At 42.7% G+C, this 144,179-nt stretch overlaps 3 protein-coding genes and 1 long non-coding RNA gene across 6 annotated transcripts; all 4 read left to right on the top strand.

Moving 5' to 3' along the window:
• The first annotated feature begins 34,478 nt into the window (after positions 1–34,478).
• Positions 34,479–38,753, top strand: LOC115169870 (cholesterol 7-alpha-monooxygenase). The gene is made up of 6 exons (XM_029725933.1): positions 34,479–34,752; positions 35,462–35,702; positions 35,830–36,434; positions 37,198–37,328; positions 37,469–37,647; positions 37,764–38,753. The coding sequence occupies exons 1-6, from the start codon at positions 34,670–34,672 to the stop codon at positions 38,061–38,063; spliced, it is 1,539 nt and encodes a 512-aa protein (XP_029581793.1). The 5' UTR covers positions 34,479–34,669; the 3' UTR covers positions 38,064–38,753.
• A 40,920-nt stretch (positions 38,754–79,673) lies between these two features.
• LOC115169869 (xenotropic and polytropic retrovirus receptor 1 homolog) lies at positions 79,674–131,679 on the top strand. The gene is made up of 14 exons (XM_029725932.1): positions 79,674–80,108; positions 88,538–88,589; positions 114,477–114,578; positions 114,979–115,199; positions 120,528–120,677; positions 120,800–120,965; positions 121,252–121,439; positions 121,829–122,008; positions 122,260–122,422; positions 123,008–123,208; positions 123,641–123,807; positions 126,060–126,199; positions 127,571–127,792; positions 127,969–131,679. Exons 1-14 carry the CDS (start codon positions 80,040–80,042, stop codon positions 128,021–128,023), a joined length of 2,076 nt encoding a protein of 691 aa, XP_029581792.1. The 5' UTR covers positions 79,674–80,039; the 3' UTR covers positions 128,024–131,679.
• Positions 131,680–132,452: 773 nt separating this feature from the next.
• Positions 132,453–138,358, top strand: LOC115169867 (alpha-tocopherol transfer protein). 3 transcript variants are annotated; one of them, XR_003870931.1, is made up of 6 exons: positions 132,453–133,097; positions 134,484–134,637; positions 135,050–135,243; positions 135,758–135,868; positions 136,087–136,625; positions 136,704–138,358. XR_003870931.1 is itself a non-coding variant. In XM_029725931.1 (5 exons), the coding sequence occupies exons 1-5, from the start codon at positions 132,894–132,896 to the stop codon at positions 136,315–136,317; spliced, it is 894 nt and encodes a 297-aa protein (XP_029581791.1). In that variant the 5' UTR covers positions 132,453–132,893; the 3' UTR covers positions 136,318–138,358. The 3 variants fall into 3 exon arrangements, 1 of the variants encoding a protein (XP_029581791.1); XR_003870930.1 differs by having other exon boundaries at positions 136,087–136,684; positions 136,763–138,358; XM_029725931.1 differs by having other exon boundaries at positions 136,087–138,358.
• Positions 133,116–133,617, top strand: LOC115169868 (uncharacterized). The gene is made up of 2 exons (XR_003870932.1): positions 133,116–133,320; positions 133,354–133,617. It is a non-coding gene; the product is annotated as an uncharacterized LOC115169868 (long non-coding RNA).
• Positions 138,359–144,179: the final 5,821 nt, after the last annotated feature.

Raw genomic sequence — 144,179 nt, 5'->3', positions numbered from 1 at the left:
CCATGGAAAACGGCCCGTGATTCATTTTGCCAGCGGAGAATTGAACTCAACGGCAAACCTTGTGGAAAAGGGAATGCTTGGGAAAGAAGGTGATACTGGTTATATGAGTCATGAATTTTGCAAACAGAGGGTAGTTTTACTCGAGAAAACTTGGAAAGCAGCAGATGACAAATTATGTTACCGTCACCACGGTTACCTCTACAATAAACTGTTCATGTTGTTGCAATAACTGTGCAGAAGGCTGTTTTTTACTGACTGGTCTCTTGTTGAGGAAATGTCTCACATCTCACATGAGTTTGCTGCCGGAGGTTTATATGGAGATGTTGTCTCTTATGACACAAGTGTTATGACCACATGTTATGTTGGTTGGAAGAAGTGGTAGCCTTAACAAAAACCAACTGATCAAAATAAGATACCTGATGAGAGATGTCCACAAATTCCCATAACCTGAGAATGGCTGATTATGTTTTAATGAATGAACTCATATCACATGGATGAAATTACAAGTGTCTTGTGTCTTACACAGATATCAGTGTGATGGCATTTCATGCAAGAAAGCAATTTCTACTTTATGCACCGCAGTGAAATGTATCTTATGACGGAAGCTCACTCTCTCTTTCTCTCTCGCTCTCCTCTTCATCTCTCTCTCTCCTTTTAATCTCTCTGTCTCCCTCTCTCTCTCTCTCTCCCTGTGTCTCTCTCCTCTTCATCTCTCTGTCTCCCTCTCTCTCTCTCTCTCTCTCTCCTTTTAATCTCTCTGTCTCCCTCTCTCTCTCCCTGTGTCTCTCTCCTTTTAATCTCTCTGTCTCCCTCTCTCTCTCTCTGTCTCTCTCCTCATAGTAAGATAGAGGACATGTAAGGAGACTTCCAGACCTCCTCCAAGAGAGAAATCTCATGCTTGGGGGCAAACCTCAGAGGAAGCCTGGGTTTTTGCTGATTCAATTGCAGCTCCCTGCTACAACAGCACCGAGGCTGCATCTGCAACCAATCTCCAGTATAATGTAGGTCATGTTCCCACACTCTCTGCGCCCAGAGAACTGGCAAGACAATGGTACGGATGGTCATGGCTAGAAGGGATCCAGCTTTTGTCAAATTAACGTCAGTCAGATTTGACTTTTCGTAGCAGGTTAGGAGAATTTACGCAGCAGGCTAGGAGAATTAGGTTAAGGTTAGGATTTTTATTTAATTTTTTACTTTCAATGTTCATTTGACAAAAGCTGAATCCCTTGTAGCCATGACCTGAATGGACCCCACTCACAGAAACTCCCAGATCTGGCAATCAGGGCCGGCGCTGAGCTCTGTCTAGTATTCATATAGTAGAGATGTTCTCTAAGGTAATGATTTGTGAGTCTGGAGCACTTTTTCATAACCTTGGTTAATGCTTGAAACCGGAGGAGAATATCTGAGGTGTCTCATCATAACCCTGCTTGGATGTTGTTTTTAGAGAAAGCTGCCGACACTTACTTCATTGTAAGAGAGTACAAATACACAACACAGAGATACATGTATGATGTTGATGAATATGGTGGTATCTTATGGTAAGTGCAGCATACAGAAATACCAGCTAGTTAAAGTAGTTCAAATCCATGTTCATATTTCCAGTGTCCTGACCATGCAAGAGAGGAGAGGGAACAAGAAGGAAAAGGAGGGCCAGGGATATTATATAGAGTGATAGAGGTGAAAAGGAGAGGGGAAGGAACGAGAGAAGGGAGAGTGAAAGGGAGAGAGCGAACGAGAAAGAGTAAAAGGTAAAGAGAGGGAGAGACGGATCATTGTGCTGATGCTCTCCTCCGTTCCACATTCCTCATAACAGCCGCCCCACTGATCACAGGGCCCAGACGAGGAAGTGCTCATTCAGGAAAGAAGCGTCTGCTGAACCAGCACAGAGAGAGAGAGAGAGAGAGAGAGAGAGAGAGAGAGAGAGAGAGAGAGAGAGAGAGACCGCATGCATATTACAGCGATATACAAGACTTATCTACGTAATCTAAATTCTACCATGTTAATCTCATTTGGAATGAAGAAATTATAGTCAAAATCTGTTTGTTTTGGTCTGAATACCATTATATTAACCTCTTACAGGGTTTTTGTTCTTTTACCAAGTTAAGTATGTCTTTCAGTCTGTCTTAAACAACAAGGAGAAAGGTCATATATTGGATTAAAGGTTAGAATGACAGTACAAAGGAAAAGGGTGGTTGGGGTGTGCTAAGCTGCGTGGCCAACATCAATAGACACACTGCTTCCCTCTGCAGTTATTCAATACTACAAGCGAGCTAAGGAACTGTACCGTGCCTTCTCCCTCAGCTCAGCAGAGATGATGGGTTTATAAAGAGGGGTCAGAGAGGATATCCAGACGACGTTCTGGGCAAAAAGAGACTAGACAGAGTGTATTGAATCATGAAAGATTGACATCAAAACAGTATTGTAGCTGAAAATTGCACTCAGTGAAGGTTTGCTTCAGTGACACTCCAGGCCTTTTCACTCCTCTATTCAGTGCATGATATTTGTGTTTTTGATGTTTACACTGTGGTAAAAGGTAAGTCGAAATATGTTTATATGAGAGACAGAGGGTATTGTGGGTCGGTAATTGGATGATCTTTATTTTGATACCGGATGCTGTTGCTCTGGGGATAAAGAGCAGAGGTTTCTGGGATAGTTGTTCAGTTTAGAGTTTGGTGCCAAGCCAGACACCAGCTCTCTACTCATATGATTTCTCATTTTATTTGTCCCTGAAGTTGTGTTGCTCTAATTATACCATGAGTCTTATCTGAAGTCACAGTGTCCATGGATTATCATTCTTTACCCTGGCCTTACAGTATTCTGGGGCCTGTTCTTCAAACTGAATCCAAGCTAGTGATAGGCTCTAAGGCATGGAGTTCCTCTTTGTCAAGTCACAGGGTCAGAAATAACTCCCTGTATTAGTTTCTTCTACACCAGGAGTTCAGGATTTTCCACTGGTGTGACTCCCTATAGTTAGTCAGAACAGGAAGTGAGTACATTGGCATAGAGCTGCAGTCAGGCCATATGGAGATCATTAGGGATGATGAGTGGTGAGACCCTGACTCTGAGCAAGGCAAGATTTCTGCCTTACCCAAAACTTCCACAGCCCTTTCCACCGAGGAGAAGAGCATGGTACAGTACAGACAATCAGTACCAGTCGAAGAGAGAGGATGACAAAACTGTTGTAGGGGTTGTAGGTCGATAGCTTGTCTGCACAGGAGATTAACAGAAAAAACACCATTCAAGAGGTAATGGTTTAGTCAGACAATTCCAGAATGAGGAGTACTGCCAGATAACTTTACTTTACCTAAAAAAAATATTGTCAGACAAGGGTTGCAAACGTTTTCTATAAATTCCTTGGTTTTCCTGAAATCCCATTTGAACGATTCCTGGAATCAGGAGGGAATTAGAAGGAAATACAGAATCCTCCAAGCAGGATTTCTGGAAAAACAGGTAATTTATTGAATGTTCGCAGAAGTCAGACAATAGTACTAGAGAGTATTTCATATAGAAATATATTCCAAAAAGAAGTACTGTCAAAAGAGTACTGTCAAACAACATTATCTTAATCTAGATCAACTCTTCCCTGAGTCATGCACTACTGGCTTGGGGTGGCCAGTGTGGGTGTAGTCAGCCTGCCTTGGATTCCTATGAGCTGTTAATGTAATCTTCCCCAAACTTATAGTCTTTTATAATCTTCTCCCCTTCACAGTCGAGCTTGTTCCCTGGCCAGTATCATCAGAATCAGGGTTTGTCCAGGGACAGGCAGACCCACAGAGGCCCCAGCACCACCAGTCTGATAACACAGTAATGCTATGAAGAGTGGGGAGGACCTTATTCTGCAGGAAGTTAGGGCTACTATCTGGTATGAGGTCAATACCTTATCTGAGTGTAATCTTTATGATCATTCAACGGTTTCTTCTTGTATGTCTTGGTTGTGTATTTTGTCAGTGTGTCTGCATAAGTATCATCTCCTTTTAGAGGTGTGTTTGCTGTTTAGTAGTAATAGCCATTTTGCAACATGATTTACATGTTGGCCTTTACCTCTTGTAAAATTAAGGTTTTTGTTCAGATTTTCATGATAATCATATCTGGTCATCTTATCAATTGATGGTATCATTCACTCTCAGCTTGCCTTTCAGTAAAAAGGCATTACATATTGTACTGCTGCTCGTTTCGTGTATGGCTGCTCGTCAACAACATTCTGAAGCAAAAAGGTTAACCTCAAAAACGCAAAATTACCTCAACAGATGAGTGCTATAGATCTTCCATTACTATGCAAAAGCCTCAGCAGATATTTCACTCAACACCACGTCACGTTTGTGTTGTTACGAACAATTGTCTGAAGAGAAGTCATGAAAACACATCAAAAACAATGCAGACAGACAGGCAAACAGACGGGAATAATAATGGGTGTACAGACAGACAGGCAGGCAGATAGACAGGTTTGTGGGCTTCAGCACTGCCAATGCCATGTCACTCAGTAGGTCTTTAAATCAGTTTATCAGATGCAATATGGTGTGAAACTTTCCTGATGGAGTGAAGTATTGAACTGTTACTGTAAGGGGAATTAACTATCGAATTCATCAAAAGCCATTTGGCTCCAATGCTGTTGCAGGGTGAAGCTGTGGAGATGGCAGCCCCATGTATCATGTCGTTTCCCATTGTAAGTGTTTCTGTCGCCAGAGGGAAAAACACAAGATTAATGTGATGTCGCTGCATTTGGGCATTTCACAAAACCATGGTTACCGTGACACACTTTTACCCAGCAAGGAATAAATGGAGAGAGAAGCACTCAATAATAACTGCATGGCTAAGGCCACCATGATATTAGATGGTCTCATTATATGGTTGAGATAATCCATTCGATTTAAATATATATATATATATATATATATATATATATATATATATATATATATATGATTAAATACAGTATATAGATTAGATATACATTTTAATACATATGATTTAATATTAATTATATTTGTTTCTAGACTTTAGGTTGGATGCAGATGTTGCAATTCCATTATGCCTGCTGGTATCCCACTGGGCACAGACGTCAATTCAACATCTATTCCACGTTGGTTCAACGTAAATTAATTTAAATGATGTGTAAACAATGTTAATTCAACCAGTGTGTGCCCAGTGGGATATGATTATGGTTTATGTAAAATCATAAATGGCTTTAAATCTAATGACTGGTGGGTGAATTTAAGCTTATGTCCTGCTGTTTTTATCATACTATATCAGGATAAATAAAGAAACAATACAATGTGGTTTCAGACTAGACTACTGAGACTAAATACTTTCTCAGAAACAGGATTCCTGCAAATGTCCAAGAATTCCAAAGAATTTCCATAATGCTCTGGAATACTACAGGAAGGTGCATCACAACTACAGACTGTTAGATGCAGTTTTTTAGGAAATGGCCTGATCATTCTGAAATGACTAGATGATACACAACCAATTGCCTTTGTTGGAGATGCCATCTGTAAACACACTGAAAGATAAGGTCAGTGACTGTTATTTAGTGGCTGTTAGGAGAATGTGACCACTGACCACAGCCTTGTTTGGATGTCAGTGGGTGATAGGCTATGGCTTGATGGGTAATTCCCTAGTGGAATTGGTGTATCTGGGTTTGGATACAAACATGGTATGTTTGATCAGGACCACCAACGATGCAGAGTTTGTTTGTGAAAATTGATTGTTTACATGCTTGTTTTCAACACTACCTCACATTCAAACTGAAATGTATAATTCAAAGGAACCTCAAAATGTCAGATCCATTAGATTTTTAACACATGCATGTATTATTCATATTGTACAGTATGTACATTTTCTTAATTGTATCCATGTTAGCTTGGTATATGGTATGCTTCTCAGACAGACTGGGATTTGATGCGGTTGTGTGTCCACGGTCGCTGAATCCTGGAGGGGCAGTCAATATCTCAACCAATTCATCTCGTTGTTATATTCATAACAGTTTATATTCTAAGCCAGTCAGATGTTTTATTATTAAGCTATTGACAGTTGTGTAAATTCCCACTAGTGCCCAATTTCAAAGCTGCAAAAAAACTTGGTGTTGAGGCGACACTCAGATAAACACATTTTCCAGAAATGTTTTGTTGCTTCTCAGATAAGTGATCATACTTTATGTAAAATTAAGATATTCATGAACTGATATATGCACATAATAGCAAATTTCATGAGCATTAATGACTATTTCTTGCCAATGAAAATATGGGTTTTTCATGCTAACAGTTGTGCCTGCATGTCATAGTCACACAGTAGTAACATAACCTGGTGAACTACAACAAGATAATACATTTCAGGCATTCACAGCATTCACAGTATCTGGTCAAGAGTATGTCCCCAACTTAGGCGCAGCTCAAGTTTTCTCCACTTAATCATATTGTTTGTGTGTTCAGGACTACCCTCATGGTGTTTCAGAATGGCGTTGATATTTGACCAGTCATTCACGCCTTCCTTTATTATTTTGTAGTCTTTTGTAGAAAAGAGCTTACAGCAAAAACAATACACAGCGTTGTTTTTGATTGAGTATGAAAGCCAGCTCCTGGTATTCTTTTCCCCATTTGACAGCTGTCTCTGTAATAAGCCTGAATGGAAACCTTTTCTAGACTTGTCTTTAGGGTAAGAAAAACCCAGTCCTGGTTTGAATGGACCACTGCGTACTAACTCAGTCCTCATAAAGTCTGTTAAGCCTGGGGGCCAGTCTGCTGGGTCATTTGATGGAGCAGCAACTGTTCTATTAGGCTCTGAGCTGCTTGTATCTGATGCAGGCTGAACACCTCTATTTGTGCTAGTACTGGCTGAGGCTGCCTGTACTTCACCTGGATCTGTGTTAGTACTTGCTGAAGACGGCTGTACTGGGTCTGTGTTAGTACTTGCTGAAGACGGCTGTACTGGGTCTGTGTTAGTACTGGCTGAGGTTGGATGTGGATCAACTGAGTCTGTGCTTGTACTGGCTGATGATCCAGCATCTCCTCTACTGACAAACTTAAGCATAGCACCTGTAAATTATAGATAACAATACTATTATTCATTTTATCAGCTGCATCAGACCCATTCAAACTGGCTCCCCCAGATTTCCTTTTATACATTTTGAAATATAAAATACTATTTATACTATGGCTTGGCTGAATACTTGATGGTTATTATTTACTGAGAGATGTGCATCCATATTGCCCAGTATGCCCAGCTAATCAACATTTTAAATTCAACATATAAATCAATAGTCAATGTCAATCCATTGCTTTTCGTCTTGCATTAGTCCAGAGTTGTAACTAAACCTTGACTGAGAGACTAGATAATCATTGTCTTGTTTTAAAATTATGTGCGCCTATGAGGAGTGCCATCAAGCCCATATATTGTCTGGACTGGTCCCCACAGAGGTTGCTGCTGGAAAGTGCGAGTTTCATTTTGTGCACGCGCATATCAACAAATGTTCACACACAACGCGGTTATCGTTTATAAACACCGTTGCCCGTTGGCGTTTATCAAACGTAATAAATAGTTGTATTTCACTCTCACCTTTGTCAGGCACAAAGTCACAGAACACAGCCCTGGAAGTGGCTGGCAAGCAAGCAAGACACAGACAGACCAAGAGATGCACTGCCAAGCTAGGTTAGCAAGACAGACAAACTAGAGAGAGATGCACTGCAAGCTAGGAGATCAACTTAACGTTACTGTTATTTGCTCACATCAAACTTGGAGAGGAGAGAACACAAGTTTACCTGATTTCTATTCCCGCAATTCACTCTCATGGTGATTTTTCTCTCTTTTCGTGACCAGAAGGATAGTTCCGCTTCATCCTCTCATCGAAATTGTAAACAGTGACACCCGCTTTGACACGAGGGGGAGGCGGGGACCTTGCATAATTTGTGGAGCCCTACGCAACTTGCATAGTAAGCGTATAGGGCTGCCCGGCTCTGCCTTTGCCCCCAGTCCTTAACGGTCTGGAGCAGGTTTCATCAAGGATCTCTGTACTTTGCTGTGTTCATCTTTCCCTCGATCCTGACTAGTCTCCCAGTCCCTGATGCTGAAAACATCCCCACAGCATGATGCTGCCACCACCATGCTTCACCGTAGGAATGGTGCCAGGTTTCCTCCAGATGTGACGCTTGGCATTCAGGCCAAATAGTTCAATCTTGGTTTCATCAGACCAGAGAATCTTCTTTCTCATGGTCTGAGAGCCTTCAGGTGCCTTTTGGCAAACTCCAAGTGGGCCTTTCACTGAGGAGTGACTTCCGTCTGGCCACTCAACCATAAAAGCCTGATTCGTGGAGTGTTGCAGAGATGGTTGTCCTTCTGGAAGGTTCTCCCATCTCCACAGAGGAACTCTGGAGCTCTGTCAGAGTGACCATCGGGTTCTTGGTTACCTCCCTGACCAAATCAAATGTATTTATAAAGCCCTTCTTACATCAGCTGATGTCATAAAGTGCTGTACAGAAACCCAGCCTAAAACCCCAAACAGCAAGCAATGCAGGTGTAGAAGCATGGTGGCTAGGAAAACTCCCTAGAAAAGCCAGAACCTAGGAAGAAACCTAGAGAGGAACCAGGCTATGAGGGGTGGCCAATCCTCTTCTGGCTGTGCCGGGTGGAGATTATAACAGAACATGGCCAAGATGTTCAAATGTTCATAGATGACCAGCAGGGTCAAATAATAATAGTCACATTGGTTGTCGAGGGAGAAAGACCAAGGCCTTTCTCCCTCGGTTGCTCAGTTTGGCTGGGCGGCCAGCTCTAGGAAGAGTCTTGGTGGTTCCAAACTTCTTCCATTTAAGAATGATGGAGGCCACTGTGTTCTTGGGGACCTTCAATGCTGCAGACATTTTTGCTACCCTTCCCCAGATCTGTGCCTTGACACAATCCTGTCTCGGAGCTCTACGGATAATTCCTTCAAACCTCATGGCTTCATTTTTGCTCTGACATGCACTGTCAACTGTGGGACCATATATAGACAGGTGTGTGCCTTTCCAAATCATGTCCAATCAATTGAATTTACCACAGGTGGACACTAATCAAGTTGTAGAAACATCTCAAGGATGATCAATGGAAACAGGATGCACCTGAGCTCAATTTTGATTCTCAGAGCAAAAGGTTCTGAATACTTGTAAATGTTTTATTTATTTCACCTTTATTTAACCAGGTAGGCTAATTGAGAACAAGTTCTCATTTGCAACTGCGACCTGGCCAAGATAAAGCGTAGCAAATCGACACATACAACAACAGAGAGTTACACATGGAATAAACAAAACATACAGTCAATAATACAGTAGAAAAAAAGAAAACAAAAAGTCTATATACAGTGAGTGCAAATGAGGTAAGTTAAGGCAATAAATAGGCCATGGTGGCGAAGTAATTACAATATAGCAATTAAACACTATAATGGTAGATGTGCAGAAGATGAATGTGCAAGTAGAGATACTGGGGTGCAAAGGAGCAAGATAAATATACACAGTATGGGGATGAGGTAGGTAGATAGATGAGCTGTTTACAGATGGGCTATGTACAGATGCAGTGATCTGTGAGCTGCTCTGACAGCTGGTGCTTAAAGCTAGTGAGGGAGATATGAGTCTCCAGCTTCAGAGATTTTTGCAGTTCGTTCCAGTCATTGGCAGCAGAGAACTGGAAGGAAAGGCGGCCAAAGTAGGAACTGGCTTTGGGGGTGATCAGTGAGATATACCTGCTGGAGTGCATGCTAAGAGTGGGTGCTGCTATGGTGACCAGTGAGCTGAGATAAGGCGGAGCTTTACCTAGCAGAGACTTGTAGATAACCTGTAGCCAGTGGGTTTGGCGACGAGTATGAAGCGAGGGCCAACCAACGAGAGCGTACAAGTCGCAATGGTGGGTAGTGTATGGGGCTTTGGTGACAAAACGCATGGCACTGTGATAGAACATCCAGTTTGTTGAGTAGAGTGTTGGAGGCTATTTTATAGATGACATCACCGATAGGATGGTCAGTTTTACGAGGGTGTGTTTGGCAGCATGAGTGAAGGATGCTTTGTTGCGATACAGGAAGCCGATTCTAGATTTAATTTTGGATTGGAGATGCTTAATGTGAGTCTGGAAGGAGAGTTTACAGTCTAACCAGACACCCAGGTATTTGTAGTTGTTCACGTATTCTAAGTCAGAGCCGTCCAGAGTAGTGATGCTGGACGGGCGAGCAGGTGTGGGCAGTGATTGATTGAATAGCATGCATTTAGTTTTACCTGCATTTAAGAGCAGTTGGAGGCCACGGAAGGAGAGTTGTATGGCATTGAAGCTCGTCTGGAGGTTAGTTAACACAGTGTCCAAAGAGGGGCCAGAAGTATAAAGAATGGTGTCGTCTGCGTAGAGGTGGATCAGAGAATCACCAGCAGCAAGAGCAACATCATTGATGTATACAGAGAAGAGAGTCGGACCCTATGGCACACCCATAGAGACTGCCAGAGGTCCGGACAATAGGCCCTCCGATTTGACACACTGAACTCTATCAGAGAAGTAGTTGGGAAACCAGGCGAGGCAATCATTTGAGAAACCAAGGCTGTCGAGTCTGCCAATTAGAATGTGGTGACTGACAGAGTTGAAAGCCTTGGCCAGGTCGATGAATACGGCTGCACAGTAATGTCTCTTATCGATGGCGGTTATGATGTCGTTTAGGACCTTGAGTGTGGCTGAGGTGCACCCATGATCAGCTCTGAAACCAGATTGCATAGCGGAGAAGGTACAGTGGGATTCGAAATGGTTTGTAATCTGTTTGTTAACTTGGCTTTCGAAGACCTTAGAAAGAAAGGGTTGGATAGATATAGGTCTGTAGCAGTTTCGGTCTAGAGTGTCACCCCCTTTGAAGAGGGGGATGACCGCTGCAGCTTTCCAATCTTTGGGAATCTCAGACGATACGAAAGAGAGGTTGAACAGGCTAGTAATAGGGGTTGCAACAATTTCGGCAGATAATTTTAGGAAGAGAGGGTCCAGATTGTCTAGCCCGGCTGATTTGTATGGGTCCCGATTTTGCAGCTCTTTCAGAACATCAGCTATCTGGATTTAGGTGAAGGAGAAATGGTGGGGGCTTTGGCGTGTTGCTGTGGAGGGTGCCGGGCAGTTGACCGGGGTAGGGGTAGCCAGGTGGAAAGCATGGCCAGCCGTAGAGAAATGCTTATTGAAATTCTCAATTATAGTGGATTTATCGGTGGTAACAGTGTTTCCTAGCCTCAGAGCAGTGGGCAGCTGGGAGGAGGAGCTCTTATTCTCCATGGTCTTTACAGTGTCCCAGAACTTTTTTGAGTTAGTACTACAGGATGCAAATTTCTGATTGAAAAGGCTAGCCTTAGCTTTTCTAACTGCCTGTGTATATTTGCTCCTAACTTCCCTGAAAAGTTGCATATCACGGGGGCTATTCGATGCTAATGCAGACCGCCACAGGATGTTTTTGTGCTGGTCAAGGGCAGACAGGTCTGGAGTGAACCAAGGACTATATCTATTCCTTGTTCAAATTTGTTTGAGTGGGGCATGCTTATTTAAGTTGTTGAGGAAGGCACTTTTAAAGAATAGCCAGGCATCATCTACTGACGGGATGAGGTCAATGTCATTCCAGGATACCCGGGCCAGGTCGATTAGAAAGGCCTGCTCGCAGAAGTGTTTTAGGGAGCATTTGACAGTGATGAGGGGTGGTCGTTTGGTCGCAGACCCAATACGGATGCAGGCAACGAGGCAGTGATCGCTGAGATCTTGGTTGAAAACAGCAGAGGTGTATTTGGAGGGCGAGTTAGTTAGGATGACATCTATGAGGGTGCCCATGTTTACGGATTTGGGGTTGTACCTGGTAGGTTCATTGATCATTTGTGTGAGATTGAGGGCATCAAGCTTAGATTGTAGGATGGCCGAGGTGTGAAGCATGTTCCAGTTTAGGTCACCTAGTAACACAAGCTCAGAAGATAGATGGGGGGCAATCAATTCACATATGGTATCGAGGGCACAGCTGGGGGCAGAGGGAGGTCTATAGCAAGCGACAACAGTTAGAAACTTGTTTCTGGAAAGGTGAATTTTTAGAAGTAGAGGCTCGAATTGTTTGGGTACAGACTTGGATAGTAATACAGAACTCTGCAGGCTATCTTTGCAGTAGATTGCAACACCGCCCCCTTTGGCAGTTCTATCTTGGAGGAAAATGTTATAGTTAGCGATGGAGATTTCAGGGTTTTTGGTGGTTTTCCAAAGCCAGGATTCAGACACGGCTAACACATCCGGGTTGGCAGAGTGCTAAAGCAGCTAAATAAGGTATTATAATTTTTAATTTGTAATAAATTTGCTAAAAATGTAAAAACCTATTTTCACTTTGTCATTATGGGGTTTAGTGTGCAGATTGATGAGGAAAACATTTAATTTAATCAATTTTAGAATAAGGCTGTAACGTAACACAATGCGGAAAAAGTCAAGGGTTCTGAATACATTTCCGAATACTTTACAAAAATATTACATTTATCTCAGGGTTTCCAACCCCCCCCCCCGGTGCACGTTTTGGTATTTGGCATATAGTAGCACTATGCAGCTGACTCAAATAATCAAATCTTGATGATGAGTTGGTTATTTGAATCAGCTGTGTAGTGCTCGGAAAAAAACTAGATCTGCACGGGGGGGCAGGAATGACTTTGGGAAACCATGCCTTAAACCATTGCTTTCCAAATAATTTATGAGTAAAGTTTGTTATTCTGTCTTTTTCACCATAAATCACTGTTCCAATTAAGCCCAGTATGCTCCTTTTAAGCCCAGTTTGCTTTGAAACATGGGATAGTGTGTTGATATCTCTAGTATTCAATGAACATGAGTATAAATAGGTTTTTTGTTCAGGTTTATGTTGATTATATAACACACAAAAACTACAGCATATTATGTCTCTAGCCATGGTGCCTTTACCAAGATTAGAAACAATTAGCAACAATTAGAATCCGAGGTAATCTCTCCAAGATGTTTGGAGTAGACAAGTAGTTGTTGATGTAAAGAGAGAAGAATAAGATATCAGGGATAGAAGACCTGCAAGTGGTGGACAAAAATCCAAACAAATGAGGGACAAGAAGATGACTATTGAGCAGCTAGTCATGCACTTTTAGGTGGGGGAATTGTCATATTGTTGTCCATCATTCATCCAGGTGATTGTGTTTTTTGGTCCACCACCTGTACATTTGTAATACAACAGTAGAGGGAGATTTGAAAGTCTTCAGACAGGCTTTAGGAAGACAAGTTGAACAAATTAGCAGAGAATAGCAGTACAGCAAATATGAATCAGCTTTCATTGAAAGTTGTGTGTGTTGTGGTCTTTGTGCATGGCTTCTTATCCACAGAGGGCCCGTGTGGGTGCAGGTTTGTTTTATTAACCAAGCAATAATACACCTGATTCAACTAATAATGTCTTGATTGAAGTCTATGATTTGTTGAATCAGGTGTGTACTGGTTGGCAAGAATAGAAGCCTAAATCCACATTGAGCTCTGTCCAGAGTCCAACCCTATATTCTGCAAAGCTTATAGCAACAAGATATCATTGGACTGTATCAAAAAGCACCCAAATGGTGTATTAATTTGACATCCTCAGTTTGACAACATATTGAGTTGACTGAGTGCCAATTTGGGCATCATAGCTATGAGCAATGGATCAATGCAATAAATTAATCAATTTGAGACTAAATAATTAATCAGAGATGAATCGTCTACAAGCAATTTAGTAATTGTAGCTACTGTTTATTTGGTAAGTATTTTTTAAATATAGACAACAGTACTTTGATTCTGACTTTAAGGACATGTTCTTTAAACTTGAAGGTCATGATGACTGTATGACATTACAGTGTTGGACAAATAAACAACATTGAGACGACTATACAATGTTTAGAGTACAGCGATGTTAACTTTCAGCACACAGAATGAAACGTAATTCAGGAGTTTTCACTGCTGTACTCTTCTCTGTCCGTGCTGGGATACCTGGATGGATAGGCTGCAAGTCCTCTGTGTGCTGTATCTTTGTAGAGTTCAGGACTGTTTCACCAGAAGAGGGCAGCACACACACAAAGAAAAAACAAGTCTAACATGACAATTCAACCCAGAGGCCCTGACTGACACTCTCCCGGGTAAAGTTGCTTTTAGCACTGATGTAGGGTCAGCAACCATTCCCAAATCCTAGCCATAACCGTTAGGGAAGGAAATGAGATACTGACTTCAGATCAGCAGCTACAAGGAATGTCATCCTACTGCCTCTGTAACAGGTGGTCCATTACATTGAATGAATGTGCTAATCCAGGCTTTTGATAATACCACTGGTACGAATCCCAAATCCCAAATATCAGAAGAGTGCATATTTTAGATTTTGAGAGTATGCTTATTTTGAAAAGGGTCACGTTGTGTTACTGTTCTAACTAAGCCCTTGGTTTGCGATATTTACTAAGCTAACATATGGAATTGTTTTAAAACGGTCATACCATGGTTCATTAAGATGTTTTTTTTTTCCCAATTGTATAAAAATAATATTGAAAAATTATTTGATCAAATATATAATTTGGCCTTTACTGCTATAGCCCAACTGCTATAGCCCATAGAAACTCACTGAATAACACATTCATAAATGGCAAAACAGACGGTCAAAACATAAATTTTAAGGAATTGAAGTGTCTGTCCTATATCTAGGAAATATAAAACACTGGGATTTTTTGTTGTTGTTGTAGACTCATATTTAGTGACTTAGGTTATTGCACTTTTCATACTGTACACCATTCACTTTAGTAACATTTTTACAGTGAAGGACAGTGATGCTTCTTAGCCCAATGGCCGGCAGCTGGCAATATTGAGTCGTGTTATCTTACCGTCCAAATGCATTGTTAATGAAACGGAACCCCTTGTCACGTTCGTCGTAGGAAGGAGACCAAGGCGCAGCGTGGGTATCGTTCCACATCTTTTATTTTAATGTGAAACTTTGCAAGACAAACAATAAACTATGAACAAACCACAAACCGTGACGACAGAGGTGCTACATGCACTAACTCTAAATAATCTCCCACAAACACAGGTGGGAAAAACAACTACTTAAATTTGATCCCCAATTAGAGACAACGATGACCAGCTGCCTCTATTTGGGGATCATACAAAAACCCCAACATAGAAAAAAGAAACTAGAACCAAACAACATAGAACTAAATAAACTAGATAAACCCCCCCAGTCACGCCCTGACCTACTCTACCATAGAAAATAAGAGCTCTCTCTGGTAAGGACGTGACACCCCTGGTCTGATAGTTTCAATGTGATTGGTTTAATACGATAAACAACATCCGGGATTAGCATTTAGCCACTCTAGCATGGTGGCGGAAAATGGTGTTTCATGAAGAAAGGATGCATATTTTCCCAGTTTTATTTCAGCGTTCTCACATTAAATAAAGTTAAGGAGGAAAACAAAGCCTATGCGGCCTGAATGGAGAATGTTTTAAGTACGAACCCGCCCATGAGGGATACGAATGTATTGCCGGCTGCATACAATGCATTTGGACGGTAAGATGACACGACTCAATATTGACATCTGCTGGCCTTTGGGCTAGAAGCTTGTGTGCGTCGTAGAGCAAACAAAGTGAGTGCTGCTAAATTTTCGTGAGTCTTACACATCGATGTTGGTGACTTATTATTCTGGTTTTACAGTTGATTTTCTTGTCTGGATCCTCTCATGTGTATAAAATACTGCTTTCACAAGTCCCATTTTATGGAATAGGTGCTTTATATCGGCGGAAAGAGGGGAATGAGCTGCAGGCACTGCAAGAAAGTCTCTAGCATCATGTGTGACTTGCGGGTGCATCAATCAACTCTAGGGGATATTATAATAAAGAGCTCTATCAAGAAAGTTGAATAAATAAATAAATACTGTACATACTATAAATGTATTGTACTGTTATTTTCCTCCAGACTAGTCCTTGGGACAACCATAATCTAATTTGATTACATAATAAGGAAACTGTATGTGCAAAGCCTGTCATTACATTGTAATAATACAAAACACCTCATTGTACATTACATTGTAGTAACATACCTGATTCAAATAATCAAGGGCTTAATGGCTGGTGTGTTAGAATGGGTCTAGAACAAAAGCTTGCACACCTTATGCGTCACCAGGTCCAGGGTTGAAGAACAATGGTTTATCACCGGCATGGGGCATCTCATAGCTTACATACAGTGCATTCGGAAGCTATTCAGACCCCTTGACTTTTTCCACATTTTGTTACAGCCTTATTCTAAAATGTATTGAATTAATTGTTTTCCTCATCAATCTACATACAATACCCCATAATGATAAAGCAAAAACAGGTTTAGACATTTTTGCAAGTGTATTAAATATAAAAACAGAAATACCTTATTTACATAAGTATTCAGACCCTTTGCTATGAGACTCGAAATTGAGCTCAGGTGCATCCTGTTCCCATTGATCATTCTTGTGATGTTTCTACAAATTGATTGGAGTCCACCTGTGGTAAATTCAATTGATTGGACATGATTTGGAAAGGCACATACCTGTCTATATAAGGTCCCACAGTTGACAGTGCATGTCAGAGCAAAAACCAAGCCATGAGGTCGAAGGAATTGTCCGTAGAGCTCCGAGACAGGATTGTGTCAAGGCACAGATCTGGGGAAGGGTACCAAAAAATGTTCCTCAAGAACACAAGTTCCCAAGAACACAGTGGCCTCCATCATTCTTAAATGGAATCAGTTTGGAACCACCAAGACTCTTCCTAGAGCTGGCCGCCCGGCCAAACTGAGCAATCGGGGGAGAAAGGCCTTAGTCAGATGACCCGGTGGTCACTCTGACAGAGCTCCAGAGATCCTGTGTGGAGATGGGAGAACCTTCCAGAAGGACAACCATCTCTGCAGCACTGCAACAAATGAATCGGGCCTTCATGGTAGAGTGGCAAGACGGAAGCCACTCCACAGTGAAAGGCCCATGACAGCCCACTTGGAGTTTGCCAAAAGGAACCTAAAGGACTCTCAGACAATGAGGATCAAGATTCTCTGGTTTGATGAAACCAAGATTGAACTCTTTGGCCTGAATGCGGACAAGGTGACTTTTATCAATAAATTGGCCTCTATTTACTCTCAGATTTGAAATGCTAATTAGCATCAAAATAGACCATGCAAAACTACAAATCCCTGCAAGCTCCTGCACATTATCTCTAGCTGACACCTTTGCTAACAGGTATTGTGTCAATTTAAAACTTGCACAGGAAAGTTCACAGAATTGCCCATTTAAATAAATATTGCCAATTTATTCATTACTTAATTTAGCTAACATTAGATACTTTATCCAGAGATTCTTACCTTTACCTCGAATCGACAGTCTCGTCCAGATAGTCATGGCATTTGTAGTTCTTTATGATAGCCACATTAGCAGCCAATTAACATTTCATTTTTGGGGGGTACATACAGGCGAATATATTAAGAAAAGTCCTCTTGTCCTAGAGAGATTTACAAGGTTATCAAAACTTCACGCCAGGGTAAGCCTACACGGAACACAGCCCTTATTTTAAGTGTTTCTAAAAAAAAAAAAGATGGGAAAAATGAATGGTGGAAAAACTATTGGAACCATTTCCCTGTTTGACCACTAAGATTTATGGGTATTATGACTCATACTGTGGTACTCTATTTGGAAGGGATATAAATAAAATAAAAACGGTAAGGATGCCATACAGGGATCTCACTGTCGCCCCCTATCTTTGATAAACACAGATATAAAAATATTTTCCAAAATTCTCTCGTCCCATCTTGAAACTTAATTTCCCAAGTTGGTATACTCAGACCAAAGTCTTAAAAAACTATTATCCTCAGATAACCTCTGTCATCTAAATACAGTATCTTACATGATTCATCAGAAACCAAAGCTCCTTGGGCAGTACTATCTCTCAACGCAGAAAAAACTTTTGATAGACTACAATGATCATATCTTTGGTCGGTTTTGGAACATGTGGGACTCATCAACATGATTAAAATACTATATGCCAAGTCCTCAGCAATAGTAATAACAGCCAATAGCTGCTCTGATCGTTTCAGAATAACTAGAAGTAGCAGGCAAGGCCATCCCATCTCATCTCTTATTGTTATTGTCTATGGAGCCCCTGGACCAGGCAGTTCAAAAAATGAAAGAAATTACACCAATATCTCTCAATTCTACGGCTCATGACATCTCATTATAGGCCGACGATAGCTTACTTTATCTAGACAATGCATCTCAATCTCCCCCAAACACTTTGAAGATCATAGACAAATTCAGCTACATCTCAAGTTATAAAATAAATCGAACCAAATCTGCCTTACTCCCCCTGAAAAACCCGACAGAGGACACCATCTCTACTTATGGAATCTCAATCGTTTCCTATTTGAAATATCTAGGAATAGATATATTTCCTTCTTTAGATAAAACCATTGCCAAAAACTTCAACAGAATGCTCAAATCAATTCTATCAGACCTCAGTAGATGGATTAACATCCCAGTCACTCTAACTGGCAGAATGTATATTGTAAAAAAAGGATTTATATTGCTTCAGTTGAATTTATCCCTTCTGGCTATTAGAATAAAATCCACAGTGTGTTTTTAAAATGTATTTGGAAAGGTAAGAGATCCCAGATTAAATTAACACATTTCCAGAAAGGGAAAGACGCTGGATGGCCAAACTTTATATTGTATTTCCAAGCACTAGCATTTCGCCCAATTATAAATTGATTTAGACAAGACTTTTCTGCTCCCTGGCTGACAATAGAGAAGCTATGGTGTCTCCGAATGCCCTGGAAGAAGTGAGCTGTTTGTCCCCCGATCCCCTCTATCGCAGTCTCCAGTATCTATGCTGCAATAGTCTATGTGCCGGGGGGCTAGTGTCAGTCTGTCCTAGCTGGTATAATTCTCCTGTCTTATATGGTGTCCTGTGTGATCTCAGGTATTTTCCCTCTAATTCTCCCATCTCTCTCCTCCCAGAGGACCTGAGCCCTAGGACCATGCCTCAAGACTACCTGGCCTGACGAATTCTGGCTGTTCACGTCCCCAGTCCACCTGTAGTGCTGCTGACAGTTTCTGCTGTTCAGCCTGCGGCTATGGATCCTGATCTGTTCACCAGATGTGCTACCTTGTACCGGACCTGCTGTTTTGACCCTCTCCCCCTGCTTTAAGTGCTTTGAAAGGCTGGTCATGGCTTACATCAACACCATCATCCCGGAAACCCTAGACCTACTCCAATTCGCATACCGCCCCAACAGATCCACATATGACGCAATCTCAATCGCACTCCACACTGCCCTTTCCCACCTGGACAAAAGGAACACCTATGTGAGAATGCTATTCATTGACTTCAGCTCAGCGTTCAAAACCATAGTGCCGACAAAGCTCATCACTAAGCTAAGAACCCTTGCAGAGGGAGGTGACTAAACACCTCCCTCTGCAACTGGATCCTGGACATCCTGACAGGCCGCCCCAGGTGGTAAGGGTAGGCAACAACACATCTGCCAAGCTGATCCTCAACACTGGAGCCCCTCAGGTGTGGGTGCTTAGTCCCCTCCTGTACTCCCTGTTCACCCACGACTGCGTGGCCAAACACGACTCCAACACCATCATTAAGTTTGTTGACGACACAACAGTGGTAGGCTTGATCACTGACAACGATGAGACAGCCTATAGGGAGGTGTGGTGCCAGGACAACAACCTCTCCCTCAATATGAGCAAGACAAAGGAGCTGATCGTTGACTACAGGAAAAAGCGGACTGAACAGGCCCCCATTAACATCAACAGGGCTGTAGTGGAGCAGGTCGAGAGTTTCAAGTTCCTTGGTGTCCACATCACCAACAAACTATCATGGTCCAAACACACCAAGACAGTCGTAAAGAGGGCACGACAACACCTATGCCCCCTCAGGAGACTGAATAGATTTGGCATGCCACGAGGCAAGTGCGAGGGGCACACGGGGAGATTGGCAGAGTCAGGTTGGAGACCTGAGCCAACTCCCCATGCTTACCGTGGGGAACGAGTGCCGAGGCAAGCGCCGTGTTATGCGGTGATGCGCACTGTGTCGCCAGTGCGCATTGACAGGCTGGTGCGATCTGTGCCCGCGCCCCACATTTGTCGAGCTAGGTTGAGCATCCAACCAGAATGGGTTGTGCCAGCTCTACGCTTGAGATCTCCAGTGCGCCTCCACGGCCCAGTATATCCTGTGCCTGCCCCACGTACCCGGCCTCCAGTGAGTCTATTCAGCCTGGTATGCCCTGTGCCTGCTCCTCGCACTTGCCCTGAGGTGCGTGTTACCAGTCTGGCGCCACCTATGCCAGCCCCACGCATCAGGCCTCCAGTACGCCTACCCAGTCCGGGGTGTCCTGTTCATGCTCCCCGCACTTACCCTGAGGTGCATGTTACTAGTCTGGCGCCACCTATGCCAGCCCCACGCATCAGGCCTCCAGTGCGCATTCCCAGTCCAGAGCTTCCGGCGACAGTTCCCAGTCCAGAGCTTCCGGCGACAGTTCCCAGTCCAGAGCTTCCAGCAACAGTTCCCAGTCCGGAGATTCCGGCGACAGTTCCCAGTCCGGAACCTCCTGAGACGGCCTACAGTCCGGAACCTCCTGAGACGGCCCACAGTCCGGAACCTCCTGAGACGGCCCACAGTCCGGAACCTCTTGAGACGGCCCACAGTCCGGAACCTCCTGAGACGGCCCACAGTCCGGAACCTCCTGAGACGGCCCACAGTCCAGAACCTCCTGAGACAGCCCACAGTCCGGAACCTCCTGAGACGGCCCACAGTCCGGAACCTCCTGAGACGGCCCGCAGTCCGGAACCTCCTGAGACGGCCCGCAGTCCGGAGTCTTCAGCGGCGGTCTGCAGTCCGGAGTCTTCAGCGGCGGTCTGCAGTCCAGAACCTCCAGCGGCGGTCTGCAGTCCAGAACCTCCAGCGGCGGTCTGCAGTCCGGAACCTCCAGCGGCGGTCTGCAGTCTGGAACCTCCAGCGGCGGTCTGCAGTCTAGAACCTCCGGTGATGATCCATGGTCCAGTGATGCAAAAGCGGAGGGATCAGCGGGCGGAGCGGGGGTTACGCCCCGAACCAGAGTCGCCTCCTCTACTGGAGGATTCGCTGGATGATAAGGTTCTGTGTACTGCACCAGAGCCGCCATAGACACTTGTTACCCTCCCTACCCTCCCTTTAGTTTTTTAGTTTTTTTTGTTGTTTAGTTGCATTCGGAGTCTGCACCTTTGGGGGGGGGGGGTACTGTCACAGTATAAATAAAATGTGGAACGACACACACTGCACTTTGGTCCGCTCATTCCTACGACAACCGTAACACACTGCAAGGTTATATTCTGCTCAACATTTAATTTGATTTGATTTATTCCTTTGTTTTCACATAACTGATCAAGGTGATTGATTAGCTAGGAAGTCTAGACACCTGGGTTTCCCGCTCTTAATCAGACACTAAAGGAAGTAATGAAAATCCTAAAACACTGGAGCCCTCCAGGAATTGACTTTGACTTCTTCACCCTAGTCATATTGAAAACCAAAAAGATATCTGAAAGAGGCAATGAAGAAATGTTTTCTTCTTCTCCAGACCTTTGCCTGCGGAACAGTTCTACTGCATTCCAGAGGGAGTATATCTAAAGGTGTAGTTGACAGAACTCAACAGCTTCAAATCTATCAATCAGCATTACCGTCAAGGTCAATTATCCTCCACGGCAACAGCTATTATCTGGTGTATGTGTCAAGGTACAGGTGTGTGTGTGTGTTTGTGTGTGTGTGCGTGTGTGTCCTCGTAGGTGTGTGTGTGTGTGTGTGTGTGTGTGTGTGTGTGTGTGTGTGTGTGTGTGTGTGTGTGTGTGTGTGTGTGTGTGTGTGTGTGTGTGTGTGTGTGTGTGTGTGTGTGTGTGTGGTTGGGCATGGGTCGGCAAGTCAAAATAGAGGTTGTTCAATGGAACAGAGAACAACTCATAGGTCTTCCCTTCAATCAAACTTCCTGGAAATATCAATATGCTTATTTTATGTAATCATAAATTATCACGTAACAAGTGTGGCAGATGAATCAGAATTAGTTGGGTAACATAGATAATTAAGATGTTTTATTTGCAAAATATGCGTATGTGAGATACTTGTCATTAGAATGTATCCCTTTGGACTCTGGTGTTGACAGTTGCACGTCTTCCCTTAGCTAGGGCTCAGTCACTTGGGGTCCAGAGAGGGGAGAGGTCAGGCTTGTCCCTGGTGCTATGCAGAATATCAGAAAGGGAAGAGGACTGAATGGAACATTGTCTTCATATGTGAATGTGTCTTTACCTATTCTTAAACCATGTGAAGGGATGGCGTGATTAATGGGGAACCAATTACTTGTCTCCACAATATCTATGCGCAAGCCACTCCCCTCAGTGAGCTTGTCCAGGAGTGGGATCAAGAGGGCGTTTACTTGAGATGGGAGTATATAGAGCGGACAATTGATTTATGCCATTGGATGAGATGGTGTTTTTGTGCTATGAAGTACCAGGAACGAGATGAGAACCTCGTCTTAGGGACCAAACTGAACGATAATTTATAGCGAATGTTATCTGGCTAAGGGATACTCCTTTCTCAAATATAAAGTCCCTTTGTGAACTGTTTCTAAGATCTGTGGTTCGTCATGTAGGTTGAGAGGGGTGTATCTTGGCTATAAAAGATCTTTGTACTTTTGTGTTGACACTTTCAATGGTTCATTAGAGATAGCGCATCATTGAAAGTCAAGTGCTTTTGCAAAGCTCTTAATTATTAAAGATGAAGTTTGAGTATAACTCTGACTGGTGTGTGAAGTTTGTAACTCTCCTCATTTGGTAATGCAGAAATTAGACACCACACAAGATCAACATGGTAACAACACAGTAATTGCATGATTGTTACCCAAGACAGTTACAAATGTTGTTAATTCATCTCAGATAATTACCATAAAGTAGCTTGACCATAAAATCAACATTTTGCAATGGCCATCTCAGTCTCCGGACTTGAGCTCTGATGGAAAGCTGTGGTTTGAATTGAAGAGGGCAGTCCGTAAGCACAGACGAAAGATATCAAAGATCTGGAAAGATGTATGGAGGAAGGTATGGAGGAATGGTCTAAGATCCCTCCCAATGTGTTCTCCGATCTCATAAAATATTTTAGAAAAAGGTTCAGTGCCGTTATCCACACAAGGGGAGGGTGCAGGTGTATTGAAAACAAGGGTGGCAATCATTTTGACCCCTCTCTTTTTGAGAAAAAAATATTATTACTTGTTAAAGAAAATCTCTTTCTCTGAGCAATTCTATTTTTTGCTCATCTTTATCAAGGGCGTCAATAATTTTGGTTATGACTGTACTTACAGTACTTATTAACTTACTAACGGGAAGTTCAAATAAGTAGTCTATGATGTTGTTTTCAAGTAATTTCCTAACAAATATTAGGTACTGTATATACCAGCTACAGGACTAGTAATGATTTACTGTAAACTCTAACTTCAATATGAAGTATCCACATCAGTACTGTCTCAAATCATCCTTCTCTAGTAAAACAAAATACAGTATAATACCACTGAAATATTCCCCTCAAGGGTAATGAAGGATTAATCTTCAGTCGCTCTTCTCAATTAGTAGGCCTAGACCTCATAGTGATGTGTATTGTTTCATAACAGTTCCCTTGGCTGCTTGCTTATCGCTGTGACTGTTGATCGGGGCGTAGAGTGCAGAGGGTTATCTCCCTCCATCCAACCAACAGTCTGAATCAAAGTTCCATAGCAGCCCGACAAGGGACACATTATATCGAACTGCCGAATTATTGGGTGATCTTTTTTTAACCTCACCAGTAATCAGAAAGCTAATAAGCTTCTGTCAATTTGGAAATTGTACCTAGTTGTCTGAGGATCTTGATTAACAGACATAATACATTTTCTGCCTTGAGTGTTTTTGTTCCATTGATCGGGTAGAGGTTGTTGAATGTGTGCTTAGTCACTCTTCTTGGAAACCGTAGTTGGATCAGACTCATGTTTGGACCTGGGTAATATGTCTACCAGTTGACACAGTTACAGTACAAAGATTTTGGAATGACACTGGTTCCCCCTAAATCTATCAATCAAATGTATTTTATAAAGTCCTTTTTATATCAGCAGTTGTCACAAAGTGCTTTACAGATACCCAGCCTAAACCCCCAAAGAGCAAGCAATGAAAAGGCAGAAGCAAAAACTCCCAAGGCACGAACCTAGGAAGAAACCTAGAGAGGAACCAGGCTCCGAAGGGTGGCCAGTCCTCTAATCTCTGCAACCTTGTAAATAGAAATGGACCTCAGATCTAGCCATATTTTAATTCCCAAGTAAAATCTATTGGTACCAGAAATATCAATAGTACTTGGCCTTGAACGTAGGTTTCATTTGGGTTCTTATCAGCCTCAGAAGAGAAAAATCTATATCCCATTCAGGGTTATCGTGTTGTCAAACAGGTGAGGCCAAGGACGAGACATTACCTTGCTACCATGGCAATGCTATTGCTTACAGGTCTACACAGATATGGTAGACAGAGTAGAGCATTATGGGTAAGAAAAGAGGGGCAAAGCAGCTGATACAATGTTCAATGTCAAGGTGGTAGAATTCTCCCTATAATCTATAATGTAAATAATTGAAAGGAAGGAGACGTAGCCCTTTCCTGCAGTCAAATGACCTAGTGGCCTCATGGGTAGAGTGTTATTCATATTTTTCAGAATTTCATAATTAATAAACATTATTTCAAAAAAGCCGGCGAAAATCCGTTGTTTCTATATCAACCGGTTCTGTTATATTTCTGTCTTCTGTGATATATATGTTACGACTTCCGTCGAAGTCGGTCCCTCTCCTTGTTCGGGCGGTGTTCGGCGGTCGATGTCACCGACCTTCTAGCCATCACTGATCCATTTTTCATTGGTTTTGTCTTGTCTTCCTTCACACCTGGTTCCAATCCCATCAATTACATGTTGTGTATTTAACCCTCTCTTTCCCCTCATGTCCTTGTCGGTGATTGATTGTATGTTATGTGCAAGTTATGTTCTGGTGTGCGACGGGTTTTGTACCCACTTTTATTATTTTGGTTTTCTGAGTTTTGTGAGCACTTATTAAATGACTCCGTTTATACCAAGTTCGTTCTCCTGCGCCTGACTTCCCCGCCACCAGCACGCACCCATTACAATATATAAAGTGTAATATTGATGTGCAAACTCAAAATGTAATACATTTGAACTCTATATCTGACATGGTACAGGTGTCTTCTTTTTTTAAGTTTAAGACTACCAAGAAACACTCTGTGTGACCATGATTTAGCCCACTGCAGTAACAGGTTAATAACATACAGCACAATATATTAGAATTGTATACATAAATCATTGAAACTGATTAAATGAAACTGCCGGCAGATTGTTCTTTTCATGACATGCTCTGCTACTTTATCAATCACACATAGAAAACATTTGATGTATACACTAAATTAATTATACATTTAAATTAACATTTAGTGTTGTGATTCATTTATTTTTCATTGTTAGGTCTGTGATGCTCACTGCTCCAGACATATTTCCGGTTAACTCAGTTACCAGACAAGATATTCTTTGTAGATTTCTTAGGTATAATATATTTTCTATAAAGAAGATGTCATTTTTCATTGACTTCTGCTTCAGACTTGTTTGCATAATTAGCTTAAAGGTCAAGGTAACGCCCTGCCGAGGAAGTGTTAATAATTCAAACTAGTGAAGTTGTCCTTCAGTTCCCTTCTCTTATCACCACAGCAGTTAGCTCATTTCACCATATGCAACGTCATACACAGTCGGATTTAAGTGCCATTCACAGATAAGATCTTCTGTCAATGGGATACTGGTTTAAACCGGACATGAAAGTTTTATCCCAATTTGATATAAAAAAAATATTTGGTAATTTGGGTATGCGGAAATAGAAAATTTGATAGTATGTGAAATGTTGAAAATGTAGTATGCTTTAAATGCTTTCAAATTATTGTATATTTTTCTAAATCACATTGGTTATAGTTTATTGAACAACACACTCCCAAACTTCATAGGAACATTAACAGGATTCACAACCATAAGCCAAACCAGTCAGGGAAACATGACACATCCGTGATTCTGTAAAAGGACTCCCACATCAGCAGCATGGTTCTCTGCACAACGTCCGTTGCTCTTGCATTCCCCCAGCTGCATTATCCATTTTGTTTTCATCATACATTAGGGGATAGCTCAAATAAAGAAATGCTGTACGTCTTGACTGTAAATGATATAAGTGCTATCAGCCACACAGCCAGCCACCGTCCACCACACCATGATACAGGAGTAACCTTCTATCCAGGAGTGACCTGTGTGAAGGTGGATGGATTAAGGTTACTACAGTCTAAACTCAAAGGGCAGGCTGGAAGGAGAGTGGTGATGCAGTGTCACCACATCACTGGTCACATGGGGCTTTTGGTTAACAACTCTTTTGTTGTACCTCTGAAGTTCTTTAAAGAAAGAAGTTACTTACAAAAAGGAAGAAAGAAAGAATCTGAAAACTAAACAAAGGGTTTGATATGATTTTGTTTAAACACCAGGGCAGAATTTGTCATGGATTTATCTGATTTACTGATTTGAATATCATTTTTTTGTGCATTTAATAAGGAACGTATTCAAAGTTTCACATGTAAAGTTTACCACTGTGACGGTTGTCATAAGGAGGAGCGGACCAAAGTGCAGCGTCTGTGTCGTTCCACATTTTATTTATACTGTGAAACTTTAAATAAACTGAATGACAAAAAACAACAAACCTTGTGTCACAGCTTCCACAGAAGGTGGCGCCTCTACCCGGTCGGGCGGTGCTTGGCGGTCGTTGTCACCGGCCTACTAGCTGCCACCGATCTATGTTTCTGTGTCTTTTGGTTATGTCTATCTAGGTCCGCACCTGTTCCTTGTTAGTCATTAGTGGGGGGGTATTTAGTTTGTCTTTTTTGTTTGGGAATTTGTGCAGGATTGTTACATGTCATGTTCATTGTGGTAGTCAGCATTTTTGTGCTGTTTCGGCTACGCCGCGTAATTTTTATTAGGCATTAGGGTTGCCGGGCTGCGCCCTGTCTGTTTTTGATTTTGGAGCTGTCCTCCTATCTTGTTGACTGCGCACCCTGCCTTGTTGTGGCATTATTATCAGTGATTATTAAACGTCTGTTCAACGGACCTCAGTCTCCTGCGCTGACTCTACCCCTTTCCTGCTATCAAGGATATTACTGACAGAATCCCGCACCAACTCAGATGGAGTCAGCAGGAGCAGAAGCGCCGTCCATGGCCGAACAGGTGTCGCAACATGCCAGCCTCCTCCACCGCCTGGGCACGGCTATGGATCAGGTGCTAGCCCGGTTGGAGAGCTGGGAGAGAGGTGCTTCCCCATCCACATCAGCGCCGGTTCCCCATCCTGCGCCCCTACCGGCACCCACAGAGTCAAGCTCGAGTGGGATCAGGATCACGCCTCCCAGGGAGTTCGATGGGGCGGCTGCTGGGTGCAAGGGGTTTCTACTCCAGTTAGATCTGTACCTGGCGACCGTCCGCCCCTCTCCCTCTGATGAAGAGAGGGTGAGCGTCCTCGTCTCGTGTCTCACGGGTAGAGCCCTAGAATGGGCCAACGCAGTCTGGGATGGCCCAGACTCGGCTAGGAGCGACTACCCGGAGTTCACCTGCCGCTTCCGGGCGGTATTCGATCATCCCCCGGAGGGCAAGGTGGCGGGTGAGCGATTATTCCACCTGAGACAGGAGACGAGGAGCGCTCAAGACTTTGCCCTGGAATTCCAGACTCTCGCCGCAGGATCGGGGTGGAATGAGCGGGCCCTGATTGAGCACTACAGATGTAGTCTCCGAGAGGACGTCCGCCGGGAGCTGGCTTGTCGGGACAACACCACCACCCTAGACCAGCTCATAGATTTGTCCATCAGGCTGGACAACCTGCTGACTGCCCGGGGACGTTCCAGTTGGGGCCTGTTTGTTCCACCTCCCAGCCCTCCTGCTCCAATGCCCATGGAGATAGGAGGGGCTGCAGCTAGGAGGACCGGAGGGGGGGCCTCTCCTGCACCCACTGTGGTCGTAGAGGACACACTGCGGACCGATGCTGGAGAGGTCCACCCGGGAGTTTGGATGGCAGGCAGAGCACCACGTCGACCCCCCAGGTGAGTCAGCACCAGCCACACCCAGAGCCCCCTGTCGACCACATGTACACTTCAGTTTGTTTTCCCCTCACTTCCAGTATAAGGCACTAGTCAATTCAGGTGCAGCTGGGAGTTTTATGGACCGTGGGGTAGCCAAGAAGTTAGGGATTCCCCTGGTTCAGCTGGACCACCCCTTCCCAGTGCACGCCCTAGATAGTCGACCGCTAGGGTCCGGCCAAGTGGGGGAGGTCACAGTGCCACTGGTCATGGTGACATGGGGGGGCATGAGGAGCGTATCAGCCTATTCCTCAATCCGAGCTGGAGACGAGTGGAAAACCGCATTTAGTACCACATCTGGCCATAATGAGTACCTCGTCATGCCGTGTGGGTTAAAGAATGCTCCCGCCATCTTCCAATCCTTTGTGGACGAGGTTCTCAGAGACATGCTCGGTCAGGGTGTGGTGGTGTACATTGATGACATTTTGATCTACTCCGCCACACGTGCCGCGCATGTGTCTCTGGTGCGTAAAGTGCTTGAGCATGACCTGTACGTCAAGGCTGAGAAATGTGAGTTCTCCAAACGAGCCGTCTCTTTTCTGGGATATCGCATTTCCACCACAAGGGCGGTGATGGAATTTGACCGCGTTACGGCTGTGCGTAATTGGCCGACCCCAACCACGGTGAAGGAGGTGCAGCGGTTCTTGGGGTTTGCCAATTACTACCGGAGGTTTATCCAGGGCTTTGGCCAGGTGGCGGCTCCCATTACCTCACTGATGAAGGGGGGTCCGGTGCGGCTGCGGTGGTCGGCAGAGGCGGACAGAGCCTTTCGTCGTCTGAAGGCTCCTGTTTACCGACGCCCCGGTGCTGGCGCATCCGGACCCGTCTTTGCCATTCATAGTGGAGGTGGATGCGTCCGAGGCTGGGGTAGGAGCGGTGCTGTCGCAGCGTTCGGGCGCGCCTCCGAAGCTTCGCCCCTGTGCGTTCTTTTCTAAGAAGCTGAGTCCGGCGGAGCGCAACTATGATGTGGGGGACAGGGAGTTGTTAGCCGTGGTCAAGGCCCTGAAGGTGTGGAGACATTGGCTTGAGGGGGCACGACACATTTTCCTCATCTGGACTGACCACCGTAATCTGGAGTACATCCGGGCAGCGAGGAGACTTAACCCTCGTCAAGCCAGGTGGGCCATGTTTTTTTACGAGGTTTCAATTTACCCTGTCGTATATTCCAGGTTCCCGGAACCGGAAGGCCGACGCACTGTCGTGTCTCCACGACACCGAGGAGCGGACCATTGATCCTACTCCCATACTCCCTGCCTACTGTCTGGTGGCACCAGTGGTCTGGGAGGTGGATGCGGACATCGAGCGGGCAAGGCAGTCAGAACCCACTCCACCTCAGTGTCCTGCGGGTCTGAAGTACGTTCCGCTCGGTGTTCGCAATCGTCTGATCCGGTGGTCGCACACTCTACCCTCCTCAGGTTATCCTGGTGTGGAACGGATGGTGCGGGGCCTGAAGGGGAGGTACTGGTGGCCCACTTTGGTTAAGTATGTGAGGCGCTATGTCTCTTCCTGTTCGGTGTGCGCCCAGTGTGAGGCTCCTAGGCACCTGCCTCGAGGGAAACTACTGCCCCTCCCCGTTCCACAGCGACCTTGGTCCCACCTGTCGGTGGATTTCCTCACGGATCTCCCGCCGTCTCAGGGGAACACCACGATCCTGGTTGTTGTGGATCGGTTCTCAAAGTCCTGCCGTCTGCTCCCTTTGCCCGGTCTTCCTACGGCCCTACAGACCACGGAGGCCCTATTTACGCATGTCTTCCGGCACTACGGGGTGCCCGAGGACATCGTCTCTGATCGGGGTCCCCAGTTCACGTCCAGGGTGTGGAGGTCGTTTATGGAGAGGCTGGGGTCTCGGTCAGTTTGACCTCGGGTTTTCACCCCGAGAGTAATGGGCAGGTGGAACGTATTAACCAGGATGTGGGCAGGTTTCTGCGGTCCTATTGCGTCTGTTCAATGGACCTCAGTCTCCTGCGCTTGACTCTACCCCTTTCCTGCTATCAAGGATATTACTGAGACCGTGACCCAGAGTGAAACATACACTACTCAAAATTAATCTCCCACAAACCCAGGTGGGACAAACACCAACTTAAATATGACCTCCAATTAGAGACAACGATGACCAGCTTCCTCTAATTGGAGATCATCCCAAACACAGCCCAACATAGAAATAAAAAACTAGAACAACCCAACATAGAAATACAAAACTAGAACATAACAACATAGAAAACTAAACTAGAAAACCCTCCTGTCACGCCCTGACCTACTCTATCATAGAAAATAACTACTTACTATGGTCAGGACGTGACAACCACTACAATTTTGAAAAAATCCTCTCACCCGAAAGACTACAAGTGATAAAACACAAAGAATAAATGAGATCTTAACCTTGAAACTATGAGTTGACATGACGCCAGGGATAAAGACAAAACCAGCAAGTCTTTTCAATTAATCGTTTTTCAGTCAATTGTGTTTTTTCTTCGAAAAATGTATAAAAGAATAACTTCAAGTTAAATCAAAATGCACATGCGATCACAGGTGTTGCAATGTTTCATCCTGTCCACATCTTCACCTCTTTGATGGGCTAATTTAAACTTTTCCCCTTTAATTAATAATTCTCATTATTTAATGTTCAACTGTCAGCTGTCTGCTGTGCATGTGATGAATGCCCCCCCTGGCCACATTTGGTGAGATGGGAAGAAAATGGGTAGGTAGGAAAATAGATGAAAATCTTAGTTGCTTATTTTTATCAGAGCTTCATCGTGTGGTTAGGAGAATATAGGGCAAATGTATCTGAGTAAAAATGTATGTGTAAAGATGCAACAATCCTGCTTAAACAAATTGTTTATTTAGATCCTGAAAATGCACACACCATAATCCCATTAACAATTATAGCCATTCTCTGTTGAAAATGTAGATGATTCATATTGAGAAAGCAAACCAAATGGAACTCAAAAGAGTTCTACATTGAACCAAAAGGGGATCAAATCAAATCAAATATTATTGGTCACATACACTTATATAGCAGACGTTATTGGGGTCTAGTGAAATGCTTGTGTAAGAAATAACAAGCAAAAAATCAAAACACTGCTAAGTTGCTTAGGAGCTAGAAGCAGAGCTGCCATGTCTGTCGGCGCCATCATCTACAGACTCTGGAACCAAAAAGGGTTCTCCTTTGGGGACAGCCGAAGAACCCTTTTGGAAACTTTTTTTTAAGGGCAGGTGTCACTCAGTGTGACCCCAACATAACCTTTGCTGATGAAATGTCAGGTATTGTTCATCTACAAAGAGGTTCACATTACATGACACCCATTGTTCAAGTATGTGTGTCTGACTCACACTAATGTGGAAGGACTTAGTCACTTGTCCAAAGTTCTACAGCTGCGCCATCGAGAGCATCCTGACTGGTTGCATCACAGCCTGGTATGGCAACTGCTCAGCCTCCGACCACAAGGCACTACAGAGGGTTGTGCGTACGGCCCAGTACATCACTGGGGCAAAGCATCCTGCCACCCAGGACCTCTATACCAGGCGGTGTCAGAGGAAGGCCCTAAAAATTGTCAAAGACTCCAGCCAGCCTGTCATAGACTATTCTCTCTGCTACCGCACGGCAAGCGGTACCGGAGCACCAAGTCTAGGTCCAAGAGGCTTCTAAACAGCTTCTACCCACAAGCCATAAGACTCCCAGACTATTTGCATTGCCCCCCCCCTCTTTTACACCGCTGCTACTCTCTGTTGTTAACATCTATGCATAGTAACTCTACCTACATGTACATATTACCTCATTTACCTCGACTACACCCGCACATTGACTCTGTACTGTATATAGTCTCGCTATTATTATTTTACTGCTGCTCTTTAATTACTTGTTACTTTTATTTCTTATTCGTATTTATTTATTTATTAATTACTTTTTTTAACTGCATTTGTTGGCTAGGGGCTCGTAAGTAAGCATTTCACTGTTCACCTGTTGTATTCGGCGCATGTGACTAATACAATTTGATTTGATTTGATTTACAGCAAAACAATCCTGTGGAGAGGCTCTCTCCAAAAAGCTTACATCATCCATAATACATTTTAATGTTCTGTCCTAAGGGTTCATGGAAGAGTTCATGGATGAGTTCATGGGGAAATTAATTGTTCAAGATAATGTATTGTTTTGATATTTATGTTGTAAGAGCAACTGAAATACACAACCTCACATCCTCCACCTAGTTACTCGTCTCAACAATTTGTCACAACAGGCCACAACAAGCATACACACACACACACTCACTCACTCACAAACACGAGAGAAAGGGCGAGAGAGACCGAGACAGACTCACATACAGTGCATTCGGAAAGTGTTCAGATCCCTTTACTTTTTCCACTTTTTGTTATGTTACAGCCTTGTTCTAAAATTGATTAAATAAAACATTTTCCTCATCAATCTATACATAATACCCCATAATGACAAAGAAAAAACAGGTTGTATGAATGTATAAAAAATGTAAAACAGAAATACCTTATTTGCATAAGTATTCAGACCCTTTGCTATGAGACTTGAAATTGAGCTCAGGTGCCTCCTGTTTTCACTGATCATCCTTGAGATGTTTCTACAACTTGTTAGGAGTCCACCTGTGGTAAATTCAATTGATTGGACATGATTTGGAAAGGCACACACCTGTCTATATAAAGTTCCACAGTTGACAGTGCATGTCAGAGCAAAAACCAAGCCATGAGGTCGAAGGAATTGTCCGTAGAGTCCCGGATTAGGATTGTGTCGAGGCAGAGATCTGGGGAAGAGTACCAAAACATGTCTGCAGCATTGAAGGTCCCCAAGAACACAGTGGCCTCCATCCTTCTTAAATGGAAGAAGTTTGGAACCACCAAGACTCTTCCTAGAGCTGGCCAAACTGAACAATTGGTGGAGAAGGGCCTTGTTCAGGGAGGTGACCAAGAACCCGATGGTCACACTGGCAGAGCTCCAGAGTTCCTCTGCAGCACTCCACCAATCAGGCCTTTATGGTAGAGTGGCCAGACTGAAGCCACTCCTCAATAAAAGGCACTTGACAGCCTGCTTGAAGTTTGCCAAAAGGCACCTAAAGGACTCTGACCATGAGAAACAATATTCTGTGGTCTGATGAAACCAAAATTGAACTCTTTGGCCTGAATGCCAAGCGTCATGTCTGGAGGATACCTGACACCATCCCGGTGGGGAAGCATGGTGGTGGCAGGATCATGCTGTGGGGATGTTTTTTAGAGTCAGGGAATGGGAGACTAGTCAGGATTGAGGGAAAGATGAACGGAGCAAAGTACAGAGAGATCCTTGATAAAAACCTGCTCCAGACTGCTCAGGAACTCATACTGCATCCAGCAGGACAATGACCCTAAGCACACAGCCAAGACAATGCAGGAGTGGCTTCGGGACAAGTCTCTGAATGTCCTTGAGTGGCCCAGCCAGATCCCAGACTTGAACCCAATTAAACATCTCTGGAGAGACCTGATAATAGCTGTGCAGTGACGTTCCCCATCCAACCTGACAGAGCTTGAGAGGATCTGCAGAGAAAAGTGGGAGAAACTCCGCAAATACATCTGTGCCAAGCTTGTAGCGTCATACCCAAGAAGACTCAAGGCTGTATTCGCTGCCAAAGGTCCTTCAACAAAGTACTGAGTAAAGGGTCTGAATACTTATGTAAATGTGATTTCATTTTTTATGTATTTGCAAAGATTTCTAAAAACCTGTTTTTGCTTTGTCATTATGGAGTATTGTGTGTAGATTGATGAGAGGAAATAAACAATTTAATACATTTTAGAATAAGGCTGTAACGTAACAAAAATGTGGAAAATGTCAAGGGGTCTGATTACTTTCTGAATGAACTGTACACACACACAAATGCACACAAAGACTTGTGCACGCACAGAGAGAGAGAGAGAGAGAGAGAGAGAGAGAGAGAGAGAGAGAGAGAGAGAGAGGGAGAGAGGGAGAGAGGGAGAGAGGGAGAGGGAGAGGGAGAGAGGGAGAGAGGGAGAGAGAGAGAGACAGACAGACACAGAAGCATCAAAGACCTTGAAAGCTATTTGCCAACCCAGTGGTGCTATCAGGTACAGTCTGCTGTCCTTCAGGTAGTGTTGTCCATGGACTACAGTCAAGGCCATTGTACACACACACACTTTTATAGATTTCCTAGAGACATCTAGTGTAACAGGTTATACATGTAACAGAAACGGGAAGGCGGTGTCTTGGCTGCACCTGCCAATCATTCATCGCCAATGCTTTATGGCTTGTGTGGAGCACCATATAAATAGCTGCCTCAGACCTAAGGATGCCACAAGAACAGTCTCCAGAACCTCTACTGTCAGCTAGCTGTGTTCTCTCTGCTAGGGAGTCTACACTGAACCGGACCATTAGACCTCTCTAAGGCAGCTTGTGATCTTTTCTCTGCACTGGCATTTGCCACTAGCCTTTTGGAGCATCTTTAGCAACCATGATCATCACCATATCTTTAATTTGGGCAGTGGTGATTGGTTTTTGCTGCTGTCTGTGGCTTGCTCTGGGGATCCGCAAGAGGTAAGCAGAGACACATGCATTGTATAGTAAAATGCCTTTACAAGTAAAATGTTAAAAGATAAGAAATCAAATGTGGAATGTAGACAATGACATCATGTAATGGAACTCATTGTAATAATAATAATGTAAGGATTTGGGAGATGTGGAATGTGGGTTATGTAGTTCTATTTCTTTTAAGAAAACTAAAGAGCAGCTGACTTTTAATTATTTTCTTTCTTGGAGGTTTTTTTTGTGTCATCTGTCACTGCTCTTAAAACTCAGATTGCTTTAAAGTTTTGTTCACTTTGGCAGGTTCTTGATTTGTTTTGGAGACTTTACTGTTGTTCACATTTCAAAAAACCCGGAGATAATTCAACATCTTAGACATGTGGTACTTTAAAACCAGATGGTTATGTATAAGTAGTATTGTTATTCTTAGATTGCTGCAGTGTCATTGGGTTTCACTCTGCTGGATATGATTCATTACTTTCAACGTTGTTTGAATTGACCTTGTAGTTTGAATACATCTTGTTTTAGCACACACTTATTTATGCATTACTATGTTGTTGTTTGGGTTACTTTGTTGTTGTTTAAGTCAAGTGTTTTAACATCTCTTACTGTATGTCTAAACATCACCTTTGTGTTTCATATGTACAGCTATCTCTGTTGGCTTGCTTGGGCATTGCTTTCTCATTGCTATTATGTTACATGAGTGTTGTTGCTCTTCCAGACAACCAGGTGAGCCTCCGGTGGAGAATGGTTTGATCCCGTACCTCGGCTGTGCCCTCCAGTTTGGAGCCAACCCCCTGGAGTTTCTCCGGAGCCGACAGAAGAAATATGGCCACATCTTCACTTGCAAGATCGCTGGAAAATACTTTCACTTCCTGTGCGACCCTTTCTCCTACCATGCCGTCATCCGCCAAGGCAGGCATCTGGACTGGAAGAAGTTCCACTTCTCTACCTCGGTCAAGGTAAGGACAAACCTACCTATGAATTGTTGTTCAACTAAACATTTGGTGATAATGAGTTCATATATCTATGTCTGTCAATCCAGACTTTCAAGATTATTAATTTAAACCTCTCTCCTTCTACCCCCAGGCGTTCGGCCATGACAGCATGGACCCCAGACATGGCTACACCACAGAGAACCTCCACCAGACTTTCTTGAAGACCCTGCAGGGCGAAGCCCTCCCCTCGCTCATCGAGACCATGATGGAGAACCTACAGTCGGTCATGCTGCAATCCGACACCCTCAGCCCCAGCAAGGACCGCTGGGACGTGGACGGCATCTTTGCCTTCTGCTACAAGGTCATGTTCGAGTCAGGCTACCTGACGCTCTTCGGCAAGGATCTGGGAAACAACAAGAATGCTGCGCGCCAGGAGGCCCAGAAGGCGTTGGTGCTTAACGCTCTAGAGAACTTCAAGGAGTTTGACAAGATCTTCCCGGCTCTGGTGGCCGGCTTGCCCATCCACGTGTTCAAGAGCGCCCACTCTGCCAGGGAAAACCTGGCTAAGACCATGCTGGCCGAGAACTTAAGCAAACGCCAGAACATATCAGACCTGATCTCATTGCGCATGCTTCTAAACGACACGCTGTCCACCTTCAATGACCTGAGCAAGGCCCGTACCCATGTGGCACTGCTGTGGGCCTCGCAGGCCAACACACTGCCTGCTACTTTCTGGAGCCTGCTTTACATGATCAGGTATGTAGGGCTTAGTCTCATTCCCATCCTTAATGTCTCTTCTATAGACTTGTGTCATACGTTTGGCCAAGCTCACTCCATGTGAGACTAGTCAGGCCAGACTAGGTAGGCCAGAAAGTGTTACAAAGAGTTTAGTCTGTTAACCCAGAAGTTTAATCTTGCGTAATGAGGGCAACTGCGTGAGTAACGTCCGTGTTCATACGTGTTGAACACCTCCACCGGCTTCACCCAATCCGGATGCATCCAAATAACAAGTTACAACAACAACAAAACGCGGAACTAATGCTCCTCGGATCTCACGCATCCCATTCAGTCCTGGCAGATTCTCTCTGTCTACACGCACATTCTGCCCTCCGGAGATTGGAAATAATTTAACTGAACAGAACATTTAGTCCCGAAGAGAGCACACAGAATGGTGCACACAGACACAGGCAATGTAGTACAGTACAGATAGTTGTTAGAACAAGCTATCTGTTAGAACAAGCTATCTGTTGTACTGTTGTACTGTGCAGTACATCGGCATCTCAACAATGCTCTGACTGCGGCTTAGCACTGGCTCACAGTAACTCTTCGATAACAGAGGTGTCAAGAACCACTTATTAAATGCAGTTGGAGAAACATAGCATTCCCTTTATGTAATAGAGCTGCATAGAATGACCATATCCTCCCCTACCAAAGTGCACATTAAGAATATTGTGATTGATCAATCTGTATAGTCTGAACTTGATGGTTTTATTGACCCTATCTTGTCTTGTGTCTTCAGGAGTCCAGAGGCTATGAAGGCAGCCAATGAGGAGGTGAAGAAGATTCTGGAGAGTTCAGGTCAGCGTGTCGACCACAGCAAACCACAACTCACTCTCTCCCGGGAGGACCTGGACAACATGCCTGTAATAGGTAAGGGAAAGTTGCAATACACCTGGTGAAATAAAGCCAAAATTATTTAATAAATATTGTAACTAAATCATGTTTGATACCAAAGTCTATCTGTCCATTCAATATGTGATTATCAAAAGTAATGTCTTCTTGCCCTACAGACAGCATCATTAAGGAGGCCATGCGTCTGTCAAGTGCGTCAATGAACGTCCGAGTGGCTAAAGAGGACTTCCTGCTTCACCTTGACAACCAGGAGTCGTACCACATCCGCAAGGATGACGTCATCGCCCTCTACCCCCAGATGCTCCACTTTGACCCCGAAATTTACGAGGACCCCTTGGTGAGTGATGCTCAGGCTCTTTCTGTTAAAGGTGAAGGGGGTCTAGTATGAAGACCTCTTAACTAGGGCCAGTTTTACTTGATTTTTCTAATACTCCTCTACCTGTCAATCCACAGACCTACAAATACGACAGATATCTGGATGACTGTGGCCAAGAGAAGACGACGTTCTACAGGGAGGGGCGCAAACTGCGGTACTACTACATGCCTTTCGGCTCTGGGGTGACCAAGTGCCCCGGGCGCTTCTTCGCAGTGCACGAGATCAAGCAGTTCCTAGCGCTGGTGCTCTCCTACTTCGACATGGAGCTCCTAGACTCAGCCGTTAAAGTGCCTCCTCTCGACCAGTCACGTGCAGGCCTGGGGATCCTGCAGCCCACCTATGATATTGACTTTAGATATAAACTGAAAACTCAGTAAGACAGACTCCACTGATCTACTTTCTCCATAATGTGAATTGTATATATTGTATATTTAAGAATTTAAGCCACAATGATCCCACTGGGCACACACTGGTTGAATCAACATTGTTTCCACATCATTTCAATGAAATTACGTGGAACCAATGTGGAATAGATGTTGAATTGACGTCCGTACTCAGTGGGATTTAAATACGCTGCGATGTATTATTATAATGTATTTTTTAAGTTGATACAGAGTGGTTTTTGCTAGCCTCAGTAAGGTAGTATTGGCGAAAAGGCCATTTTAGGAAGAGTCCCATTTCAAAAGTGACTTTGATGGAACTCCATATAAATGTTATCAGTAATATTTACTGAATCTTCCACGTAAGCATCATTACTGTATCACTATTGCCGACCGCAATCTTTGAACTGTGAAATCACTCAACATTTCAGTTGTGCTTCTGTTGGTGACCTTCACAATCAGTAGTTGGTAATTGCCCCCCATTTACTGTGCTGTTAAATGACTCTAACTGCGCTGATTGAGTAGTGTAATGTACATTCTAGTTCCGTTGAAGTATTCCCTATGCTGGGGTAAAATGATTTTATTATCTGTATTAATGTTTACTGTGATATACCATACAAAACAAGTATAAAAATGCATGTGATGTTTACTTTACAAAACCAGTATAAATGCAATACATTTCTACAATGGTGTATTGTGCCATTAATTTCTTCATTTACCATTCAGTCATTACTTTGATCACTACTCATGCAAACATACACAAAGAAAAGCCACACTCATGGTATAGGTCATTCAATAAACCTCAAATAAGGTCTCTCTCTTCTCTCTCTCTCTCTCTCTCTCTCGTGCTTGCTCTCTCTGATACATTGGAAGGTGATGTAGTACACCAGGTGCTGGTGTCTGATTCAGAGAGGTTGGGTTAAATGCGGAAGACATTTCAGTTGAATGCATTCAGTTGTACAACTGACTAGGTATCCCCCTTTCCTTTCCCATCTCAGGTCCATAAGTGCTCCATAAGGGTCCATAAGCCACCGGGGTCTGACAATCTGGATGGAAAATTACTGAGGATAATAGCAGACGATATTGCCACTCCTATTTGTTACATCTTCAATTTAAGCCTACTAGAAAGTGTGTGCCCTCAGGCCTGGAGGGAAGCTAAAGTCATTCCGCTACTGTAACGCTTTCGTTTGGAGAAGTAGCGGAGTCAGGCGCAGGACACAGGGATGAGAGCAAACAAACGTGTTTACTAAAAAAAACACAATCAAAACTTCTCCCACAGCAAAATAACAGGGTTGGGAGAAACACCTCCAACAACCACTAAACATGAACAATCACGGACAAGACAGAAAGGGAAGCCAGAGGGTTAAATAAGGAACATAATCAGGGAATTGAAAACAGGTGTGTATAATTAAGACAAAACAAAACGAACAGGGAAACATAGATCGGTGGTGACTAGTAAGCCGGTGACGTCGACCGCCGAACGCCGCCCGACAAGGAGAGGGGCTGACTTCGGCGGAAGTCGTGACAGTACCCCCCCTTGACACGCGGCTCCAGCAGCGCGCCGACACCGGCCTCGGGGACGACCCGGAGGACGGGGCGCAGGGCGGTGAAACTCCTGAATTAACGATGGGTCCAGGATGTCCTCCGCCGGTACCCAGCATCGCTCCTCCGGGCCGTACCCCTCCCACTCCACGAGGTACTGAAGGCCCCTCGCCCGACGTCTGGAGTCCATAATGGCTCGTACTGTGTACGCCAGGGCCCCCTCGATGTCCAGAGGGGGCGGAGGAACCTCCCGCACCTCAGACTGCTGGAGCGGACCAGCCACCACCGGCCTGAGGAGAGACACATGGAACGAGGGGTTAATATGATAATCAGGGGGGAGTTGTAACCTATAACAAACCTCGTTCAGTCTCCTCAGGACTTTGAATGGCCCCACAAACCGCGGACCCAGCTTCCGGCAGGGCAGGTGAAGGGGCAGGTTTCGGGTCAAGAGCCAGACCCGATCCCCCGGTGCATAAACCGGGCTCGTTGTAGTCGTACATGGGCAGCGTTCCATGTCTCCTCCGAGTGCCGAAACCATTCATCCACCGCAGGAGCCTCGATCTGGCTCTGATGCCATGGTGCCAGGACCAGCTGATAACCCAGCACACACTGAAAAGGGGTAAGATTAGTAGAAGAGTGGCGGAGGGAGTTTTGGGCCTTCTCCGCCCAGGGGATAAATGACGCCCACTCCCCCGGCCGGTCCTGGCAATAGGACCGCAGAAACCTACCCACCTCTTGGTTGACTCTTTCCACCTGCCCGTTGCTCTCGGGGTGGAAACCTGAGGTAAGGCTGACCGAGACCCCCAGGCGTTCCATAAACCCCCTCCAGACTCTAGACGTAAATTGGGGACCCCGATCAGACACTATGTCCTCAGGCACCCCGTAGTGCCGGAATACATGGGTGAACAGGGCCTCCGCAGTTTGTAGAGCCGTAGGGAGACCGGGCAAAGGAAGGAAACGGCAGGACTTAGAAAACCGATCCACAAGGACCAGGATTGTGGTGTTACCCCGTTACGGGGGAAGATCCGTCACGAAATCCACCGATAGGTGTGTCCACGGTCGTTGCGGAACGGGAAGGGGTTGTAATTTCCCTCTGGGCAGATGTCTAGGTGCCTTGCACTGTGCGCATACCGAACAGGAGGAGACATAAACCCTCACGTCCTTGGCTAACGTGGGCCACCAGTACTTCCCCGCAAGGCATCGCACCGTCCAACCGATACCAGGATGACCAGAGGAGGGTGATGTGTGGGCCCAACAGATCAAATGATCGCGGACATCAAACGGAACGTACACGCGCCCAATGGGACACTGGGGGGAGTGGGTTCTGCACGTGACGCCCATTCGATGTCCGCGTCCACCTCCCATACCACCGGTGCCACCAGGCAAGAAGCTGGAATTATGGGAGTGGGCTCCGTGGACTGCTCCTCTGTATCATACAGCCGGGACAGTACGTCTGCCTTCACGTTCTGGGAACCTGGTTTGTAGGAGAGGGTGAAAACAAAGCCTGTGAAAAACATGGCCCACCTTGCCTGGCGAGGGTTCAGTCTCCTCGCTGCCCGAATGTACTCCAGATTTCGGTGGTCAGTCCAAATGAGGAAAGGGTGTCTAGCCAACCTCAAGCCAATGTCTCCACGCCTTCAGAGCCCCGACAACAGCCAACAACTCCCTATCCCCCAAATCATAGTTTCGCTCCGCCGGACTGAGCTTCTTCGAAAAGAAAGCACAGGGGTGGAGTTTTGGTGGCTTACCCGAGCGCTGAGATAGCACAGGCCCTATTCCAGCCTCGGACGCGTCCACCTCAACTATGAACGCTAAGGTGGGATCAGGATGCGCTAGCAATGGAGCCGTGGTAAACAGGGCCTTCAGGTGACCTCAGCCGACCACTGCAGTCGCACCGGTCCCCCCTTCAGCAAGGAGGTAATGGGAGCCGCCACCTGCCCAAAACCCCAGATAAACCTCCGGTAGTAGTTGGCAAACCCTAAAAACCGCTGCACCTCCTTTACCGTGGTTGGAGTCGGCCAATTACGCATGGCTGAAATGCGGTCATTCTCCATCTCCACCCCTGACGTGGAAAAACGGTACCCTAGGAAGGAGACGGACTGTTGAAAGAACAGACATTTCTCCGCCTTGACGTAAAGGTCATGCTCCAACAGTCGACCAAGCACCATGCGTACAAGGGACACATGCTCGGCGCGGGTAGTGGAGTATATTAGAATGTCATCTATATACACCACTACACCCCGCCCGTGCAGGTCCCTGAAGATTTCATCCACAAAGGATTGGAAGATGGATGGAGCATTCATTAACCCATACGGCATGACGAGGTACTCATAGTGCCCAGAAGTGGTGCTAAATGCCGTCTTCCACTCATCCCCTCCCCGGATACGCACCAGGTTGTACGCGCTCCTGGGGTCCAATTTTGTGAAGAAGCGCGCCCCGTGCAATGACTCTGTCATACTAGTAATGAGAGGCAGCGGGTAACTGTATTTTACCGTAATCTGGTTCAAACCTCTATAGTCAATGCACGGGCGTAAACCTCCATCCTTCTTCTTCACAAAAAAGAAACTCAAGGAGACAGGTGAAGTGGAGGGCCGAATGTATCCTTGTCCCAGAGATTCTGTGACATATGTCTCCATAGCCACCGTCTCCTCCTGTGACAGAGGATACACGTGACTCCTGGGAAGTGCAGCGCCCACCCGGAGATTTATCGCACAATCCCCCGGTCGTTGGGGTGGAAATTGAGTCGCCTTCTTTTTACAGAAGGCGATTGCCAAATCGGCATATTCAGGGGGAATGTGCATGGTGGAAACCTGGTTTGGACTTTCCACCGTAGTGGCACCTAAGGAAACACCTACACACCTCCCTGAACACTGACAGGACCATCCCTTGAGAGCCCTCTGTTGCCACGAAATAGTAGGATCATGAGAAGCCAACCAGGGAAGACCCAACACAACGGGAAACGCAGGTGAGTCGATCAGAAAGAGACTAATTCTCTCCTCATGACTCCCCTGCATTACCATAGCAATGGGAGCTGTGACCTCCCTAATTAGCCCTGACCCCAAAGGACGACTATCTAGGGCATGTACAGGGAAGGGAACATCAACGGGAACAATAGGAATCCCTAATCTATGGGCCAAGGAACGATCAATAAAGTTCCCAGCTGCGCCTGAATCTACTAGCACCTTATGCTGGGAATGCGGGGACAACCCTGGAAATCCTATAGATAACCACATGTGAGCAACAGGGGGGTCTGGGTGAGTCGTGTGCCTACTCACCTGAGATGAACCACCAGTGTTCCGCCTGCCACCTCGACTTCCTGGAGAACCTCCCCAGCACCGACCAGCAGTGTGCCCTCTGCGGCCACAGCTAGTGCAGGGAATGGTCCTATCCAAGAATAGTACACACAATACAACACTCAACAAAGAGCTGCAATTAGTTTCAGAGTGGGTGGCAAGGAATAAGTTAGCCCTAAATATTTCTAAAACTAAAAGCATAATATTTGGGACAAAACATTCACTAAACCCTAAACCTCAACTAGATATTGTAATAAATAATGTGGAAATTGAGCAAGTTGAGATGACTAAACTGCTTGGAGTAACCCTAGATTGTAAACTGCCATGGTCAAAACATATTGATACAGTAGTAGCTAAATGGGGAGTAGTCTGTCTATAATAAAGCAACACTCTGCCTTCTCAACAACACCATCAACAAGGCAGGTCCTACAGGCCCTAGTTTTGTCGCAACTTGACTACTGTTCAGTCGTGTGGTCAAGTGCCACAAAAATGGACTTAGGAAAATTGCAATTGGCTCAGAACAGGGCAGCACAGCTGTCTCTTGGATGTACACAGAGCTAATATTAATAATATGCATGTCAATCTCTCCTGGCTCAAAGTGCCCTGAAGTAACTTGTCCAGTCATCAGATCATAAAACATAGAGATTTACATAGATTTATGGATCAATGGATTCACATATTGATTTATGGATCCATATCTAGCTATCAGAGGTGGTGTCTACAACAAGGACACAGTCCCCTAGGCATAACCATCCAAGGCCAGCTGTCGTCTGTGCCATCCTGGCGGTGTATGTGTGCCAGCCGTGCAAGAGATCAACCCCAGGATGATAAGAGAACCGATAGGTACACTGTCACTGACACATTGTAACCCCGGCTGCAACCATCAGCACAGCTGTCTCGCCAACATTACAACAGGCCAACGGGTTCATTTGTGAGCTACTGTCTTTCACAGCTGGAATGTAGTTATCGAATGATTGTTCATGCCTTACTGTTGGTACAGCTGGGCTGAGCTGGCTTAATGATGACTGCAACACAATTAATACGTTTAATCCTTTTTTATCTGTTTGTTTTATTTATTATTATTTTTTATCTCATCTTGATTTGATCACATAATATATATGATGTTCTCTCTGTGGTATCTTCTATGGGATCGGTGTCCCTATACCGGGACAGTTGAACTAACGTGCGCTAATGTGACTAGCATGATGTTGTAAGTAACAGCAAATCTTCCAGGACATAGACATGTCTTATATGTGTAGAAAGCTTAAATTCTTGTTAATCTAACTGCACTGTCCAATTTACACTAGCTATTACAGTGAAAAAATACCATTGCTATTGTTTGAGGAGAGTGCACAACAACAAAAAACGTTTATGACGGCAACTGGTTTGATACATTCACCTCTGAAGGTAAATAATGTACTTACATTCAGTAATCATGCATTGATTTGTCATCCTGAGGGTCACAGAGATAAAATGTAGCATAGTTTTGTTTGATATATTCAAATGTAGGAACTGGGTTCTACAGTTTGAACCCCTGCAGTCTCTGGCTCCACACCTACCCCGCCCGGCCATCTAGATGTGTCATGTTGGTATAAAGGGACCGGGAGACCAAATTACAGTGTGCCATGTAAAGGCACAGGGACAAAGATCAAACAAACACGTATACAAAACACAGGGTTGAAACCCAAACAAAAGAGCGAGGAGCACCTCGAATAAATAACACTGGAGCACAATGATTATCACACGGGACGAGACCCGTAATCCTCTGCGGACTCCACAATGGCACAAAAGCCAACACAGCACAGGTACTCACACGACCAACGGACATTGGAACAATAATCAACAGCCCAATGGTGAAATAAAGGGAACATTTATACAAATACAATCAGTGGGAATGGGGACCAGGTGTGCGTAATGACACAGTTCCAAAGGGATCCGTGACAAGATGTGTGAAAGTTAGTGCATAAGCTAATGATCTATCATGTATGACATTCCTGGGAGTGTGTAAACTTAAATGTTGTATTACCATATAATTTTTGTATGTACTTGAACATGTCTCAATTGATCAATTTTGCACATTTGGGCAGACTTGATTCAAAATATTGTCCAGTATTGCAATGCTTCACGGGATCATTCTGAAACTTCTTTACACGCACTGCTGCCATCTAGTGGCCAAAATCTAAATTGCGCCTAAATTCCAATATTATATAATGGGCTTTCTCTTGCATTTCAAAGATGATGGAAAAAATCCTAATTTGAAAACGTGTGGTTATTTGTTTGTATTATCTTTTACCAGATCTAATGTGTCATATTCTCTTACATTCATTTCACATTTCTACAAAACTTCAAAGTGTTTCCTTTCAAATGGTATCAAGAATATGCATATCCTTGCACGATCGAATCCCCAAGCTGACAAGGTAAAAATCTGTCGTTCTGCCCCTGAACAAGGCAGTTTAACCCACTGTTCCTAGGCCGTCATTGAAAATAAGAATTTGTTCTTAACTGACTTGCCTAGTTAAATAAAGGTAAAAAAAATAAATATCTAGCCTTATTTCTTTGGAATTTTATCTGGTTATCTATAACCTGTATCCAAAAGTACATCCTTGATGCTAATGATGCTTCAGAAGTTGTCACGTCCTGACCATAATAAGTTGTTATTTTCTATGGTGGAGTGGTCAGGGCGTGACAGGGGGTGTTGATGTGTTTTTGTGTTCTGTTTTCTATTTCTATGTTGTAGTTCTAGTTTGTCTATTTCTATGTTGGGGTTTATTGGGTTGACCTCTAATTGGAGGCAGTTGGTCCTTGTTGCCTCTAATTGGAGGTCATATTTAGTAGGGGTGTTTCTTCATGTTGTTTGTGGGTGATTATCTTGTGAGTAGTGTGCAATCATCTCTGCATCACGGTTTGTTGTTTTTGTTAGTTAAAGTATTTATGTATTGCATCACGTTTCACGGTTAAAATAAATATGTGTAACACAAACGCTGCATCTTGGTCCGCTCCTTATCACAGCCGTGACAGAAGTAAACATGTACGCTTAGACTGATGTGCCCAGGATTTAATCTCGTTTAAACTAACTGGTGATTAGATTGTACAGCAATGGGACTCAAAGGTGGGTGCTCACAAAAAAGACTCTAAACCTTGCGTGTGCCAGTTTTCGCATAAAGGTTTGTATTGATCCATTTTGAACTTGACAGGTAAGTGTGTATCCCCACACAAATCTCAGACCATGCATAGTGAGTCGTGTGGAGGAAAGGCGGAAGCCCTACACTTGGCTGGCGCGTGGGGTTTGCTCTAGTGGTGGGAGGATGGAGTCTCACAGTAAAAGCGATATGGATACTAATAGATATACAGTATATTTCCAGGCCTGAGGATGATGAGGAGAGTAACCTCACAGAAGAAGAGGATAAGGAGAGTAAAGAAATCCGATGATGAGTTTGAATCTGATGAAGGTAGGGCTAGCCAGCTAGCTACCCCTGTCAGAGCTGGTGGGAACATGAAGGGAATTCAACATGGAGGACATTGGAGGGATCCCAACATCTGGGGGGTGGACAAAATTGAACCTGACAAGAGTGAGGATGAATTTACCTGTAATGGCAGACAGCCGAGGTCGAACCTTGTCCCGATGATGATAAAGATGATTCTGGCCCAGTGTGAGTGAGAATTTGAGAGAATGGATGCTTGCCTTCTGGCTTATCCATATGTGGTGTCAGGATGGGTGGAGCAGGGGCGGTTCTGGAGGGGGGCCAGGGGGGGGGCAGTGCCCCTGTGACAACAATTTTGGACCCCCTTGTGGCCCCCCTAAATGTGGAGTATGAAATAATTTTTACATAACAAATTTTTGATATCGTACTTTTTTTACATCCGTTATTAGACAGTGGCAACGTGGAACACTAATGATTATGAACATGGTTTTGCTTGCTAATGCCTGCAATGCAGTGAAGAAAACAATATGACAACAATAACGTCTAATGTAACTGGCCCCTCTAACAGTGGACAATGGACTAGAACCACCACTGGGGTGGAGAAGAGGTTGGGGACTGTTCGGTCGGTAAAAGTGACTCGAATTGGACTCAAGATGATTTTTATGCATGTCTTTGGTCCAGAGGGAGCGGGCGCTCCACACCACACACCTAGGGACAAGAACTGTGACTTGCTTTGCTCTCTGGAGCAAAATGGTAATAAAAAACGGAGTTGGTTTTCATTAACATTTTCATTATTTTATTTCACTTAGTCCTGCATGTTGGAGCTCGAAGCCTAAGATTTTCACTGTTCCCTGTAATCACACCTGCAACCATGTACATGTGACTATTAAACACTGAATCTCTTAATCTGAATCTGAAATGAGTTATAACTTCCATTAAGTGTTGATGAGGGTCAACTGAAATTCAAGATTCCTGGTGTCTGTGATGCCTGCCGTTTGGTGCGACGCAGACCTGGTAGAGAGCGTGGTGAAACAGAGAAGACTCTACAAAGTCAAGTTAGGATGTGTCAGTTATTCCGTGAGAGCTTTTGTCCCGAACACATTACCGTGTTTTAGGTGCCAAGCTTATGGTCATATTGCAGCAGTATGTAGAAGAGAGATTCCTAGACGTGAGAAGTGTACAGGACAGCATGAGACAAAGGAATGTGTAGTTTCGTGGGAAAAGTTGTGTGTGTTAACTGTAGGGTTAGTTGGTAGGGCAATTTTTCTTCCCCGTCCTTTTCCCTTCCATTTTTGTGTCACAAAGTGTAATGAATTGACACTCTAGAACAGTAGGCAGGGATAGATAAGATAAATAGATTAATAGGGAGGCCTGACCTGCTACACACAGTAGGTGGTGGTGCATGCAACTTTCAGTTGGTTGCGATTCGCCAAAACAAATTTAAATAGAGTTGCGTGGAGACTAATGGATTTGGTTCAGTCAGTTGTCTTGATGACCCCTTCCCAGCTAGCTAGTTTATGCTGGCTAAATGGCAACAACAACAGCATGGCACTAGTTAAAACTTATGAAAGATAGTGATGTTTATTTTGATGGGCGAGGGAGAAATAACTTGTAATATTGGTCACCATGGGGATGTCACCTTGACATGCCAATTATCTAAAGTAACGAGGTTGTATCGACGTGCTTCCCACTATTGCTTCCCACTGGGCAGCTGTTTCACATTTCGCTGGTGATAGCTAATGTGGCCAATTTGTTCCATCCCACTTAACTTGTAATATTGATAGTAACCGTCAAGATGTCACCGTGATTCAGTATACTGCTCAAAGGGGAGAGTTTGCACTGCAATCTGGCAATACAACAACACGGGGCACCGTGTGTCCTTCGTTCCTGCTTGCCGACTAAAACAGAGTACTGCTGTCCTGCAGTAAGGAGAGGGAAGTAGCTAGATAGTGTAGCTATTATCAGGACAGGGTGCCAGCTAAAGCACATTTATTCTAGTGATTTTGACCGAAAATGTACAACTATGGCATTAACATTTACATTTTTGTAAAAAAATAAAAAAATAAACATTTACTCAGAAAAAAACTGAATGATTCTGAACATTCTCCCAAGTCCAAACTTCGGCAGACGAGTTTCACATTTTCTCTGAAGTTTCTAGCCACAAGCATAAACTACTGTTGGTCCCCACCACAACTCTTGCTGCGGGACATACTGCACATACTTTTTGGACACTAGGCATGTCCATATAGCCTCTCCCAACAAATACAAAGCTACCATTTATCCATCTGTCATTTATTAGTCAAACATGCTAGAAAGTTTCAGTAGCCTGTTGTTCACCACCTGCTGGGATGGCGTGTTCGTTCCATGGTCACCGGTCATCCTCATCCATGTTTGTTTGGCGGTCGATCGGGGGGATCCTGAGTTGTTCAGTCTGGACAAATGTATTTTCTGTTTCTGCTGTTTTTACCATTCACTAGTTCTTCAAACGACCAGTCACTGAGTTGATCAGTGCATATGCCCAGTGTCCAAGTACTGGCTGAGTTGTTGGGGTGGAGAATAACCCTTACTGTTTGTCCTTGATGATTTTGGGCATGTCACAGGTATCATAACCGGCATCGATAAGAGACATTACTGTGCAGCTGTATTCATCGTCCTGGCCAAGGCTTTCGATCACCACATTCTTATTGGCAGACTCAACAGCCTTGGTTTCTCAAATGATTGCCTCGCCTGGTTCACCAACTACTTCTCTGATAGAGTTCAGTGTGTCAAATCGGAGGGCCTGTTGTCCGGACCTCTGGCAATCTCTATGGGGGTGCCACAGGGTTCAATTCTTGGGCCGACTCTCTTCTCTGTATACATCAATGATGTCGCTCTTGCTGCTGGTGATTCTCTGATCCACCTCTACGCAGACGACACCATTCTGTATACTTCTGGCCCCTCTTTGAACACTGTGTTAACTAACCTCCAGACGAGCTTCAATGCCATAAAACTCTCCTTCCATGGCCTCCAACTGCTCTTAAACGCAAATAAAACTAAATGCATTCTATTCAACCGATCATTGCCCGCACCTGCCTGCCCATCCAGCATCACTACTCTGGACGGCTCTGACTTAGAATACGTGGATAACTACAAATACCTTGGTGTCTGGCTAGACTGTAAACTCTCCTTCCAGACTCATATTAAGCATCTCCAATCCAAAATTAAATCTAGAATCGGCTTCCTATTTCGCAACCGGGCATCCTTCACTCATGCTGCCAAACATACCCTCGTAAAACTGACCATCCTTCCGATCCTCGACTTCGGCAACGTCATCTATAAAATAGCCTCCAACACTCTACTCAACAAACTGGATGCAGTCTATCACAGTGCCATCCGTTTTGTCACCAAAGCCCCATACACTACCCACCATTGCGACCTGTACGCTCTCGTTGGCTGGCCCTCACTTCATACTTGTCGCCAAACCCACTGGCAACAGATTATCTACAAGTCTCTGCTAGGTAAAGCTCCACCTTATCTCAGCTCGCTGGTCACCATAGCAGCACCCACTCTTAGCACGCGCTCCAGCAGGTATATCTCACTGGTCACCCCCAAAGCCAATTCCTCCTCTGGTCGCCTTTCCTTACAGTTCTCTGCTGCCAATGACTGGAACGAACTGCAAAAATCTCTGAAGCTGAAGATTCCCATCTCCCTCACTAGCTTTAAGCACCAGTTGTCAGAGCAGCTCACAGATCACTGCACCTGTTCATAGCCCATCTGTATACAGCCCATCAATCTACCTCATCCCCATACTGTATTTATTTATTTATTCTGCTCCTTTTGCACCCCAGTATCTCTACTTGCACATCCATCTTTTGCACATCTACCATTCCAGTGTTTAATTGCCATATTGTAATGACTTTGTCACCATGGCCTATTTATTGCCTTAATTCCCTTATTTTACCTAATTTGCACTCACTGTATATAGACTTTTTGTTTTATTTTTTCTACTGTATTATTGACTGTATGTTTTGTTCATTCCATGTGTAACTCTGTGTTGTATGTGTCTAACTGCTATGCTTTATCTTGGCCAGGTCGCAGTTGCAAATGAAAACTTGTTCTCAACTAGCCTACCTGGTTAAATAAGGGTGAAATAACATTTTTTTTTAAACAGGAATTTGTGTCATAGTGGTGTTTTGCTGTCAGCCCTTTGGCTTGTTTTCTTGGAATTACATTTTGTACCACTTGGGGTTTGAGCAGTTTTTTCATGGTGGGTAGGATCGTGCGTGTGTGTCTGGACATGAGTCGCTGTACCGGAGAACTGTTAAGTCCCTCTGTTGGAGTGTTCCACCATGCCAACACTGATTTCCATGGGTCTTCACCATCCATCACAGCTTTTTTTAAGAGCGTTTTGGAAATTGTCACCCCTTTTTCAGCTTTGCCATTGCTTTGGTTGTGATACGGTGATGACGTTACATGTGTAAAGTCACACTCATCAGGACATTTTTTAAATCCATTCCGGGGGGGGGGGGCATTATCAGAAACAACAGACATGGTGTGGGCAACACCATGTCTGCTGAACTGATTTTTGCAGCATTCAGTGATGGTGTCTTATGTGGTGTCAGTCAGCTCATCGAGCTCCCACTAGCCTGAGTAATAATCGACCATGATGAGGTAGTTGCTTTTGTTGACTGTGAGTAAGTCCATCCTGATCTTGGACCATTGGAGGGGAGGCATTTGGTGGGGGATGAGTGTCTCCTTTTGTTGTCTCTTCTGGATTGCATTGCAGGTGGCACATTGATAAAGTTCTTTATGTTCTCTGTAATACTTGGCCAGAAAACAGCATCACGTGCCTTTCTATGCCTGAGTGGCCAGAGGGTATTTTGTGTAGAAAGTCAGTGCGTAACATGTCAGGGATGAAGACCCTGTTTCCTTTAAATATCAGACCATTTTCTGTGGTGAGCTCCTCTTTGTACATCCAGAAATGTTTCAGTGTGTGACTCACAGCCTGTTTGGTTCCAGGCCAGCTGTTGTTAATTTGTGCGTACAGAGCCTGAAACAGTGGGTCCTGGGAACAGTGTGCTTTGATTGACTCTATTGTCTTAATTGTGATGTTGACATCACTGGTGTAATCCGCCTCTAGGCTGTGGCCAGGCCCATAGCCTAGACCGTGGCTGGTGTTTGCATTTGTCTGTGCTCTGTGGTTGATTGAGCTGTTCTGGACAGGAAGTCAGCTATATGTACTTATTTGCCTTGTTTGTATTGCAAATGGAGTTGGTATCTTTGTAGGCTTAGCAACATTCTCTGCAGTCGCTTGGGTGCTGTGAGTAAGGATTTCTTGAAGATCGTCTCAAGCAGTTTGTGGTTGCTGTGTATTGTGATGAACTCTCTGCCATGCAGATACTGGTCAAACTTGTCACATGCAAAAACAATGGAGAGACATTCTTTCTCAATCTGTGCATATCATTGTTCTGTCTGAGGCAATGTTCTGGAGGAAAATGCAATAGGATGCAAACCTGTCTCACTGGCAAAACCTGTCTCATTGGCATCACACTGCAGTGTGACTTCATCACTCAGGTCGTAGTATTTGAGCACTGGGTGTTGTGTGACTAACTGTTTGATAGTCTCAACTGCTGTGGTAGCCATGTCCAGTCAATGTCCTTGTCAGTCAGTCTTCTGAGCAGCTCGCACACATCAGATAGGCGGGGCATGCATTTTCAAGATAGTTCACAAACCCCAACATCCTCTGTAGTGACTTGATGTTGGTCAGTGTTAACCCATGTTCTGAACGGCTGTTATTTTCTCTGGGTCAGCGTGAAGGCCCTCTGTGGTGAGAAGATGACCCGTGTGTGTCACACTAGGCAGCTTTAACCGGAGTTTCTTTTTGCTCAGCTTCATGTTGACATCTCTTGCTGTCTGCAGGAGAGCTGTAAGGATTCTGTCATCATCTGCCATCGCCTCTTCATGTGTGTCACCACATCCACAGAGTAGAATGTCATCTGCGATCACACTCACTTCTTTTAGTCCCTGTAGTGCTTCACACTGTTGATATTCAGCTGCTGGCTTGATTCCAAATGGCATTGTCAGCCATCTTCATCACATCACGTTTTTTCATCTCCGTCATTTCCGGTCACAACTTGTAGACTTGTTTACGTGCTGCTGTGCGTTTTGTTGCTAACCTTACTTTGCTACCTGACAACTTTACTGTTTTTACTTTTTAATTACTGTTTATATTTTTAGTTTTTCCCTCACTCAACTTTTTTTTTTCATTCAACTTTTTCACCCCGGAGGTTTTATCTGGACGTGGTTCGTCAGGACCTCCACCAGCCGAAGCTAAGTAGTAACATTAACATGATGCCTTCTAATTGCAGTCGCTGTACTCATAATATACAGGAGAACAATCGCCTTACGGCGAGGATAGCTGTGCTGCAAGCCCAGCTTCAGACGCAATCGTTAGGCAAGGGTAATTTCAGTGTAGGAAAGGATGAAACAGCGTCTGTGCCACCAGTAAGTACAGATAGTAGTATAAATCCCCTCGCACGGTCCCCGCAGCCGGACAACTTTCTCATGGCTTCTGGAGGGAAATGCTGTAGGAATGCTCAACCGGTGTCGCTCATTCAGCCGACAGAAACTTTCAACCGGTTCTCCCCATTAAGTCGGAGTCAGAGGCCGAGCCTTCTCTGGTCTCTGCTCCTCCCATTACGGGGTCTGAGACGCCGAATCCTCCCACCATTAGCTCTGACAAATTGAAAACCCTAGTCATTGGCGACTCCATTACCCGCAGTATTAGACTTAAAAAGAATCATCCAACGATCATACACTGTTTACCATGGGGCAGGGCTACCGATGTTAAGGCTAATCTGAAGATGGTGCTGGCTAAAGCTAAAACTGGTGAGTGTAGAGAGTATAGGGATATTGTTATCCACGTCGGCACCAACGATGTTAGGATGAAACAGTCAGAGGTCACCAAGCGCAACATAGCTTCAGCGTGTAAATCAGCTAGAAAGATGTGTCGGCATCAAGTAATTGTCTCTGGCTCCCTCCCAGTTAGGGGGAGTGATGAGCTCTACAGCAAAGTCTCACAACTTAATCGCTGGTTGAAAACTGTTTTCTGCCCCTCCAAAAAGATAGAATTTGTAGATAATTAGCCCTCTTTCTGGGACTCACCCACAAACAGGACCAAGCCTGGCCTGTTGAAGAGTGACGGACTCCATCCTAGCTGGAGGGGTGCTCTCATCTTATCTACGAACATAGACAGGGCTCTAACCCCCCTAGCTCCACAATGAAATAGGGTGCAGGCCAGGCAGCAGGCTGTTAGCCAGCCTGCCAGCTTAGTGGAGTCTGCCACTAGCACAGTCAGTGTAGTCAGCTCAGCTATCCCCATTGAGACCGTGTCAGTGCCTCGACCTAGGTTGGGCAAAACTAAACATGGCAGTGTTCGCCTTAGCAATCTCACTGGAATAAAGACCTCCTCCACTCCTGCCATTATTGAAAGATATCGTGATACCTCACATCTCAAAATAGGGCTACTTAATGTTAGATCCCTCACTTCCAAGGCAGTTATAGTCAATGAACTAATCACTGATCATAATCTTGATGTGATTGGCCTGACTGAAACATGGCTTAAGCCTGATGAATTTACTGTGTTAAATGAGGCCTCACCTCCTGGTTACACTAGTGACCATATCCCCCGCGCATCCCGCAAAGGCGGAGGTGTTGTTAACATTTACGATAGCAAATTTCAATTTACATGAGCTTCTAGTCATGAAATCTATGCAGCCTACTCAATCACTTTTATAGCTACTGTTTACAGGCCTCCTGGGCCATATACAGCGTTCCTCACTGAGTTCCCTGAATTCCTATCGGACCTTGTAGTCATAGCAGATAATATTCACATTTTTGGTGACTTTAATATTCACATGGAGAAGTCCACAGACCCACTCCAAAAGGCTTTCGGAGCCATCATCGACTCAGTGGGTTTTGTCCAACATGTCTCCGGACCTACTCGCTGCCACAGTCATACTCTGGACCTAGTTTTGTCCCATGGTGTCACACGCGTCGTAATGGACAGACCAAGGTGCAGCGGGTATAGTGCTCATCTTATTTTATTAGGAGAGAACACTCAAACAAAATAAACAAACGACCAAACAGTTCCGTAAGGCACACGGCTATACAGAAAACAACCACCCACAAACCCAAAGGAAAAAGGGCTGCCTAAGTATGGCTTCCAATCAGAGACAACGAAAGACACCTGCCTCTGATTGGAAACCATACTCGGCCACACATAGAAAACGAATATAGAAAATGACAACTAGAACAAATCCCCTCTAAATAAACCAACCCCAAAACACACAAAAACAACACCCCCTGCCACGCCCTGACCATTCTACAATGACAAATGACCCCTTTACTGGTCAGGATGTGACACATAGAATAAATGTTGTGGATCTTGATGTTTTTCCTCATAATCCTGGACTATCGGACCACTATTTTATTACGTTTGCAATCGCAACAAATAATCTGCTCAGACCCCAACCAAGGATCATCAAAAGTCGTGCTATAAATTCTCAGACGACCCAAAGATTCCTTGATTCCCTTCCAGACTCCCTCTGCCTACCCAAGGACGGCAGAGGACAAAAATCAGTTAACCACCTAACTGAGGAACTCAATTTAACCTTGCGCAATACCCTAGATGCAGTCGCACCCCTATAAACTAAAAACATTTGTCATAAGAAACTAGCTCACAGGTATACAGAAAATACACAAGCTCTGAAGCAAGCTTCCAGAAAATTGGAACAGAAATGGCGCCACACCAAACTGGAAGTCTTCCGACTAGCTTGGAAAGACAGTACCGTGCAGTATCGAAGAGCCCTCACTGCTGCTCGATCATCCTATTTTTCCAACCTAATTGAGGAAAATAAGAACAATCCAAAATGTATTTTTGATACTGTCGCAAAGCTAACTAAAAAGCAGCATTCCCCAAGAGTGGATGGCTTTCACTTCAGCAGTGATAAATTCATAAACTTCTGTGAGGAAAAGATCATGATCATTTGAAAGCAAATTACGACTCCTCTTTAAATCTGCGTATTCCTCCAAAGCTCAGTTGACCTGAGTCTGCACAACTCTGCCAGGATCTAGGATCAAGGGAGACACTCAAGTGTTTTAGTACTATATCTCTTGACACAATGATGAAAATAATCATGGCCTCTAAACCTTCAAGCTGCATACTGGACCGTATTCCGACTAAACTACTGAAAGAGCTGCTTCCTGTGCTTGGCCCTCCTATGTTAAACATAATAAACGGATCTCTATCCACTGGACGTGTACCAAACTCACTAAAAGTGGCAGTAATAAAGCCTCTCTTGAAAAAGCCAAACCTTGACCCAGAAAATATAAAAAACTATCGGCCTATATCGAATCTCCCATTCCTCTCCATAAAATTTAAAATCTGTTGCGCAGCAACTCACTGCCTTCCTGAAGACAAACAATGTATACGAAATGCTTCAGTCTGGTTTTAGACCCCATCATAGCACTAAGACTGCACTTGTGAAGGTGGTAAATGACCTTTTAATGGCGTCATACCGAGGCTCTGCATCTGTCCTCGTGCTCCTAGACCTTAGTGCTGCTTTTGATACCATCGATCACCACATTCTTTTGGAGAGATTGGAAACCCAAATTGGTCTACACGGACAAGTTCTGGCCTAGTTTAGATCTTATCTGTCGGAAAGATATCAGTTTGTCTCTGTGGATGGTTTGTCCTCTGACAAATCAACTGTAAACTCTGTCTGTTTAAGACCATATGTTTGGAGTTTTGATTCTGAATGTCGCTCACGAGAGGTATAATGTACAGTCTCTGGTTTTCTTGATTTGCATTTGTCCAGTTGTTGTATGTATCGCCCTTCATGTCCATATGCTATGGTACTAGAATTATTATATTTTTGTGTAGCTGGTTAGCTAGTTGGCACGTCCCTTCCTACTGTGCATTTATCCATGTGTTGTTTTGATATTTTGATTCGTCAAGGATATACCTGTTTGGTTCTTACTTCTGACACCATATTTTGTATGGTGTTTGTTCTATACAAGAGCAAGGAAAGGCTGATTAGAAAGTATTTTCTTCAGCATCATTGAGTAGCATGCATACAGCTCCCTTCAGTGTATTGTAATGCCTTACTTGGCTCGCTCGTACTAAACTCATCAAAAAAAGGAACGTCCTCTCACTGTCAGCTGCGTATATTTTCAGCAAACTTAACTTGTGTAAATATTTGTATGAACATAACATGATTCAACAACTGAGACATAAACTGAACAAGTTCCACAGACATGTGACTAACAGAAATGGAATAATGTGTCCCTAAACAAAGGGGGGGAACAAAACCAAAAGTTACTGTCAGTATCTGGTGTGGCCACCAGCTGCATTAAGTACTGCAGTGCATCTCCTCCTCATGGACTGCACCAGATTTGCCAGTTCTTGCTGTGAGATGTTACCCCACTCTTCCACCTGTAACGGCTGTCGGGAGAGAGAGTAGACCAAGGCGCAGCGGAGTTAGTGTTCATCATGATTTTAATAACAGAAAGAACACTATACAAAACAAAACAAGAAAATCGACAGCCAAACAGTCCTGTCAGGTGCAAACCACACAACAGAAACAATTACCCACAACACCCCAACGGAAAAACAGGCACTTATGTGTGACTCCCAGTCAGCAACAACACTCTACAACTGTGCCTGATTGGAAGCCACACGGCCAAAATCAACGAAACAAACCAACATAGAAAAATGCACATAGAATGCCCACCCAATGTAACACCCTGGCCTAACCAAAATAAAGAACAAAAACCCCTCTCTATGGCCAGGGCGTTACACCACCAAGGCACCTGCAAGTTCCCGGACATTTCTGGGGGGAATGGCCCTAGCCCTCACCCTTCAATCCAACAGGTCCCAGACGTGCTCAATGGGATTGAGATCCGGGCTCTATGCTGGCCATGGCAGAACACTGACATTCCTGTCTTGCAGGAAATCAGCCATACTGCTCATTCTGTGCGTGGTGGCATTGTCATGCTGGAGGGTCATGTCAGGATGAGCCTGCAGGAAGGGTACCACATGAGGGAGGAGGATGTCTTCCCTGTAACGCACAGCGTTGAGATTGCCTGCAATGACAACAAGCTCAGTCCGATGATGCTGTGACACACTGCCCCAGACCATGACGGACCCTCCACCTCCAAATCTATCCAGCTCCAGAGAACAGGCCTCGGTGTAACGCTCATTCCTTCGACGATAAACGCGAATCCGACCATCACCTCTGGTGAAACAAAACCGCGACTCGTCAGTGAAGAGCACTTTTTGCCAGTCCTGTCTGGTCCAGCGACAGTGGGTTTGTGCCCATAGATGACGTTGTTGCTGGTGATGTCTGGTGAGGACCTGCCTTACAACAGGCCTACAAGCCCTCAGTCCAGCCTCTGTCAGCCTATTGCGGACAGTCTGAGCACTGATGGAAGGATTGTGGGTTCCTGGTGTAACTCGGGCAGTTGTTGTTGCCATCCTGTACCTGTCCCGCAGGTGTGATGTTTGGATGTACCGATCCTGTGCAGGTGTTGTTACACGTGCTCTGCCATTGCGAGGACGATCAGCTCCCTGTAGCGCTGTCTTAGGCGTCTCACAGTACGTACATTGGCATTTATTGACCTGGCCACATCTGCAGTCCTCATGCCTCCTTGCAGCATGCCTAAGGCACGTTCACGCAGATGAGCAGGGACCCTGGGCATCTTTCTTTTGGTGTTTTTCAGAGTCAGTAGAAAGGCCTCTTTAGTGTCCTAAGTTTTCATAACTGTGAACTTACTTGCCTACTGTCTGTAAGCTGTTAGTGTCTTAATGACCGTTCCACATGTGCATGTTCATTAATTGTTTATAGTGCATTGAACAGGCATGGGAAACAGTGTTTATACCCTTTACAATGAAGATCTGTGAAGTTATTTGGATTTTTATGAATTATCTTTGAAAGACAGGGTCCTGAAAAAGGGATGTTTCTTTTTTTGCTGAGTTTATATTGTATCACACTCAGATACACTTAACAGCAGAGCCATCTATTGGCTTGGCGACATCTCGTATCAATAATCTATTGATAAACAAAATATTGAACAACAAATTCATATTTTCCATAGAAGTGTGCTGTAGCATTTACTTTTAAATTGTTCGAAAGACAATTGAACTTGCCGAATCCGCTGCCAGTGTTTGGCACTCGTTATAGGTGGTATGCATTTTTTGTTTGAAAAAGTCACTGAAAAAGAGTAAAACATTCTGCCCACACCTCTACATAAATGTGATGAAATTTGCCATTGCGCTTTCTTTTAGAAACTTCCATGTCCCAGTTTCTCCAAATCATCCAGCAAATGAGGGGTTTTTTTTACCATAAAAGGTGAATGGAGGACATTTTTCAGGCAGGGTTGTAATGCTCGCTCACAAGTGCAGAAATATAGTATGGCTCTGCTTTATCAATGAAAGTATGTACATGTTGCATGCGATAGTTTGATAAATCCCAATAATTAGTTGCACAAGCAAATACTAGAATCTCCAAACATGACAGAATTTACTGAGAAATGTAGCACGCTGTTGATAAATGAGGCCCCTGGTCTTACTGTTGAATTGCATGTTTGCTTTTCAGAGACCAAAAGTTTCCTTATCTCTAGCTGATGCTGGAGTTGTTGGCGAAGGTTATGAAATAGGACAGTTGAGTTTACCACAGTTCAGACTCAAACCTGTCACTGTCAGCAGTACACATTTTGCCATGAGGCTGAGAGAAAATGTTGCCGTTTTAAAAGTAATTTCCTGTAATTTCTCAACATTTTGCTATCTGGGGCAGGGCCCCTACCTCCAGGGTGCCCCAAACCCCCAAAATAATAACAGTAATCATATTTATTTAAAAAATATATATTGGGGGCCACCTACAGATCTGAGACGAGGCTAACCATTCCCACCATTCCAGTCTAAAGTAAACCTAAGACGAGGGCTATTTAGTAACATTAGACAGTGTGCCCTTTGAGCAGAGATGCAGTCATTGATTTGAGGTCTGAGACACAAGCACGTGCTGAGAGAGTGTCTATGTGAGCTCATTTAGCTAGAACTTGAGGTTTCTTTGGGGCAAAATGTTAAACGCTATGAATAAAATTTGTACAGCCAGTCATGTTGTTGGGTGACTAAAGTTCAAACATTATGGAATTCCCCTAGTTAGGTCGAGAATTTCAATAAGCATTTCTCTACGGCTGGTCATGCTTTCCTCCTGGCTACCCCAACCCCGGCTAACAGCTCCGCACCCCCCGCAGCTACTTGCCCAAGCCGGCCCAGCTTCTCCTTCACCCAAATCCAGATAGCAGATGTTCTGAAAGAGCTGCAAAACCTGGACCCGTACAAATCAGCTGGGCTAGACAATCTGGACCCTCTCTTTCTAAAATGATCCACCGCCATTGTTGCAACCCCTATTACCAGTCTGTTTAACCTCTCTTTCGTATCGTCCAAGATTCCTAAAGATTGGAAAGCTTCTCCGATGTGCAATCCGGTTTCCAAGCTGGTCATGGGTGCACCTCAGCCACGCTCAAGGTACTAAATGATATCATAACCGCCATCAATAAAAGACAGTACTGTGCAGCCTTCTTCATCGACCTGGCCAAGGCTTTCGACTCTGTCAATCACCACATTCTTACCGGCAGACTCAACAGCCTTGGTTTCTCAGATGACTGCCTCACCTGGTTCACCAACTACTTCTCAGATAGAGTTCAGTGTGTCAAATTGGAGGGCCTGTTGTCCGGACCTCTGGCAGTCTCTATGGGGGTACCACAGAGTTCAATTCTCGGGCCGACCCTTTTCTCTGTATATATCAATGATGTCGCTCTTGCTGCGGGTGATTCCATGATCCACCTCTACGCAGACAACACTATTCTGTATACATCAGGCCCCTCTTTGGACACTGTGTTAAAAAACCTCCAAACAAGCTTCAATGCCATACAACACTCCTTACGTGGCCTCCAACTACTCATAACCGCAAATAAAACGAAATGCATGCTCTTCAACAGATCGCTGCCGGCACCCGCCCGCCCGACTAGCATCACTTATCTAGACGGTTCTGACTTAGAATATGTGGACAACTACAAATACCTATGTGTCTGGCTAGACTGTAAACTCTCCTTCCAGACTCACATTAAGCATCTCCAATCCAAAATTAAATCTAGAATCGGCTTCCTATTCGCAACAAAGCCTCCTTCACTCATGCTGCCAAACATACCCTCGTAAAACTGACTATCCTACCGATCCTCGACTTCAGCGATGTCATTTACAAAATAGCCTCCAACACTCTACTCAGCAAACTGGATACAGTCTATCACAGTGCCATCCGTTTTGTCACCAAAGCCCCATATACCGCGACCTATATGCTCTCGTCGGCTGGCCCTCACTACATGTTCGTCGCCAGACCCACTGGCTCCAGATCATCTATACGTCTTTGCTAGGTAAAGCTCCGCCTTATCTCAGCTCACTGGTCACCATAGCAGCACCCACCCGTAGCATGCGCTCCAGCAGGTATATATCACTGGTCATCCCCAAAGCCAGCACTTCCTTTGGCCGTCTCTCCTTACAGTTCTCTGCTGCCAATGACTGGAACGATTTGCAAAAATCGCTGAAGTTGGAGACTTATATCTCCCTCACTAACTTTAAGCATCAGCTTAAAGCAGCTCACCGATCGCTGCAGCTGTACACAGCCCATCTATAAATATAAATATGACAATTTTGGCAATGAGACCCTTTATCTACTTTCCCAGAGTCGGATGAACTCGTGGATACCATTTTTTACTGTATGTCTCTGCATGCAGTTTAAAGGAAGTTGCTAACTAGTGCTAGCGCAATGACTGGAAGTCTATGGGTACCTGTAAGCACGCTAGTAGATACCCATAGACTTCTAGTCAATGTGCTAAAGTTAGTTGGCATTGGCTCACGAAACTACATATAACTTCCTTCTTACTAGACACAGATACATAAAAATAGTATCCACGAGTTCATCTTACTCTGGGGAAGTAGATAAATGTAGAGGCAAAAGAAACGCACACCAGTTTAGGCGAGGTGCTGGCTAACAGTGTAGAACACTTGGAAAAGTAAAGGAGAGCCGCACACTCTAGGAGTTCAGAGGCAATAATGGAATAACCTAATTACCAACGTTTCGACAGACAAGCTGTCTTCATCAGGGTATAATGACAAACACTGTGGGTCACTAGTTTATAAAGTGTAAAAAAACTGTAATCATGTAATCATGGCCGGGTGTGGCCTGATATTGATTAATTCTCAGATATAAGAACATACAAAAACATGAATGGATAGCATACGATAATAGATACAATTTGGATACATAGGCCTACAAACATTTACAATGAATAGAAAAATCACAATAATCACAAGAATGGCTTCAGATCAAAGTCTACGTTGAGAACGAAGGGAGCAAGTGTCTTTAAATTAAAGATCCAGGCAGCCTCTCGTTTTAACAATAAATTGTCGAGGTCACCCCCTCTCCTAGGGACGGTGACATGTTCAATGCCGATATAACGTAGGGACGAAATTGAGTGGTTCGCTTCCAAAAGTGGGCTGCAACAATATTTTACAAATTTGCAAAACATATGATATATTACGAATTCCATTTTTTTGTGGTTATTGTTAGCTAGATGGCTAGGTGGCTAGAGCTAAAGTTAGCTAGCTGGCTAACGTTAGCTAGGCTAGGGATTAGGGGTTAGGATTAAGGTTAGGGTTAGGAGTTAGGTTAAAGAGTTATCTAAAATGGTTAAGATTAGGGTTAGGGTTAGGGGAAAGGTTAGCTAACATGCAAAGTATCTAAAAAGTAATAAGTAGTTGAAAACTTGCTAATTAGCTAAAATGTTAAAGTTGTCCGTGATAAGATTCAAACACGCAACCTTTGGGTTTCTAGACATTCAAGTTATTCACCCGCCCACCCATGTTTATTTTTTGGATTAAATGTACTATGCAGAAATCGCTCCACCTGGTTGCTAATAACCAAACATATTGTATTTTCAGCTGTTTGAAGCTGGTGTAAAAAACTGAAAGTACAAGACACAAAAATGAAACTTAGGAACGGGAAGCATAAAAATAGCCCACATAGAACAGATAGAGTGCATTTGGAAAGTATTCTGACCCCTTGACTTTTTCCACATTTTGTTAAGTTACAGCCTTATTCTGAAATGTATTAAATGTTTTAAAATCCTCATCAAGCTACACACAATACCTCATAATGACAAACATGTTTTTAGACATTTTTGCAAATCTGTTAAAAATTAAAAACAGAAATACCTTATTTACATACAGTGGGGGAAAAATGTATTTGATCCCCTGCTGATTTTGTACGTTTGCCCACTGATAAAGAAAGGATCTGTCTATAATTTTAATGGTAGGTTTATTTGAACAGTGAGAGACAGAATAACAACAAAAAATCCAGAAAAACGCATGTCAAAAATGTTATAAATTGATTTGCATTTTAATGAGGGAAATAAGTATTTGACCCCCTCTCAATCAGAAAGATTTCTGGCTCCCAGGTGTCTTTTATACAGGTAACGAGCTGAGATTAGGAGCACACTCTTAAAGGGAGTGCTCCTAACCGCAGCTTGTTACCTGTAAAAAAGACATCTGTCCACAGAAGCGATCAATCAATTAGATTCCAAACTCTCCACCATGGCCAAGACCAAAGAGCTCTCCAAGGATGTCAGGGACAAGATTGTAGACCTACACAAGGCTGGAATGGGCTACAAGACCATCGTCAAGCAGCTTGGTGAGAAGGTGACAACATTTGGTGCGATTATTCGCAAATGGAAGAAACACAAAAGAACTGTCAGTATCCCTCGGCCTGGGGCTCCATGCAAGATCTCACCTCGTGGGGTTGCAATGATCATGAGAATGGTGAGGAATCAGCCCAGAACTACACGAGAGGATCTTGTCAATGATCTCAAGGCAGCTGGGACCATAGTCACCAAGAAAACAATTGGTAACACACTACGCCGTGAAGGACTGAAATCCTGCAGCGCCCGCAAGGTCCCCCTGCTCAAGAATACATATACATGCCCGTCTGAAGTTTGCCAATGAACATCTGAATGATTCAGAGGACAACTGGTGAAAGTGTTGTGGTCAGATGAGACCAAAATGGAGCTCTTTGGCATCAACTCAACTCGCCGTGTTTGGAGGAGGAGGAATGCTGCCTATGACCCCAAGAACACTATCTCCACCGTCAAACATGGAGGTGGAAACATTATGCTTTGGGGGTATTTTTCTGCTAAGGGGACAGGACAACTTCACCGCATCAAAGGGACGATGGATGGGGCCATGTACCGTCAAATCTTGGGTGAGAACATCCTTCCCTCAGCCAGGGCATTGAAAATGGGTCGTGGATGGGTATTCCAGCATGACAATGACCCAAAACACACGGCCAAGGCAACAAAGGAGTGGCTCAAGAAGAAGCACATTAAGGTCCTGAAGTGGCCTAGCCAGTCTCCAGACCTTAATCCCATAGAAAATCTGTGGAGGGAGCTGAAGGTTCGAGTTGCCAAACGTCAGCCTCGAAACCTTAATGACTTGGAGAAGATCTGCAAAGAGGAGTGGGACAAAATCCCTCCTGAGATGTGTGCAAACCTGGTGGCCAACTACAAGAAACATCTGACCTCTGTGATTGCCAACAAGGGGTTTTGCCACCAAGTACTAAGTCATCTTTTGCAGCGGGGTCAAATACTTATTTCCCTCATTAAAATGCAAATCATTTTATAACATTTGTGGCATGTGTTTTCTGTATATTTTTGTTGTTATTCTGTCTCTCACTGTTCAAATAAACCTACCATTAAAATTATAGACTGATCATTTCTTTGTAAGTGGGCAAACGTACAAAATCAGTAGGGGATCAAATACTTTTTTCCCCCACTGTAAGTATTCAGACCCTTTGCTATGAGACTCAAAATTGAGCTCAGGTGCATCCTGTTTCCATTGATCATCCTTGAGATGTTTCTACAAATTGATTGGAGTCCACCTGTGGTAAATTAAATTGATTGGACATGATTTGGAAAGGCACACACCTGTCTATATATATGGTCCCACAGTTGACAGTGCATGTCAGAGCAAAAACCAAGCCATGAGGTCAAAGGAATTGTTTATAGAGCTCCGAGACAGGATTGTGTTGAAGCACAGATCTAGGGATGGGTACCAAAACATTTCTGCAGCATTGAAGGTCCCCAAGAACACAGTGGCCTCCATCATTCTTAAATGGAAGAAATTTGGATCTGTCATGTCTACTCTCGTTCCTCCCCTCCAGCATTCGACGTCGCCAGGAATACTAACCACCGATCCTGGGATCTATCATTACGCACACCTGGCATCAATAATTACACGCACCTGCACGTCATCATCAGGCACACCTGGACTCCATTACCTCACTTATTACCTCCCCTATATCTGGCATTCTCTTAGATTCTTTCCCCAGTCAGTATTGTTTATTTGTTTCATGTCTATACGCTACTTCTGTTTGTTATATTGTTCGATGTTCCGTTTATTATTAAACTCACCACCAGCACTTGCTTTCCGACTCCCAGCGTCTACGTTACAGGAACCACTAAGACTCTTCCTAGAGCTGGCCGCCTGGCCAAACTGAGCAATCGGGGGAGAAGGGCCTTGGTCAGGTAGGTGACCAAGAACCCGATGGTCACTATGACAGATCTCCAGAGTTCCTCTGTGTAGATGGATGAACCTTCCAGAAGGACAAACATCTCTTCATCACTCCACCAATCAGGCTTTTATGGTAGAGTCGCCAGACGGAAACCACTCCTCAGTAAAAGGCATGGCAGCCCACTTGAAGTTTGCCGAAAGGCAACTAAAGGACTCAGACCATGAGAAACAATATTCTCTGGTCTGATGAAACCAAGATTTAACTTGTTGGCCTGAATGTCAAGTGTCACGTCTTGAGGAAACCTGGCACCATCCCTACGGCGAAGCATGGTGTACAGAGAGATCCTTGATGAAAACCTTCTCCGGAGGACTCAGGACCTCAGACTGGGGCAAAGGTTCACCGTCCAACAGGACAACGACCCTAAGCACACAGCCAAGACAATAATGGAGTGGCTTCAGGACAAGTCTCTGAATGTCAGGCTTCCCGAGTGGTGCACCGGTCTATGGCACTGCATCGCAGTGCTAGAGGCATCACTACAGACCCAGGTCACTAAGTTTGTTTATGAAATTATTTATGAGTATAGCTGATAAGCACGCCCCTTTAAGAAAATGCACTGTGAGGTCAAATAGTGCCCCATGGATTGATGATGAGCTGAGAAATGTAATGATTCAACGTTATGATGCCATTAAAGTAGCAGATAAATCTGGTACTTTGTTTAATAAGCAAAGTTACTGTAAATTAAGAAATCTTGTGACCAAGCTAAACAAAGGAAAGAAGAAGGGATTCTATCAGCACAAAATTGATGGAGTAAAGGGTGATGGGAAAAGCTGTGGAGAACGTTGAACACTATTATGGGTAGGAATTCAAACATGTCTGCCTCTTTTGTGGAATCAGAGGGTATATTTATTACAAAACCACATGACATCGCAAACTGCTTTAATGAATATTTTACAGGCAAAGTGGACAAGTTGAGGAATGCTATGATTCCAACTGATGGCTCCATGTCATATACCCTTATAAAAGATTGTATCATGAAGGAGAGGCAATGCAGGTTCAAACTTCACCAAGTAGAAAGGGAAGAGGTAGAGAGGATGCTGTTGTCTCTTTCGGATGACAAGTCGCCTCGTACAGATAATCTAGACGCCAAATTGCTTAGAGTTACAGCTAACCAAATATCTACACCAATCTCTCATATTTGTAATAAGTGCTTGATGTATGGGGTGTGCCAACAAGTTTGGAAAGAGTCAAAGGTTATTCCACTACCTAAGGATAAAAAAATCTGCATTCACTGGTCGTAATAGTCATCCTATAAGCTTGTTGCTTGTGTTAAGTAAATTATTGGAAAAAATTCCAGCATGCATACAAAGAAGGGCATTCTACGAGTACGGCCTTTGCACAAATGACAGATGATTGGTTAAAGAGTATGGATAATAGGAAGTTAGTTGGTGCAGTGTTGCTGGATTTCAGTGCTGCTTTTGATGTAATTGATCATGAACTGTTACTAGGAAAACTCAAATGTTATGGTTTTAAGTCTGCAGCTCTATCCTGGATGGAAAGCTATCTATCCAGGAGAAGGCAAAACGTGTTCTTTAATGGTAGCTTTTCAAACAGTAAAGATATACATTGTGGTGTTCCTTAAGGAAGCTGCCTAGGCCCACTGCTCTACTCTATCTTTATTCATAATTTACCTTCCGTAATGAACAAAGCAAGAGTGGTCATGTATGCTGATGACTCTACAATGTATAGTGCAGCATCAGAATGTAATGAGCTAACAGATGTACTGAGCAGTGAACTAAGAATGGTGTCTGAGTGGGTTGATAAGAACAAATTGGTGTTGAACATTTCCAAAACTAAATGTATTGTATTTGGTTCTAGATATATGCTTGCTGATGATCCCCAGTTGAATATGTTGATGAATAGAACACATGCAGAGCAAGTAAAAAAACATAACTACTAGGCATCATGTTGGACGCAGCTTTATCATGGTCAGAACACATAGATCATATTGTTATTAAGATGGGTGAGGGAAATGCTGTTACAAGAAAATGTTCAGAGCATGTAACATCTAGCACACTGAATCAGGTGATTCAATAACTGGTCCTATCACACTTAGAGTACTATCCAGTTATATGGTCATCTGCAGCAAAGAAAGATATAAAAAAGCTCAAAATGGCTCAAAACAGGGCTGGTAGATTAGCTCTTCATTGCTCTAACCGAATGAATATTATCCAAATGCATCAGAATCTCTCATGGCTTCACGTTAAAAACAAATTACTATCTAGTCTTCTGATTTTCTTTCTTTCAAAAAAACCACAGCATTTTTCAGTCCAATTAGTAAATACTAGCAATACGCATAACCACCAAACCAGACAGGCAATTTCAGGGCAGCTAAAACAACTCAAGCCAAGGACAAATCACCTTACATTTTCAGTTTCATATAGAGCCAAAGCTGAATGGAACTCTTTACCAATCCATATTTCTGAGGCAAAAAGTAAATCCACCTTCAAGAAATAAATAAAATAACACCTAATGTGATAGACCATATGACTAGACAGCAAATAGAAAGAACATCTAATGTGATAGACCATATGACTGGACAGCAAATAGAAAGCATCAACTGAATGTTAAATGTGTTTCCTGTCAGGTATTTTAATTATCTGTATTGTCTACTTGAATGTTTGTGAAGTCTTGATTGTGGTTGTTTGTAATGTCTTGTTAATTGGTGTTGGACCCCAGGAAGATTAGTTAGCGTTATGGCGTTAGCCAATGGGGATCCTAATAAAAATTACAAAATTACAAAACTACAGATCTAGGTTCGATCCCAGGCTGTGTTGCAGCCGGCCGCTACCGGAAGACCCATGAGGCGGAGCACAATTGACCCAGCGTCCGGGTTAGGGGAGGGTTTGGCCGGCCAGGATGTCCTTGTCCCATCAGGCTCTAGCAACTCCTTGTGGTGGGCCGGACGCATGCACGCTGATTTCGGTCGCCAGTTGTACGATGTTTCCTCCGACATATTGGTGCGGCTGGCTTCCGGGTTAAGCGAGCAATGTGTCAAGAAGACGCATGGCTCTCAACCTTCACCTCTCCCGAGTCCGTACGGGAGTTGCAGCGATGGTACAAGACTGTAACTACCAATTGGGGAGAAAAAGGGGTAAAAATAAAAAAGTATCTGAATGTCCTTGACTGACCCAGCCAGAGCCCGGACCCGATCAAACATCTCTGAAGGGACCTGAAAATAGCTGTGCAGCGATGCTCCCCATCCAACCTGACAGAGCTTGAGAGGATCTGCATAGAAGAATGGGAGAAACTCCTCAAATACAGGTGTGCCAAGCTTGTAGCGTCATACCCAGAAGACTCAAGGCCTTAATCGCTGCCAAAGGTACTTCAACAAAGTACTGAGTAAAGGGTCTGAATACTAATGTAAATGTCATATTTCATTTTTTTATTAAAAAGTGTTTTTCCTTTGTCATTATGGGGTATTGTGTGAAGATTTATGAGGGGGGAAACATTTTAATCAATTTCAGAGTAAGGCTGTAACGTAACAACAAAATGTGGAAAAAGTCAACAGGTCTGAATACTTTTCGAATGCACTGTATACCACTTCTTAAACTTTCTTTCAGTGAGAATGACAGATCTATAACACTAATTTCTATGTGAATTTGGTCGCCTAAAAAGTAACATATTGCAGCTTTAAGTAAGCTTCTGTCTTATTTAACCATACCAAAGGTAACAACATATCATACTTATATGAGTGTCCCGTTTTAACATTTACTATGTTACATCTAGTCTATGAGACCAGGCTGCAGAGGTTTAATTAGAAGGCCACCCATTCAATCTCTCTATACTGTCCAGCTAGACTTGGATGTGGTGTAGCCTGCTGTCCACAAAGAGGCACATGGTTTGATGCAGGCTTTAGGCCGAACAGATGATGTGGTTCCATCATAGGGAACTAGTAACTGAAAGTGCAAGGAAGAGGATAAGCAGAATATCAGAGGCATGTTTCTCTCTGTCCATAGAAAGTCTGTTTCACTATGTTATATGGCCGTATATTCTGTTGAACATCAAGTTCACAATGTACAGAATATTGTGACAGGTTCATTATGGCATGACTTGCAGAATCTGAAGAAAAACAAATCATGTGTTTAGAGTGGACACATGCACATCCATGGCTGGCCAAAGGCAATTACAAAAACCGAGCTAATCAGTCCATCCTAATCAATACAAATCTAACCTTCCTCAGTGTGGCTGGATTTCTTTGAACTTTGTATCAACGTGCTTTGTGAGGTTATACTGCTCTCTAGTGGCAAACTCAGATCTGTATGTCAGTCACTGAATTATGCACACAGTTTATTTGAATGGCTCCTATATATATCCTGTTAAGGGTTTGTACAATTTCTGATAGGCCTAATGCAAACGGCCCCAAAGTGTGTGCTGGATGGGTATCTGACGAGAGTAGGCCTAGTAGAATTAGGCCTGGGTAATTGATTCGTGGTGTTTTTTCATGTGTCATCATGCGCAGTTATGTGCAAGCCAAACATAGACACAAATGTTCACACTCTGCATATGAAAATATTGCTGACTTGTGCAAAGAAATATAGATGGACGTATTTGCAAATAGCTATTTGAGAAAAGGCTGGTAAAATTGCAAGCGCAACAGTCTCAAGGGCACAGGATGAGGACGAGAGGGATTTTGGAGCGTCTGGCTGCATAGTGACGTCACCGGCCCTGCGCGTAATCCTCTCGTGCTGAAAGGATGCTGAAATTGCCACCTTATTCTATCGTCTGGTACAACAAAATATAGTAAAACAAATCACCGAAGAAGAATGCCGAACGAGGACGGAGCCTATTAGATCAGATTTTTTATATATTTTTTCCACCATGGAATCAGAATTCCTCGAATTCTGAAAACGAACTCAGACGTGATAAGAGCTATGTGACTGGGGATCATTCCTGAGGAAAGAATGCGCCATGGACAAGAATAGCCTATATGCAGTTAAAAACCGATGCTGTTTTATTTTTGTGGGTTGCGTTTGAATAAAATGATGTTTTTTTCTCTTTTCAGAATAGACAACCTGTGCACGGTCGGTATTTGACAGCATTTGTACATTATTTTATACAGTTTAGCATTGTTACCCTTCAACAAAACACGGGTTACAGTTGTACTCCTGTAGGTAATTGGTGTATTTATTTTCTTCTTTGCGTTTTTCTGTGTATTAGGGCGTTGCAGAATTGTGAAATATTTGCATTCAATATCGGATTAGTGGTGTTGTAGGCTATGGTGGTTGTTGTTGTTAGGCCTAGATTATTCCCCTTCCCATCTCTGAATTAATTATTTAGGAATAACGGCCTTTACTTGGTCTTTTTATGGGGTTATTGTAGTCATCATATTATGGTGGAATAACAGTTTTGATTATGTTGCATTACAGACGCGCAAGGACATCAATGTGCTGCCGCTTTTCACCTTTAGGCGTTTTCATTGTTGTACAACCTCCAAAATCAGAGCAAGGACTAAAATGCAAGGCCTTGCCTGACCAACTTGATTCTCTTCTAATGGCTGCCGTGGATTATCTCGTAGGCGTATTGGTCCTTGTGGATAGTCTAGGCTGAATTAACAATTTTTCAGGAGCAAAACATTATCCTAATTCGAATTGGAGACGGAGGTTTCAGGAATAAACAATGGAATTCTTCTTGACCGTTTGATCGCCTTAATTGGCTACAACAATTTATATGGGAAATAGGTTATATGGAATATTATGGATAGGCTAGCCTATCGAGACCGACGACGCCTTTTTCTCTCTGTCCATGATTTAGACTCCGGCTCCTCGTGTTCACGGCGGACCTTGATTTAAAGTCATTCAATTAAGGCACGCGGTGAATGCCAAGAGCCGAGCCCATACAGCACCAAATGGACGCGGATAATCCATTATTTTGCGCGATGTTGTTTTGTTGTTGTTGTATTTTATAGCATTGCGTCTGTAGCCAAATGAATGTCGTTTGGGTCATCATAATAAATATAATTGCCCATGGAGATTTCCCTCTGGTTCGTTGTCGTTGCAGAGAGACGTACGATTTGTGATTTCACGCCAAGGTTATGTGGTGTGGCACAGAGGCGCTGTTCACGACGCGTGGTGCTGAATTTGACCAGCAGCCGATGAGCGGCCATAGCGTCGTCATCATGGTGTTAGCAAGTCTCCCTTTGGCTGCTTAGAGCGACTCTGAGTGGATGTTTACATCAAAACAAAACAAACTCAACTCTTTTGTAATTGAAAAGCAAGAGTAATCTCAAATGCTGTCCTACGTTGTGCATGGTGTGTTAGGCCCACTGTTTTTTGAGAATCACAGTTGTTTAACCTCATGCCTAATAAATATTTATTGAAAAAAAGTTATCTCTCTCTCTCTCTCACACACACACACACACACACACACACACACACACACACACACACACACACACACACACACACACACACACACACACACACACACACAGTGCCTTTGGAAAGTATTCAGACCCCTTGACTTTTTCCACATTTTGTTATATTACAGGCTTATTCTAAAATATATATTTATATATTATATATTATTTTTTTAATCTACACACAATACCCCATAATGACAAAGGGAAAACAAATTTTATGACATTTTTGGAAATGTATATAAAAAAAAACAGATGCCTTATTGACATAAGTATTCAGACCCTTTGCTATGAGACTCGAAATTGAGCTCAGGTGCATCCTGTTTCAATTGATCATCCTTGAGATGTTTCTACACCTTGATTGGAGTCCATCTGTGGTAAATTCAATTGATCTGACATGATTTGGAAAGGCACACACCTGTCTATACAAGGTCCCACACATGACAGTGCATGTAAGAACAAAAACCAAGCCAAGAGGTCGAAGGAATGTCCGTAGAGCTCAGAGACAAGATTATGTCTAGGCACACATCTTGGGAAGGGTACCAAAACATTTCTGCAGCATTGAAGGTTCCCAAGAACACAGTGGCCTCCATCATTCTTAAATGGAAGAAGTTTGGAACCACCAAGACTCTTCCTAGAGCTGGCTGCCCGCCAAACTGAGCAATCGGGGGAGAAGGGCCTTGGTCAGGGAGGTGACCAAGAACCTGATGAGCTCTAGAGTTCGTCTGTGGAGATGGGAGAACCATCCAGAAGGACAACCATCTCTGCAGTACTCCATCAATCAGGCCTTTATGGTAGAGTGGCCAGACAGAAGCCACTCCTCAGTAAGAGAAACAAGATTCTCTGGTCTGATGAAACCAAGACTGAACTCTTTGGCCTGAATGCCAAGCGTCACGTCTGGAAGAAAACCTGACACCATCCCTACAGTGAAGCATGGGGATGGCAACACCATGCTGTGGGGATGTTTTCAGCGGCAGGGACTGGGAGACTAGTCAGGATCGAGGCAAAGATGAACGGAGCAAAGTACAGAGAGATCCTTGATGAAAACCTGCTCCAGAGCTCTCAGGACCTTAGATTGGGGCCAAGGTTCACCTTCCAACAGGCCAATGACCTTAACCACACAGCCAAGACAACACAGGAGTGGCTTCGGGATATGTCTCTGAATGTTTTTGAGTGGCCCAGCCAGATCCCAGACTGGAACCCGATCGAACATCTCTGGAGAGACCCGAAATTGGCTGTGCAGCAACGTTCCCCATCCAACGTGACAGAACTTGAGAAGATCTACAGAGAAGAATGGAAGAAACTCCGCAAATACAGGTGTGCCAAGCTTGTAGCTTCATGCCCAAGAAGACTCAAGGCTGTAATCACTGCCAAAGGTGCTCCAACAAAGTACTGAGTAAAGGGTCTGAATACTTATTTAAATGTGATATTTCAGTTTTGTATTATTTATATATTAGCAACAATTTCTAAAATCCTGTTTTTGCTTTGTTATTATTGTGTGTAGATTGATGAGAAAAAAACAACAATTTAATCCATTTTAGAATAAGGCTGTAACCTACCAAAATGTAAAAAAAAGTAAAGGGGTCTGAATACTTTCCGAAGGCACTGTAGACACGCACACACACGCACACACACACACACACACACACGCACGCACGCACGCACGCACACACACACACTGAAGGCAGGCAGGTAGCCTAGCGGTTAGAGCGTTGGGCCAGTAAACAAAAGGTCGGCAGTTGGAATCCCGAGATGTCAAGGTGAAGAATCTGTTGATGTGCCCTTGCACAAGGCACTTAACCATAATTGCTCCAGAGTTGCTGTTGATAATGGAAAACCATGACCCAACTGCAGAAAAACACATTTCAATTCAACATGAGTATAATACATGTGTGAAATAGGATTAATAAGCACCCACATTATTACATGCAGCACCATTGCTAAACAGTTATATAACAGTACCAGTTTTACACAACAGGAGTGGAGCTCACTTCTGCAGCATATTCACTCATTTTCATACCCAACAGGACATACAACCTGAGTCAATGCATGTTAGAATCACCTTTGGCAGCGATTACAGATGAGTCTCTCTGGAGAAGTCCCTAAGAGCTATGCACCCCTGGATTGTACAAATATTTGCATATTACAATTTTTTGAATTCTTCAAGCTCTGTCAAGTTAGCTGTTGATCATAGCTAGAAAGCCATTTTCAAGTCAGGAATATTCAATGTCATCTTGGTAAGCAACTCCAGTGTATATTTAGTCTTGTGTTTTATGTTATTGTCCTGCTGAAAGGTGAATTTGTCTCCCAGTGTCTGTTGGAAAGCAGACTGAACTAGGTTTTCCTCTAGGATTTTGCCTGCTTTCCGTTCTGTTTCCTTTGAAGTCACCATTGGCCTCATGGTGAAATCCCTGATCGGTTTCCTTACTCTCTGGCAACTGGGTGTATTGATACACCATCCAAAGTGTAATTAATAACTTCACCATGCTCAAAGGGATGTTCAATGTCTGCTTTTTATTTGATTTTTACCTATCTACCAATGTGCCTTTCTTTGCAAGGCATTGGAAAATCCCCCTGGTTTTTGTGGTTGAATATGTGTTTGAAATTCAATGCTCGACTGATGGACCTTACAGATACTTGTATGTTTGGGGTGCAGAGATGAGGCAGTCATTCAAAAATCATGTTAAACACTATTATTTCACACTGTCTGTGCACCATATTATGTGACAAGTTAAGTTAACGTATTTATGCATGCCATAACAAACACGTTGAATTTTTATTGACTCAAGACATTTCACCTTGTAAAAATGTCTGAAAATCTAATTCCATTTTGACATTATGGGGTTTTGAGTTTCGGCCAGTGACACAAAATCTCAATTCAATCCATTTTAAATTCAGACTGTAACACAACAAAATGTGGAAAAAGTCAAGGGGTGTGAATACTTTCTGAAGGCACTGTAGCTTTGTGGGATCTTGTCACTCTTTCATATAGGGTTAGCATGCAAACCAACCTCTTAGGGGGTCAGTACTAGATGTCCTATCGATAACAGCACTTTGAATCCTTACAAGGAAATCTAAACATTTCCCAAAAAAGTATGATCTAAGAGAAATACAGAGAATGACGCTGCCCGCACCAAACTTGTCTTTTTCTCTTCATTTAGACATCTATTAATCTTCTTTACTTGCAGCCAGAGCTGAGCCCAGGGAGACATGCATCCTTTCCCATGCAAATCTACTTTCAATACATGATACAACCAGTGCCATATACTTCAATGATATGTTATTTCATCTCATTATTTACATTCAAACACCAGACCTTGTTGTAATAAACTATATAACCAAGTCACCATGAGGGTAGCTGCCTGTACCTATGGGCACTGTTTGGTGAAATTATGCTCTCGGCCTTTATCTGATATTCACACTTGAGGGCGCTGTTGTCACAAGAAAAACTTAAAGTTCCTGTTTTGTGTTCAGTTCACCAATATAAAGAGTTATTTGGATATTTCATTGGTAAATATGACAGATGAAAGTGCCTCTCAAAAAGCCTGCTGGTTTCATCTGTGTGCTTTAACCAAGTCCTCTCTGTGTTTATTGTTTATGCCAAAGAAGTATGTAAATGGGTTGACAATTAAATAAGGGTTACAGTCTAATTCATGTTGTTCAGGCTGAAACAGTGAAGACTGGAGATTACTGCAACTCAGTCAATGAAACAACGTAGCATAGAGTATGACCTGGGGTTGAATTTAGATTGTGTATGTGCTGGAAGACAGAAAACAGGCCTGACCGGGTGTTAGTGTAAGATGTAAACGAACCTTCTCAGAACACTGGCCCACACCCAGGGGTTAATAAAGGTCCAATGCAGCCATTTTAATCTCAATATCAAATCATTTATGCGTAACAATTAAGCATCTTGCTGTGATTGTTTCAATTAAAATGGTCAAAAAGAAACTAAAATAGCTTCTTAGCAAAGAGCAATTTCTCAAGCAAGAATTTAGCTAGGACTGTCTGGGAGTGGTTTGAGAGGGGAAAACTGAAAACTAGCTGTTATTGGCAGAGAGGTTTGTAACTCTCTTTCTTATTTGTCTATTAACAAATTTACCACCTGGCGATGTCACCAGGCAGGCCAAAACTCTATCCCACCAAAACAGGCTGAAAATTCAGGTGGTCTTTTCAAACAGCTCTTACACTAAAAGGGAATTATCATCATTTTCACAATTTCACAGTATTATTCCTATCTCATAGTGTGGAAATACATATAAAACACAAGAAAATTAACTGCACTGTGCCTTTAAAGCAAAACCAAAGTCTCAGGATCTCAGATTAGTGGGTATTTTGAAATTCAACAGAGTGCTGCACATATTATTTTATGAATGATTTGTTTCTCAAAATCGATTTGCGGGCCAGAAAAAGGGCAGTTATTTGAAATTATAAACTGGGTGGTTCAAGCCCTGAATGCTGATTGGCTGAAAGCTGTGGTATATCAGACCGTATACCACGGGTATGACAAAACATTTATTTTTACTGCTCTACGTTGGTAACCAGTTTATAATAGCAATAAGGCCCCTCTGGTGTTTGTGGTATATTGCCAATATACCACGGCTAAGGGCTGTATCCAGGCGCTCCAAGTTGCGTCGTGAATAAGAATAGCCCTTAGCCGTTGTATATTGGCCATATACCACACCCCCCCGGACTTTGTTACTTAAATACATAGGTCCATTATCATTTCTACCAGTGGAGGCTGGTAAGAGGAGCTATAGGAGGACGGGCTCGTTGTAAAAACTGGAATGGAATAAATGGAACAGTATCAAACACACAAAAGATATGGAAATCACATTTGACTCCGTTCCAATAATTCCATTCCAGCCATTACAATGAGCCCATCCTCCTATAGTTACTCCCACCAGCCTCCGCTGATTTCTACATACTTTCTATCAAGTTTAAGACATTCAAGTGTAGCCTGGAGTGTGTTTTTTTAAGCCAAAATATAAAAACAAATCCCTGTCCACACCCTAAACAATTCTTCACAGTAGTTGCTGGTCACAGTAGTTTCTCTCACAGAAATAAAGTTACACAGCAACAACACTGCACATACTACACATGACCTTCAGGTACAAAATGCTCTGACCTGAACATGTCTGAGGAGTGATTTTATGCTAGTGAATTGTTCCCCAATAATTACGGTCCCCTGGGAACAGAGACCGAAACTATGGTCAGTACCCTTTCACATTCGGTTACCACCTATCAGTAACACATGTATCCTGATGTACGATGCTCATGATAGAGTAGTTCACCATATAATGGTGACCTAACCCTAAACCCAAAATTAAGAGAAATTAGTTAATGTACTTGCTCTTTAAATCTGTACATATTTTATGTATTTTATGGTGTCACCTCCCTCTATTTGAGTGCACTACCACCTCTGCCAAGAGGAGTGGAGCTCTTTTGCCCTGTACATGCAAAGTTTTTGGTTGAGGTCCTACTCCAGCTCTTCCCCTCAATCGCTATGTTACTGGCAGCACTGAGATCATCCCTGTGGTCTCTCATTTTCTTGGTCTCTCATTGGGGTTATGTACGGGCCGGGTCTTGAGAGAGTGGGAATAGTGTAGCCTCCCTGTATGTATGCATAGCCAGTGCTTGACTTGGACTGAAATAGCTTCCGGTACTCATTGTGGGTGCCGGCCCAGTACTATTTATATTTAGGTGCAGGAGCTCCACAAATTTTTTGGTTAATTTTCTGAAAGAAGAAGAGGAGTTTAGTTCATTAGGATCTCCATTAGCTCCTGCACATGCAGCAGCTACTCTTCCTGGGGTCCACATAAAACTTACAAACACATGACAAAGTACAGAACAGTTATAGACAAGGACATCAAAACTATGAAATAACACATATGGAATCATGTAGTAACCCAAAAAAGTGTTAAACAAATGTAAATATATATTTTATTTGAGATTCTTCAAAATAGCCACCCTTTACCTTGTTGACAGCTTTGCACACTCTTGGCATTCTCTCAACCAGCTTCACCTGGAATGTTTTTCCAACAGTGTTGAAGCAGTTCCTACATATGCTGAGCACTTGTTGGCTGCTTTTCTTTCACTCTGCGGTTTAACTCATCACAAACCATCTCAATTGGGTGGAGGCCAGGTCATCTGATTCAGCACACCATCACTGTCCTTCTTGGTCAAATAGCCCTTACATAGCCTGAAGGTTTGTTGGGTCGTTGTCCTGTTGAAAAGCAAATGATAGTCCCACTAAGCGCAAACCAGATGGGCTGGTGTATTGCTGCAGAATGCTGTGGTAGCCATGCTGGTTAAGCGTGCCTTGAATTCTAAATAAATCACAGACAGTGTCACCAGCAAAGCACCCACACAACATCACACCTCCTTCATGCTTCACGGTGGGAACTACACATGCGGAAATCATCTATTCACCTACTCTGCATCTCACAAAGACACGGCGGTTGGAACCAAAAATCTCAAATTTGGACTCATCAGACCAAAGGACAGATTTCCACCGATCTAATGTCCATTGCTGGTGTTTCTTGGCCCAAGAAAGTCTCTTCTTCTTTTTGGTGTCCGTTAGTAGTGGTTTCTTTGCAGCAATTCGACCATGAAGGCCTGATTCACTCAGTCTCCTATGAACAGTTGATGTTGAGATGTGTCTGTTACTTGAACTCTGTGAAGCATTTATTTGGGCTGCAATTTCTGAGGCTGGTAACTGTAATGAACTTATCCTCTGCAGCAGAGGTAACTCTAGGTCTTCCTTTCCTGTGGCAGTCCTCATGAGAGCCAGTTTCATCTTAGTGCTTGATGGTTTTTGCGACTGTACTTGAAGAATCTTGAAATCTTTCGGATTGACTGAGCTTCATGTCTTAAAGTAATGATGACCTGTTGTTTCTCTTTGCTTATTTGAGCTGTTCTTGCCATAATATGGACTTATCCCTATTTGGTAAAATACCATCTTTTGTATACCACCCCTACCTTGTCACAACACAACTGATTGGCTCAAACGCATTAAGAAGGAAAGAAATTCCACAAATGAACTTTTAACAAGGCACACCTGTTAAATGAAATGCATTCCAGGCGACTATCTCATGAAGCTGGTTGAGAGAATGCCAAGAGTGTGCAAAGCTGTCATCAAGGCAATGGGTGGCTACTTTGAAGAACCTCAAATATAGAATATATTTTGATTTGTTTTAAACGTTTTTGGTTACTACATGATTCCATATGTGTTATTTCATAGTTGTGATGTCTTCACTATTATTCTACAAAGTAGAAAATAGTACAAATAAAGAAAACCCCTTGAATGAGTAGGTGTGTCCAAACTTTTGACTGGTACTGTATAGAATAAAAAATAAAATAAGGTATATATTAATGAAACATTAAACAAATTATAATAAAATAAATAAGAGTTATATATTGGAAAGACACCAAAAATACAATTTACACACTATTCATACATATTAATATTCTTGTATACAGTTAAATTACATTTTTAGAAAGAGGTGGAGGCACATCTATTTTTTTAAGTTAAACCTGCCTGAGCAACCACTTTTGGCAGAGGTTGTTCTTAACTGACTTGCCTAGTTAAATAAAGGTTACATTTAAAAATATATATATTTAACAAAATTCCATGATGACTTGACTCTATACTTAACTGAGCGACACATTAAATCTTCTTCTTTTTTCAGGAGCTCAAGCAGTAGAACATTTGAGGTGCCTGTAGGTCTACTCAGCTCCTGTGAGCTCCTGCCCAAATCAAGCACTGAGCATAGCCTACTCTTTACCTTATTAGCACAGGTGGTAGTGCGTTTGCCCTGTGCAGGATTTTTGGTTCAAGTCCTACTCTGACTCTTTCCCCTCAATCACTGCATTGATCATTATTTTAACATGGCCATCTAGTGACTACATCACGTCACGATTTGTGCCTTTTTGTGTTGGTTGCAAAACCAATGAAGTCTGAGCTCTGTTCACCTTGGTGCCAGACCTTCTTGGGGCCAATCAAGCTCTGACTCATAGTCTGTTGATAAGTATACACTGCTCTAGGAGACACTGATGTCCACAACGCAAATGTATGATAGGTCTGACTGTCTGGCAAGGGTTTGGACTTTAGTTTTTAAAACCAGTGGTTTAGAGTAGAAATTGTGGGGAAGGCACATGCTCTTGCCGTTTTCCAAATGAAGGGGGCGGTGAGAATTTAAAATCCACTTGCTGTTGAGTATTCTATGAAGAGTGACGACACAACCACGTCACTTTCTGTCCAACGATAGCGACCTCAGAGCACAAGAGGCTGTTACCTCAGAAACAACGTAGTCCAAGTAATAATCAAAGGCGAAACAACATGTTATTATAGTGACAACGTAGCTAGTTAAGATAAAGGCGGAGAGGAGCATTTTCTTGAAGTCATGTTTCGTGGCTGTCACTCACGTTCTCCGACCATAATGTGAGACGGAGAAAAGGGGATCTTCGACCGAGCAGCAGTCATAATCTGGATGACAAACATTGCTAAGTGGTGGTTCTCTATCAGACTGTCCTCGTTGGCTTTATTTTAGCTAGCTGTGTGATATCATCCATCGCAAAGAAAGTCATCTGACAGCAAGTATTTCAACGTCGAAACCCCGGAGGGGAACCACTGAGGAAGGATGAAATTCACGGAGCACCTTTCAGCGCACATCACCCCTGAATGGAGAAAACAATACATCCAGTATGAGGTAAATGGCTAGCTCGCTAGCTAGCTGTCCAACAGTTATTTTGGCTGGCGCTGCTAAATTACGCTAGCTAGTTAACTGCCAAGAGAGGGATACTCTTGATAGAGCTTCGTTTTTATAACACACACAGCTACTAATCATTACTAAGTAATGTCAGTTTATCTGGCTACCCAGATAAACCAGCTAGCGAGTATAACAATTAACGTAGCATGAACTCCTAATGTTAGCGCTTAGCCGATGTAGTCTGATAATATTGCTGGGGAGGGGGGGGGGGTGCATCTAATGGGGTTTGCAGTGTGTGACAGTGAATGTCAAGCGTTTGAGCTATTTAGCGTGTTTTACAAGTATTGCTTGACCTAATGTAACTCAGCGAGCCACACTATACGTTACATTAGATGTATGGTTCATAATTATTATTCTCTACCTTATTTTGCCACCTAGATAGAAAACTCTCTTGCAATGCAATTCTACAATTCCAACCAAATAGCTAGCTTGTTCAGTAGCGTTATAACGTTACAGTACAGTAGTTACCTGTAATACAGTGCACACTATTACAATGATCCCCTAACATTCTTCAGCACGGATCAACTACAAAACCCAATGCCCCTGTTTGATGGAGATGATTGAATATACCTGCAATCTATGGAACTGGTGTGGATTGCAGCAACATAGCTCTGCAATGAACGCCTGCATTTGGAGGTGATCACTGCTGCAGTCCTCAGTTCTACGCATTGCTGCTTCTTGCACCAGCACTGTCATGTTTACTGACACAGTCCCTGGGCTGGGTCCACTTCAGACCGCAGGACAAATGGCTACCTCTAAAATATTTGCTGGCAACCATCCTCTCATGTATCAACACCAACAAAGTCAAATTCAAGGACACTGACTTTTAATTAAAAAGCTCTGGAAAGGGTCAGCTTGCTCTCTTCCAGTACTACCATCTGCTGGAAAATGTGTGCGCAAAATGGGTCCAGACCAGTGGTCCCTAGAGCATTTCTTTGTTATGAAGTAAGCATGCCAAATACATTCATGGCATATAGATCCAAAATAATTGTTATTGAGCTTGCATTCCTCAATGATAAACATTGCCTTTTTGAATTATGATCATGCAAGTGTGTGAAATATGGTCTAGTTGTGTCCACATCAGAACTCTAAAACAGCAGCACCCCTTTCCTACCCCCCCCCCCCCCACACACACACACACACATCAGCGCTCCCTCTGACTGCAGTACACATAATTGAATCATTTCACATCAGTGCTGCTGAGGTTTCTTCAGTTGGATTAGCCTACTGATTAGAGATGGTCAGGGCTAGAACAGACAGTGAATGATGGCTCTGTGGCTCTTGCGGGGTCAGTTCTCCACACAATGATTACACAATTTGATTTTCCAGACTCCTGCCAGTTGGCTAGAGTTGCAACACATTGGGACGAAGTATCACTTGCGTAGTGGTTTTCAGAAGTGTAGTCTCTTCATGTAGTGGTTTTCAAAATGTTTGTGAGAACATAGACCTAAGCCTGTTTATGACAACCTGTTTGAGAGATTCTGCCTAGGTGTGTGTGCATGTATCTGTATATATTTGAATGTGTGCGCCCATAAACATATATGCATGTGTGTGAATGCATGCACGTGCAGCTCTGAGAATATATTCTAATTCCTTGAAAGGTGTTGTATTTGTTCACTGCTCTCTCTCTCAGTTCAAGGGGATAGCTGGACTCTGCACTCAACATTCTATATGAGCAGAGCACTGTACTGCCTCAATTAGATTCATCAGGGAAACAGGCTGAGGCTTATTGTATTCATTTGCAGGCAGCAGACATTTTATGTCTGTCATTGTACTGTTTATTCTTGTCTGAATTCATGTGGTGCATGTGTACCATGTTCATGTCTGCCTTTATTCATGTCTGTGTGTCTGTGGTTACGGTTGTTGTTGAGAATAATTACCAGTGCCTGTCTGAGGGACCCCTGTTGTTTTTGTATCTTTTACTCTTGTGGAGCTGATTTTTTTTCTGGGTCATATTCATTACGGCAGAACAGTTTGCATCTGTAAAGTGTTTCTTATTGGATAAATTCTGGTAGTCCCTTCCTGTTTCAGGAAGTTTTTTTCAGTTTGGTGCCTGATGAATATGACCCTGATTATGGCTTACTGTTTTCTGAGCTCAGATTGGAGACGTGCAGTGGCTAACTCACCAGTAGTTAATAGCCTATAGGCCACCTACTCCTTCATCTAGTGCGTCATAGATTTAATCCTATTATACGCGTGACATGACACTCAAATACTTTTATTTCTATATATATATATATATATGGCAGTTTTCTTTTAGCCTATTTGGCAGTTGAATGCAGTGAGATTGGAGGCAGAGAATGTGTGGCCAGTTGTGGTCAGAGAAGTCACTCAACGTTCATTCTAACCAGACTGTCTCGTAGGCTACTAGTGCAGCCTAACACACACCATATCTCCACAGTCCACACTGCCTTGATTTTTGTCTGGCCTTGTGTTGTAGTTTGGCCTGTATTACGGCCCACGATGTGTAACACCCCTGGCAAGATACCACAGACCTGTGAAGGGCCAACAGGAGTACAGCGGTAGAGGAGGGGGGGGGGGGGGGGGGGGGGGGGGGGGCTGAAGGGATAATCGCTTGCCTGTAGTGTCTGCTTTGTTTTGGAAACTTACGCTTTAGAACCCGCTGATGAACTTAGTGCACACTCACACAGGCTCAAGCATGGGAAGTTGCCCTTTCTGTCAAGTACAAACACCATACACACACACAAACATACACAGTGGGTAGTGTGGGAAAACAAAGGCTTTGGCTACACTAGTAGCACTGCGCCCTGCTGTGTAGGCTCTGTGCTGAGTATTGCATGACAGTTGGTGATCTTTGTAAGCACACCATGCCATGCCATTCCTGTTGCTGTTATCATTCCTACCATCTCTGCCACAAACGGTTTTCTGCTCCGTAAAAACACGATCTGTTCCTCACATTCACCATTTTAAAATGGAGCTAGGCTAGGGAAACACTGCTGCTAGTTGGAAAGTTTTTTTTAAATCAAACACCTGCTCACGGTTTAACCTAAGGGCTAAATGCTCCTGTGGTTTTACTTACTAGCAAAGATTTGACCACAAAGGGTCTTCGTCAGGCCTTCTCCTCTGTGGTAAAAAATAAATAAATTAACGCTTCTAATTAAACTACTGGAGCATTTAAACAGAGGACTGTCCCATTATATTAGCTAGCACTCACAGTGACACTCCCGTGACCGTTTTTGTGCTGTGCAGAGCAGGTTCCGGCAGGGACCAGGGTCACGGCACGGTCATATCAGTGTCTTCTCTTAGACCATAGACATTAAAACCAGAAGATGGTAGCGCTGACGTCATCCACGTATTCCTATGGAAATGTCCCGATGGCACATAAAGCTGGAAGTATTTGAATTTGAAGCACGCCATATTGATGATTTGAGGCTGAATGGCACCAAAAAATTGTTAAGGATCATAGTGAAAGTGGCCGTAACTAGCAAAGGATCATGGTTGATGTAGTCGTTTTCATCCAGCCTGAGTTATGCGCAAAGAGCCGTGTATGAGGGCGCGAGCCTCCTCCGTGGGGATCAAACTTGATCTTGATAAACAGATTTTAGAGCTCAAAACGCCATACAGAAAAAATATCTATTTTACATAGGCTTTCGAGGGAAGACAATGGAATTTTGTCACCGCTAGGTTTCTACACAGTAGCCCACCAGCAGAGCTCGTGACTTGACGTTCCAGACCGGACACTGGGGGCCTGCACTACACACATTGCCATCAGTATTGTGTCAATGTGAAGTTCTACCTGCTACACCAGAAACCAACCAAAACAACTATTTTCTCATTTATTTCCATTCACAAGATAGAATCAACTTGCGCGTCAGGCATAGAGAATTGAACCTCAGCGATTCTTGCACTTTGACGCTGCCATTGGATGTGACACAACGCAGGCAACATAGCAGCTTTCATTGATTTCAAAGGAAGCATTCCCTAAATGGCTGATGGCAATGCCGTGCTCCGATAGATATAGTGTAGCAGGGCTGTAAAATGGAGGACCATAGACTGGGCCCTTGTCTGTTGGTTCTCACTCTCACTATTTATGAGATTCTATATAGACAAGTTCCAAGGGGATAGATGCTAAGGGCCTTTTGGGAATAAATCTCTAGTGTAGGTCATTTTTCCCTCATATATGTTGGCTAGACTTTACCCCCCAATCTCTTGTCTAGACTCTAGGAACAGTATTTCTAATAGCCCCCAAAGGCTTGGATTATTATTTTTTAAAACATTTTATTTCACCTTTATTTATATAATATATATACGTGTCTCTCTCATACACACACCAAAAAGTTTAAGGCAGTGAAAGCTGACCCTAGGCCTTTGCATAGGAGTAACATTTATCTGGACTCTCTAGGGGCATGTCTTGGACTGGAGAACTGAGGACGCTTGTTATTGTAGCCTGATGTTGAAGCTGTTGTTCCAAGGTGTCACGTGATGAGAGAAAAAACAAGCACGTGAGAATGGATCTACCTACATCGTTGTTGGGAACAGTGAGGGTTTGTGGTGTTGGACACACACGTTGGATAAGGATACATTAAGTATGGAACCCTGATAAACAGCCAGCAAACACTGATTGATCAGTAATAATTGATTTGGGATTCCTGCTGTAAGATAATACACACACAACACAAGTATGCCAACCAACTTTTAAAATGTGCTCAACTGACTTGACTAGTAAAATGAGAGCAAATTTACAACATCTTTCATTTAGGAAATAAAAAAACAAAACGACTTTGTTTTAAATTAAATAAAAATCTTGACCTATACCAGCCATGAATGAATAACAGAAAAGCAATTGGGCTTAGTAAACATTTCTCCAGTGACTCTAGATGGCTGGTTTACAATATGACTGACCATTTACAATTTTAACATTTGGTGGAAGTTTTTCTTCACAAAGAGGACCTGCTCGGCTTTGTCACAAGAGTTATTTTTTTTTCGTCTACAATGTGTGGCGCTGCACTGAAAAGACGCTCACTGTCCACACTAGTACAGGGAGCACCAAGATACTTGCGCGCAGCTTTAGCTAGGATGGGGAAACGGTGCTTGTTACTTCTCCAGTATCCAAGTGGAGGGGAATAGTAGGTTCCTGGGAATAGTAGGTTCTGCAAATAATGGGAAGGGGCAGGGGGGTTATCACATTTAATACAACATATTATTCTTGCATTCCAAATGTTTATTAGGCATAGATCAACATTAGCAAATGTTGGCCAATGTAGTAACAGAAATAAAAATATAACATTTCTCACACACACACACACACACACACACACACACACACACCAAAAAGTTATTTTGTTGGCATTTACATATGTCCCCATTACCAGTAAAACATAATCAAAACCTATTTCTTTCACTTACTTGCTGTGCTGTTTTGTTCAGTCGTTTCCTTCTCAACCAGGATTTAATCATACATGTCAAGCAGTGAAGTTTCAGCCCTGTTTGTCTGTGGCCTCTTCTGTTGTGGGTCCTCTTCTTCGGTGTGCAGTGTCACTGTGTCCGTTTCCATCTTGTCCAACTGTGTCTGTAACATTTCACTTAAACCCTGTTTCTTGCCTGCATCGAAGTAGCGGTCCTTGTACCTAGCATCGAGCATGGTGGTGACACAGTAAAGAGGCTCAGAGAGAATGCCACCGAATTGCTTGTTCACAGCATCTAGTAGAGTACTTTTGCAAGTTTTAATCCCACGGTCTGTGTCGGAAGTTTTGTTGAGCAGAGGGTATCACGTCTGCTGCAGACGCAGTTGAAGATCTTATTTCTCGAGTCAGTAGTTTGAATGGAGCTTGGAGTGTGTTCATGTTTTCAATGAGTCCACTGGTTTGTAGTGATTGTTGCAGGTAACTCATAGTCAGCTGCGTTCATGCCAAGCACTCGTTTTTGTTCCAGCAGGCTCTCCATCATGTAAAAAGTACTGTTCCATCTGGTGGAAACGTCTGGCTTAAGCCTTTTTGTTTTCACTCCAAGCTGCTCCTATATTGCTTGCAGGTGGCTGTATGCGAGCTGTGAGTGTTTTAAAATGACCCACTATCTTCCTACCTGTTGCCACTCTCAGATATGCTGCGTTGGGCCAAAACACCTTCGTTCACAGCCAGTTGCAGCGTGTGTGCCATGCATGGCAAACTGGCGACTCCACATTCTTCCAAAGCCTTTGTCATGTTACGTGCATTATCAAGTAGCACAGCGTGTACTTTATTCTTGGGTTTTTTCCAAGTTTCAAACATTTTCTCAAATGCCGTTGAAATGGCAGCATCGGTATGAGAACCAGCACATTCTTGAGCATGCATTATTGCTTTCCACAATACGAAATCCTTGTTGACCCACTGTGCTGTCAGACTCCGCATGCTTATGGGGCTGACGTCGCTGGTCCAAATGTCAGTCATGAAGCTAATAGCAGCGACGCCCATAGCAAGTAGCTCGCGGATGTGCGATTCAACAGTACTGTGTAACTCTGGTAGTGCAACATCTGAAAAATAGCGCCTACTTGGTAGTGTGTACCGGGGCTCAAGGTGCTCGACCAGTCGGGGGAAAGCCGACATCATCCGCAACAGAGAATGGTTGATTGTCAAGGGCAATGAATTCCATTATCTTGGCATTAATGGATTTCGCCTTTGAGTTGTCTCACTGAAATGTTCTTACTCTTTCAAATGACTGCTTGACTTGAACTTGTTTAGTTGTTGGAAGTGGGCTCTTATTTTTTTTCTGCTTTTGTACCATGTAGTCGCTGAACGTCTGAGGGTGATGCACTTTCAAATGAGTAATTTGGTTTGTGGTATTGAAAGATTTCACTTTCTCCCCTCCTCGGGAAATAATAGCTGCACAAACATTGCATATGGCCTTTTTGTTATCTTCCTTTGAAACTTCAAAATAGATCCACACCGCAGACATTGTGGGCTGGGTTAGGAATTCTGTATTGCACATGTAGAGCTGTATTTTTCGTGGCGTCATTACGTCACCTACCTACGTTTATATAGGTATACACTTAAGCTTTGACATCGGTTTTCAACATCGGCGTTAAACTAGACATCGGGCCGACATCAATGTCGGCATTTTTGGCTAATATTGTCCGATTCCGATATTCTCACCGATATATCATGCATCCCTATTACCAATGTGTTATCTTCCAGGACACTAGACTTCTTTCCCAATCATTTGTTAATTTCTCTTCATTCGTTGCTCTTGTTTGTAAATCTACTGAATCCACTCATTCATCAGAGCATGAGTGACCTTGACCATGCAGCTCCTATTGGCACTGAGGACTTTTATTGTCCTCAGACTCGCTGGCTTTTCCACAATAATAAGTGACTTCTTGTTCTCTACTCTGGGGCACAGAGAGCGACTGTATAGCAGGGGTAGGCAACTAAATTCAGCAGGCGGCTGGATGGTCGGGGGGCTGCCTGCTTGCTCCTGGGCAGAAATTCCCTGGCTGTTTTAGCTAGTCAGTGGTGCAATAATCTGGGTGCCCATGTTAAAGAGGGGCTGAACTCGCTGATTTGGCCTGGCTTTTTGCAAGAAGCCATGTATAGTAGTAATGGGTGAAATCAGTAGTTACATCTCAGGATACTATTTTTGACAATATACTGTATATTAATATTTTTTACAATATTGCAATATTATGTTTGTGCTAGCTGTCTGTACCTGCGCCAAAACTCCAGTAATTGTCCTTCTATAACTTGTTCTCCATCTGCTTTTATGTGGTGAGCCAACATGTTTATACCACTTTTATTTCATGACTGATCAAAAAACTTTTTCTCTCTTGTCTCTCAGCAACAGGCATGGTGAGAAATATGTTTGGAACGTCGAATCGCTATGAAATCGCAGTATCGAATCGCAATACATATAGAATTGTGAGAATTGCAATACATGTCGTATCAGCACCTAAGTATCGTGATAATATCTGAGGTCCCTGGCAATTCCCATCCCTAGCGTATAAAGGTCCAGCAACCCAAATGTTGAGTGTTCGAATCACATCATGGAGAACTTTAGCATTTTAGCTAATTAGTAACTTTGCTACTACTTAGCTAGCATGTTACCTAACCCATAACCTTAAACCCTAGCCTAGCTAATGGGATGACACATTTATAAAATGAACTGCAGACATTGTGTTGTGTTCGACGCGACATCACTTGTGTTTCGACACTTGGACTCCTTCAATAATGCAGCACTACACCAAGTATTCACACACGTAAGCAAACAGCTCAATGTGGTAGAGCAGCACGATGTAGTGTATGACTCATGACGCTGTCACTGCTTAAAAAGGGATAGACTTCTCGTATTTGCTCTAAGCTAGCGCTAATGCTAACGCTAGTTAGGTTAGAGACTTTATTTTTACCCCTTTCTCTTGTTTTTCTCTCTCTGTTTTGCAGGCTTTCAAGGATATGCTGTATTCTGCCCAGGACCAGGCTCCCTCTATCGAAGGTAAAATAAGATGTGTGTGCACGTGCATTCTGCACACTATTAGGGCCTGACCCCCCCACATCTCCCCAACACTACTGACAGCTAACCCTTGGCCTTTCAGTATCAAACCTATTCTGTAGAAATCAATGCAAGAACAAAGTCAATCCTCTGGGAGAGATGAGCAAAGTGAAAAGAGAGAGAGGCGGAAAAGAGTGTTGAGCCTGGGAGAGGAAGCGACATGCACAATAATCTCATCTCATCTCATCAAATTCCCCTCCCTCTAAATGAAGCTTCTGGCCATCAGTCTTTGGTCTAACAGCGAGGAGAATGACAATGCATTGCTCATGCCTTTTTCTAGTGTCGCTGGCTACGTCATAGCTGCCTTCAGTTTCATTGGAAGGCTGATCCGTTTCTACAGCGGGATTCTCAGTGAAACACCTCATGTCCCTTTAAGAGTTCCCAGTGGTGTTTCTGCATGGCATTGTGTGCTTGGAGACTTAATCCAACTTGTTACGTTTGACTAGCAACAGAGGCTACTCTGAACCACTGGTGGGAACTGCAGTATAGACATATATAGGTGGAGGATTGTATAGTGTAGCTACGCTCATTAGGGTATCAACCCTCAGATGAGCTTGAAGTTAGACATAGGCCTTAGGCTAGTCAAAGTTGGAAGGATCTCAAGCAGACATGTAGGTGGAGGATTGTGCAGGGTAGCTTCTCTCAAAAGAGAATGGGTTTACTATCAAACCTGTGTATGTCTCTGTGTCAGACCTGGGTTCAAATACGATTTTAAAACATTTCAAATACTTTAGCCACCTACCTGGCACTCCAGGCAGGCGAAAGAAAATGCTCAAAGTATTTGAAAGATTTCAATAATATTTGAACCGTGTGTGTGCGTGTGCGACATATTTAGAGCCTGACTGATGGGATTTTTGAGTCCGATACTGATTTTAGGGAGGTATATCTGATATATCTGCCGATACATGATTTTTTACAGGTGGACTGAAAAACATACCTTTTTTTGCACAAAGTGTGCTCCAAAGGATTAACAGATACTCTAAATTATGATTTCGTAACTAAATATAAAATGTACATTATTTAAGAACATTTTGTGGTTTACATGATAACCACCAAAAAGCAACTATACAGTGCATTCGGAAAGTATTCAGACCCCTTGACTTTTTCCACATTTTGTTACATTAGTTTTATTCTAAAATGTATTAAATAGTTTTTTTTCCTCATCAATCTATTCACAATACCCTACAATGACAAATCACACAGGTTTAAAAAAAAATTATATATATATATATATATATAAAACTGAAATATTACATTTACATAAGTATTCAGACCCTTTGCTCAGTACTTTGTTGAAGCACCTTTGACAGTGATTACAGCCTTGATGCTACAAGCTTGGCACACCTGTATTTGGGGAGTTTCTCCCATTCTCTGCAGATCCTCTCAAGCTCTCAGGTTGGATGGGGAGCGTTACTGCACAGCTATTTTCACGTCTCTCCAGAGATGTTTGATCGGGTTCAAGTCCGGGCTCTGGCTGGGCCACTCAAGGACATTCAGAGACTTGTCCCGAAGCCACTCCTGTGTTTTGTCTGTGTGCTTAGGGTCGTTGTCCTGTTGGAAGGTAAACCTTCACCCCAGTCTGAGGTCCTGAGAGCTCTGGAAAAGGTTTTCATCATGGATATCTCTGTACTTTGCTCCGTTCATAAAATCTTTTGAATCGGGTTTCTCATGGTCTGAGAGTCTTTAGGTGCCTTTTGGCAAACTCCAAGCAGGCTGTTATAAAGGTAAAAAATAAAATTCTGTGCCTTTCGCTGAGGAGTTTCTTCCGTCTGGCCACTCTACCATAAAGGCCTGATTGGTGGAGTGCTGCAGAGATGGTTGTCGTTCTGGAAGGTTCTCCCATTTCCACAGAGGAACTCTAGAGCTCTGTCAGAGTGACCATCAGGTTCTTGGTCACCTCCCTGACCAAGGCCCTTCTCCACCGATTGCTCAGTTTGGCCGGGCGACCAGCTCTAGATAGAGTCTTGGCAGTTCCAAACTTCTTCCATTTAAGAATGATGGAGGCCACTGTGTTCTTGGGGACCTGCAATGCTGCAGACATTTTTTGGTACCCTTCCCAAGATCTGTGCCTCGACAAAATCCTGTCTCAGCTCTACGGACAATTCCTTCGACCTCATGGCTTGGTTTTTGCTCTGACATGCACTGTCAACTGTGGGACCTTTGACAGGTGTGCCTTTCCAAATCATGTCAAATCAATTGACTTTACCACAGGTGGACTCAATGAAGTTGTAGAAACATTTCAAGGATGATCGATGGAAACAGGATGCACCTGAGCTCAATTTCAAGTCTCATAGCAAAGGGTCTGAATACAGTCGTGGCCAAAAGTTTTGAGAATGACACACATATTAATTTTCACAAAGTCTGCTGCCTCAGTTTGTAGGATGGCAATTTGCATATACTCCAGAACGTTATGAAGAGTGATCAGATGAATTGCAGTTAATTGCAAAGTCCGTCTTTGCCATGCAAATGAACTGAATCCCCCAAAAACATTTCCACTGCATTTCAGCCCTGCCACAAAAGGACCAGCTGACATCATGTCAGGGATTCTCTCGTTAACACAGGTGTGAGTGTTGACAAGGACAAGGCTGGAGATCACTCTGTCATGCTGTTTGAGTTCGAATAACAGACTGGAAGCTTCAAAAGGAGGGTGGTGCTTGGAATCATTGTTCTTCCTCTGTCAGCCATGGTTACCTGCAAGGAAACACGTGTCGTCATCATTGCTTTGCACAAAAAAGGCTTCACAGGCAAGGATATTGCTGCCAGTAAGATTGCACCTAAATCAACCGTTTATCGGATCATCAAGAAGTTCAAGAAGAGCGGTTAAATTGTTGTGAAGAAGGCTTCGGGGCACCCAAGAAAGTCGACCAAGCACCAGGACCGTCTCCTAAAGTTGATTCAGATGCGGGGCACCACCAGTACAGAGCTTGCTCAGGAATGGCAGCAGGCTGGTGTGAGTGCATCTGCACGCACAGTGAGGCGAAGACTTTTGTAGGATGGCCTGGTGTCAAGAAGGGCAGCAAAGAAGCCACTTTTCTCCAGGAAAAACATCAGGGACAGACTGATATTCTGCAAAAGGTACAGGGATTGGACTGCTGAGGACTGGGGTAAAGTCATTTTCTCTGATGAATCCCCTTTCCGATTGTTTGGGGCATCCGGAAAAAAGCTTGTCCGGAGAAGACAAGGTGAGCGCTACCATCAGTCCTGTGTCATGCCAACAGTAAAGCATCCTGAGACCATTCATGTGTGGGGTTGCTTCTCAGCCAAGGGAGTGGGTTCACTCTCAATTCTTCCTAAGAACACAGCCATGAATAAAGAATGGTACCAACACATCCTCCGAGAGCAACTTCTCCCAACCATCCAGAAACAGTTTGGTGACGAACAATTCCTATTCCAGCATGATGGAGCACCTTGCCATAAGGCAAAAGTGATAACTAAGTGGCTTGGGGAACAAAACATCAATATTTTGGGTCCATGGCCAGGAAACTCCCCAGACCTTAATCCCATTGAGAACTTGTGGTCAATCCTCAAGAGCGGGTGGACAAACAAAAACCCACAAATTCTGACAAACTCCAAGCATTGATTATGCAAGAATGGGCTGCCATCAGTCAGGATGTGGCCCAGAAGTTCATTCTCAGCACGCCAGGGCGGATTGCAGAGGTCTTGAAAAAGAAGGGTCAACACTGCAAATATTGACTCTTTGCATTAACTTCATATAATTGTCAATAAAAGCATTTGACACTTATGAAATGCTTGTAATTATACTTCAGTATTCAATAGTAACATCTGACAAAAATATCTAAAGACACTGAAGCAGCGAACTTTGTGAAATGTAATATTTGTGTCGTTCTCTCAACTTCTGGCCACAACTGTACTTATGAAAATAAGGTATTTCTGTTTCTAAACCTGTTTTTGCTTTGTTATTATGGGATATTGTGTGTAGATTATTTTTAAAGACATTTTAGAATAAGGCTGTAACGTAACGAAGTTGAAAAAGTCAAGGGGTCTGAATACTTTCCGAAGGCACTGTATATCCTCAAAAGTCAGTATAACACTTGTTCAGTTTACCTTCTTAGGTACAACTTATGGCTGTGGATAAGAAGGCAGACGTGTTTGTGCGGAAGCACCACAAGTACACTAATAAACCAGAAGGGCTGAATGAATTAAGCTTTGTCTCAAAGTTAATCTGGTAGTAAATCTGATACTGCACTGTTCACAAGATCACAAATTATGCAGTGAAATTGTGTAACATGCAGTTCATAATGTCACCACTTAGTAGATTCGCTACAGTGCTGTACAACAGTCAAAGGTCATGTAAAGAAACACTTTGGCAACCTGCAATGAGAGCTTGTTCAGAGATACTTTTGAGGAGATGGGGAGACTCCATTGGATTTGTATCAACGGCAGTTGTGAATGTTTCCCATGCGTCGTCAATGGACTGTGCTGTGCATTCTGGGCGATTCCCGGGACTAGGAGGGCTCTACTTCAAGGAGTGCAGGGGTCAATTGGGCACTAGCTCAAAAACCCAACATTAGCATGAATTTCATCAACAAGAAATACACTATTACAAATATTTAACTTGTTATCTGTAATATCGTATATCTTTGAAATCGTGACATTACATACTTTCGAGGAAAATAGGCAGGCTTCTCGACTCACCCTGACTTTGAGAAGGGGTTGCATGATGATTAACAATTGCGTGAGGCAGCATGACAACGTGAATGCAATTGGTCTACAGTCTGCTGTGTGAGGTGTTATATGTTCCTCCATTCATTGCCCAATGGGATTCCTAGCTCCTCTTTTTTCTCTGTCTTTGGCTTGTTGTCGCATAATGTACTGTCTGTTATGACAAGCACATTCTAGCTGTTATTTTATTACATTTTTTTGCATTTTATTTTATTAGGATCCCCACTACTCTTCTTGGGGTCCACACATTCATTACGGAAATGTTTTCTTACTGAAACCATAATGTAAATTACACTGTTATTCAGTACAAAACGTGTCTGCTATATATTTCAACTGCAAATGGCATGCGCTGATGACTGAAACATTAATGCAGGAAGATGCTTGCCGCACTGGTTTTAGTCACACATGACTAATTTAGCTAGCTAACAATCTTATCTCATCATGAATTAAGCAGATGGACTGAATTCTTCTAGATCTGCGCCAACCAACTAAAAAATCCCACTAACACATTGAGTCCAGACAATAACAGTGTTATTTTTGTATGAAGGATGAGTCAGTGTTGACTATGTCGTCAGTCCAGTGTTCACACATAAATAGCACAGATTGCTTGCTAGCTAGCTAGGCTAACTACATTGCTGGTTAGCCAGCCAACGTTAACCAAGTGAGCATGTGATGAGGACAAGGCTGCTTGCTTGATGAAGTGTACTTTTGATTTACTTATCCAAATACGCTGTCGCTGGCAAGCTACTCAACATCAAACCACCATGCTCACTCTGACTCACGTTGTGATTTACAGGCTGCATGATGTTAAATGAGCAGCTCGTAGAGCGCCCTCTTCAGGCAATCATTACCTTTTTCTTTTTTTTTTAAATGCCGATTTTTAATATCAGTCTACCAATTTATCGGTCGGGCTCTAATAATATCCCTCTGGGTTTATTTTTATTAAACCATAAAATCCCATTGAGACAGTTTTTTTGCAAGGGAGACCTGGCCAAGAAGGCGGCAGCAGCAATCAATACAACATTTTATTAATTCAATCAGCACAACAATACAATCCAGCCTACAGGAAACAATTACGCTACTCCTGAACAGAGTTTTGCACCAGAGTTTTAAACTCAATAAGGGTCACTAGTACATCTAGTTTAAGTATACTTTATACTTTGTCTCAGGTGCATAATAGGAGGCAGTTTCTTCTGAGCAAAAACAAACACAGATTCCTGTGGTCATCTGAGGTCATAGTTCAACCAGCACTATCATTGATATGTTTATTGCCAATCCTATCTAGCCTACTTCTGGGTCTGTGTGTGCTGTTGCTATGGCTGGACATTGGACACTAGGCCTGGAGTGTTGCCAAAGTTAGAAGTCAACTCATCAGTGTATCAGTAAAACAATCTCCGGACACTGTTGTGCTCCCAGTGTGTTTTAATATAACAATGTTGTAGCCAACCAGTGTTATATAACCAAGAGAACGCCGCAGCCAGCACACAGTGAAACACACACTCCCAACCAAGTGTTTTTTGTTAATAGCCTTAGCTCTTTGTTCAGTAGGCCTACCTGCAATTATCCTTGTTTAAGTTGCTTTAATACACCATAGACACATTTAATTTAAAAAATGTAGGGTTTTAATGGTTCACCAAACCCACGGTTCAGTACGTATTGCGGTTTTTGGGTCACGGTTCGGTTTTGGTACAGAGTGAAAATTAAAATGCCATTCACAATGTTCCTTACTTGTCTGTTTTGACCAGATTGTTATGTTGGGCCTCTCAAGTTTCCACTCTGATGAGGTGGGAATTTATCAGTTGTGAAGTCATAAATACCAGTTAAGAAACGCCGATTTGGCTAATGGCCAAAAAGCTGTCAGCCATAAAATAAAAGTACAGCTATCATGCTTGTAAACAAATTTATAGTGTTAATAGATTTCTTTTTATAAGTAATGTTTTGTTGCATTTAACTGCCAAAAATGTTGTTATAGAGGCCATTTTCTTAGTAGGTGACGTCAGAGGACACCATGTGGGAGAAGTGGATGCTCAGGATGATAGATTAGTTTCCCACTAGTAATTACCAGTTTGAGGGCTGTTCAAGTGGATTTTTCAGTCGTGGTAAATTCCCACTTCCTACTTGGTTACGAACGCACCATGCAGCTGCCTCCTTCAGTGCCAGATGCGTACTTGTGACTCTCATAACACGGGCGTGTCTGTAGCTCAGTACATCTCCCACTCAGGGGTAATGTGATGGGCTTTCACTGTTAAAGGTCCAATGCAGCTGTTTTTTATTTCAAATACTTTCTGGGTAACAATTATGAACCTTACTGTGACTGTTTTCAATCGAAATGGTCAAAAAGAAACAAAAATAGCTTCTTAACAAAGTGCAATTTCTCAAGCAAGAGTTTTGGCCAATTTCAAAATTTTAGCTTTGGTTTGCTTATATAGAGTGGGTACTACATGTTTGCTAAAATGGATGCAATTGGGAAGTTCGTAACATGGCTCAAGCACTTTCAGGGTCAAGCACTTTCTGAAACTCCCTATTCTCAACTATCGAAAAAGAGCGCATATCCACGGCTATAAACCAGACTGTAAAAAAAAAAAAGATAAACAAAATAGCCTACCTGTCACTCTTGTAATTTCTTTGGCCAGTCAGAATCAGCTGCCAAGGGCTGCTTGAATGTGGAGGGGAGACGATGGTGTGTTTTTTTTTTTTTTGTGTTTCCATCTTGCTCCTGTATACTGGGGTGATGTCGGCGTAAATGTGTCAACATATTTTAGGTGTTGGCAGCTGCGTATGCTATTCTCGTTGAGTGGCGACATACTGTTAATGTTTTCTCCACAACTCTCTGCCCATTGTCAAAATGTTCCCAAACCGGAGATTTAAATGATGGAGGATCCTCCAATTCTGGTTTATCGACCCTACCACATGCCATCGTACAGAACTAGTTTCCTGCTGCCCCTCACAAAAGGACAGTTTGAAATGCGGCAATTAAGATTATAATTTTTTATTACAACGTTTGCATAGGCTCTAGTTGTTTTAAAGGAATAGCCTGATGTTTCAGCTCAGATTTACTCAAGGCATGTGCCTACAACGCAGTGTAGGCATTGCCTCCCGAGTGACGCAGTGGTCTAAGGCACCGCATCGCAATGCTAGCTGTGCCGCTAGAGATTCTGGGTTCGAGTCCAGGCTCTGTCGCAGCCGGCCACGACTGGGAGATCCATGGGGTAGTGCACAATTGGCCCAGCGTCGTCCGGTTTAGGGGAGGGTTTGGCCGGCAGGGATGTCCTTGTCCCATCGCGCACTAGCAACTCCTGTGGCGGGCCGGGCGCAGTGTACGGTGTTTCCTCCGACACATTGGTGCGGCTGGCTTCCGGGTTAAGTGGGCATTGTGTCAAGAAGCAGCTTGGTTGTGTTTTGGAGGACACACGGCTCTCGCCCTTTGCCTCTCCCGAGTCCGTATGGGAGTTACAAGACTGTAACTACCAATTGGATACCACGAAATTGTGGAGAAAAAACAGGTAAAAGTTAAAAAAAAAAAAAAAAAAAAGAAGTGTAGCTTATAAGCCTATTGTTTTTATATTGTAAATATATTTTTTATGTGTTCATTCAAGTAGACAGTGCGCGCCGAGGTGCTCGTACCGAACACCCCTAGTTTTTTCCCAGTCAACAGAACTACAGAAGGTATTCATACCCGTTAACTTATTCCACATTTTGTGTTACAGCCTGAATTCAAAATTGATTTAAATGGATTTTTTCTCACCCATCTACACACAACAGTAATGACGAAGTGAAAACATGTTTTTAGACATTTTAGAATTTTTGGGGAAAATTGAATACAGAAATAAGTATTCAGAACCCTGAGTAAATACATGTTAGAATCACCTTTGAGTCCTTCTGATCGTACTTTTTTAAAATGTATTTTTAAGTTTTATTTTTTTTGTCTCTAAGAGCTTTGCACACCTGGATTGTGCAATATTTGTACATTATTCTAGGGCCTCCCGAGTGGCGCAACGGTCTAAGGCACTGCATCGTAGTGCTAGAGGCGTTACTACAGACCCGGCTTCATTCCCGGGCTGTGCCACAACCGGCTGTGGACGGGAGTCCCATAGGACGGTGCAGCGTTGTCCGGGTTAAGGGAGGGTTTGTAGCTCTGTAAAGTTGCTTGTTGATCATTGCTAGACAGCCATTTTCAAGTCTTGTCATAGATTTCCAAGCACATTTAAGTCATAACTGTAACTAGGCCACTCAGGAACATTCAATGTCATCTTAGTAAGCAACTCCAGTGTATATTTGGCCTTGTGTTTTAGGTTATTGTCCTGCTGAAAGGTAAATTTGTCTCCCAGTGTCTGTTGGAAAGCAGACTGAACCAAGTTTTCCTCTAGGATTTTGTCTGTGCTTAGCTCTATTCAGTTTTTTTTTATCCCAAACAAATTTCCCTGTCCTTGCGGATGACAAGCATACCCATAACATGATGCAGCCACCACCATGCTTGAAAATTGTGTTGGATTTGCCCCAAACATAACGCTTTGTATTCAGGACATAAAGTTAATTTCTTTGCCACTTACTTTGTCATTTAGGTTAGTATTGTGGAGTAACTAAAATGTTGTTGATCCATCTTCAGTTTTCTCCTATCACAGCCGTTAAACTGTTTTAAAGTCACCATTGGCCTCATGGTGAAATCCCTGAGTGGTTTCCTTCCTCTCCAGCAACTGCGTTAGGAAGGACGCCTCTCTTTGTAGTGACTGGGTTTATTGATACACCATCCAAAGTGTAATTAATAACTTCACCATACTCAAAGGGATATTCAATGTCTGCTTTTATTTTTTACTCATCTACCAATAGGTGCCTTTCTTTACAAGGCATTGGAAAACCTCCTTGGTCTTTGTTGTTGAATCTGCGTTTGAAATTCACTGCTCGACTTAGGGATCTTACAATTATCTGTATGTGTTTGGTACAGAGATGAGGTAGTCATTCAGAAATCATGTTAAACAATATTGCACAAAGTGTGAATCCATGCAACTGATTGTGACTTGTTAAGCACATTTTTACTCCTGAACTTACTTAGGCTTCCCATAACAAAGGGCTTGAATACTTCTGACATTTCAGCTTTAAATGTGTTGTTAATCTGTAAACATTTCAAAATTCATAATTCCACTTTGACATTAGGGGGTATTGTGTGTAGGCCAGTGACAAAAAAGGGGTGTGAATACTTTTTGAAAGCACTGTACATGATCCAAATTTTAGCTGCAATATCCCAGCAATTTGAAAAACCAAAAAAGTAGATTGTGCTCATTTATTGGCGCATTGATTGAACCATGTTGTGCGCTGTAGTTTATAAACTGTGGATAGTGCTTAAACCATAGAATTAAGAATTTGAATACTAGAATGGACATGAACTTTATTATGATGGGATAAAGGTCAGGGAGTTTTTCAACCATGGTTTGTCAGTGCTGTGCTGAGAAATTGTGTCAAGTAATGAATTTGAAGAATTGATCTGCACTGTATGTTTGTTAGCTATTCAGACAGTTTTAAAGGAATGATTCCATACATTTTTCAAATTAACTACCAATATGCCAACATTCCATTCAAACAATGCAGTCAGTCCACAGCCATACACTGGCTTTTGTCAGTTGATGATAGAACTTAGACAAGTTGTGAATGTTACAAGTACTGTTGTTGTATCATATAATAGAACTCAAAGGTTTCCTAGAAACATTTATGGTCTGTTTACATATATTTTAGAGGCTATTTATACAGAAAATGTGAATAAAACCGATATAAACTGTATATATAATTATATTACAATATTTTAGGTTGACAGTTATATTACAAATGTTTTATATATATATATATCACATGCCTTTACTTGTATTTTCCTACATAAGTAAAATCAAGATTATGCACCTACTGCCTTTCATTCCAATTAGACTGTTTTGGATATCTCCCTGACCAATATTTGTATTTATTATGGATCCCCATTAGCTGCTGCCAAAGCAGCAGCTGCTCTTCCTGGGGTCCAGCAAAATTAAGGCAGTTTATACAATTTTAAAACATTACAATACATTCACAGATTTCACAACACACTGTGTGCCCTCAGGCCCCTACTCCACCACTACCACATCTACCGTACTAAATCCATGTGTATGTATAGTGCGTATGTTATCGTGTGTGTCTGTGCCAATGTTTGTGTTGCTTCACAGTCCCGCTGTTCCATAAGGTGTTTTTTTTTTATCTGTTTTTTAAATGTAATTTTACTGCTTGCGTCGGTTACTTGATGTGGAACAGAGTTCCATGTAGTCATGGCTCTATGTAGTACTGTGTGCCTCCCATAGTCTTCTGGACTTGTGGCTTGTCTTGTGGGATATACATGGGTGTCCGAGCTGTGTGTCAGTAGTTTAGACAGACAGCTCGGTACATTCAACATGTCAATACATCTCATAAATAAAAGTAGTGATGAAGTAAATCTCTCCTCCACTTTCAGCCAGGAGAGATTGACATGCATATTATTAATATTAGCTCTCTGTGGACATCCAAGGGCCAGCCGTGCTGCCCTGTACTGAGCCAATTGCAATTTTCAAAAGTCCTTTTTTGTGGCACATGACCACACGACTGAACAGTAGTCAAGGTGCGACAAAACTAGGGCCTGTAGGACCTGCCTTGTTGATAGTGTTGTTAAAAGGAACCACCAGCTTTCATATGTTCTCATGTTCTGAGCAAGGAACTTAAACATTAGCTTTTTTTCATGGCACATATTGCACTTTTACTTTATTCTCCAACACTTTGTTTTTGCATTATTTAATCCAAATTGAACACGTTTCATTATTTATTTGAGGCTACCGTAATTTCCGGACTATTAAGCGCACCTGAATATAAGCCGCACCCACTGAATTAAAAAAAATATATACTTATTTTGAACATAAATAAGCCGCACATGTCTATAAGCCGCAGGTGCCTACCGGTACATTGAAACAAATTAACTTTACACAGGCTTTAACGAAACACGGCTTGTAACAAAAATAAAAAATTTGCAGTAAGCTTTAGTTGTCTTTTTGCACTGAGTCAATTCCTCACGCTGCTGTTTCCAACGTCTTATCATCGACTCATTAAGACCAAGCTCCCGTGCAGCAGCTCTATTTCCTTTTCCAACAGCCAGATCTATCGCCTTCAACTTGAAATCTGCATCATATGCATTTCTCCGTGTCTTTGCCATGATGAGGGTGACAAAAGGACTACCGTAATCAGAATGATGGGAAGTTTGAGGGCGCTCGATTTAATCTAAACAGTAAACAAAAAAGTTGTTTGACCTTAACCCGTTCGGAAATTTCATTGGTCTAATGAAAGCTTCATGCCGCCAAAAAACTGAGCACGTCACAGAATGTGTTTTTTGGGAGAAAAAAAAATTGAAAGCGGGAAAAATCCATATATTAGCCACGTCATTGTTTAAGCCGCGAGGTTCAAAGCTGGGAAAAAAGTTGCGGCTTATAGTCCGGAATTTACGGTAAATTGATTTTATTGATGTGTTAAGTTAAAATAAAAAAGTGTTCATTCAGTATTGTTGTAATTGTCATTATTACAAATAAATAAAATGAAAAATCGGCCGATTTAATCGGTATCAGCTTTTTTGCTCCTCCAATAATCGAAATCGGCATTGAAAAGTAATAATCGGCCAACCTCTATATTAAATCATCAACATGTATTGATCACATTTTTATTAATGCTGCAGATATTTGCTTTAAAGCAGTATCCAAATCCATAGGACGTAGTGATCACAATATAATAGCCATATCTAGAAAAACCAAAATTCCAAAGGCTGGGCCTAATACACTGTAGAGGTCATACAATAAGTTTTGTACTGATTCATATGTTGATGATGTAAAGAATACAGTTGAAGTCGGAAGTTTACATACACCTTGGCCAAATACATTTAAACTTAGTTTTTCACAATTCCTGACATTTAATCCGAGTAAAAATTCCCTGTCTTAAGTCAGTTAGGATCACCAGTTTATTTTAAGAATGTGAAATGTCAGAAAAATAGTAGAGGGAATTATTTATTTTAGCTTTTATTTAATCACATTCCCAGTGGGTCAGAAGTTTACATACACTCAATTAGTATTTGGTAGCGTTGCCTTTAACCTGTTGCTTTTCGCACCCAAGTACGTTCATCTCTAGGAGACAGAACACGTCTCCTTCCTGAGCGGTATGACGGCTGCGTGGTCCCATGGTGTTTATACTTGCGTACTATTGTTTGTACAGATGAACATGGTACCTTCAGGTGTTTGGAAATTGCTCCCAAGGATGAACCAGACTTGAGGTCTACAATTTTTTGGCTGATTTCTTTTGATTATCCCATGACGTCAAGCAAAGAGGCACTGAGTTTGAAAATAGTTATTGAAATACATCCACAGGTACCTCCAATTGACTCAAATGATGTTAATTAGCCTATCAGAAGCTTCTAAAGCCATGACATCATTTTCTGGAATTTTCCAAGCTGTTTAAAGGCACAGTCAACTTAGTGTATGTAAACTTCTGACCCACTGGAATTGTTATACAGTGAATTGTAAGTGAAATAATCTGTCTGTAAACAATTGTTGGAAAAATTACTTGTGTCATGCACAAAGTAGATGTACTAACCGACTTGCCAAAACTATAGTTTGTTAACAAGACATTTGTGGAGTGGTTGAAAAGCCAGTTTTAATGACTCCAACCTAAGTGCATGTAAACTTCCGACTTCTTCAACTGTATTTGCTTGTCTGTGGTGTGTAATGAGGAGCAACCAGACGCTGCACTTGATGCATTTTATGAAACTACTTATTCCAGTTACTAATAAGCATGCACCCATTAAGAAAATTACTGTAAAAACTGTTAAATCCAATTGGATTGATGACAAATTGAAAAATTGTATGGTTGAGAGGGATGAGGTAAAAGGTATGGCAATTAAGTCTGGCAGCCCAACTGATTGGCAAATGTACTGCAAATTAAGAAATCATGTGACTAAACTAAATAAAAAGAAACTACACTAGGAATGAAAGATAAATTATAGAAAGAATGATAGCTTTTTACTTTGGGGCAGCTTAAATAAAATTGAGGAAAAAAGCCAACTGCATTTATTGAATTAGATGGCTCATTCATCACAAAGCCCACTGATATTGCTAACTACTTTGACTTTTTCATTGGCAAGATAAGCAAACTTAGGGATGACATGCCAGCAACAAACGCTGACACTACACATCCAAGTATATCGGAGCAAATTATGAAAGACAAGAATTGTACTTTTGAATTCCGTAAAGTCAGCGTGGAAGAGGTGAAACATTGCTGTCTATCAACAATGACAAGCCACCAGGGTCTGACAATCTAGATGGAACATTACTGAGGATAATAGCAAATGATGTGGCAAATAGGAGTGGCAATATCTTCAATTTAAGCCCACTAGAGAGCGTGTGCCCTCAGGCCTGGAGAGAAGCTAATGTCATTCCACTACCCAAGCATAGTAAAGCCCCTTTACTGGCTCAAATAGCCAACCAAATCAGCCTGTTACCAACCCTTAGTAAACTTCTGAAAAAAATTGTGTTTGACCAGATACAATGCTATTTTACAGTAAACAAATTGACAACAAAATTTCAGCACGGTTATAGGGAAGGACACTCAACAAACACAAATGACTGATGATTGGCTAAGAGAAATTGATGATCAAATGATTGTGGGGGCTGTCTTGTTAGACTTAAGTGCAGCTTTTGACACTAACGTGTTATGGCTTTACACCCTCTGCGATAATGTGGATAAAGAGTTACTTGTCTAACAGAACACAGAGGGTGTTCTTTTAATGGAAGCCTACCAAATATAATCCAGTTACAGTCAGGAATCCTCCAGGGTAGCTGTTTAGGCCCATTTGCTTTTTTCAATTTTTACTAACGACATGCCACTGACTTTGAGTAAAGCCAGAGTTTCTATGTTTGCAGATGACTCAAGACTATACACGTCAGCTACTACAGCGACTGAAATGACTGCAACACTCAACAAAGAACTGCAGTTAGTTTCAGAGTGGGTGGCAAGGAATAAGTTCGCACTAAATATTTCTAAAACTAAAAGCATTGTATTTGGAACAAAAACACTCACTAAACCTTAACCTGTCTGGGCTAGGGGGCAGTATTTTCACGGCCGGATGAAAAATGTACCAGATTTAACCTCTCGCTTGCGTCCCACCCTAGTCAACAGCCAGTGGAATCGCGTCGCGCGAAATACAAATACCTCATAAATGCTATAACTTCAATTTCTCAAACATATGACTATTTTACACCGCAAAAGCAAAACATTAGATTATGTTAGGAGAGTACCCTGCCAAAAAAAAATCACACTGCCATTTTCAAAGCAACTAGCATGCATCACAAATACCCAAAACACAGCTAAATGCAGCACTAACCTTTGACAGTCTTCATCAAATGACACTCCTAGGACATCATGTTACACAATACATGCATTTTTTGTTCATAAAGTTAATATTTATATATAAAAACTGCATTTTACATCGGCGCGTGATGTTCAGAAAATATTTTCCCTCAAATGCTTCCGGTGAATCAGCGCTACAATTTACAAAATTACTATTCGAAAAATAATTCTAGATTAACATCTCGTGAATGCAGCCGCATTGCCAGATTTAAAAATAACTTTACTGGGAAATCACACTTTGCAATAAACGACGTGGTATGCTCAGAAAAATAGGCTAGGCGATACATGTTAGCGCCATCTTGGAACCATCTAAAATCAAATATACTATTGTAAATATTCCCTTACCTTTGATTATCTTCATCAGAAGGCACTTCCAGGAATCCCAGGTCCACAGCAAATGTAGTTTTGTTCGAAAAAGTTAATAATTTATGTCCCAATAGCTCCTTCTTGTTAGCGCGTTCCGAAGGCTACTCATAATGTACGAGGCGCGCTGGACTTGTTGTCACGAATGTGCAAAAAAATATATATTTACGTTCGTTCAAACATGTCAAACGTTGTATAACATAAATCTTTAGGGCCTTTTTCAACCAGAGCTTCAATAATATTCAAGGCGGACGATTGCACCCTAAAGTTTTTTAAACTGTTTGAATGGTGTCTGTGAGTATAACAGAACTCATATGGCAGGCAAAACCCTGAGAAGATTCCAAACAGGAAGTACCCTCTCTGACCATTCCTTGGGCTTCTTGGCTCTGTTTAAAGAAAATGTAGGATCTTTGCTGTAACGTGACACTTCCTACGGCTCCCATAGGCTCTCAGAACCCGGGAAAAAGCTGAATGATGTAATTCCAGCCGCTGGCTGAAAAACTTTAGCGCATTTGGATGGTGGTCGATCAGAGGGCCATCAGACTGAGGCTCGTGCACGAGGGGATCCCATGTTTTTACTTTCTCTCTCTTTGAACGTAAACACGCTTTCCCGGTCGGAATATTATCGCTTTTTTACGAGAAAAATGGCATAAAAATTGATTTTAAACAGCGGTTGACATGCTTCGAAGTACGGTAATGGAATATTTAAAAAAAAAAATTGTCACGAAACGCGTCGGGCGCGTAACCCTTATTTACCCTTTCGGATAGTGTCTTGAACGCACGAACAAAACGCCGCTATTTGGATATAACTATGGATTATTTGGGACCAAACCAACATTTGTTATTGAAGTAGAAGTCCTGGGAGTGCATTCTGACGAAGAACAGCAAAGGTAATAACATTTTTCTTATAGTAAATCTGACTTTGGTGAGTGCTAAACTTGCTGGGTGTGTAAATAGCTAGCCCTGTGATGCCGGGCTATCTGCTTAGAATATTGCAAAATGTGCTTTCACCGAAAAGCTATTTTAAAATCGGATATGGCGAGTGCATAGAGGAGTTCTGTATCTATAATTCTTAAAATAATTTATGTTTTTTGTGAAGGTTTATCATGAGTAATTTAGTAAATTCACCGGAAGTTTGCGGGGGGTTTGCTAGTTCTGAACGTCACATGCTAATGTAAAAAGCTGGTTTTTGATATAAATATGAACTTGATTGAACAAAACATGCATGTATTGTATAACATAATGTCCTAGGGGTGTCATCTGATGAAGATCATCAAAGGTTAGTGCTGCATTTAGCTGTGGTTTGGATTTATGTGACATTATATGCTAGCTTGAAAAATGGGTGTCTGATTATTTCTGGCTGGGTACTCTGCTGACATAATCTAATGTTTTGCTTTCGTTGTAAAGCCTTTTTGAAATCGGACAGTGTGGTTAGATTAACGAGAGTCTTGTCTTTAAAATGGTGTAAAATAGTCATATGTTTGAGAAATTGAAGTAATAGCATTTCTAAGGTATTTGAATAATGCTCCACAGGATTCCACTGGCTGTTACGTAGTTGGGACGATTTCGTCCCACCTACCCTAGAGGTTAAATAAAATCCTTCTTTATATCCCAAAAAGTCAGTTTAGTTAGCGCCATTGATTTGAGTAATCCACTCGTTCAACATGCAGAGAAAGGAATCTGAAAATCTACCCCTAAACTTTGTTTCAACAAGTCAAAATATTTTTCTATTCACTCCTCAGATACCCTAAAATGTAATCAAACTATAATATTTCTTACGGAAAGAAGTATGTTCAATAGGATACCGATTTTAGCAGGTGCGTTCTGTCTTCACGGTGCACGCAAAACACTAATTTCCAAGACTGTGTCCCTGTACTAAAACTGATATTTCTTCTTCGTTTTTGAAGTTACGAGCCTGAAACCTTGAACATAGACTGCTGACACCCCATGGAAGCCATAGGAATTGCATCCAGTGAGCAAATTTTCAAAATGGCTCATACTTGCCATTCTAAGAAAATGGTCTCTCTCTCAAAAAAATTCTGGTTGGTTTTTCTTTGGATTTGCTCCTACCATATCTACTGTGTTATATTCTCCTACATTATTTTAACATTTCTACAAACTTCTAAGTGTTTTCTTTCCAATGGTACCAATTATATGCATATCTTGGCTTCAGGCCCTGAGCAGGCAGTTTACTTTGGGCATGTCATTCAGGCGAAATTGAGAAAAAAAGGGGCCTAGCCCTAAGTTAACCTCTCTGGGGTATGTGGGACATTAGCATCCCACCTGCGGCACACAGCATTCAACAGCCAGTGAAATAGCAGGGCGCCAAATTCAAAACAACAAAAATCTCATAATTCAAATTTTTCAAACATACAACTATTATATCCCATTTTAAAGATACACTTCTCGTTAATCCAACCACATTGTCCGATTTCAAAAAGGCTTTACGGCGAAAGCATAACATTAGATTATGTTAGGACAGCGCCGAGACAAGAAAAACCACACAGCCATTTTCCAAGCAAGGAGAGGCGTCACAAAAACCAGAAATACAGCTAAAATTAATCACTAACCTTTGATGATCTTCATCAGATGGCACTCATAGGACTTCATGTTACACAATACGTGTATGTTTTGCTCGATAAAGTTCATATTTATATCCAAAAACCCCATTTTACATTGGCGTGTAATGTTCAGAAATGTTTTGCCTCCCAAAACTCCCGGTGAATGAGCACATCAAGTTACAGAAATACTCTTCATAAACGTTGATAAAATATTCAACTGTTATTCAAAGAATAATAGATACACTTCTCCTTAATGCAACCGCTGTGTCAGATTTTCAAAATAGCTTTACAGCGAAAGCACACTTTGAAATAATCTGAGTACGGCACTCAGTCACAAAACCAACCCGCCATTTTGTGGAGTCAACAAAACTCAGAAATAGCATGATAAATATTCACTTACCTTTGATGATCTTCATCGGAATGCACTCCCAGGAATCCCAGTTCCACAATAAATGTTAATTTTTTTTCGATAAAGTCCATATTTATGTCCAAATACCTCCTTTTTGTTTGCGCGTTCAGTCGAGTTATCCAAATCCACTGTGCTCGCGCAGTTTGTTCAGACGAATAGTCAAAAAAGTTATTACAGTTCGTAGAAACATGTCAAACGATGTATAGAATCAATCTTTAGGATGTTTTTAGCATAAATCTTCCATAACATTCCAACCGGACGATTCCTTTGTCTTCAAAAAAGAAAAGGAACACAGCGAACTCTCAAGGGAGCGCGCGCGACTGAGCTCATGTCATTTTCTCAGTCATCTGATTCCAATGGCACTTATTCTCTTCCCATTCACAGTAGAAGCATGGAACAATGTTCTAAAGACTGTTGACATCTAGTGGAAGCCTTAGGAAGTGCAAAATGACCCCATTGACACTATACTGGATAGGGAATGACTTGAAAAACTACAAACCTCAGATTTCCACACTTCCTGGTTGGATTTTTTCTCAGGTCTTTGCCTGCCATATGAGTTCTGTTATACTCACAGACATCATTCAAACAGTTTTAGAAACTTCAGAGTGTTTTCTATCCAAATCTACTAATAATATGCATATCTTAGCTTCTGGGACTGAGTAGCAGGCAGTTTACTCTGGGCACCTTCTTCATCCGGACGTCAAAATACTGCCCCCTACCCCGATGAAGTTAACAGGAGTCTTCAATATTCCCAGGTAAGAAGTTTTAGGTTGTAGTTATTATAGGACTATTTCTCTCTCTACCATTTGTATTTCATATACCTTTGACTGCTGGATGTTCTTATAGGCACTTTAGTATTGCCAGTGTAACAGTATAGCTTCCGTCCCCCTCCTCGCCCCTAACTGGGCTCGAACCAGGAACACATCAACAACATCCACCCTCGAAGCATCGTTACCCATCGCTCCACAAAAGCCGCGGCCCTTGCAGGGCAAGGGGAACAACTACTTCAAGGTCTCAGACCGAGTGACATCACCGATTGAAACACTATTAGCGCGCACCCCGCTAACTAGCTAGCCATTTCACATCGGTTACACCAGCCTAATCTCGGGAGTTGATAGGCTTGAAGTCATAAACAGCTCAATGCTTGAAGCACAGGGAAGAGCTGCTGGGAAACGCACGAAAGTGCTGTTTGAATGAATGCTTACGAGCCTGCTGCTGCCTACCACCGTTCAGTCAGACTGCTCTATCAAATATGAAATTATAGACTTAATTTTAACATAACACACATAAATACGAGCCTTAGTTTACGGATTTGACCATATTAATGACCTATCATTCCGAAAACAAAACGTTTATTCTGTCAGTGAAATACGGAACCGTTCCGTATTTTATCTAACAGGTGGTATCCATAAGTCTAAATATTCCTGTTACATTGCACAACCTTCAATGTTATGTCATAATTACGTAAAAGTCTGGCAAATTAGTTCGCAACGAGCCAGGCGGCCCAAACTGTTGCATATACCCTGACTCTGCGTGCAATGAACGCAAGAGAAGTGACACAATTTCCCTAGTTTAATATACTTCTGTGTATTGATTTTAAGAAAGGCATTGATGTTTATGGTTAGGTACATTCGTGCAACGATTGTGCTTTTTTCACAAATGTGCTTTTGTTAAATCATCCCCCGTTTGGCGAAGTTGGCTGTCTTTATGGTTAGGTACACATTGGCGCAACGGTTGTGCTTTTTTTTCGCGAATGCGCTTGTTAAATCACCCGTTTGGCGAAGTAGGCTATGATTCGATGATAAATTTCACAGGCACCGCATCGATTATATGCAACGCAGGACAAGCTAGATAACTATACATGGTTGATGATATTACTAGTTTAACTAGTGATTATGTTAAGATTGATTGTTTTTTATAAGATTTGTTTAATGCTAGCTAGCACCTTACCTTGGCTCCTTGCTGCACTCGCATAACAGGTAGTCAGCCTGCCACGCAGTCTCCTCGTGGAGTGCAATGTAATCGGCCATGATCGGTGTCCAAAAATGCCGATTACCGATTGTTATGAAACCTTGAAATCGGCCCTAATTAATCGGCCATTCCGATTAATTGGTCGACCTCTAATTTAATACCAATATGTCTGCCATTTTCACCCCATTCTGTGATTTTTGAGGGTTTATGACATAGCCCCTCTAGTAATTTAATAGGATCTCTATGGCTTAAACAATAACTTCATATCTGAAGTCATGCACTTTTTCTATTGATTGGTGTGGTCTCTGTGGATATGTGTGTGTCTCTCAGAGTCAGCGAGAACGGGAGCGAGGATGCGACCTACCCACGTGTGGTTAATTACTGAATTGAATGGCTGTGGTTTATAAATATGTATGTGTGGGGGTGTGTTGATTATCTCTGTTTTTGTGCCATAGCGTAGCTAGCTGTGCGTGTGTGCGTGCGTGCGCGATAAGAGTCACTGACTCAAAGCCACAAGAGGATAGAAAATATTTCAAATGTTGCTTTTTAGGGGGAGGTAGTTGCAGAAACGTTAGAATGGTTTAGTCGACTTCCTCAATGGTCGGTCCATACCTGTTATTTGCCATGGCAGACTGATGATAATCACAGGGCCATTTTAGGCCAAATTGAATGTAATTGAAAAGTTAATGATGGTCCTCCGAAACGGCTGATGTTTGCGGACCTGTGAGGTCGGTTTCACCCGTTCATTTTCACACGGACGCCATGATGTCACTTACCTTACCAGCATTCTCACAAGTCTGACTTCACTGGCACCATTATCATAGTCTGCCCACTCTGTCGAAACTCTTTTAATGTTGTTATAAACCATACTGTGTGCAGAGAAATGGCGCAGAATTGCTTTCTTCAACTCTAGCCTGATAGGCAAATGTTGAAATACTGAAATTGTCATGAGGCTAATCTTTCGCTGGAAACATCTGGAAACCGAAGCAACAAAAAATAGACCATCAATGTTTCCCCTCTACCCAGGCTCTCCTGTGATTTGTCAGTGTGTCATCCAGCTGTGCATAGATTGGTTACAGGGTATCTCTCTAATCTAGTCAGCTCTCCTCAGGGCCCAGTCGGCCCCAGTGACCCAGTTCTATACAGCTATATAGAGTTACCTAAACCAGTTTTATATATGGGTTGGCTCAGTCAAACCAGTACTACACTAACAGCTGGGATGCATTACTAGTGCTGTTGCCATTCCCTGGGGCAGTTGACAACCTTGATCAAATCCGGAGTTCAACTTGATAAACAACATCACACCAGATAAGTGTTTTATTGAGTGGGATATAGCAGGGGCAGGCAATAGCCTATTGAGTGGTTTATAGCAATTCAGTAATATTAAGATTGTTGGTATTGTGACTATCATCTGCCCCCTTGTCCAGTTGCTATAGGAACATTTTGAGGAAAACAGTAATAATTTTGTCCATGATTCAGCCTGTGTCAGGATCACTCAGTCTGAGATAAAATAGCATCTATTTTAATAAAATTAGCTTTATTTAATCTGCAGACTCACAACAACCCTTTTGGAGATTCCCCACTCTCATTTGGTCAGCATGTGTCACTGTATATTGAAACTGGAGTCATAACACATACATTTATGTGAATAAAAATGATAAAATTATGGCATTATCCATCAATGTGAAGTATAATTTCTCCCTACTTTGAACTTGTTTTGTCTCTCTTTGGATTTGAATCAAGCCCAATGGACTAAAGACTTCACCAAAGCTTAGAGAACAGTCAGGGGAAAACACTTTGTCAAGATCCTTTATGGAGTCTGTGAAAATGTTTACATTCAGACCTATTACATTTCTCTGACCTTTTCAGGAAAGGAAAGACACTGTGCAAAACAGTAAAGGGATATTTGGCGACCGTACCAACGGCACTAACACAGACTTAACATCCTGTTCAGGCATACCGTTCCAGAGGGAGCGTTCAGAGTGGTATTTTTTGGCTAATAATATTCATCTGCACCCATCCATCATTCTACCCATTCTATCTTCCTCCTCCAGTGGTTTCAGGCTCTAACGATGGCCTCTCTCTTTCTCTCACTTGCTCTCGCGCTTTCTTGTTCGCTTGCTCACCACGCAACTCCAAATAGCATTTCTGGTCCCAAAACTTTGCAGACCAGTGATTAACTTTTGCTGCAAATGTCTGAACACATGAGTGCTCGCATGTGTAATGCATTCATGATTGACTCATTCTGCAGAAAGCAGGATGGGCCGTTTTTGATATGAATCTAGAGTTTCTCATCTGATACAGGGCTATTAGGATGATGAATCCTTGTCCTCTTGCCTATTATGAGATTCTGTGGATTTGGTCCCAGTCACAGACCCGTATAAAGAGGCCAATATGCCCAGATCCTCCCAGCCTATCACATTTCGTCATCTTTGGTCCTACATGGGATTATGTGCAGTAGTTTAGAAACTGATACTGAATACATCTGGAGTTATCAGAAGAGAACTTTCATGTGGCAAGTTACAATTTGCTTTTTGAAAGTTCTATAGCTTGAAAACTTGATTGCTGACATGCAACAAAAATGTGTGACCGTATCAACAGTCTACTAATGAAAGAAATACCAAAATATTGTTTTTAAGTGGATTTTTCCTTTAATACAGTGCATTCGGAAAGTATTCAGACCCCTTGACTTTTTCCACATTTTGTTACGTTACACCCTTATTCTAAAATGGATTAAAGAGCGCCTTGATCCTCCTTTTTGGATTAAATTCATTGTTTTCTTTGTCAATCTACACAATACCCCATAATGACAAAGCAAAAACAGGTTTGTAGAAATTTTGGAAAATGTATAAAAAAATATATACAACTGAAATATCACATTTACATAAGTATTCAGACCTTTCACTCGGTACTTTGTGGAAGCACCTTTGGCAGTGATTACAGCTTCAAGTCTTCTTGGGTATGACCCTACAAGCTTGGCACACCTGTATTTGGGGAGTTTCTCCCATTAATCTCTGCAGATCCTGTCAGGTTGGATGGGGAGCATCGCTGCACAGCTATTTTCAGGTCTCTCCAGAGATGTTCAATCGGGTTCAAGTCCAGGCTCTTTTTAGCAAATGTATAAAAAATGTAAACAGACCTTCTTTACATAAGTATGCAGACCCTTTGCTATGAGACTTGAAATTGAGCTCAGGTGCATCCTGTTCCATTGATCATCCTTGAGATGTTTCTATAACTTGATTGGAGTCCACCTGTGGTAACTTCAATTGATTGGACATGATTTGGAAAGGCACACACCTGTCTATATAAAAACCAAGCAATAAGGTCGAAGGAATTGTCCGTAGAGCTCAAAGACAGGATTGTGTCGAGTCACAGATCTAGGGAAGGATACTAAAACATTTCTGCAGCATTGAAGGTCCCCAAGAACACAGCCTCCATCATTCTTAAATGGAAGAAGTTTGGAACCACCAAGACTCTTCCTAGAGCTGGGCACTCGGCCAAACTGAGCAATCGGGGGAGAAGGGCCTTGGTCAGGGAGGTGACCAAGAACCCGATACTCACTCTGACAGAGTTCCTCTGTGAAGATGGTTGTCCTTTTGGAAATTTTCCCATCTCTGCAGCACTCCAGCAATCAGACCTTTATGGTAGAGTGGCCAGACGGAAGCCACTCCTCAGTAAAAGGCACATGACCAGCCCGCTTGGAGTTTGCCAAAGGACACCTAAAGGACTCTGACCATGAGAAACAAGATTCTCTGGTCTGATGAAACCAAGATTGAACTCTTTGTTCTGAATGCCAAGTGTTACATCTGGAAGAAACCTGGCACCATCCCTACAGTGAAGAACGGTGGTGGCAGCATCGTGCTGTGGAGATGTTTTTTAACAGCAGGGACTGGGAGACTAGTCAGGATCGAGGCAAAGATGAACGGAGCAAAGTACAGAGATATCCTTGACGAAAACCTTTTCCAGAGCTCTCAGGACAACGACCCTAAGCACACAGCCAAGACCATGCAGGAGTGGCTTCTGTACTATTCTCTGAATGTCCTTGAGTGGTCCAGCCAGAGCCTGGACTTGAACCCGATCAAACATCTCTGGAGAGATCTGAAAATAGCTGTGCAGCGACGCTCCCCATCCAACCTGACAGAGCTTGAGAGTATCTGCAGAGAAGAATGGGAGAAACTCCCCAAATACAGGTGAGGCAAGCTTGTAGTGTCATACCCAAGAAGACTCGAGGCTGTAATCACTGGCAAAGGTGTATACTTATGTAAATGTAATATTTCCATTTATTTTATTTTTTTTAATACATTGGCAAATTGTCTAAAAGTCTGTTTTTACTTTGTCATTATTGGGTATTGTGTGTAGATTGAGGTAAAAAAAAAAAAAAAAACGATTTAATCAATTTTAGAATAAGGCTGTAACGTAACAAAATGTGGTAAAAGTCAATGGGTCTGAGTACTTTCCGAATGCACTGTACATGGGTCAGCATTCTCCAACTCCAGTCCTGTGGGGACCACAGTATGTGCCCGCTTTTGGTTTATCCTTACTCAAATGCACCAGATAAAACATGAGCTTATAAGGGGTAAGTGAAAGTGACTCCTTGAATTAGCCCAGACACCCACCCATTTTTTTTCCAGACCACAGAGTCTGGCTTTTCTGACTCACGGATAGTCATCAGACACTGAGTCAGAGGTGTCTGTCTGGACTACCCATAGCCCTACAGTAAGTTAACCTACTTCTGTTACATTGGGAATTACCGGGAACCAACCTGCGGGCTGCTGCCCTCTGCAACGGCTCCTCCTGGTGGCCCTCCGGGGTATTACAGGAGGGAGGTAGCAGTGTATCAAGGCACATAATGTACTTTTTTTCAATTATTTTAGGCGTTCCTAGAGAACTGCAATGTGTGCAGGGTTTGGTCTCACGTGCGTCACTCTTTTTAAACACCCAATTCAACTAATCCACAAGACTGATTAGTTGAATCCAGTGTTTTAGTGCTGGGCTGGGACACATTGTTCATTATATATTTTCTTCACAATGTCATGCCACCTGAATGTGCTGAATAAGCCAAGAGAGGTTAAGTAATAACTGTATCATGTATGTACAGAAGCCTTGCTCAACACTGAGTCTCCAAAATAACTAACCACATCTTTTAAGACGGCCTCTCTCAACACAGTCTTAGGGATCCAGTCGTTTAAACATGTTTGATGGATTCCCACTAAACAAGGGCTTGCTGATTTTAGTTGACTAGATGGTTGAATCAGGGGTGCTAGTGTTGAAATACATCAAACCTGAAATGAATGGGATATCACAAGTGGCAAAAATGGCAAGCTCTCAAAGACATTTGCAAACCCCTTGAAAATACGTCAGCTTTCCTGTAAGAGACAAGATTAATAACACCTCGTTTTACCTCATTCTTTCCAGTCACAGACGAGGACACAGTCAAGAGATACTATGCCAAGTTTGAGGAGAAGTTCTTTCAGGCGTGCGAGAAGGAGCTGGCCAAAATCAACACATTCTACTCAGGTAACTGTACAACTGTGTACAACAATGTGTTGTTCATTTATGTTGTTAATTTATGTCATCCTGCACCTGATATAACCAAACCACCATGTGTCTCTCTAGTTAGCTAGCTGTTTCTATGATTGTCCAAAAAAACTACAGCACATTCACATTGCGTGATTAGCAAAACGTTACACGCTCCTCCACTGTCCACTGCTGGCCAAGGCCACTAAAGGCCCATCTGTTCAGAAGACAAACATTTAAATCCTTAGGGAGTGAATCTCCCTGCCAGAAACCAAATCAGACTGCCTCTCTCTCTTACTCAATCTCCATCTCTCTCCTTCCCATGACCCTTCCTCCTCTCTCTGGCTCTTCTCTCCCCCTCTTTTCTCCCCCTCTCCTCCCTCTCTCTCCCCCTCTCCAGAAAAGCTAGCCGAGGCCCAGCGTCGTTTCGCCACTCTCCAAAATGAACTGCAGTCGTCGCTGGACGCTCAGCGGGAAAGCAGCATGCAAGGTCTCCGTCGCCGCCGCAAGGCCGTCTTCCACCTGTCCCAGCAGGAGCGCTGCAAACACCGCAACATCAAGGACCTGCAGCTGGCCTTCTCCGAGTTCTACCTCAGCCTCATCCTGCTACAGAACTACCAGGTTAGTACCCTAGACACTACCCCTAGACCACAGGAGGCTGCTGAGGGGAGGAAGGCTCATAATAGTGACTGGAATGGAGTGACTTTACTATGAGCCTGTCCTCCCCAAATAAGGTGCCACCAACCTCTTGTGCCCTAGACACTATCGCTAGATACTACCTCAGCCTCATCCTTCTGCAGAATTACCAAGTTAGTAGACACTACCAGGGTGGGAAATGAACGTTTTGGTCCACCAGCCACTCAGGTGTTTTTACCAGGCAATTGTTTTTTTCTTGCCGTTATTACACCAAAAATCACACCCAAATTGATGAGCATCCTTTCTAATGTTTTTAAAACAAGAAATATAGTACTAGTAAGAAGTAATGGGGTATATTGCTTAATTTCATTTTTGTGACCTGTGTCTTTTAACCAATTATGTTCAAATAAATATTTTTAAATCCAATATTAAAAACAGATTAACAGTTCTACAACTGAACATCAATAATCAACAAAGTGCCTGCCCTGCCACATATACACAAGGCAATTCTAGGTCTTAGGATAGTTTATCCAAAATATGCCACCAATTCAATGGAATTGCAACCCTCTGCATGCACAGTGCATCCTTCCATCACATGTACAACAGATTCTCAAGATCTTGCACACTAATGAGATGCTATTGAGCCCACACTACTACACTGTCTGAGACAAGGACTACATGCTTTCTGGTAAGTTTTGATTATAGTACTGGGTGAGGTAAATATATTTTATATGACATACATGATTTTTTTGTTAACTACTAAATAGTAGCCTACAGCAAAGTGTGTTTTAAATCATTTCTAACTTGTTAACAATTTATGCTAGTTAGTTTTTGCTACCATGTGGGTTTTAGCTTGCTTGAACCTGCTAACTGAGGTGTTAATTCACCTGTTTCCATACATGTTTCATTTTAAAACATGTATCTTACAAAGAAGTTGTTCAATCTAACTGCTTAACTATTTATTTGTACATGGAATTGTATTTGGTTTTTTTTTACTCATTTTTCCCCCTAATCTTTACAGGAAAATGCCATGGGCACTATCTGATGTGTGGAGACATTTCACTGCAGCTAATCAAAAAGGAAAAGCTGTGTACATTTGCAAATACTGTGCCAAATCATATGTGAAGAATGCAACAAAGATGCAGAATCGTTTGGCCAAGTGCATAAAGTTCCCTCAGCTCTCACAACAAGCAACCTCTGACAAAAGTCCCTCTACTTCTATTTGAGGGGAAAATTATTAATCAGACACCTTATCGATAGCAACAGCTCATGGTCCTCCTGTAATCAGAAGTTTTTTTGATTCAATGGAGGAACGTAGTCAGAGAAATGCTGATGAATGTCTTGCTTGAGCTGTGTATGCAACTGGTTCACCTCTGATGCTCACAGGCAATGTGTATTGGAAGAGATTTCTGAATGTTCTTCGCCCAGCATACACCCCTTCAAGTGAAGGTCAAACAAATCAGAGAGAAAGCAGACTGTATTGCAATCATCTCTGATGGGTGGTCGAATGTTCATGGGCAAGGAATAATTAACTACATCATCTCAACCAGTATTCTACAAGAGCACAGACACAAGGGACAATAGACACACCGGTCTCTACATTGCAGATGAGCTGAAGGCAGTCAATGACCTTGGACTACAAAAGGTATTTGCACTGGTGACAGACAATGCTGCGAACACAAAGGCTGCTTGGTCTAAAGTGGAGGAGTCTTACCCTCCAATCAAACCCATTGGCTGTGCTGCTCATGTATTGAATCTGCTCCCCAAGGACATCATGGCACTGAAAACAATGGATACACTCTACAAGAGAGCCAAGGAAATGGTTAGGTATGTGAAGGGTCATCAAGTTATAGCAGCAATCTACCTCACCAAGTAAAGTGAGAAGAATAAGAGCACCACATTGAAGCTGCCCAGCAACACCCGTTTGGGTGGTGTTGTCATAATGTTTGTCTCCTGGAGGGAAAGGAGTCTCCAAGAAATGGCCATATCCTGACACCTATAGCAGTAGCCATTGCACGGATTGAGGGAGACAATGCCATCCTGTCTGATGTTCAGACTCTGCTTGCAGATGTAAGAGAAGAAATCCGTACTGCCCTGCCCACTTCACTGTTGCTCCAAGCAGAGGAAACTGCAGTTCTGAAATACATCAAAAAGCATGAAGACTTCTGCCTGAAGCCCATACACACCGCAGCGTACATGTTGGACCCCAAGTATGCTGGCAAGAGCATCCTGTCTGGTGCAGAGATCAACAAGGCCTATGGTGTCATCACTACAGTGTCTCGCCACCTTGGCCTGGATGATGGCAAGTTTCTTATCAGTCTGGCGAAATACACTTCCAAGCAAGGTCTTTGGGATAGAGATGCAGTATGGCAGTCGTGCCAACATATCTCATCAGCCGCCTGGTGGAAGGAACTGTGGATCTGAGGCTCTTTCCCCTGTTGCCTCCATCATCCTCCAAATCCCACCAACATCAGCTGCCTCCAGAGCGCAACTGGTCCTTGTTTGCGAACACACACACACACCAAATCAGGCAACAGGCTGACCAATACAAGGGTTCAGAAATTGGTGGCCATCCGGGAAAATTTGAGGCTTTTTGAGCCTGACAACAAGCCATCCTCAACAAGGTTGGAAAGTGACAGTGAAGATGAGGCCTCAGAGTCTGATGTTCAAGACACCATTCTGTATACATCTGGCCCCTCTTTGGACACTGTGTTAACAAACCTCCAAACGAGCTTCAACGCCATACAACACTCCTTTCGTGGCCTCCAACTGCTCTTAAATTCTAGTAAAACTAAATGCATGCTCTTCAACCAATCGCTGCCCGCACCCGCCCACCCGACTAGCATCACTACTATGCACGGTTCTGACTTAGAATATGTGGACAACTACAAATACCTAGGTGTCTGGTTAGACTGTAAACTCTCCTTCCAGACTCACATTAAACATCTCCAATCCAAAGTTAAATCTAGAATTGGCTTCCTATTTCGCCACAAAGCCTCCTTCACTCATGTTGCCAAACATACCCTCGTAAAACTGACTATCCTACCGATCCTTGACTTCGGCAATGTCATTTACAAAATAGCCTCCAACACTCTACTCAGACTGCATCCAATTTGCTATCACAGTGCCATCTGTTTTGTCACTAAAGCCCCATATACTACCCACCACTGCGACCTGTATGCTCTCATTGGCTGGTCCTCGCTACATATTCGTCGCCAAACCGACTGGCTCCAGGTCATCTATAAGTCATTGCTAGGTTAAGCTCCGCCTTATCTCAGCTCACTGGTCACCATAGCAACAACCACCCATAGCACGCGCTCCAGCAGGTATATTTCACTGGTCATCCCCAATGCCAATTCCTCCTTTGGCCGCCTTTTCTTCCAGGTCTCTGCTGCCAATGACTGGAACGAATTGCAAAAATCACTGAAGTTGGAGACTTATACCTCCCTCACTAACTTTAAGCGTCAGCTGTCAGAGCAGCTTACCAATCACTGCAGCTGTACACAGCCCATCTGTAAATAGCCCATCCAACCAACTACCTACCTCATCCCAGTTTTTGTTTTTCTGCTCTTTTGCACACCAGTATTTCTACTTGCACATCCTCATCTGCACATATATCACTCCAGTGTAAATTGCTAAATTGTAATTACTTCGCCACTATTGGCCTATTTATTGGCTTACCTCCTTACTTCACCTGCACACACTGTATACAGATTTTTTTCTATTGTGTAATTAACTGTTCGTTTGTTTATCCCATGTTTAACTCTCTGTTGTTTGTGGCGCACTGCTTTGCTTTATCTTGGCCAGGTCGCAGTTGTAAATGAGAACTTGTTCTCAACTGGCCTACCTGGTGAAATAAGTAAAAAATAAAAGGTGGACATTGAGGAGGTCCAGGGAGAAGACATGGAAGCCTGAGAGGAAGACAACAAAAGCTTTAGTTTCTAGACTATCATTTTACAGATGTTTTTGGGAGATGCGATGGATCATTCAATATTCCCTTTCTTTTGTTGCTCAGTGAAATCATCCCATGTGAAGAGTCAACTTATTTAATTAAAGTTCAATTCGTAACTAAAAAATGTTTTTTTCTATTGGAAGGATTTAATTATTTGCAAATCTGTCTACTTATGATAAGGTAAAGGGTTTATGTTTCTATCTCCATATGATATGGTAAATATATCCAATGCAAAATAAATCTACATTTAAATGGTGTTAATAGTAATTTGCATATTTCAGTTAATTCCCATATATTCCCGTTATTTCCCATATTCCTGTTAATTCCCACGGAAAGTTTCCATCTCTGAATATTCCCCAAAATGTGCAACCCTAGTAATGACCATGCTGTTTAATCAGCTTCTTGATATGCCACACCTGTCAGGTCGATGGATTATCTTGGCGAAGGAGAAATGCTCACTTACAGGGTTGTAAACAAATTTGTGCACAAAATTTGAGAGAAATAAGCTTTTTGTGCATATGGAAAATATCTGGGATTTTTTATTTCAGCTCATGAAACATGGGACCAACACTTTACATGTTGCGTTTATATTTTTGTTCAGTGTAGAAGCACACAAGTAAATCTATGAGATTAATGACAATAAGTTAATGTATAAATGTTTTTTGGGAGTGATTCATTATTAGTCGAGCACAATCATTAGGTGAGACAAATGTTCAGCTGCCTCCTTTAAGGGCCGTAACCATGGTAACTTTCACACTTGCTTGTCTGTGATGAAAAAAATATCAGACTGTGATGTCTTGCTAGCAGCAGAAAGTTGTAGCAAACTCAAACTAATGTTGAAAAAAAACCTAGCATGTGAACAAAACAATGTAACTTGCCAAAGAAAACACTAAGACAAAGTCATGTTTTAGGAGCCTTTCTTGTCAATTTGGCCTACTTCCACATATGGGCTTTGGATAAAAAAAGTTGTGACCACCCTCCAGTTTGGCTGGTGAAATAGACATTCTTACCCGCCAATGACGATCTACCTGCATTTGGCGGGTGTTAATTTCCAACCCTGGATACTACCCTTAGATATTACCCCCTATACACTATTCCTGCTTACTACCTCATCCTGCTACAGAACTACCAACGTTAGTTACCAGCTCCTAAACACCAACCCTAGACGCCCTACCGCTAAACCTAACCTTGTTGTTTTGTGTCACCTGATCAATTGCAACAGGTTTTGTCATATCTGTACAAGCAAATAATCTGGGAGACTCCTACTGATGGTCCAAAATATATATCTGAGGGATCCAAAAAATGAATCTGAGAGACTCCTACTTATAACCATTCAACTGTTTCTCCTCTCGTCTCTCCAGAATCTGAACTTCACAGGTTTCCGTAAAATCCTGAAGAAGCATGATAAGATCCTGGAGACGTCGCGGGGGGCCGACTGGCGCGTGGCCCATGTGGAGGTTGCCCCCTTCTACACCTGCAAGAAGATCACCCAGCTCATCTCTGAGACTGAGGTACTGGACAGCCATTTTGTTTTCCCCTCTTATCAATGAGAAGTATTGGCTCGTAGCAATGTACTATAATCATTTCAGTTTTTGTCTTTTAGCTGTGACACAATCTCTCTCTCTCCTCGCAGGCCCTGGTAACACAAGAGTTGGAGGGAGGAGACAGACAGCGAGCCATGAAGAGGCTACGAGTGCCACCACTGGGTGCTGCACAGCCTGCTCCGGCGTGGACCACCTTTAGGGTTGGGTTGTACTGTGGAGTCTTCCTAGTCCTCATGGTCACCGTCGTCATCACAGGTATACCGGTCTTCCCTGCCTTTTCCCCTATTCTCCTCCTACCCTCTGTCTTACTGAAGCTGTAACACAGGTTTTAAACCATGGTGGTGTGAAGTGCTTTACCATGTGAAAAGATTGGCTTGATAGTGAGATTTTCTACGTCCATTTTTCACATTTCCCAATTCTCATTATTTCATACAGGCCCTAGTCCTCAAGTTCAGGGTTTGATAGCTCAGTTATGGACAAAGTTGCCATTATTGTGTTATTAATATGTTATGAATGTGTTATTAACCATCCTGCCCGCTAGCTGCGGTTGTGATAGAGAATGCCAACGTGTGGCCACTGGTGAGGATCTACCGCGGCGGCTTCCTGCTGATCGAGTTCCTCTTCCTGTTGGGCATCAACACGTACGGCTGGCGCCAGGCAGGGGTTAACCACGTCCTTATCTTCGAGCTCAACCCACGCAACAACCTCTCCCACCAGCACCTCTTTGAGGTAGGAGTTTGGGCCCCTATACAGTTGTTGGATACTGATTGTGTTTTATTCATACAGCTCTGGATATTAGTTGTACCTATGTGGTTATTTGTGTTCACATTTATTGTAGTGTTACTGAATCTGTCTTTTCACATTAGTATCAAGTAATTTGCTTAAATTATCTTTCTCTCTCCCCTTATCTCTCGCTCTCTCCCCCAATCTCTCTCTCTCTTTCTCCATCTATCTCTCGCTCTCTTTCTTTGTCTCAAATTTAAACTAGCTTTATTGATATGAAATTAGCAATCAACTGTTGCCAAAGCAATAAGCAGTAGAATGGAATGACACAGTAATAGATTGAAAATGCAATCAAATTCCAACACCAGTTAACCGCTCTTCTCTTCTCCACATAGATTGCTGGTTTCCTGGGGGTGCTGTGGTGTGTGAGCATCCTTTCCTGTCTGTTCTCCAAGTCCATCCTGGTGCCCATGCAGGCCAACCCGCTGGTCCTCTACGGCTTCTTCTTACTCTTCCTCATCAACCCCTTCAAGACCCTCTACTACAAGTCACGCTTCTGGCTCCTCAAACTGCTGGTGAAATGCTCAGAAAGCTGCTGAACATGTCTGAATGTGCTTGGCGGCATGATGGGGGAAAATTATTGACATTTGATGTTGCCAAGTGGTGTATTCTGTATCCTGATCAGTAATATATAGTTATCTATTTTCCCCTGTCTCTCTGTTTCCCTCTCTTTCTCTTTCTCTCTCTCTCTCTGTTTCCTTCTCTCTATATCCCCCTCTGCCCCCCCTACTTTTCCCATATCCCTCCCTCCCTCCCTCTCCTCCAGTTTCGTGTGGTGACAGCCCCGTTCCACAGGGTAGAGTTTGCAGACTTCTGGCTGGCTGACCAGCTCAACTCTCTAGGGGTGGTTCTGATGGACCTGGAGTACCTCATCTGTTTCTACAGCTTCGAGCTTGACTGGAAGCAACAGGACGGGCTACTGCAGGACAGTAAGCAATGGATACACGAGTACACATGGATACACACACATACACACTCCAAGCTCCATTGAAAATAAGCTTGTTAGAGTTTCAGACCTTCAATCGGGGCTTTTCTTATTTCTGATGGTTACTTTTATTTTTCCTCTCCTTTGTCCCTCTCTCCTCTCTCTGTCTGTATATATCTCTTTCTCACACACAACTAAACACAACTCAACACAGCCTTATCCAAACACACAAAGCTCAGCCAAAACAAGCCTACAGCCTGATCTAGCCCACACTAAACATACCCTCAAGACTTTCGTCCAAACAAACATAGCCTAGTCCACACACACATAATGCAAACACAACAAACATTATCCAGTCCAAACAAACATACACACCACCACCTAACCCTGTTCCTACATGTTTTATCATGTTTATGTTATTGATTGCATGGGTGAGAAGTGTTGGAGTCAACTCCATTTTAAACTCAAGTCATTTGTGTATATTGAATTGCATTCCTATAAAGAAAATGTCCAGTCCATCCAACAGAGGGGAATTTCAATGGAACATATTCGGCAGATTGTATTGGTTGATTGATAATAATTCTGATAGGTGGAGGCGTGTGTCATTCCTACTCGTACGGTGTGCGGGCCGTGATCCAGTGTCTACCGGCGTGGTTCCGCTTCGTGCAGTGCCTGCGCCGTTACCGTGACTCCAAACGGGCTTTCCCTCACCTGGTCAACGCCGGGAAATACTCTACCACTTTCTTCGTGGTCACCTTCGCTGCCCTGTACAGCACTCACAAAGAGAATTGTGAGTGTCGTGATACTGTATTGTACTAGTGTACTCCTCAGACAGTACAGTTACAAAGGGAGGGCATATTACTGGAAACTTTAGAAGTTTACCAGTAAAGTACCAGAATTTTGGTTTCTTTCAAGGATTTTATATAATCTAGCACAAGATATCTAATGGCTCTTTTGGGTACCTCAGATTATCACTGGTGTATTTAATAATCTTTGGCCCTCTGTGTGACTTTATCATATATCAAATAATTGAATAAGATTATAAACTTGTTTAAATTTAATGACAAAGCTCAAGCATTATCCTAAATATAAGCCATCAACTTAGTGAATACCATTGGTGTTTAATGAGGGTGAAACAATGTTTACACACTTATTTATTTGACCTTGTCAATATGTTTGTGTTTCAATATTCTGGTGTCAAACTGGTATACCTCTCTCCTAGCTGCGAGTCACAACGAAGCTAAGATCTTCTTCTACCTGCTGATTGGCTGTTCCATAGTCAGTTCCTGTTACACCCTGGTGTGGGACCTGAAGATGGACTGGGGCCTGTTTGACCGAAACGCAGGCGATAACACCTTACTCAGAGAGGAGATCGTCTACCCCCAGAAAGTTAGTATGCACCTTTGGGGGGGAAAAAGTTATACCAACCAAACTGTTGAATATTGATTTAATCATCTATGAACAAAAATATTAATGCAACATGCAACAATTTCAAAGATTTTACTGGGTTACAGTTCATATATAAGGAAATAATTGAATTAGGCCCTAATCTATGGATTTCACATGACTGGGAATACAGATATGTATCTGTTGGTCACAGATATATTAAAAAAACAAAGTAGGGGTGTGGATCAGAAAACCAGTCAGTATCTGGTGGGACCATTTGACTCATGCAGCACGACACATCTCCTTTGCATAGAGTTGATTGTGGCCTGTGGAATATTGTCCCACTCCTCTTCAATGGCTATGCGAAGTTGCTGGATATTGTCGTGAACTGGAACACGCTGTCGTACACGTCAATCCAGAGCATCCCAAACATGCTCAATGGGTAACATGTCTGATTAGTATGCAGGCCATGGAAGAACTGGGACATTTTCAGCTTCCAGGAATTGTGTACAGATCCTTGGGACATGGGGCCGTACGTTATCATGCTGAAACATGACGTGATGGCAGCAGATGAATGGCACGACAATGGGCCTCAGGATCTCGTCACAATATCTCTGTGCATTCAAATTGCCACCAATAAAATGCAATTGTGTTTATTGTCCGTAGCTTTTTCCTGCCCATATCATAACCCCACCGCACCATGGGCTACGCTGTTCACAATGTTGACATCAGCACACCGCTGTATGGCCCACAAGACGCCATACACGTGGTCTGTGGTTGTGAGGCCGGTTGGACATTCTGCCAAATTCTTTTTCAAATAAATTGATAGAAATATGCTTTTTGTGCGAATGGAAAATGTCTGGGATCTTTTGTTTCAGCTCATGAAACATGGGACCAACACTTTACATGTTGCGTTTATATTTTTGTTCAATATATATATACACTACCGTTCAAAAGTTTGGGGTCACTTAGAAATGTCTTTGTTTTTGAAAGAAAAGCTATTTTTTCCCACATTTTAATAACATCAAATTGATAAGAAATACAGTGTAGACATTGTTAATGTTGTAAATTACTATTGTAGCTGGAAACGGCAGATTTGTATTTTAACAGAATATCTACATAGGCGTACAGAGGCCCATTTATCAGCAACCATCACTCCTGTGTTCCAATGGCACGTTGTGTTAGCCAATCCAAGTTTATCATTTTAAAAGGCTAATTGATCATTAGAAAACCCTTTTACAATTATGTTAGCACAGCTGAAAACTGTTGTGCTGATTTGAAGAAGCAATGAAACTGGCCTTCTGGAGCATCAGCATTTGTGGGTTTGATTACAGGCCCAAAATGGCTAGAAACAAAGACTTTCTTCTGAAACTCATCAGTCTATTCTTGTTCTGAGAAATGAAGGCTATTCCATGCAAAGAAATTGCCAAAAAAACTGAAAATCTCGTACAATGCTGTGTACTACTCCCTTCACAGAACAGCGCAAAATGGCTCTAACCAGAAATAAAAACAGGAGTAGGAGGCCCCGGTGCACAACTGAGCAGGAGGACAAGTACATTAGTGTCTAGTGTGAGGCGTCTGTTTCTCAAAAGTCCTCAACTGGCAGCTTCATCAAATAGTACCCGCAAAACACCAGTCTCAACATCAACAGCGAAGAGGCATTTCCGGGATGCTGGCCTTCTAGGCAGAGTTCCTCTGTCTGTGTTCTTTTGCCCATCTTAATCTTTTCTTTTTATTGGCCAGTGTGAGAGATGGCTTTTTCTTTGCAACTCTGCCTAGAAGGCCAGCATCCCGGAGTCACCTCTTCGCTGTTGATGTTGAGACTGGTGTTTTGCGGGTACTATTTGATGAAGCTGATCAATTAGCATTTTAAAAAGATAAACTTGAATTAGCTAACACGATGTGCCATTGGAACACAGGAGTGATGGTTGCTGATAATGGGCTCTGTAGATATTCCCAAAAAAATCTGCCGTTTCCAGCTACAATAGTCATTTACAACATTAACAATGTCTACACTATTTCTGATCAATTTGATGTTATTTTAATGGACAAAAAAATGTATTTAAAAAACAAGGACATTTCTACGTGACCCCAAACTTTTGAGCGTGTGTGTGTATATTGTTGGGGAAAGCCTATGCCTCAAAGAGGAACACAGAAATGTATGATGATGTAGTAAATCATCATAAAAATATTTTCAGGCCTATTATTTCAGGTTTGTATGTGATTATTTGGTGTGTGTGTGTGTGTGTGTTCAGGCCTACTACTACTGTGCCATACTGGAAGATGTGTTGCTACGTTTTGCCTGGACGATACCCCTCTCCCTGAGCACAGTCAGTGGGATACCCTCCGCTGCAGACATCCTGGCCACCATCCTAGCCCCTCTGGAGGTCTTCAGGTGAGAACAGACTATATCGCTCTACCTCGCTCTACCTCGCTCTACCTCGCCCTACCTCGCCCTACCTCGCTCTACCTCGCTCTACCTCGCTCTACCTCGCTCTACCTCGCTCTACCTCGCTCTACCTCGCCCTACCTCGCTCTACCTCGCTCTACCTCGCCCTACCTCGCTCTTTCCACCTTTCTCTCGCTCCCCCTCCCCCTCTCACTCAATGAAATTCAAAGGGCTTTATTGGCATGCGAAATATATGTTTACATTGCCAAAGCAAGTGAAATAAACAATCAAAAATGAACAGCAGACATGTTAAAATGTCATTATGGCTATGTACACTGTTATAATGATGTGCAAATAGTTAAAGAAAAAATGGGAAAGTAAATAAACATAAATGTGGGTTGTATTTACAATGACGTTTGTTCTTCACTCGTTGCCCTTTTCGTGTGGTATTTTGCCCAATAGATATGGGAGTTTATCAAAATTGGATTTGTTTTGGAATTCTTTGTGGGTCTGTGTAATCTGAGGGAAATATGTGTCTCTAATATGGTCAAACATTTGATTAGGAAGTGCATCTGTTTCCACCTCATTTTGTGGGCAGTGCGCACATAAGCCCGTCTTCTCTTGAGCGCCAGGTCTGCCTACAGCGGCCTCTCAATAGCAAGGCCATGCTCACTGAGTCTGTACATAGTCAAAGCTTTCCTTAATCTTGGGTCAGTCACAGTGGTCAGGTGTTCTGCTACTGTGTACTCTCTGTTTAGGGCCAAATAGCATTCCTCTCTCTGTCATTCTCTCTCGCTCTGTCATTCTCTCTCGCTCTGTCATTCTCTCTCGCTCTGTCGTTCTCTCTCTCTCCCTGCTCTGTCGTTCTCTCTCTCTCTGTCGTTCTCTCTCTCTCTGTCGTTCTCTCTCTCTGTCGTTCTCTCTCTCTCCCTGCTCTGTCGTTCTCTCTCTCTCTGTCGTTCTCTCTCTCTCCCTGCTCTGTCGTTCTCTCTCTCTCCCTGCTCTGTCGTTCTCTCTCTCTCTGTCGTTCTCTCTCTCTCTGTCGTTCTCTCTCTCTCTGTCGTTCTCTGTCTCTTGTGTTCTATATTTTCTTTGCATTCTCTCTTCCTTTCACTTTATTTCTCCCTACCCTCTGTCTCTCAAACACCCTTTTTATATGCCAATATCTTATTTCCTGTAAATGGACATTTCAGGGCTGACTACTATTGTGGTGACCTCCGAGGTAGAGCTCTTTCTCCTAAATGTTTTAAAAGGCAAACATTTAGCCACTAAATACGTCAAGGACTTTTCATACATAATTCTCTCTTCCCATACGAACATTGAAAGACCTCTACAATATTTCACTTGCTATTCTCTTCCTCCCCCTTTCCACTGCAGGCGTTTTGTCTGGAACTTCTTCCGTCTGGAGAACGAGCACCTGAATAACTGTGGTGAGTTCCGAGCCGTGAGGGACATCTCAGTGGCTCCACTGAACGCTGACGACCAGACGCTGCTGGAGCAGATGATGGACCAGGAGGATGGAGTCCGGAACCGCCTAGGCAAGAAGAACTGGAAACGCTCCTACAGCATGTCTCTGAGACGGCCTCGCCTCGCTTCCCAGTACGGTTATAGAAGAGCTACACACACACATTGGCATGCATACACAACCACACAAAGCTACAGCATGTCCCTGAGACGGCCTCGCCTCGCTTCCCAGTACGGTAATATGGTACACACCTTATATAAAACTTATGGCTGTGTTGCCCTATACTAAACTTTCTCTCTCTCCCTTTCAGGACCAAGACCCGGGACACCAAAGTTCTCATCGAGGACACTGACGAGGACACCTGACATCAGGCCAGACCCATTGCATCCATAGCATGGGTTCAGAACCTCTTTAAAGGACCACGCCCCTCCTAGGGACACGCCCCCTGACCCCCTTCCTCCTCCATCAATCAGTCGATCGATCGTTTGATTGACCTGCCCCTCGTCAGCTTCTCCAATCAGTCCATCACAGAGCTGCCTATCTGCACCTTACATGTATTGACAAACACACACACACACACACACACAGAGTACAAAGACATGAATATAGGAGTAGGTAGAGGAACAAAATATTATACACACACCTTGGAACAGCTACTTTTAAGCCACTTTGTTTTGTTACATTCATGGACCATTTAGTACTGAGTTGACGTCACCCGTTATTTTTCAGATTCATGGGAAAGAGACGAGAAAACAAGACTACATGTTGATGTAGATGTCAGGAAGAACAAACGGGTGGACTAACTTGATTTCAAGATGGCTAATCAGAAATGATATATAAAGAAAGACAGAGAGCGTTGGACTCTGAACAGTGATCAGACACTCCTCTGCAATCAGTCTGGTTCTTTGACTTTCTCATTCCATGTTTTGATGAACATGATGATGAAGATGACTATATTAATGTGGCTGTTCTTTCCATGTGCTATAAGTTCTTCCACGAATACCTTGGTTCTTATTTTATTTTGTTGAATGTACATTTAATTGTTATTTATGCGAGGGGAGAGATGCCTAAAACATTTTGGGAGTGAAAAAAATGTATAAAAAACAAAATGGGTGTTTCTGATTTGAAATGGCTTCTAAAGTGTCTGCCTTACGTTGCCCATAAGAACTGTTCCAGGACCTGTTGGGGATTGGGATTCATTCTAATGGCTAAGTGGGTTGGTCTGAATATAAGTCTGATCAGAGACCAATGTTTTTTGGGCATCTCATCCTATAAAAGGACTTTGTATGTTCAAAAACCCTCAGGAGGCTCCGATGTAGACAATTCTCTCAAAACAAGCCACCCCCTTCCCTGTCTTCAGAACCTTCCAATCTGGGTTAACTATAACATTATGTTTACTTTCATGCCAAATCTAGTCTTTCGTCTTTTTAGATACCAGTGTGAGCTAATGCAGTCTCTCAGTAAGCTGTGTGAGAATGGCAGGATTTTCTACTATCGTTATATCGCTTGCTCTTCTCAGAGCTAGCCAAATATCTGCAACATTCCATTGAGAGCTGGACTGTGCTTCCACGGCACAACGCCTCCGTAAGTCACATAGCACAGCAGATATAAATAGAATCTATAGAGGATATTTCACTATTAACAGCCCTCACTTTTTCTTGGTCATGTGACATGAGTTGTCAGGTCACATGGTCAGGAGAAAATCAGAGCCCTACTCACTTTTTAATATATACCTTCTGTTCTAGACATCCTAGTTCTATCTGCGTTGCTTCGCAGCCTTGTGTCCACTAAGCAGCATAACGCAGATCTCTGTTGTCAACTTGAGTTTAGCCATCTTTAGGGCCCTGTGTTGTTCCTGGTCCGTTCCATTCCATTAGATCTCAGGGCAGCACACCCAATGCCAGTTAGGAGTCAGGTGTCGCGTGTGTCTGGGGGTGTGCAGGGATTGGCCTCTTCACCAACCAATCATCTCCATTCTGATCCACCCATCCTGTTCATTCTTATGTCCACATCCTTGGTGTGTCTAGAGTCTTCTTTTTTTTTACTAGATAACTGAAATTAATATTTTCAGTTTAATGAAATTATAAAACATTATATTCCTCTGTAGCAGAAATCTGAGTCATTCCATCAATTCAATAGTTTTTATTCGTTCCTAGCTTGAACACTTCTCACTTTGAGTCATTTGTTGAATGTATCATTCTGTTAGTAATTCCAGCCAACAAACACGATGTGTGTGCGTTCTCACATTTAGTCCTGAAGAGAAGTGTCTGTGTTGACTCACCTAAGGAGTCTTTAATATTAGAATGCATTCAATGCATATTCTCAGTTCTAATGAAGGCAAAAGCTTTAAATGTTCTACTCTTACTGAGTAAACACAATTTCCTAGAATTCCTGCCTCTCCCAAAAGCCACCTGAGGGTTTTAACCCCCATTGTGTGCCCTGGTAGATTTACTAACCCTGTAAAGATATAAGCAATCATTTAGGGCAGAATCCTAACTTGATATGCCCGGATAACTCATCTCCCATTGACATTAATGCACAATATTCAAAGGTTTGAGTTAACCCAGGTGTATCTCAGGTTAGGATTTGGCCCATACTTCTTGAAGTTCAAGCTGCATTTCATAGTGTAGAGGTCAACCACAATAGTGATTGTGGAAAGCCTGATGGAGCTTAAATGTCTGGGGGAACTTGTCTTAAATAATGTGATGAAGAAGATAAACCACATAAAGACAACATGGTGTTCGATTTGTGGCTCCATCCCAAATGACATCCTATTCCCAATATTGGGCACTTATTTTTAACTTAGGGTACTATATAGGCAATAGGGTGCCATTTCAGATATGTCCCTGTGATGCTTGAGCTTTCTTGTCGACCATGTCATGACCAGCTCAAAGGGAGCCGACCTCGGAGGCTCTTAGACTTGAATGGAGCTGGTTAGCAATAACAGCCATGCATTATCCCTGTAATAAGTCATAAGTATAAAGCCATGTTTGCAGCAGGGGGAGGAGGGACCCCAGTGCCTCAGGGCAAACTGTTGGTTTTCATTGGGCCTCGGTGTGTTGTAGATCAAATAATTCCTATTTAACTAGTCACCTCATCTGAATGATTTGCTAGAAATGCACTTTAGCTGCTAAAAATAACCATAGTAGACACAGAATAAACAGAAACGCAGAAGCTGTGGCCCAATGAGAACTAGTAACAATTCAACACCCTGTGCACCTTGGGTCCCCCGCCCCTTGAAAAGATTGTGATGGTCACCTGTTGTTACTTTTTCAAATATTGTGGTCTCTACAGGTCTGGGGACTGTACCTCCTAGGTCAACCAATGAACCTAGTGGGGGAAATAGAGAATATCTCTATCCTTTTGTTACATTCCTAAAGTAACATCTCACCCTTGAGAGAGTGAGCTGGAGGGCCCACACACACATACAAAGCCTTGTAAATATTAATGCACACTCTCTGAAGTGCTTACACACATCCTGCTTACAATTATACCCTGTACACACACCCAAACCCCTTGCTTGGAGTATGTTCCAGCTATGAATGCTAAGGGTGGAGTTGCACTGGACCCGTCTCCCTGCCGCTTCTCATTGGATCACTGGATCTCTCAGAGCTGTCACTCCAATAGATCCTCCTATGGAAGAAGAGTGGAACCTACTATACCGAAAGCCTGGACCAAAACAAAACTCTTTAGAAAGTTACCATGTTTCCCTTCTGCCTAGAATGCTATAAAGACTGAAAAAACCCAAGTGAAGGAAGGGCCCTGTATGAACTATATGAAACGGACTGTTTCCCATGTCCCATATGTCCCGCCAGCGTGGTGTTTTTATGCTCCAGTTTTTTTAACATGCTCGCCCTATGTACTGTCATCATACCCTGTACCCCTGGTCACTGTAACTACTACCTTAAGAGTACTCCTCATGCATTTGGCATTCTCTGCTAACTGAGGTGCCTGGATCGCCCCCCCTCCCCTCCCCTCCCTGTTACATGGTTTTTGAGTTTAAAAAAAGTCAGACAAAACATTTCTGTACTTGTAGCTGTTTATTTCCATCCTTCTGTACCTATTTATTTCCTCTTTATCCAGTCTCTTCCACTATTTCTTTGTCCTGCGGGTGGCGCTGTTTCTATGACCTTTAGAGGGCATTCTATTCCATAATGTTTGAATGTAGCTGGCCTAATGGTGAGAACATTTTGCTATATATTTTGGTTTATTTTGCATAGGGAGGTGTCAAAGAAATATATTCTTATAGCTTACTCAAAGTAACAGACAACGTTTCTTGCCCATGCTTGGCAGGCTGAAACCTTTTTAATAGGTGTAAGAGAAATTCGATGAAATATTGTAATATTTGAATACTGTTCTCGGTTTACAAGGTTTAGGCAAGGACAAGCCAGAAATTTGATTTGGCACCAAAAAATATGCCCATGCCTAGACGTCCGCTATCAAATGTGGTCAATACGACACCTCCCTTTCGTGGAAGAAGGTTGAAACACTTTAACAATGTAACAATTTGTATCCATGCAATGGATTCACTTAGTCCAGAAAAAATAACATTTTACAGCCAGTTTGTAACGGTACAATCTATTCCTGATCATTCTCCACTGGAAGTATTTCATTCCGTTTAGGGAGTGATGCATGCGGTCTAAGGCACTGCATCTCAGTGCTTGAGGCGTCACTACTGACACCCAGGTTCGATTCCAGGCTGTATCACAACCGGCCGTGATTGGGAGTCCCATAGGGCGGCGCACAATTGTCCCAGCGTCGTCCGGGTTTGGCCGGTATAGTCCGTCATTGTAAATAATAGTTTGTTCTTAACTGACTTGCCTAGTTAAATAAAATGTATGACCAAATAGACGACACTAGCCTGCCTTATTTGAGTGTTTGAATTGTAGCATAATGGAACAATTTATTTAGTCTAATAGCTCAAACATTGCTCAAGTCGCTGGACTAGTTTTTCCACAGTCTTGCCCTACTGCCACGTATCATGGCAGTGAACTTTAGGTCGACAAGTACTTGAAAACATCGTTTTACCCCTGACCAGTAATTTCGTCGACACGCGCTTAAAGTATTTGCCTTGTTGTACAGAGGTGAGTAAGTGAGCCGCGTGCGTGTTGACGAGCGAGACTATTTCAGTAGCCTATTCTGATTGCGCCGAAGGAAGTTTCATCATTCTCCTTTATGTAAATTCAGTAACTTACTTTTGTGTGTGATGGGCGTGAAATGTGATACAGTACCGACATGAAGTCCGGAGAGGAGACGGATTACGAGGGAGACCTAAATAGTTTGGCCGACGACTCCAACTTTGTCAAACCTTATTTATTAGAACTGAGACAGAGGGCACAGAAAGACATCATCGACCCGCAGCAAAGCTTGAATTGGTCCGACAGTTTTCTAATAAAGTTTCTGCGAGCGAGAGACTTTAATGTTGAGCTGTCACTGAAGGTTGGTATCTCGGTGGGTTAAAGGTATTGAGAAATTGAAACTGTTGGCTATGCCGCATGTTGCCCAGCTAGCACATTGGTTCCTTGGAAGTTGTGGGAACGTACGTTTTTGGTATCCCATTGGTTCTGGGAATGAAGCCATACTTTTTAAATGTTCTGAGAACAGAAGTAAAAATTTCGCCTGTTGATAGTTATTTTTTAGATTGCAGGGAGGTTCTGAGAATGTTTTACTATGGTTCCCTGAATTTTCCTAGGAGGTTTTATGAACTTTCTGAGAATGGAAATGATAGGTTATTTGAAGATAATTAACGTTCTGATAACATGTTTCAATAACTCAATAAAACTGATAGCCTAGTTTAACTATTTTGAACTCCAAGCACAGATAGGACACATGGAAATTAATTTGCTAAGGCATTAATCATGCAACCATTTATTTTTTTGTGGCATGTGTTTTTTCTGGAAAGTTTCCTTAGTGTTTAAAAAACATGACTTTAAATAAAACCATGATCATCTGTAGAAAATGTTAAGCTGAAGTACTGAAATTCCCAAAGAAGAATGTTGTTTCTTAATGTTCTCAGAAAACAATTTGAGAATTACTTTAAATAAAATCATGAGGTAGAAACCTAGAGGAAACATTATGCTGAAGTACTGAAATTCCCACCTAAGAAACATAGTTCTCAGAACATTATGTGCGAGCTGGTTATCCTGCACCATTTCCAGAAAATTGTGTGAAGGTTGTATGCAAAATAACCATAAGACTAAGCTCAAAGAAACATGGTTCTCAGAACGTTATGTGCTAACTGGGTTTCGATGCCAATCGCACTTGTTTAGAACTTGGACTCAAGACTGTTTGTCACTGAAAGAAAGTTGGTTCCATGCCAACTGGAGTAACGGGGAAAATAAACTATTTGGGCTACAGGTTGTCGCTATGTGAGGAAGTTTTAAACGTCCAGATTGCAGCACATGCATGGATAATGTCAAAAAGCATGTCAAAAAAGACAATTTGCTTTGCAATAGTTGGACGTTTTGGACCTCTCCAAAACGAAACATTCACTGTAGGATAGGCAATGCAGGCATAGGTTTATAGGAGAGTGAATTATTCTGTATTATTCATGGGTTAAACACTTGGGTTGCTTAGTGTAAGTTAATGTTTGTATGTGTCTTGACTGCATTCAACAAAATGTGTGGCATAGTTCATGCTTGTAGCTCTGTATCCTGTTCATAGCCTAAAAATGTCAGTCAGAACACATAGATTTGGAAAACATTTACCAGCTTGGCACTTAACAGTGCCCACACAGCCTGACATGATTTGACAGGCTGACAGCTGGCTGTGGGTCCTCTGTTGCAATCCCCAAAATATTTATTTTCTTTCTCTTTCTATCTATAGCTACTCGTTAATTACCAGCGTTGGAGGAGGGAGTGCCCAGAGATCAGTGCCAACCTGCAGCCGTCCTCTGTCCTGGGACTCCTCCAGAATAACTACCATGGAGTGCTGAGGGACCGGGACCTCAGCGGCAGCAGAGTGCTCATCTATAGGATCGGTTAGTTCTCACCTCTAGGGTGTCGTAGTGTGTGGTCTGGGTGTCAGGCAAGGCAAGCGGTACCACTGCATAAAACCACCTAAAATGTGCTTTGAACATAAATCAAAAGGAATAATCTGCCCATGGCTGTGTAAAAGGCTATGTAAGGAGATGGAATACTCTTCAATATAGTATACTCTATAGTAGGGGTATTGAACTCTTAACATACGAGGTCTGGAGCACTGCTGGTTTTCTGTTCTACCTGATAATGAATTGCACCCACCTGGTGTCCCAGGTCTAAATCAGTCCCTGATTAGAGGGGAATACATTTTTTTTTTTTTAAAGCTTCGAGGTGAAGATTTGGATTTGAGGGCTATCTATAGGGTGTCATTTGATATGTTGTCATTTGAGATGCATTGGCTTTTCTCCTCAGGCCAGTGGAACCCCAAAGACTTCACAGTGTACGAGGTGTTCCGTGTCAGTCTGATCACATCTGAGCTGATCGTCCAGGAGACGGAGACCCAGAGGAATGGACTAAAAGCCATTTTTGACATGCAGGGATGGTGCTTCGCTCACGCCCTCCAGATCAACCCCTCCCTGGCCAAGAGGATCTCCTCTGTGCTCACGGTAGGTTATCTGTTGAACTGGGTCATGTTCATTAGGACACTCAACATTTTCAACTACTGTTTTAATGGGCCCGTCCGCTGGTTTGAGAAATAATCTTTCTATGATAAGTGTTAGACCTTTACCATTACTGATCATGTTATTCTAAGGATAAGGTTAGTTCTGGATCCAGAGTTGCAGAAATCTCATGTGTTACTCTTACAGAATATAGCTATACACAATAGCTATATTGTAAGTCTGTAATAATACTGTACTAAAGGTAGAATCAGCAAGATGATGTAGATGCACAAAGTAAACAACAGTAATTAGTCAATATCCGCAACAACTAAGAGTGTTGTAGTGTGAGGCTGAACTTCTCCTCTGTTGTAGTGGGAAGTGCACATGCACAGATACTTTGTGTGACTGTATGAGAGTAAAGTGTTGCATCCCGCTCATCTCAATATCTGCGGTGCTGCTCGTTGCAACATCATCTAGCTGAGTCTACCTTTAAGCCTATGTTTAAATGTGATCTCCTCAGGACTCGTTCCCTCTGAAGGTGCGAGGAATCCATCTGATCAACGAGCCCATATTCTTCAGACCTGTCTTCGCCATGCTCCGCCCATTTCTGCCTGATAAGATCAAACAGCGGGTCAGTCGCCATGCTTCATCATTCACGTTCTTGCACTGACTCTTGTTTCACCTGGATACATCTCTTTCATACATTTTAACAGGAGTGATGGAGATGATGATGTTGTTTAGAGCAGGCTCTTATAACCCACGATGATGCCTCTGATGATAGTGACAACAATGTGGATCATGACGGCAGTGATACTAATTCATGTCAATGCCCTCCTGTCTTACTCCTAGATCCACATGCATGGCAGCACCTTCAAAGAGACTCTGAGGGATTTCTTCTCCGAAGACATCCTCCCCCAGGAGTACGGGGGCAGCGGCCCCTCCATGGAAGAGGTGTGTAAGGAGTGGACCTCCCACATCCTGCAGTCTGAGGAACTCCTCACCCAGCTCACCATCTACCCTGCAGGAGATGAGGTCACCTCTGACCCAGAACCTGACAGCCAGTCTGCCTACAGCTCCTAACTCCTCATAGACTACACATCCCAGAGTGCATCTCACTGACCAACCACACAACTCGTAGCATTCTTCTGAAGTCCAATTCCAATTTCTTATTCCTTCCTTCACCTTCTTTTTTAAGGGAAGTCCAATCGATATGGTTGGGGTGCACAACTTGAGCTCTTGGTCCAAGATTGTCTGCTAGTTTTGAGTTTACATGAGTATCCTGTTTATTTAAAGTTTTTATCAGTAGTCGATGAAAAGATAGGATGATGATGATGGGATGCTCGGTAGGAGCTAGTGCTCAAAATAGTATAATAACACATTGTGTTTAGGTAATAACACATTGTTTAGGTAATAACACATTGTTTAGGTAATAACACATTGTGTTTAGGTAATAACACATTGTTTAGGTAATAACACATTGTTTAGGTAATAACACATTGTTTAGGTAATAACACATTGTGTTTAGGTAATAACACATTGGAATTGGGCCTAGACTACTTTTCGCCATCTCATCTGTTTTATGGGTTTTGCAAACATTTATATTATCGGGACGGCAGGTAGCCTAGCAGGTGGGAGCGTTGGGCCAGTAACCGAAAGGTTGCTGGATCGAATCCCAGAGCTGACAAGGTAAAAATGTCATTCTGCCCCTGAGCGAGGCAGTTAACGCACTGTTCCCCGGGTGCAAAAGTGTTGATTAAGGCAGCCCTCCGCAGCGCTCTGATTCAGAGGGGTTGGGTTAAATGCGGAAGACTGACTAGGTATCCCCTTTAATCAACCAACTGCTACCATAATGTGTTAAAACAGAAGGCAAGGTTAAAGACATATAAATTTGAGCTATTTTTACAATTCTGTGAATGTCTACTGTAGTAGTGATGTATATTTTTATACTATGATTGGTGTTTTAATTAATTATGAAGATTAAGTGCTTAGTTCTTTACTCAAATAAGTATAAGCTGAGCCAGCCTGTTCTTGGAAAGATCCGTTAACCCAGATTGATAATACAAGAAAGCAAAAATCCCTGAATATCCTTTGTCCAGCCTGTAGTAGCAAACTCGGAGGAAATTGATTCAGTTCTTTGCTGTTTTGTCTTTTTCTCACAGAAGATTATGAAAGAAAGGTGTCCTCAGAAATGTTCACATTGTAGCAAAATTGGAGAGATTTTAAAAAATGACAATGTTTTCAACATCTCTCTCACTCAGATGAGAGAAGTGCTGAATACGTCTCTGTATGTTATTACAGAAGTTCTAGTCCAATGAAAGCTGCTGAGGGGAGGACGGCACATAATGGCTGGAATGGAGTCAATGGAGTGGTATCAAACGCGTGGTTTGCATGTGGTTCATACCATTCCATTGACTCCATTCCAGCCATTGTTATGAGCTGCTCTCCCTTCAGCAGCATCCACTGCTCTAGTCCATTCCCTGTCTTTATGTGAAACAGTCCAAAGGTCTAAAAGCTGTCCAGAGGGGCAGTGTGATGAGCTTAGTTAGGTTCTCTCACAACATTATGTTGAGCCTGGCTGGGATCTTTCTCAGTCTACTGTGTTGAGTTTGGCTGGGCTCTCTCCCCTCCTGACCTTAGGCCCTCAGTAAACGCAGTAAACAAGCCCTCTGTCCATGTTTGAGGAGATTTCATTACATTTGGATGGCTTGATTTAATCATGTTCAGTTATGCTTTATTTGTGTCCGTTTGTTTGGAGTTTGGGAGCAAGACGAGCAAAATGATTTTTGATGAAGTGCCTCTTTGTGTTTTTCTATTGATATTCTACTTGAGGCTTGTTGGAACACATTGCTTGCTACATCTTTATGACCAATATCATTGCATTGAGGAAATGTGAACATACCAGTAATTTAAAAGAACTTTTGTAAGCTTTGCGTCATTCAGTGGTTCCTGAGAGACCGTCATCTTGCTTCCTCATATGGCAAAGGTTTACTTTTCCTACTATTATTAGTTTTTGGAATAGTACTGTAATTAAACAACTTGCACTATTTAAAGTTTATTAAACCGCTGTAATTGAATGCCCTATAGAAGGTGAATATTTTATTAAAATATCAAATTAATATCACCCTCATTGTCTTGACATTTGTAAATGTTTAAAAAATACTTTAAAGTACTACTTAAGTCATTTCTTGGAGTATCTGTACTTTACCATTTATATGTTTTACAACTTTTACTTCACTACATTCCTAAAGAAAATAATGTACTTTTTACTCCATACATTTTCCCTAAAACACAAAAGCACTTGTTACATTTTGAATGCTTAGCAGGACAGGAAAATTGTCTAATTCACACTCTTATCAGGAGAACATCTCTGGTCATCCCTACTGCCCGTGATCTGGCGGACTCACTAAAAACACATTTTTAGTTTGTAAATTATGTCTGGGTGTTGGAGTGTGCCTCTGGCTATCCGTAAATTTTAAAAAAACAAGAAAATAGTCTTGTCTGTTTTGCTTAATATAAAGAATTTGAAATAATTTATACTTTTTACTTTTGATACTTAAGTATATTTAAAACTAAATACTTTTAGACTTTTACTCAAGTAGTATTTTACTGGGTGACTTTTACTTGAATTATTTTCTATTAAGGTATCTTTACTTTTACTCAAGTATGACAATTGAGTACTTTTTCCACCATTGCTTGTTCTTACCAATTATATTTTAACTTCCAGGTTTTCTGAATTTCAGTCTATGCCCTCTGCTCTAATTGATAGAAATGAAGTGGGAGAAGAAATGGGAGGGAAAGCATTGCATGAGTCTATTACCATGTATTTATCTAGTTATTTTATGAAAATTGCCCTGTAGAGGGTAGTGCAACTGTTTTTCCTCCTATGGAATTCCCTTACTTCACTGGTGAATGAATATGGAGGAAGAAGAACTTTTCAGTGGAATGAATTTGAGTGTCCACAGACAACGTTTTCAATGACATTTCATAAAATGACTTTAAAAAAGCATATAAAAATAATCAGTTACAGAACGGTAGTTACTGGATATTTAACTGGTCAAGTGTTGCCATCTAGTGGGGAAAATATGAGTCCAAAGTCCAAACGCTTATGAGTTAGTATCTCCACATGCTGAATTCTCTTTACTATGCCGTGAAATATTTATGACTATCAATTCTCATTGTCAAATTACTCGTAAGTATGCCTACTATTAGACCTGACGCCATGAGCTGTACACACCTCCATAAACCCACTGTCAAGATAAAATCTTTATTAAATTGACTATTTTACAGACCGAAATTATTATAAAAATTACTAATTTAATCCTCTGGAGGATAAAGAGGAATCTGTCTTGTTCTTGGCATTGAGGCCCAGACAGCTAGACGGACTAGAAGAGACGAATGTGACAGATTCACATACTATAAGTTCACATAGAGTACCAGTCAAAAGTTTGGATACATCTACTCATTCCAGTGTAGAATAATAGTGAAGACATCAAAACTATGAAATAACACATGGAATCATGTAGTAACCAAGAAAGTGTTAAACAAATCAAAATATATTTTATATATATTTTCAAAGTAGCCACCCTTTGCCTTGATAACAGCTTTGCACACTCTTGGCATTCTCTCAACCAGCTTCATGAGGTAGTCGCCTGGAATGCATTTCAATTAACAGGTGTGCCTTGTTAAAAGTTAATTTGTGGAATTTCTTTCCTTGTTAATGCGTTTGAGCCAATCAGTTGTGCTGTGACAAGGTAAGGGTGGAATACAGAAGGTAGCCCTATTTGATAAAAGACAAAGTCCATATTATGGCAAGAACAGCTCAAATAAGCAAAGAGAAATGACAGTCCATCATTACTTTAAGACATGAAGGTCAGTCAATCCGATACATTTCAAGAACTTTGATATCTTCAAGTGCAGTTGCAAAAACCATCAAGCGCTATGATGAAACTGGCTCTCATGAGGACTGCCACAGGAAAGGAAGACCCAGAGTTACCTCTGCTGCAGAGGAATAGTTCATTAGAGTTACCAACCTCAGAAATTGCAGCCCAAATAAATTCTTCACAGAGTTCAAGTAACAGACACATCTCAACATCAACTGTTCAGAGGAGACTGTGTGAATCAGGCCTTCATGGTCAAATTGCTGCAAAGAAACCACTACTAAAGGACACCAATAAGAAGAAGAGACTTGCTTGGGCCAAGAAACACGAGCAATGGACATTAGATCGGTGGAAATCTGTCCTTTGGTCTGATGAGTCCAAATTTGAGATTTTTTATTCCAACCGCCGTGTCTTTGTAAGACGCAGAGTAGGTGAGCGGATGATCTCCACATGTGTGGTTCCCACCGTGAAGCATGGAGGAGAAGGTGTGATGATGTGGGTGCTTTACTAGTGACACTGTCAGTGATTTATTTACAATTGAAGGCACACTTGACCAGCATGGCTACCACAGCATTCTGCAGCCATACACCATCCCATCTGGTTTGCGCTTAGTGGGACTGTCATTTGTTTTTCAACAGGACAATCACCCAAAACACACATCTAGCCTGTGTAAGGGCTATTTGAACAAGAAGGCGAGTGCTGCATCAGATGACCTGGCTTCCACAATCACCCGACCTCAACCCAATTGAGATGGTTTGGGATGAATTGGACCGCAGAGTGAAGGGAAAGCAACCAACAAGTGCTCAGCATTTGTGGGAATTTGAAGCTGGTTGAGAGAATGCCAAGAGTGTGCAAAGCTGTCATCAAGGCAAAGGGTGACTTTGAAGAATTTAAAATATATTTTGATGTGTTTAACACTTTTTTGGTTACTACATGATTCCATATGTGTTATATAATAGTTTTGATGTCTTCACTACTTTTCTAAAATGTAGAAAATAGTCAAAATAAAAAAAAAATTCAATGAGTAGGTGTGTCCAAACTTTTGACTGGTTCTGTACAAATAATAACACAACCTAGTAGTCAGGATCAAATCAATCAAATATATTATCAGCAGATGTCACAAAGTGCTATACAGAAACTCAGCCTAAAACCCCAAACAGCAAGCAATGTAGAAGCATGGTGGCTAGGAAAAACTCCATAGAAAGGCAGGAACCAAGGAAGAAACTAGAGAGGAACCAGGCTCTGAGGGGTGGTCAGTCCTCTTCAGTAGGATCCTGTCAATGGAAATACTATGTTTCACAGACCCATTGACTTTCTTCACACTTTGTTACATTACAGCCATATTGATTAATTGATTAAATCGTTTTTTCCCCTCATCAATCTACACAAAATACCCTATAATGACAAAGCAAAAAACGTTGTTTTTGCAAAAAAAAACATATTTAACTGAAATATCATATTTACATAAGTATTCAGACCCATTACTCAGTACTTCCTTGAAGCACCTTTGGCAGCGATTATATATATATATATATATATATATATATATATATTTATTTATTATTTTTCACCTTTATTTAACCAGGTAGCCTAGTTGAGAACAAGTTCTCATTTACAACTGCGACCTGGCCAAGATAACGCAAAGCAGTGCGACACAAACAACAACACAGAGTTACACATGGAATAAACAAGGGTACAGTCAATAATACAATAGAAAAAGTCTATATACAGTGTGTGCAAATGAGGCAGGATAATGGAGATAAGGCAATAAATAGGCCATAGTGGCAAAATAATAACAATATAGCAATTAAACACTGGAGTGATAGATGTGCAGAAGATGAGTGTGCAAGTAGAGATATTGGGGTGCAAAGGAGCATAATAAATCAAATATATAACAGTACGGGGATGAGGTAGTTGGATGGGCTATTTACAGATGGGCTATGTACAGGTACAGTGATCTGTGAGCTGCTCTGACAGCTGGTGCTTGAAGTTAGTGAGGGAGATATGAGTTTCCAGCTTCAGTGATTTTTGCAGTTCGTTCCAGTCATTGGCAGCAGAGAACTGGAAGGAAAAGCGGCCGAAGGAGGAATTGGCTTTGAGGATGACCAGTTAAATATACCTGCTGGAACTCGTGCTACAGGTGGCTGCTGTTATGGTGACCAATGAGCTGAGATAAGGCGGGTCTTTACCTAGCAAAGACTTATAGATGACCTGGAGCCAGTGGGTTTGGCGACGAATATGAAGTGAGGGCCAGCCAACGAGAGCACACAGGTCGCAGTGGTGAGTAGTATATGGGGGTTTGGTGACAAAACGGATGGCACTGTGATAGACTGCATCCAATTTTCTGAGTAGAGTGTTGGAGGCTGTTTTGTAAATGACTTCGCCGAAGTCAAGGATCGGTAGGATAGTCAGTTTTACGAGTGTATGTTTGGCAGCATGAGTGAAGGATGCTTTGTTGCGAAATAGGAAGCAGATTCTAGATTTCATTTTGGATTGGAGATGCTTAATGTGAGTCTGGAAGGAGAGTTTTACAGTCTAACCAGACACCTAGGTATTTGTAGTTGTCCACATATTCTAAGTCAGAACCGTCCAGAGTAGTGATGCTGGACGGGCGGGCAGGTGTGGGCAGCGATCGGTTGAATAGCATGCATTTAGTTTTACTTGCATTTAAGAGCAGTTGGAGGCCACGGAAGGAGAGTTGTAAGGCATTGAAGCTCGTTTGGAGGTTGGTTAACACAGTGTCCGAAGAAGGGCCAGAAGTATACAGAATGGTGTCGTCTGTGTAGAGGTGGATCAGAGAATCCCCAGCAGCAAGAGCGACATCATTGATGTATACAGAGAAAAGAGTCGGCCCGAGGATTGAGCCCTGTGGCATCCCCATAGAGACTGCCAGAGGTCCGGACAACAGGCCCTCCGATTTGACACACTGAACTCTGTCTGAGAAGTAGTTGGTGAACCAGGCAAGGCAGTCATTTGAGAAACCAAGGCTGTTGAGTCTGCCGATAAGAATGTGGTGATTGACAAGAGTCGAAAGCCTTGGCCAGATCGATGAATACAGCTGCACAATATTGTCTCTTATCGATGGCCGTTATGATATCGTTTAGGACCTTGAGCATGGCTGAGGACCACCCATGGCCAGCTCAGAAACCATATTGTATAGCGGAGAAGGTACGGTGTGATTCGAAATGGTTGGTGATCTGTTTGTTAACTTGGCTCTCGAAGACCTTAGAAAGACAGGGTAGGATAGATATAGGTCTGTAGCAGTTTGGGTCTAGAGTGTCTCCCCCTTTGAAAAGTTGGATGACCGCGGCAGCTTTCCAATCTTTGGGGATCTCAGACGATACGAAAGAGAGGTTGAACAGGCTAGTAATAGGGGTTGAAACAATTTCGGCGGATCATTTTAGAAAGAGAGGGTCCAGATTGTCTAGCCCGCCTGATTTGTAGGGGTCCATATTTTGCAGCTCTTTCAGAACATCAGCTATCTGGATTTGGGTGAAGGAGAAATGGGGAGGCTTGGGCAAGTTGCCGTGGGGTGTACAGGGCTGTTGACCCGGGTAGGGATAGCCAGGTGGAAAGCATGGCCAGCCGTAGAAAAATGCTTGTTGAAATTCTCAATTATCGGGGATTTATCGGTGGTGACAGTGTTTCCTAGCCTCAGTGCAGTGGGCAGCTGGAAGGAGGTGCTCTTATTCTCCATGGACTTTACAGTGTCCCAAAACGTTTTGCAGTTTGTGCTACAGGATGTCAAATTTCTGTTTGAAAAAGCTAGCCTTTCCTTTCCTAACTGCCTGTGTATATTGGTTCCTAACTTCCCTGAAAAGTTCCATATCGCGGGGGCTATTCGATGCTAATGCAGAACACCACAGGATGTTTTTGTGCTGGTCAAGGGCAGTCAGGTCTGGAGTGAACCAAGGGCTATATCTGTTTCTGGTTCAACATTTTTTGAATGGGGCATGCTTATTGAAGATGGTGAGGAAAGCACTTTTAAAGAATAACCAAGGCATCCTTTACTGACGGAATGAGGTCAATATCCTTCCAGGATACCCGGGCCAGGTCGATTAGAAA

This window comes from Salmo trutta, chromosome 31 (assembly GCF_901001165.1).
Source record: "Salmo trutta chromosome 31, fSalTru1.1, whole genome shotgun sequence".
Taxonomy (NCBI): Eukaryota; Metazoa; Chordata; class Actinopteri; order Salmoniformes; family Salmonidae; genus Salmo; species Salmo trutta.
This window is presented reverse-complemented; position numbering and strand designations above follow the sequence as displayed.

Coding starts and splice junctions, on each gene's coding strand:
- LOC115169870 (XM_029725933.1), top strand. CDS start 34,670: ATGATCATCACCATATCTTTAATTTGGGCAGTGGTGATTGGTTTTTGC. Junction 36,435..37,197: donor AGCCTGCTTTACATGATCAG/GTATGTAGGGCT, acceptor TTGTGTCTTCAG/GAGTCCAGAGGCTATGAAGG. Junction 37,648..37,763: donor AAATTTACGAGGACCCCTTG/GTGAGTGATGCT, acceptor GTCAATCCACAG/ACCTACAAATACGACAGATA.
- LOC115169869 (XM_029725932.1), top strand. CDS start 80,040: ATGAAATTCACGGAGCACCTTTCAGCGCACATCACCCCTGAATGGAGA. Junction 88,590..114,476: donor CCAGGCTCCCTCTATCGAAG/GTAAAATAAGAT, acceptor CATTCTTTCCAG/TCACAGACGAGGACACAGTC. Junction 122,009..122,259: donor TCTGGCTCCTCAAACTGCTG/GTGAAATGCTCA, acceptor CCTCTCCTCCAG/TTTCGTGTGGTGACAGCCCC.
- LOC115169867 (XM_029725931.1), top strand. CDS start 132,894: ATGAAGTCCGGAGAGGAGACGGATTACGAGGGAGACCTAAATAGTTTG. Junction 133,098..134,483: donor ATGTTGAGCTGTCACTGAAG/GTTGGTATCTCG, acceptor TTCTATCTATAG/CTACTCGTTAATTACCAGCG. Junction 134,638..135,049: donor AGTGCTCATCTATAGGATCG/GTTAGTTCTCAC, acceptor TTTTCTCCTCAG/GCCAGTGGAACCCCAAAGAC.